The 143,656-nt window shown below is 44.6% G+C and overlaps 1 protein-coding gene across 3 annotated transcripts; it reads left to right on the forward strand.

Annotated features, from left to right (window-relative positions):
* Positions 1 to 4,644: 4,644 nt before the first annotated feature.
* RNF144B (ring finger protein 144B) lies at positions 4,645 to 61,273 on the forward strand. Of its 3 annotated transcripts, none has more exons than XM_054192096.1 (8): positions 4,645 to 4,799; positions 24,204 to 24,392; positions 37,304 to 37,408; positions 45,757 to 45,817; positions 51,378 to 51,582; positions 52,752 to 52,896; positions 54,602 to 54,691; positions 54,887 to 61,273. In XM_054192096.1, the coding sequence occupies exons 2-8, from the start codon at positions 24,228 to 24,230 to the stop codon at positions 55,025 to 55,027; spliced, it is 912 nt and encodes a 303-aa protein (XP_054048071.1). In that variant the 5' UTR covers positions 4,645 to 4,799; positions 24,204 to 24,227; the 3' UTR covers positions 55,028 to 61,273. The 3 variants fall into 3 exon arrangements, with proteins under 3 accessions (XP_054048071.1, XP_054048069.1, XP_054048070.1); XM_054192094.1 differs by lacking the exon at positions 4,645 to 4,799 and adding an exon at positions 7,043 to 7,370; XM_054192095.1 differs by lacking the exon at positions 4,645 to 4,799 and adding an exon at positions 7,360 to 7,494.
* Positions 61,274 to 143,656: the final 82,383 nt, after the last annotated feature.

Genomic DNA, 143,656 nt, shown 5'->3' on the forward strand with positions numbered 1-143,656 from the left:
CTGCCAGGATGGTTTTGCCCTCTCAGTTTTTAATGATGGTGATACTGATGTCTGGAATCACTGCAATTCTAGGTACATTACCAAAACACTTAGTTAAAAGTCAACAGATTGTGTCACTTTGGGCACAGAGTCAAAAGGAAAAAAAAATCTGTGCATACTTGAAAGTCTGTGCCATGCTCCGAAGCTAGCTGTGAGCACAGTTAATAGAAAATAAATTAATTTAACCGAGCCTTATGTTTTTCCCATGCAACCTTTATATACTCGTTAAAAATGTGTGCTTACTTTAGGAGAGAGCAGAAGAGGACAACTTCAGTGTCTCCTCTTTCATGTGTATGTAATATTGGACTTGTTGGAATGGGTCCAGCGGAGAGCCACGAAGATGATCAAAGGGCTGGAGCACCTCTCCTATGAGGACAGGCTGAGGGAGTTGGGGTTGTTCAGCCTGGAGAAGAGAAGGCTCCGGGGAGACCTTATAGCTGCCTTCCAGTACCTAAAGTGGGCCTACAGGAAAGATGGGGAGGGACTCTTCATCAGGGAGTGGAGTGATAGAATGAGGGGTAACGGTTTTAAACTGGAAGAGGGGAGATTTAGGTATCAGGAAGAAATTCTTTACTGTAAGGGTGGTGAGACACTGGAACAGGTTGCCCAGAGAAGCTGTGGATGCCCCATCCCTGGAGGTGTTCAAGGCCAGGCTGGATGGGGCTTTGAGCAGCCTGGTCTAGTGGGAGGTGTCCCTGCCCATGGCAGGGGTGTTGGAACTAGGTGATCTTTAAGGTCCTTTCTAACCCGAACCATTCTATGATTCTATGATAATACGGTCCCCTCGATGCTACTTTACATATTACTCTCTTCGCAGCTAGAAATTCTCACCTGTTACCTAATCCTCAGAAGAAATTGAGCACCTCCACATCTGTATGTGTTACACATGAACATGAGAGCAAGGCAAGGTGTTTGGTTTTATTTTGTTTTTTCCCAGGAGTTTGATGAGGAGGTGCTGCTTTAGGGTGCTACGTGTGCTGTCCAGGTGGGGAATTGGACCTGCTTGCCTATGGTAGCCTCTGAGCCCAAGAGGTGTCCTGCATTCTCTGCTGCTGTGTCAGTAGAAGTAGTGCCGTCACGTCACTGATGTGCCAGCTCCTCTTGCCATCCAGAGGGTTTGTGATTGTGCTCACAGTGTGTGCAGGGAGGGATGTGACGGCTTTGTGAACCGATGACTGACGTGTCTCACATCATAGGAGAAAGTCAAGGGGAAGATGACAGTAACCTGTCTCTTCCCTGCATCTGAGTGCAGAGAGGTGGCCAAGGATGGGCACTGGGCTGAGGGTGCTGCACTGGCTGCCCCTGGGCTGGATGTTTGCTCTTCAGTGGCAATTCATCAGCATTTCATTTATGGCAGACTCCTAACAACTCAGCTTGTTTTCTTTCCACAAGCTGGTTCTTCATGCACCTAGTCAACAGACAGGAGTTAGCAGAAGTTAAAAATTTATGTAGAGCTGTTCAGTTGCTGGTGGCAAAAGGCCCCACTGCTGGCAGCATTACCAATAGAAAGCTCTGCCGCCAGCAGGATTGCGTTCCTTAGGGGTCAGTACTGGGTCCAGTGCTGTTTAACATCTTTGTTGGTGACATGGACAGTGGGATTGAGCGTACCCTCAACAAGTTTGCCAGTGACACCAAGCTGTGTGGCACGGTCAACACGCTGGAGGGAAGGGATGCTATCCAGAGGGACCTTGACAGGCTTGAGAGGTGGGCCTGTGCGAACTTCATGAAGTTCAACCAGGCCAAGTGCAAGATCCCGCACCTGGGTCATGGCAATCCCAGGCACAAATACAGGTTGGGTGGAGAGTGGCTTGAGAGCAGCCCTGAGGAGAAGGACTTGGCAGTGCTCGTTGAAGAGAAGCTCAGCATGAGCAGGCAATGTGCGCTTGCAGGCCAGAAAGCCAGCCGCATCCTGGGCTGCATTAAAAGAAGTGTGGCCAGCAAGTCAAGGGAGGTGATTCTGCCCCTCTGCTCTGCTCTGCTCTGCTCTGCTCTGCTCTGCTCTGGTGAGACCCCACCTGGAGCACTGCGTCCAGCTCTAGAGTCCTCAACACAAGAAGGACGTGGACCTGTTGGAATGGTTCCAGCAGAGGACCACGAAGATGATCAAAGGGCTGGAGCACCTCTGCTATGAGGACAGGCTGAGAGAGTTGGGGTTGTTCAGCCTGGAGAAGAGAAGGCTCCAGGGAGACCTTATTGCAGCCTTCCAGTACCTAAAGGGGGCCTACAGGAAGGATGGGCAGGGACTCTTTATCAGGGAGTGGAGTGATAGGACAAGCGGTAACGGTCTCAAACTGGAAGAGGGTAGATTCAGATTGGATATCGGGAAGAAATTCTTTCATGTCAGGGTGGTGAGGCACTGGAACAGGTTGCCCAGAGAAACTGTGGAGGGCCCATCCCTGGAAGTGTTTAAGGCCAGGCTGGATGGGGCTTTGAACAGCCTGGTCTAGTGGGAGGTGTCCCTGCCCAGGGCAGGGGGTTGGAACTAGGTGATCTTTAAGGTCCCTTCCAACCCGAACCATTCTGTGATTCTGTGATTTCCTATGGGGGCAAATATACTTTCTCTTAATGCTTGGAGGTCCCAAGAAGACAAGTTGCACTGAACTATGGTACTGTCAAAGCCATCAGCCTTGATGTTTAAGCTGAGATTTCTAAGCACCCCAAAACCTGGGGTAGCAGGCTGATTTCTCACTGTTTCCTGGTGGGGCTGTGTGTTTCTTTCCTCTAGTGCTGTTATGTATGGACCAAGTACCAAAAGCTAGTTTCCAGTATGTCAGGAAGTACTTCAAAGTGTAAACACAGGAAAAAATACCTATGGAGAAGACATAAAGCCTTATGGAAGCCATATGACTGTGTTTTGTTTGGAGATGGTCTGCTGTGCCAACAAATTTTAATGAATATTGCTCTTTGCCTTACTCATAGAGCAGGATAGGTGGAAGTCACCTATGTCTTTTCTTTGTGTCCGAGACAAATCCATGTTTTGAGATCATAGTGATTATAAATGTTCAGGAGACAGTGTGCCATCCCACGCACTTTTTTACTGTAAAACACAAAGCTCTTTAGATTTGTAACTACTATTATTTCAAAATAATATAACTTGATTTATTTCACTCCAATGCAAAACACCTTATAATAAAGTTTATCATGTTTTAGCTAAAGGGAATAATGAGGATTTCAAGCCTGGTTTGTCAGCGAGTGACTTGCATACCAAGTCAGAATTGTAGAACAATAGCGTTATTTAAACAGGAAAAGATGTGATTGTGATTTTCTTGTAGCTATTCTGAGTAAAGCTTGTCTGCATGCAAAATATTACATAACTTTGTATTTTTTGCACTGATATCCGATGTGATTATATAAATACATATATTGAATAGAGATTCTTCTTTTTAAAGCATTAAGTTTATGAAGGCACCACAAATGACTTTGGATGGTGGAATCCCCCTTTAAAATAGTTCCCATTGAAGAAAACTGTTCTTAGCTCATGATATCAGGGGCATCATACTTGCAACTTCGGATAATATATGTACACTCACTGTGCAAAAAACCTTCCTGTCCTGTTTTCAGCATTGGTTATGTTAAATATTAGTATCTATTTTTCTTAGTAAACTGTCTTTCTTGCATATACAAATACTTTTTTTTTTTTGCATAGGAAAATGGATGATTTGCAAGTACAGTAAGTGAAGTGGATAAAGATACACTTTTCTTACTTAGGCTCTGGTTTTAGAAAGCTTGTTGCAAAACCTGGTTTTACTTTACACCTATGGATAGCAATTATTTTTTAGTGTATTTGGTTTTTATTAGTTGAAAATTGTGAATCAGGGTAGTGAAAATGTCTTTTTTTCCTTCACAAGCTAATCCTGGTTCTTTATGTACAATTATAATGAAACTGTTAGTTATACACTAACCCAGTGTTTTCACTAGCTGTTAATGGTATTCTGTTTGTGGGATGTGAGAGGTCTTTTCAGTGGTCATGCTATTACTTTTTTACCCACCTACCTCATAAATTGATTAGTAATTTTAGTTAATGCCAGAGTGGCTTAGTCATTTTATAACTATTTCAAGTAGCTGCAGGGATGACACAGCAATGTTAGTAATTAACTATGCCAACCTTTATTCTTAGTTTGGCTAGTAACTCAACTAAAAATTCACGGTGATGTTGTGTTTTGGCATGTATGATCTCAGAGTCTCGGCCATTCCCCCAGTCCTGAATTTATAAAAGCATCAGTTAAGACTGTCAAAAAAATTAATTGGATCCTCTCAGTTTTGTGCTTTATATCACTGTTACCAAAGAAAAAAGCAAATGGGGAGGGCCTAGCTTGTGCCTTGACTGGCATTGCGTGACATTCCGAACTTGTACTTTTTAATTATTTGTTGTCTCAGAGAGGAAATCAATCAGTCTGGGTCAAGAGATTTCAGGGATTTGAGCTGGGTAGCAATTTTAGCATGACTCATAACACTCTACAAAATTAGCTTGCCAAGAAGATGTGCTTCTGTGAAACGGTGAAGTACCTGGGCTCGAGGTATAGCTGGAAGAGAAATCATTTTGACAGAAGAGCTCGTAACAGTCCAGCTCATGCCTTTTGGTGACAGCAATGGAAAGAATCATCAGTATTGATCATCTCCTTCTACCCTGAGATCTTGCACGGTGCCATGTCACCTTCAGCTCCTCTTTGCTGCGGACATCCTGGGAAAGCACAGAATTAGGGGCGAACTCAGAAGTGGAGATGGAAGCAGGGGAGTAGCCAGCTGTCCACAGAGCATCAGTAAGTGATTGTCCTGCATGTAAATCTGGGGACCATGCTGTAGGATCTGATACTCTAGAATTTGAGTGCTTGGAAATGAGCACATCTTAACATTTTGCAGAAGATTAAATGCCTTGAGAAACATTCATGATGTTCCATACCAATTTTGTGATGTTTAAGGGAAATTAATCTTGCTGTAAGCAGTTTTGCATATTTGTGCAGTCACATTGTAGCTTTCATGCACAGAGATACATAGTAGGAGACCACATAGAAATACCATCTGATGTTTGCAGCTGAAGTTTCCAGAATTTATCTGCATTTTAATGGACTAATCTAGTTTTCTTAATTCAAAAGAACAGCCTCCCTAGGTAAAAGCTGCCCTCATCATTTATCTGAAGGAAAGATGATTGGCCTTTATTTGTAGTTGTTTCTCTTGACTGATGGAGGCTACTGCAGTGATGCTTGTTTTTGTTTTGTTGTGCCAGCAAGTAGCGAGTACCAAACCAGATGCTACTTTTGCTGCTTTGCTGCTGACAGCTGCCCTGCTCTACTTCTGGTCCTGCTGCCCTGCCATTTTCCCTACACCTGCACGGATGACTTCATTTCCTTCATCCTCCCTCTCTCACCACCCTCCTTCTTGAGATAATTGTCCTTTTGCTGTTCAAGTGCTGGGGTGCTGAGCACTGGAGCTCGGAGCGGGAAGATTTTTCTTGCTGCACTTCATCTGTGGCCTGACAAGTACCTGTGTGATGGAGGCAGACTACCAAAGGTAGCAGCTGCAGGAAGAAAACACAGGAGCTGGAACAGAGGGAGGGAGAAGAGCGGGGAAGTAGTGAAAAGACAGTGATAGAGGCTTAAGCTATTTTGTACTAGGACAGAAGATGGAGGATAAAAATCAAACCGCTGAAGGAGACTCTCTTTCTAATTGCGAAGTTTGACATGGAATTCCACATTTTCACTACTGCTCTGCAGCTTGCAAAATAGCTCTGAGTCCCAAGTGTTTCCTGAATACCTTCTAGGATTGGTCACTGCTGAGGATAAAAGTCTGCCACTGCTGGGAAATGGTCTACTAGCTCAAGTGGCAATATCTGTGACATGGCTCTTGGTTGCCTAATCCTACTGTAATCCTATTGATGAATACTGTAGGGATGAACATGATTCCACATGTTGGAATGGCTATATTTTTCCTGGTGACTATTCCCTCCTTCCTCAGACACAAAATTATGTGTAACACCCAATGTCAAATAGATGGATAAAGTTTGTACTTATTCCAAGGGGAAAAGAGTATGTGATGATAATTCAAGGAAAGCTGTAATGCATAGGTGCAAGGAGGCTGAATTAAAGTTGCACGAGCTTTCTGCCTTTTCCTTAAATTAAACTGATGCAGTATAATTGTCTGAAAATAACTAAAAGTTCAGCTGTGAGTTTCTGTACGCCCCAGAAGAAATGCCTATACATCAGGCTTCACAGCAAAGTCCTGAAGGCAGAACGCCAGCGCTAATTGCATGAAGTACAAAGTAAACTTATTTCATCATAAAAAGAAAATTATAGATTAGCATCTATACTTGTTTATCCCTCTGTTTTTCTGCACCCCTTGCACTCTGATATATCTGTACTTCTTATCTGTGGGTGCGGTACATTTCTTACAGCAGGAAAAGTTCTTGAGCGTTTGGTGTCAAGTGGCACAATAATACCTTCTCCTGCTGCTTGGCTGGTGTGAATCACACCTGTAGGTTTGGAGTACAGAACTGCAGTATTTCCAACCCCTCTTGCACACAAGCCCAGCTGAAAGACTCAAAATTTAGTATTGGCAGAATACGCTGAGCACCATCATCATTAAGCACTCAGATTTGGGATGACACTGATACTTTACTTATGAATTTAGATTTTTGCTTCCTCCCTCTTCAACATGAAGAAATCACTTTGCTTTTGGACGACATTTTTCACATATGGAGATAAAGCAGAAGCCAGCAATGTTTCAGACATCATCTGCCGGTAGGGCAGCTGCTATACAAACTGCTATCCCAAAACAGGTTAAATGGCAATGGGGAGGGTTTTTTTTTATGAGTGTCGCATCTATAATGTCTTGTCCCTTTCGGTTTTGTCATGTCAGGGCTCAGATGGGAGTTATAATTAAAAGCAGCACAGATACCCAAATAAGAACATCGGGTGTGCATCGGCTGGAAGCTGACAGGGTTTAAGTAATCACCTGCAGTTGAATTGAGAGTCGGATGGGAAGTAGGAAGTGCTGTACCCAAGCTTCCTGTATAAATAAATGCAGCTTTCCCACAGCTACTGCATACAAGCTGTGACGTGCTTTTAAGATATAATGGCAGCGTGCTCTTAATAGCAGGGAGGGGATGATTTATCGGAGTGGCAAAGGGGCTGGGAGACAAGTCCTGCTGCCGTCCTAAAAAGTGTACAGCTGTCAGATACGCAGAGAAGAGGAAGGGCGTGCGAGAGCAATCTGCCTCCGCTCCTGGTTGCGAGCTTCAGGGGTTTGTGACATCGTGGTTTCTTGGGAACGCTGGAATCTGAGTGCAGCTACTGAAAAGTCACACAGCTGGCAGTGAGAGCTACTCTCCTTTCAAGGTATGTCAGAACACAGCTTTCTGTCCATTTTTTTTGCTTAAAAGCAAAGGATACCCTGAAAACAACGGAATGCCAGCATTAGCTTCTAATGCAAGAAAGTAGAAAAGGCTTAGCTAAAAAAAAGGTAAGAACCAGAATGATTAAAGAGCTAAAACAAATGTTATTTGTGGCTAAAATTGAAGTGTGCGGTGCTTAGAGCTGAGGCAAAAGGAAATCTTGGAGTCCTGACTGTTAAAGGCACAGAAAATCAAATAGACATCAAGTACTTCCCAAAAGGCTGAAAATAGTTTTCTCAGTGGAAGTTTTAAAGTAATATCTGTGTGAAGTGTTTGAAAATGCTTCAGTATTGAGACATATCTGTGTGGAAAGCAGTTGCTAAGATGGCATACTGTCAGTCATATATCTGTTTTAGTTTAAATACAAGAACTCCCTTCATGTGTGAAAACACATCTGATTAAGCTGGAGGGAGCCCGAGTTTAAAATGCAGAGATTTCCTCCTGGTTTAAAGGCATTTCTTCAGCCACAGTCTTGTACAGCTGGTATCGGGAAGGAAAAATATACTGCTCTGTATTATATGTGTTAATGTACATTTCTCTTCTGATCAGGGTTTAGAGTTATGTGGTTTATATAAGCACATACTAAATATACAATATTTTCCAGTTTGCATTTTTAAATTTTTTTACACTAGGAACAGAAAATTGCATTTACTAGTATGTTTGCACTGCTTTCTCAGCATAAGGCTTTCTCAGTACAAAGCTGCTTCGGTAATGATGATGTTTCAGTCTGTTTTATTATAAAGCTCTCTATTTTCTGTAATAATACAAAGGCATTCTGCTTCCTAACTGTATACGGCAATATCAAACATCTTCCTTCAGAGAGCACTGTAAGTAGTAAAATATTTAGGATGCCTATAGTTAAGGAAGCATTACAGGGTGACTTCCCATCCTCTTGGTAAATCAACACTGAATGCTTTTAAGTAAATTTTAGCAGAGATACAGGCCGTGACTGAAATACCCCCATGCAGCTTTCCAACTGGTTGTGAGCAGGCACAGCAACATGATATGTTTGGCAACCCTCAGCCTGAAGGGCAAGTGGTCTTGGTTAAGGGCAAGCACTGGGTTTGGGATACCAGTATTTCTGGAGACAGAAGTTTCAAAATCCTGCCCTTAAATATTTTCCAAAACAAATATATTGACCTGATTCTTGTCCTGTTTAGGACTTGTCTGTGCCTGAGTGTGAGTGGGTGTATGGGTTGTCGTAGCATGAAAGTGGCTGAAACCCTTCCCTCAGTGAACATAAGCTACATTGGAAAAAATACAGCACATTGATAAGGGGATGGCTGCAGTTATGCTGCCGAAAGTAATGCTTTAGATTATGAATTGAGAAGCATGTGTTTGCAGTGTCTGAAGCTGTGGTAAAGTGGGAGGTATTCCTTCAAAATCAACTAGAGCTATTCCGGAGCCAAACCGGTATGATGAGAATCAGACTCCTTTTCTTCCACGTATCTTAGTGTCCGATGAGGGTATTTAACACACAGTGCTGTCTGCTCATACAATGACACAACTCTCCCCCCACCCCCCCACTATTTGTAGGAATAGCATTTGGCAACCCGGTTTAGTTTCTGTTCCCCATGCTGAACTATATCCTGAGTGCTCCTCACTGATAGTCACAGTCGTCTTCCCCACAGATGGTGACATTTTGGTGATTTTGTTTGTGTGGTGGTATACTTTGGAGCAAAGTTAATAATATAAATAGCAAACAATATGGAGCTGTTTCTCTCTAGTTAGGTTCATGTATTCCACTATATTCTCTAAATGCTTCATAAGCTTTTTAGTAATAAAAAACCAGCGTGGAAGTGGTTATCTGGCCTTTCCCTTCTGGTGGACGAGGAAAGTACGTACTTGTCCTAATTATCATTTTAAGTTTAAAATGCAGCTGTGAAAAGCAGCAAGTCACTTCACAGGAAAAGAAGCAGCTCTAATACGTAACCCGGTTCCCAGTTCATTAGTATGCCTCTGATAGTATCTATGGTATGAGTCCAAGCCCTGTCCAGACCTTCAGTGACTTTTAGTGGTGAGACCCAGTGGAGTGTATTGCTTTGACGTGTACCTCAAAAAAAACTGGTATAGACTTGCTGTCCCTCTTCTTGAGTGGGGAGTTTTCTCAAATGCACCTGAAACTGCACCATGCCTATAGATTGTACGTATCAGATCCATAAATATCTCCTGGGCTAGTAGTACTGTGACATCTGAGACCATAATTACAGCTCTGGGCCCATGGATGTCACAAACACACGTGAACAAAATACTGTGGCAGGCTGCCAGTGTTGCTATGAACTGAGTCCATCGGACCTCCTTGCACATAGCAAAGCAGACGTTGCCTTCAGCTTCATGAGGCTGAAAATGGTTCTGGCCCTGTCCTCTTCCTCTGCGTATTTGCCAGGAGGTGGGAACAGTTCCCTCCTCTCTCTCTAGCTTCCCCATGCCAGAGCCCAGCCCCGTGTAATGCACTTCACAAATTCTCTTCATTACCCAGCAGCCAGGAATAACCTTACATTCGTTCCGTCTCAAAATTAATCTTCTTTTTGTTTGTGGAGGGGAACATTGAGCAAAACAAAAAAGAACAGATCCAAAGGGAAAGACAGCAGTGATATGAAGCTCAGCCTCTAGCATTTTGCATTTCTGCTGAAGCACAGCTGAGCTCCAGCGCTAGACTATGAGCCTTCTACCTTGATAGAGGGAAGTACAGGTCTGAGGGCCATCGTACACTGCAAATTTACCCAGTCTTGGACAAATATTTACGGAGATGCTTGCGCCAAATAACTTTGTGCTGACCAGTAAGAAAATAGTGTTCAGTAATCTTTCTCTGTGTCTCTTGTAAATGATTTCAGCTCAGTGGGAACTGAGTGGGCATTACACTCGTAAAGTAGATCATTGCTAGCAGATACTAAAACACTCATAAAAAAAAGATAGTATCTCAAATTACAAAGGACCTCATCCTTCACTTCCTACTGAAGTGGGACTTTTCCAACTCTTAGTCTTCCAGGGAGGAGCAGAAGTGCTGAGTGGAAATTTCTAGGCTTGAGAGCACAGCTAGGTTAACTGCACTGCAAACACAATTTCAAGTAAAAAATGTAGCTGTATCAAACACATGATGCAGTTTCTTAGATCTCTTTGTATGTGTTGCTACTTGCACACAATGACATAAATGTTCCCCATTTCTTGTTCCTCTTATTCTATTTTAATACAGAAAAAATATTGTGGGTTGGGCAAGACCTAGGTGCTTTTTTATTGTATTTCTAGGTGAATCTTCTCAGCCTCCATGGGAAAATCCATAATCTGTAATTAGAAATGCCATCAGTTTAGCTGATTCTTTGAATGTCCTTGGTGTCTGCAAGTAGTTTTGACTTTGGTGGAGTTTGGGCTACTGACTACAGGACCTACAAGCATCCTTGTGCCTTGTGTTTCCAAGTGAGTCAGTACCTCCGGAGTCCCAAAGCCAGCCAGCACCAGACACAGCCATCTGGGACATGTGAATCTAGTTACTGCTACAGGATGGTTAACCTCTCTGAAGTAAGGCAGTCCCAGACATGCTGTAGTCAAGGGACTGTTTGTTTAAATTATGTTTATATAAAACCTAACGAGAAATTCTGTACCTGTCTGACAGACTTCAAAGACCATAAATAAGGGCAGTTGGGTGAGTCAGAGTGGGACTATTGTGTGGCTCCAGAATTGGGACTTGATGAGGTTTATTTTTTGGTGTTGGTCTGGAGCTGTTATCAGTGAAGTCGGTGAAGTCAAGACATGCTGTTCATGGAAACCATAGCCAGCATGTTACTGTGGAAGAGTCCAGCTTGTGAGTGTGAGTTTGTGCATGCTAGAACACATCCCCTGTGTGGGGCTTCTTCCTGTGCGCTAGAGCTTGTTGTAGACACAGCCATCATGTGGAGTTGTTCTACGTGCTTTTTGTCTGAAGGAGAGACGAGAGATGCTGATTAGGAGACAGAGTACAGAATTACTTTTCACTAGAAGGAAAAAAAATACCATTTTAGTGTCAGGCTCATGTTTCTCCCTTTTAATTTAGAATGTTGGTATTTGTGTCTGTTGCAAGCTTTTCTGCCTTTCACTTTGCTGTAATAATGAGGAGAGGAGGGAAAGTATAAGATGTGAGTCATCACTCAAAGAGGGACGCTGTCTGGGTGTCTGACGGAAGCTTTGATATTCGTGTTTGGTTATAGAAACTATTGTATCTTCATACTGCCAAGGAGTAAATGTGCAGAACTGAAAATGTTTACGTGCTCTATATGTTTGCAAAAAAGGAAAAAAACATTGCAACCGAAGAGCTGTATCTCTGTGTTCAGGAATTGAAACGAGTCCTTCAAGGCTACCTCTATTTATGCTTTTATGTCCTATGTGTTGCTGTGACTTGGGGGTGAATTCCTTGCTTATGTATATACAGCCACAAATCATTCAAAATTGCATGCTCTACACCCCTATGTACATAGAAGGAAAAACACATTTCACGACAGCTAGTATATAGGCTAATTATTTGCATGCAAAGAAAATTCCAGGATTAAGTAGAAGCTGTGACATGGAGGCTGACACTGGTTATGTCTGAGCAGTAGATGGAAAAGTTTGTGTGTTCTGCCTGTGCTTAATTTTGTAAGCATCCTGATGGGTGGAGGTGAGGAGATGATGAAGGAAAACAAGCTGGTCTTCCCCCCTTCAAAAAAAGAAGTTTACAAAGATGTAGTCCTGTGGGCTATTTACCATTGCACTCACTTGAAGCTTTTTCAGAGCAGCAGACCCTCAGCTCTAACCACGCATCCTGGAACCCTTCACAATGGGGTTTATCCATTGTATGGTTAAGATGACATCCACCGGGACAGCAGTAACTTGCTTGTTGAAGTTTTGCACGACGGAGAGGATGCAGTCTTGCACCCTCCTGACCTCTTCACACTTCCACTGATGGGTTCAGTGGTGGAGGATCTCCATCACAGTCTCCGGGGAGGATTTGTGGTAAAGGCAATCATGCCCTTTGCCTGGAGTGGAGTAAAAAGCCACATATATATATATATATATAGTTTAGCCAATACTACTTTAAGGACATGTGTTTTTTGAATTGGTCAATGTTTTTATTGCAAATACCCAAGCAGTGTACATGGCTTGACCAGTTTCAACCCCCTTGTTGACTTAACTTCCCACATTTTGGGAGGACAGGCCAACAAATGAAGGAAACATGCAGTTGTGGGGAGAGGATTGGAGAAGGAGTTGAGAATTCTTGCTGTACCTTGTTTTCATAATTCCTTAATAACAAGGATAAAATGCCTATTTGAGGGGCGTTAGTTGTCATGCTCATAATTAAAAGACCATCTAGCAGAAAGATAACTTCAGAAAGGTTTCTGTAAGATTGTCATCCTTTAGTATAGTAAGTCTATGAGTTCCTCCAGTGCTGTGTTCTAGATACTAATTTTTCTGGAGGTGGGGCAGCTTCTTTCAACTGGTCCTGGTTGCTTATCTTTGCACACATAAGCAGGTCCATTGGAGCACTCCTACTGGCAAGGCTTCAACTTCATGGTTAAGATCATGTAGAGACGAGCCAGTTGTTAACAGATACTAAGGCTCTGGAGGCTGAAATCTTGTATGTTCACAGGTTGCTGTTCTCCTTTGAAATTATTTCTGTAATGAAGGTTGAAATTTTGAATTGAAGTGAGGGAATGATGAATGCAGACCTCTAACTGCATTTGATGTACGCTTCTGCTTTATTATATGCCTTATAGTAGCATCTGTATTTCTAAGGAATTGTATGGAGCCCTTGAGAAACTAACTGTGTTCCCTGTGCTTGACACTGTACAGGCAAAAAACCTTCTTGTGAGCGCCTACAGCCTGAAACACAGCGAGTGAAGGTGGATGCAGAAAATCAGGTGGGAGAGTGCAGGGCAGCAATGAGACAATATTGGGTCGCGTGATAGACAGTGCCATCAGCCGAGCTGCTGCAAAGCTTTTTGACTCACGTTTAAGAAAATGTCATATTTGTCTTACCTAGTTAATAAGATGCAGAGCAAAACAGATCATGCTCTGTTAAAAATGTTTATTTATAAAAGTGGGAATATATAGGTGATTTAAAAATACATAGCTGTTAAAGTTAGTCAAGAGCGTTAACACTAATTGTAGTTGAAGCTATTATTGTTATTCCAGCGTAGTTTGCAACTTCTGTTGAGTAGCGTGTATGTGAGGCCTGTCAGAGGTTAGAGATGCCCTATATTCACATCCTGATTGATGGGATGGGCACCATGGGGCTCCTCCGCGCTGGGGCAGCAGGCAACGTGGAAGGAATCGCCTGCATGAGACCCCTTCCCAGGAGCTGCCTCCCTGCATGCTGAGCTCGTTGCTCTTCCTGTGTGTGGTCTGGAAAAGAGGGAGAGCAAATGTGGATATTGAGAGGACAGGCAGAGAGGAGCTCAGTCAGGGGATTGTTTCTGGAGTCTCTTCTCTTTTTCGCCTCTGCAGATCTCGCCAGAGCTGGGACTAGTTCTGTCCTTTCCTCATCTCCGGTTGCAGCTGACTTCAGTCGGGTTATTGAGGAACTGGCAGAGGAGTGGTTTAGGGATACACTCCAATTAGTTTAATAACCAGTTGTGAGAAGCAGTAGTAGTTACTTCAGTAAATGGATGTGTTTAGTTTCAAAACAACCTGCTCATGTCCAGGTCCAAATCTCTGCTATTTCTTCTTAATGACTGTATTGTTTCTTGTCAAACTCCAGTATAGTCGCTAGCAATCTGTGTTGTTTTCATAATGGAAAATGCTATATTAGTGATAGTGACTTCCCCAAGGTCTAATCTTCAGATTTGACATCTGGTCTTTGATTCACTGAATGTCTTTGTAGCTGAGACTCAAAAGTTACCACTGGGTAGTGTGTGTCCCCAGATTTCTAAGTCATTGAGACATGTTTGGATCAAGGGCAGTTTTCAGTGTTTCACCTGTTTTATCTTGGTTACCGTGAACGGTGTGTTTCTTCTATAATAATGCACAGCATATTTGACTGTAAGATTAGATAGGGGCAAATGAAAACATACTTGTTAGTTTTATGCACTGTTCGTTCACACTAAAATTTTTACAAAACAAAATTCCTGATGATGTAAATCTAAAGTTGTGTGAAAGTGCTTTTTGATGGTAGCAGTAAACAAGACTGTAGGAACATAATCTTGCAAGTTGGCAGTTTTACTGGACTGACAGCATGAAATGACAGAGATGTTAAAGGTATCATCTTATTGCAAGCACTGAAAAAATGTTCCTCAGATCATGCCTTCTAAAAATAAATACCTAAATATGTGGGGTTTCTTTTTCAATATATGGCGTTCAGTAATTTTTTTTTTAGCGTATGGTATTTTTGCAGAATTCAGTGGGGGATCAATTTCATTGTTTCAGTTGGCTGAGTTGTTCTTTGGCTTCTAGCAAACTCTTCACACTTCCCATGGCCCTAAGAAGTTTCTCGCTGTCACTTTCAAGGCCTGGCGTTGGGTCATGTCTCCACTTGCCTTGACCTGCTTGCCTTGCAGTCAGGACGCTGCTTGCTCTAGACGCAGCTTTGGCTGCTCTGGAAAAGGAGCCATCTCCATCCAGAGGAGCCCGACAGCCCAGGTAGTTTCTTCTTAGAAGGAGAGTATGTACTATGAACAAACAGATAAAGTTGGTCCCTCTGCCAAATAACGTTCCATTGCTTTCACTTTAACAATACGTCTTTACAGGTATCTTCTAAAAATTCTTGGTGTTAGAACAGGCCAATGTCACAAATATCTTCTGAAGATGCCGTGTCTAAACTGTAAACATTCCAGCTCAAGGAGTTAACATATCCCAAGGTTTTGTTATGAGATTAACAAAAATAAACATTTTTTCTGTGTCAAAGGCAAATTGTTACATCTGACTTCCTATTCCTGTTTCAGCTGAGACAGTTAGCCAAGTTATCAACCTGTCTGACCTCCCAAAAGCTCAATTCCTTTTTACTTAGTAAATGCTACAGTTACCGAAAGCCTTCATGTGGTCAGAAAGGAAGACCTGTCATTTGCTTTTGTCATTAATGTCATGAAGTGTGTGTTTTTATTTAATAGTGGTATATTACCTCTTGTCAACAGGAAGTCAAAAGTAAAGCGCACTGAACTAGTTTGGGTGGAAATTCCTTGTAGCTTAGCATTAACAGATGTTGTGCAGTGTCATTAAGAATAGGGGGGGTTATTTAGATAAGCTTTAGAGTCTAATCTTACCCTGGTAACCAATACTTGGAATTCCACTTGGTATAATTCTGTTGTTTCAATGTGTTTTGGAAATATTTGGAAGTGTTTGATGCCAAAATAGACAAGTTCTGTTGTCTAGCTGCGGTTTGCCTGTAATACTGCATTTTGTGCTGATCACCTTTCTTTAGCTTTGTGACCGCCAGGGTTGAACACCAGACTTTAGGGGAATCCTGCTCCTTTGTGACCAGACCCATCACCTTAGCCTGCTGCCTGCGGCCGGCACCATCATATTGTTCAGGCATAGTAAGTTTGATACATCTGGGTCATCTCCAAACTTGATGCCCACAGGCCTGCCCAGGGCTCACGTCCAGTAGGTCTGGTGCAGGGAGCTATGGCTTTCCAGCCTGACAGCGTTGACAGAGCTGTATCCTGAACTTTGATATGTCCTAGTTCCAGCAGAACAGGGTGAAGGTGGTGGCTTCTGTGATACAATGGTCTGACCTCATTCCACGCAGAAGGGCTTACTCCTGTCCTCGTGGATTCAATGAATATTGCCATTGTGTGGCTCCTGTCAGTATTGAAGAGAGACGAAGACCATGTTTCTATTATGCATTTCAGTTTAGTAAGAGGCTGCATTATATCTTTTTCATTCTTTATGTTTTTATCTTTAAGTGATCAAAAAGGGCTTTGCTTTTCCTAGCTGCCTGTCAGCTGGGAGTAGCCGCTTTTATTTCACCGTTAGCTTTTAGAATACCTTTTCTTGGACTCCCCAGCTTTTTAGGAATGGAAGTTGGAAAAGCCCGCTTTTTCCCCCTCACTTATTGTAAAACAATATTTCAAGAAAACACATACAGGATTCCCACAATTGCAAAAATTCACATGTGTTTTGGAAAAAAAAAGTGGTTTGTTCTATTCAGTTAGTATCTATGGTCTTCTTGCAAAAAAACTCCCTGAGGGCCTATTGATATAGGGTTGCTAGAAGTTACTGTGAAGGACTGGTGTTCTAAAATCTCAGTTACTCATAGCTCACAGTAACAGTACAGTAGAGATGTTACCCGACAAATGTACTCTCAAAGACTTGTGGAGACTGATTTACATGTGCCCTAATGGCGTTTTGTTTTATTAGAATGATTTGAAGTTATTGGGTGTATGTGAGATTTGGGAAGCCGTTCAATGTGTGGTTTAGACATCCGAAAGTGCTGATATAAAAATGCCTGGCAGGAAGCTGGGTGGTATTCTTAATTAGTGCACTTACGTTTTTTTGTGTGCAAGAGGCTTCCCACTGACTATATGCCTTTCAAAGTATTTGATATATTTATTTTTTGGTTATAACATGATATGAAAATACTCCTTACAGCCAGTGCTTCTTGAACAGCAGCTCAAGGGCTCTTTTTTTTCCCAGGCATTCCAATGAAAACAGGTGAGAGAAATTGCGTTTGGTGTGTTCTCATGTACCAGGCACCAGGTTTACTTAGGCTGCTTGTTCTTTAAACAAGTTTTCTTAAAATAAAAATTTTACAGTGCAGAAAGCTGTCATGTAATATTATACATCTGACTTTTCTTAAGCCCTGCTTAAAGAGAACGGATATTGAAATACTTTTATTCTCTCTTAATACTTCGGCTTGGTAGCATATTATGATAATCCAGAAATGGGTTTTCCTTGCACATGCCTGTAATCAAGTCATTGGCTTGCTTGCAGTATTAAGGCATAAATGTAATGCAGTAATTCTGAATATATTAAAAATGTACTTAATATTAGACCTTCTGTTCACGGATGTGGTTGCTTTTTTTGATACCACAATTTCAGAAAATCTAAGTACTTGTTTAACTTGCTAATAATCTCCTTGCAGTAAAGCAAAATATTCAGGCTTTGATACACAGGAGTGGTTAAACGTATGATTAAATGTCCTTCTTGAAGATGAAGGCTTTCCTGAATTGGAACTTTAATCATATGTTTTACAGCCTTACTGAATCACTACTTGGTAAGTAATGCTGTATGGTCTAGATAGGTAGCTCCGAGTAGACAGTGCATATCAAAACAAAGAGAAATTAATGTGTTGTGGTTTAGTGGCCAGTCTATTAGACCACAGAAGTACTAGTACGCTTGATTCAAACTAATTCTTTGTGCAGGGCTGTTGAGTTTGACAAAGCTGCCTCAGAAGTGAATTTCGAATAACGTATCGAGAGAGTTGGGACAGCTAAGGACTTGTAACCAAAAACTGGTAACGATGGGGTTTTGCTGAAGATGATAGACATGTGAGTTTCTGACAGCTGCCCTCAAATGTCCTAATTTCATAGCTCACTTTTTTATCTTCTGTGATCTGACCCCATTATCTTAATACCACTCTGTTACATTTTTAAAATCTTTCTAGAACCATTCCTTTTTCTCCAAGGGCCTGACTTTTAGCATTGGTTTTGAACACTTGCATTTTTCAGGTAGTTTTCTTTTTCTATTTTATTTTTTAAGGGGAGAACCTTAGTTACAGGAAACAACAGAAGCCTGAGCTGAACGATGTCAAAACAGGTTTTTATACGGCATTGAAATCATTTTGTAATGGGTGGAGTACTTAAAAAAAATCTCAAGGGCATAAGAAACAATTACAGTGCTTGCAAATGTTTCTTCAAGAAAGCTCAGTGAATACCTGGTATGCTAAATAGGATCTTAACCCAGGTGCTGTGAGTACTTTCATTTTGATACTAAAATGATTTTTGTAAAATGGGGAAGTGCTATGTTATGTGTTAGACCCACACAGGACCTTAAACCTAACCCCAGCCCCTACACCATCCCCCTGTGCATATGCAAGTCCATGCCTGGGTGCTCGTTTATGGCAAGCCTGGGGGGATGCCGGGCTAGAGTGGACTCTGGGCTCACTCTGCCCCACAGGATGGGCTCAGGCACACGACAGCCCACAGGGGAAAACACATAAAGGACCCTTTTTAGTCCATTAATGTTTCCTGGAGCAGTGTGTCTCATGTTTGTACATTTCTTGACTCCCTTTAAACTCCAAATTCAGCTAAAAGCATACAGCTCTACTAACTTCAGCAGAATCGTTTGTAAACACAAGGTTTGAAGTAGCTTGTCTAAGAACCTTGTTGTTGCTATTGGATGCAGCATGTGAAAAATGAAAGGATGATTTATGGTGCTGAATATAATCCATTCATTCTCCTCCAGCTTCAGTGCAGAAGGCTTTCATGACTTTACGTGATGTTTCTAAGTGGTGAAAGTCACATTCAGACACATTTTTTTAGCTAAGTACAGTGACTTTATTGCAGGCCCACAGACAATGTCCCTCTGATGTTACAGCTCAGGAGACTGCCGGGCTTGTTTGCTCTATCACATACACAAAGTCACTTTTGTTCTTTGAGCCTGGTAATCTTCCTTTAAGGCACCTGGACAGGCTCAAATGAGCCTTTGTATGATTGTAACAAGGATGTCACATTACAATGCGTGCTCACAGGGAAAGTTTCAGCCCTTGGTTACATCAATTTTTAACATCTCTGTGGAGCTTTGGTGGCTTGACCTTGGCTGACTGCCAGACCCCCACCCAGCTGCTCTCTCACTCCCACTTCAGGACACTAATATCAAGATTTGCAACAGGTACCTATCTAGAAGCAGGCACGGCGGGTATTTGCTGCTAGGAAGTCATTTTCAAAGCCAGACACTGGACACCCTGGTGTCAGGAGGCCCTGAAGGCAGACAAGTTCTGTTCTCCTTTCTCCAGTGCTTTTGTTGTGTTTTTCATATTCCACTCAAAATCTCCACTGCGTTCCTGTAAGTGTTTCTGCTTGTACTTGCCCTTCCCACCCCCCTGAGCCCTTTCTCTTTCTGCTTTGAGCACGCTCTAATGTTTTCGTGCTTATGGAAAGTGCTGAGACGTTTCAGTGCTACATGGAAGCACAAAGCTTTGTCACGGCCCAGAGACAAAGCAAAAGTGTCCACAGGCAGGTGAACGAAATGGAAATGTTGACAGGTCCAAGCGCTCAGCAAACCATGGTCCTGGCGACCGGGCAGTTTACGCCCTCCTAGGACTGTCCCCATATAGCTCGCTCGCATTCATTCAGACTTTCTGGTCCTGCCTTATCCTATGGCATCGACACCATTAGTATCAGAACCAGGGAAGGATGAGTCTTCCCAACAGTTCTTTTTCCTTATAAGCTGAGCAGCATACAATTTGAGGAAATACGTCCCATTTCCAGGAAATTCCATGCAACGTAAAAGCAGTATGATCTCTGTGTGTGTGTGTGTGCGTGCGTGCATGTACGTGGCTGACAGAAGTATGTAAAAAAGCTTGGATCTTTACAGTTCATGAGTGTTTACGCACACTGGGGCCTGTTTGACCCTTCCTTGCCACCGATTTATGCTGGTGCAGAATTTAGTCGACTGTGTTCCTCTGGGTTAGGGTATTCCTGAGATGCGTTTGTCCTTATTCCACAACGTCTCATGGAGCCTGTGTTGCTGTTCAGTGTACATTTTTATGAGGAGTTAGGTGCTGTATTCCGGTGTCAGTGATACATTTCTTGCTTTATTTGGGATTCTATCCTAAATGGGTCATTTGTGTTTGTGAGCATGAAAGGGAAGAACTTAGTGCTTAGAAATGTATTTTATTTATACGAGGGTCCATTTTTTTTCAGGAGCTTTCCATTTACTTTTATTTCAGGTCACTTTCATTAATATAACCAAAAATGGAAGGGTCTTTTCCTCTTTGTCCCCAACTCATTCTTCAGTGACTCCCTCTTCCCCTGCATGACATATAACATCCTAGATGTTTTGTTTTCAACCTAAACTATTGGCAACTCACATGTAATTACAGTAGGAATTTTAAGCTACTGTAAAGAGAGCTAATGGATGTATAATTAACTAATGACAGTCTGTGGGACTAAGCTTAGCAAAGTGAAAGCCATAAAAATTCGGAGCACGAATGCTTCACAGCTGCTCTGTAGTGTATGGAAAAGTCAGTTCCATGGTAGTGAAGTTGGGGAGACGGTTTGAGAGCTTGGGAGAGGACAACGTGTATTGAAATGTTAGGAAAGAATAGGAGAAGGAGTAGAGGGTGGGAGCAGGAGGAAGACACGTGTCTTTTTCTCTCCATTGTTTCTACCACCTTATCTGATCATGGGAATGAATGTCCTCTGCAGGCCTGATTTCTCTTCAGAGCCCAGTTGCCACTGGATGGGGCTGCCCTTTTCCATAACCATTAACTCTTCCCCCTGCAGAAATCACAATTCTGGTGAGCAGAACCAGCTGGTTGGGTTGCTCTGGGAAAAGGAGCAGGCTGTGTAGGCTATGCATCCGCTCTTTCTTTGATGGGCAGGTTTTCAGGTACTACTAACAGGGTGGCTTTGCCTGTGCCAGCCTCACCTGGAGGACCAGGACTATTTATGGGCAAGCTGGCCCCTTAGGGAGCACGGAGGGAGTGCTGTGGGTAGCCACGGTGCCTCTTCCAGGGGCTGTGCAGGCGGGCTGCGCAGCTGTCTGCGTGGCTCCGATCCTGTTCGCTTCGTTTGCTGAGCCCCGCCGGGGTTAATGAGGCTGTGGTGAGATGAGCCAGCCTGGGCTGGGGGGGGGGCTGCATCCTCTGGTCTGCCAGGTTTGCTTGGTGTTGTCTGCTGGAGATTTCTACAGGGTGGTCTCCTTGTTTTAGGGAGAACCTCAGCCCCACTCTGGCATCCTGGTGCGAGGGAAGGAGGAACGTGAGGGGGACAGGGAGCGAAACTGAATTTAACCTACAAACAGTCTTCAGGGACAAGGGTGCCTGGGATGTGATAATGAGTCCCCACAGCCATCGCAGTGTGGCAAACGCTCTGGCTATCACACTGAGTGCCAGATTTAGGCCATCTAAAATTAGCCCTTAACCCTAAACCTCAGTCATACACCTGAATCTTTCTACTGCTGCCTTAATAAAAGCATGCAGGGTTGTAACCCTTTGGGATATAAAAAGAACACTGACTTCGGAAACAGCTGTATCCATTTTATATCCGTTCCCACATCCTGAAATATTCCTACCTGTTCTTTTGCACGTCCCTCCTCTTAACATTGCTACCTTTTACCGTGTAAATGAAGAAATGTCAGATCTGTGCAGCGTGGGGGTGAGTAGCTTACCTGTACAGATGCAGCTGCTGTTGAAAAGCATACCTGAGTAGATGTGTTACAGTTCTCTCAAATACTGAGATAATATCTAGCACGTAGTTTTAAATAACAGGTAGTTCTTGATCTGCTGTAGTGTTTCCAGTGACTCACTGTGTCCCCCCCCCCCCGCCCCGGCTCCCTGTTGCGGTAATTACAGAAGAGTATTGCAGTCCCTGACTCAGAGGGAGGCTTCCTTCCAAGGCTTCTGGGCATGCTGGAGCTCCAGCTCTGCAGCCGTATGGAGCAAATTGTGGGGGGCATCACGGTAGCAGGTGGGGACTGCGCCAAGAATAATGTGGGCATGGCATACGTTTTGAGCTAGTGATAGCAAGCCATTAAAGAGAGAGTTTGCTTTGGATTTGTGGCCAGGAATTTGATTGCCAGAATCTTGGCTATGACGCTTGTGTCTCTAAAACTGGGTGCTTAACCGGAAAGACATCCCAAGGGACATGTCTGATGGCTTCTCTGTCAGGCTAGGCTAGGAAACTGCAAAGTGTAAAAATTAAAAGGGGTAAGCGAGCTCCCACCCGTATTTGTTGTGGTTTCGTGGCTTTTCAAGAGAAAGTGTCTTCCTACAGACCGGTGGGAACACACGGGGCAGGAATGGGGCTGGGGCTGGGCTGTGCGTCAGGTCATGAGGTGGGAGCTGTGGGGCAAGGTTCCACGTGCGCTGACCCCTTGAACTTCATGAGCACCATCGTTTTCCCCCTCTGGGGAGGAATTAACCAGGTACTGCAAGCTGGCACGTCCTGTATGCACTGACTGGCTGCAGCTGGCCTGGCCGCTCCGGCAGCCACGAAACGGCAGCAGTGACATGCTGCCAAATGTGACCTGACAGCCCGGCCACGAGGATGCTCGGGACTGCAGGGGAGGCGAGGAGAAGTGGACCAAAGGGCTCGAGTCTCCTGTTTGCGTTGTGAGATGTCAGATCTGACAAGTCTTGATCCCTTGTTGTTTTCATGTTCATGCAGCCTCCATTTGTGATGTGGCTTTTTCTATTTAGCAGAGCTGCCCTCTTGCTTTCCGCTGGTGCAAGCAGCTGCCTGCAGCCAGCCACCAGGTCTATGCTTGCAAGAAGTGTGTTTGAAGGTCTTCTTTCCATCAGATAAGTGCATTGAGAAGCAGATCTGTGGAAGCTGGGTCAATTTTCTTGCAAATGGTAGTAGATTTTCCTGTGCATTAAATGCTGCACCAAACTCCGCTGTCTATTTTGAGGTGAATAAAATCTGCAAATTTGCTTTCCATTGTTTCAGCTTAAGCATGAGGATAGTCTCTTTACTTTCTCTTTCAGTGTTACTGTGTAAGAAAGAGGGTCCTGAATTTTTTTAAGGTTATGGTGCACTGTTCTCAAATGCCTAGGTCAGAAAACATTACATACGAGCACGATATTTCCATTTGTTGCTTCTCAAAGGATAGAAATTTCTTCACCAAGTACCGCTTGGACATAATATGTGGTTGAAACACAGCTATTCTGACCATCTCCCTGTCAAAGTGCTAGTGCACTTTGTTTATGGTTCACAAACTTCAGTGAGATGCCTAAGAGCCCTATGAAAAATATGGAAAAGCTGGATGCCAGGGAGTGGGATGCACAAAAGTTACAGACCACAGCAGGCAGCTCTCTGGCATAGTCAAGGCAATGCAGAAGAGAGGAGTGCACATAATACTCTTACTCGCTTGGATTTAAGCTCCGACCCTGTGTGAAGTGCAAACTGAAACCCTTTCCTGGGTTTAGATGCCTTGACCACTGCTCTTGCAATGGACAGCCCGCCTCCTACCTCAGTGACAACTCACAGAGAAGGCGGAGTTCATGGTACCCACCACCTACGTTACAGGCTAAATGTTTTAAGTGCTTGCCTAGGAAGGGGGAATCTGTGCTTGCCGTCACCTTGCACTGCCCAGGAGAGCTCCCGAGACACCAGCTGGAATGGGAAATGGGAGTGGAGACACCCGTTGAAACAGTGTGGATGCAATGAAGACCCAAGGATTCATAGGGACGGGAAGGGTTTGACTCTGAAACTCATTTGAGAGGGCACAGTGATATATATATATGTGTACATATAAACATAGTTTAATTTTTTAATTAAGAGTTCATTGTCCCAAGCCAGATCCCTGCTCCTAGGACTTTGGTGAGGGCTCTGACCACTACACTGTTGCATATAACATAGGTAATGTCCTATCTGTGTGAGTTTTGGTTTGGTTTTTTATTAATATGATGATACATGGCCTGACTGAGGTGCTTTGTGCCAGCAAGGTGAATGTTTCCTGAGAACCCAACCCAGTTCAGGTCTTGTGGTGAGGTGGGCTCTCAGGCACCTTCTTTGTGAATTTTGAATGGCCTGAAGTGTGAGACTGGCACCAAGATGCCAAAGTAGTACATTTGGGTATGCTTTTGTGGATCTGAGCTGTAAATTCTCAGGTCAATGAGAAGTGACTACATGGCTTGTGGGATGTTTCAGCTCGTGATTTCTCTTTTCAGGCTGAGTGGACCATTAATGAGTGAATGGATTCTGCTGGGAAGACTTGTCCTCACACCATGACAGCCGACGAGTCAGAAGCTGGAGAGTTAGCTCTGGAGCCCCTGCTCACTTGCAAGCTATGTCTCTGTGAATATTCCCTGGATAAGATGACCACTCTTCAGGAATGCTGCTGCATGTTTTGTACATCGGTAAGATCTAGCAGCACCTTTATGCTACAGGAGCAGGGTAATGGGAGATAGACAGAACTGCGAGATGGGCTTGCTGGTCCTGTACGAGAAACGTGTGTTATCTACACTGACAGAGGATGCTTTCCTAAAGAACATTTGGTGTTAGTCTGTCTTGCCTTATTTAGAAGACTTCTGTCATTCTGCTTTTGATAATCTGTAACTCTAACAGACATTCCCATAGGAAATAATAATAAATCCCAGTAGTAAATGGGAAAAAAGATGCATTTTAAGACTGTCAGAGAACATACACAGTCTATACACAGTCTCAGTATTTATTTTTTTCTGAAGCAAATTCTTGAAATATCATAGGATAGCTGTGAGGTTTTGTTTCATCGTTACAATTTTCTGAGTACTCAGAGACCTTTGAAGTCCTGCATGTAATTTTTAAAAGCAATCAGAAAACTTAAACAAAAATGAACCTTGGCCTATTGAACCTTTGCATCTGCAGTCTGTGCTGCAGAGGTGTTGCCCAGGTCATGCATTGCCTATAGTTGTCAGTGAGGACATTCTGTCCTGCAAATTCAGATCAAATAAAGCTGGTGGAAATGATAAAGGTGGAGGTTGAGTGAGCTGATAAAAGCCCTACAGATATTAGTACTTTTCTGGTCTCTTTGTCAGCCTGGAAAAATGGACCCAGTTTCTCTGGTGATTGTGACTTCAATGTACGTTACTAATAGATTTTGGAAACAGGTCAGAAGCCACTGGAGGGATATTGTTTTTTTTAACTCCAGATTAAATGTACTTGGTTTTATTTTTTAACAACAAATTGTAGGTAAGCATCAAGCAAGTACATTTAAGTTTTGCCTTTTATTGTTTGAACCCATGGAAGAAATCTATTTGTGAAGCCAGTTTGAGTGAGAGTATCTTCACTTACTCTGAATTCAGGATAGCTTAAATGGGATAAGAATCTAGCTATGTGTTTCAGACAACTAGGATAAGATTGATTAATATGCGTTTTCAGCCTGAACTTCATGGATTTTGTTTTCCATACCGACTTCCAGAAAACATTCACGTATTTTAGTTTGTAACAAAAGTTTTAAGAGAACTTAACCTAACAGGCAGGTATGAAGAATCTGCTTTAAATTAAAACAATTTGGAGAAGCTGATACCTCTACAGCAGTTCCGCTCCTCTCCAAGAATTCAGTGGCTCTGATTTAGTATCATGAATGGCACATTAACCTCAGTGTTAGCTGGGCAGAGTAACCCTTTCGCCCCTGGGGAAGGGAGGACTCCTGAGGACTCTGCCAGTCAGAACTGGGCTCTCCACTCCTCCAGGGGACTGGGGAAGGGAGATGTTGGTGATGGCTGGGGATGTTGCTGTCCCCACCTGTCCCCTGTTGGTGCCGCAGCTGCCACCCCACACATACACCCCTTACCTGGCCAGAAATGGGAAGAGCATCCGCTCTGAGCTTGGCTCTCCAGTGCCATGACAGCGAAGTGGAAAGTACAGTCACAGTTGTTTGGCATCTGTGCAAACTTTGCTGACTTTGTCTAAACCAAGAGCCAGCCATGAGTGAGCGCCGAATGCAGCTGGGATAACCCTTTAGACATGCTCTATTTATTTCAGTGGGCGTAATATGTCTCAACTCTGCTTATGCTCCATGTCTACCCTTTGTCTGGCTGGTTTTGCCTGTGTCTGAACATCCTCTCGATGGACATGTCTGGGCTGATGCAACAGAGACACGTAGGTCTTGTATCCTATAACAAAAAGCTCTGGAAACTTTTAACGTGCTTATATGGCTTTCTGTCTTGACCCCAGAGCACCTTCTGGGAGGCTGTACAAGTTGCACTTTTGGGCAGCCTCCAAAGAGCAGTGTCAGAAGCTCCTTGCCACGAGTGCCTCGGTTCCGGGGCTTGCATGGGGGATTGCTGGGGGCACAGCCTGCAGTAGCTGCACTGGTATGCAATGCCCTAAATTTCCTTTCACCCATGCCAGTGCTTCTAGATACCTTTGCACTCCCCTTAAGGCAGATATTGGGGTAAGAATGTCAACTGTGAGCTATGGGATCAAGCCCATATCAGTTTTTCAGCTAGCAGTGCTTTCAGCTTGTATAGCTTCTTCTTCTTTTTTATTACTAAGTTTAATTTGATAGATCCAAGAGTAGTATTAAATTTGAAATAGAAAAGGACTTGACATGGTCATAATAGGTTCTGTTCTACTAAGGTGAAACCATTAGTTTTGTTAATTTTTTGTTCTATTACACATGAAATTTTTTTTTCCTAACTGTAATGATGATTCTGCATCTGTGGTCATTTTTCACTACAGCATTTTTGGCTGTGGAAATAATTGGAAATTGTTACAATTTAGGCATCTGTGGGTGCAAGCTTATATCTCCTTTTCGCTTGTAGCCTGTAAAACCAAGGAATTTAAATTAGTTAGACTTGTGTACAGCTGTTTTTTCAGCTTAGAAACTCTTGTAATAGGCTTTATACCTTGTAAAAGCTGTATTCTAGCCAAAGTAAGTAAACTGTGTTTAAGAAGGTGTATGTTTGCATTTTGGTGGAATGTTGCTAGTTAAGACAGGAGTTTTTCGAATAGCTATAAACATTTTTACTATCTCTGTTCAGAGAAGAAAAAGCAGATGGCTTGCAGAACATGCCTGCCATCTTACTTGGTAGCCCAGTCAGGTCTGAAGAGGCATCAGCCTTGTATTTCTCAACATTTGTTGCACTTAGCGTAAGACTCCACTGAAATGTGAGATAAAGCACACATTTACACATCCTGAGAATTTGGAAACGGCTATAGTGTACCTTATGGCTTGGTTTCATTGTGTTTGGACTATATTGGTTTCGAATGAAAGACTGATCTCTGAAGAGGGTTGGGCAGGGATGTGAGGTGTATTTTATCTGCAAAAGTTTTAGAGGACTGCACTTCAGGTCATTTTCTGTACCTGTAAAACCTTTGTGGAGTGCCATGCTGTGGTGCACACTTTTACGTAAATGTATTCAGCAATATACATATTGCTTAAGCTGCATGGTTTTATGCTACTTGCCCGGTTCCCAAAAGGGGAGGGGGGTCTCATCTGTTCCTGATTCTGCTTGCCTTGTTTTTTGTCGTGCCAGTCATCCTTCCTGTTGCCCAGGTTTTGGCGCTCATTAGACTGGCTGGAAAGTATACATCTTAGAGACTGCCATCTTTTCAAAACCTGGCTGAAATTGGGAAAACAGCTGGGAGAGACCATGAGTGGTGTGATTGCATGCACCTTGCTTCCTCTTGCTAGAAATGCCCGGGTAGCTGGCACACCATAAATGACCCTTTGGAAGCAGTAGGGAGGAGTGCAGGACTAGCTGTAACACTGGAAATACTAAGGGCCCTGTGGAGGACTCGGTGCGAGTCTGTATCATAGAATCACAGAATGGTTTGGGTTGGAAGGGACCTTAAAGATCATCTGTTTCCAACCCCCTGCCATGGGCAGGGACACCTCCCACTAGACCAGGCTGCTCAAAGCCCCATCCAGCCTGGCCTTGAACACTTCCAGGGATGGGCCCTCCACAGCTTCTCTGGGCAACCTTTTCCAGTGCCTCACTACCCTCATAGTGAAAAATTTCTTCCTGTAGCCTGTAAGCAGTCATGGAGGTGAGATTTTACCAGGTGTAGTAAGATTGCTAGTGGAACTGGGGAAGGAACTAGTTCCTTCCCCAGAAGTGAACTAGTGCAGTGCTGTTAAAAAAAACATGGGTTTGGGGGTCAATAAAAATGCCCACATGCCAAATCTGTTTGGTTTTGTCTTTCCTCTTTTTTCCCCCTCCTCCTAAGCATTTCAGAGTCCTGATGAGAGCCAGGTGAGCAATAAATGGCATTGCTGCTATTTACATCAAGCAGCTGCTTATATCCGTCTTGTGTGTTATTTACTGGAACACGGTTCAAGATACCTAAGACAACATGTAACAAAAGTCTGAAAACAGCAGATACTTTTATGTATTTGCTTCTGTGTTTTCAGCACATGTCTGTGCAGAACTAGCATGATTCACCCTTCTTTTTTTCCAAGCAAATTCTTTGTTGGGTCTTGTACTTCTGAGAAGTGTATGAGGTAACTGTGTTACAAAACGTGCAAAACAAATATCATGGTGATCCACCTGTTTGTTATTTTGGTGCACACAATGCGGTCTAAATGTGATTAAACTTCATGCAACCTTAAAAGTAGAAGTCAGCGTGCAATGTTGAATAGAAGCACAGGTAGCTTCTGTGCTGTCTTGGCTCTTCTACAAGTAGAAGGTGATCCAAAGGTGTTTGGGAGAACAAGATTTTCTGCTGTAGCTACGTGTGACCGCAAGGCCAGGGCTGGACATGGGCAAGTCAGGGGCTTGGGAGGCTGCAGCCTCCAAGAGAGGAGCTTGCATGCTGCTGCCAGCTACTTTTGCTAGAGGGGAAGGGGAAGACCTTCCAGGAATTGTAATTTCCCTGTTGCACTTCACCAGCAGGACACTTTAAGGCTCCTCTGCTTTCCTTAAGCTTTTTAGGAGCAGCTGTGTGTTGCCCTGCTGCCTTCTTTCGGGTGGCTAAATATTGACATTTTGTCTGTAGTGCTGTGAAGCCTCAGATAGCTTGTGCAGGGGAGCACTGGAGAAGTGGAGACAAACTGATGTGAAGGATCGGCATCATCAGCAAAAAGAGTGGTCAGAAAAGCCTGAGAGCAGAGGAGAATGAGTAGGTCAAAGACAAGGAGGAGGCAGATGACAAAGAGCGTGGGATGCCTGCTAAATGGAGCAAATGTACATGAATACTCCAGTGAAAGGCTACTTAGTAAAACTTAGGAGTAAGGGAAAATTTGGATTTGCCTTCATCTACTCAACACTGGGTTTTAGTATCTCTTCTGTTTCTTTGTGCTAATTCCCAAGAAGGGCTTTGGTCCCCTCTTCTTCCTCCTCTTTCCCCCATCCTACAAGACACCTGCATGTGCTCACGGCTGCACCTGAACCCTACCTTCTCCTCTTCCTAAACAGACCTTGTGCTGCAATGCCCCACTTACTTTATATAAAGCTCACCTCAGGTTGTTTTCTGCTTCCGCCCACAGGTAGCAAGCTGTCAAGGTTTGACATTTTGGATTCTTTTTTCACAGCTCAACATTTGAAATGTTTCATAATAACTTTGTTTTAAGGTTATAAAAAAGAAAATTCCCACACCTGCTAATATTGGCACTGAACTTATAGCACTTTTATGGTAATTTAGATGGTTTAAGAACTTCTTGCATGCATTTCTCTGCAGAGTCACACCAAAAGCAGAGTGAGCAGGGGTACCAAAAGGGCACAAATGTACCTCTTGCCTTTTGATGGATGCTACTATTCAGGAAGAGGGGCTACGTGTTTCTGAAGTCAATAGAGGTGGCAGCATGTGGGTGGTGGCCAAGGGAAGACAGGTGAGGAAGAGGGAGCTAACACGTTTAATGACAGCACTGCATCGGTGAAGTTGCTGTTATCTCCATTTAACAAATGAAGAAACAGATGTGAAGTAAGTGGTCAATGCCTCAGAGTGCCACAGTAATTAAGCCAGCCTGTGACATAAGCCTCATGGTCATGTCTGTTTTGTAGCTCTTGGTAAGGCCAGGTTTGGCCTGATGCAGATTCGTTTGCAAGAGGAATGGTATTCACAACTGGTTCAGTTTTGGGAAGGGTGAGTTTCTCCCGTCCCGTTCTCTGGTCCTTTTCTGTTTGGTGGTGCCGCTTCATGGCAGTGATTACCAGGAACCTATCCTGACTTCTGTGAAAGGCTGCCAGGATGTGGCAGGCCATGTGTAAATTGGTTTTAGACTGTTTATCTGAGCAGAATCTAGCACCATTGGTGGGAGATCTTTTGCGACAAAGATGATGACAATACATTGCTCAGATATACTTAAAAGATCCCTTAAAAAATAGGCTTGTGGAGCAGCGGGAGACCATTATATTCTGGTCCATTACCCTGTTTGCTTGTTGTTTTCACTTGACAAAATGAGATGCTTGTCAGTGATGTTATTCCTCCCCTTCTACTGAGCCATGAGATGACCATATGTCATTTGAGGCTAAAGGGGCATTTTTTCACTTTCTTTCAAGCATCTTTCTCAGTGAGGCTCTTATGTGGCCTGATTCCCTATCCATTTGAAAGCAACTTCATTTGTCACTGCATCTGGTCCTTAACAGTTAAAATATAGACTGGGAAATACAAATGCATGTTTCATTGGACTTTGTTTTTCACTTTTGTCCTGCCTATCATAAGTTTAATCTATAACAAATTAATAAATGGCTATTTCTGTGGTGTACTTTTAAAAAACTTTCTTTACTTGGAAAAGCCTCACATTTTTTTTCCAAGTGAAGTGCAGATGCCTCCAAGCTAATTGCCAATAGACATAATTAATCTAGTTTTAAGATCTGTTTAGAAATACTTGAGAGATTCCAGGAGTTTGATTACCACACGTTGAAAGCAACTGGCCCATTACAGAGATTGCGCATGCAGAAATGCAGATGTAATGACAATGATGAACATATTACTAAACGTTATATAGATCTGTCGTAAACACTATGAGTACTGTTGGGGGGGTATTTTTATTTGCATAGACAATGGATTAAATGCTGAGTGGATCAGGTGGTTAAATTTAGAGTTCTGACAGGTATCATCTCACCAAAGTCAGTAATACTACTTATTCTATTTAAAACTGTATGACTACTACATTGTCTTGTGTATGCACTGAAGAACAGATAACATTTGTAAATAAGAAAGAAATGAAAGTTATGTCTTATTGAATAAAAAGTACATTAACACTGCCCAGAAATTAAACAAAAACTAAATGCCTATCTGTTGATCTGTTCTGAATCATAAGACCCTCTGGCATGCCAAGTGAAAAGTTAAGTTTTCTCTCCATATACAGTCTTTTTTTTTTTCACATATCCCACTCCCCCCAAATTTTGAGTTTGTAAAAAGACTAATCCTAAGAAAACCCCAAACCCAAACCAATATAGTTTTGAGGGCAAATCTGGAAGAGGGATATAACATTTTAAATCAGCCTTGCGGATTTTGAGATAGAAACCTGAGGTTTTCTTAATTTTCCTGAAATTGAAATCGTCTTCAAGTTATACATTAGTAGGAAAGACCTTCTTGTTCTGGCAAGATGCCTTCAATCATTTCTTGCATTTTCATATTTAATGTAGATCATGCCCTAGTACTGGTTAAGGAGTATTGTAGATCCGTTTTTTTCCCTGTCCGCAGTTTAATTAAAGACAAATTCCCTTACTTATCCTGTATGAACTGCTGCACAGTGGCTGCCAGCAGTATCTGTAGCATTTGACAGGAAAGCCAGTACTTTCAGTTTCTTTTTCCTTCCTGTCCACCCCTCCACGTTTCTTAATAAAACTACCTGTTCAATTTTGTCACATCACATGTGCGGTTTCCCTCTATGCTTTTGCATCCGAAACGATGAGGCTGCATTTAGGGAGCTGAAGAGCTGCATGCAGGTGGGAGACGAGCAAGGTAATGGAACATGCCAAGGTACTTGAAAAAGCAGTACGTAGGAATGATTGAGATCCATCTTTTGTCTCTGGTACAGAGATTATCTGAAAATGGCTTTGAATAGAAACATAAGATTTCACAGGGAGGGGGATATAGTGCCTTTGTGACATCATTACCTAGCAACATAATACTGATAATACTGAAATTATACTTTGAACTCATTCTTATGTTAAAATGCAGTACTGTTATGGTCCCTTGGCACCCTTGGCAGATTAAATACATTGCCAAACAGATTATTTCTTTTTTTTTTTTTTTTTAAGGGAGGTTAGTACATTAAAAATCTCCTCTGTACAATATACTTCAGGGAAAAAAAAGTTGAAGTTAGAGGAGCATGTAGGAGACGTGTTGAAATGAAGAATCCATGAATAGCCTGGACAGAATTTTCTATTCTTGGGGCTTGCAGCTGACCATAGAAAACACTTTTGAAGATCAGAGGAAGTGTTCATTACTGAAGAAGGAATTTTTTATGTTATTAGTTCACGCATTCCTGGATTGGGCTTTTCAGTGCTTTTTTAAAGATTCTTACCTCATGTTACAACATACACTTTCAACAAAGCCTTAGCTCCAGGAGAGGAATGCATACTTGGGGCATATGTAAATATTTGCCTAAATCATAATCTTTCTTACAAGTCCTGCAAGATAAAAAAGAAATGCATATATGTTGCAGGATAATTTGATCCAGGTACTTTACAGGCCTTAACTTACTAGGTACTCATGAACGGCATTTTGTGAAGTAAGTAAATGGATATTGACCTTCATTTATTAAATAGAGGAAGGTGATGGCCTGAAAGACAAAAATGGCATAAGAGGGAAAAAAAATTCTTGCCCTAAAATGCTTAGACAGCAAATTATTTGAAAAAGGTGTCATTATACGTTATGAATCTCAGGCGGAGAAAAAATTACTTGTAGTACTCTTTCCACTCAAGTTGATAGTAGTCCAGCAGGAGCAAAACGTGCTCGGCAAAGTTAGATTAGCACCGAAACCTTCTGTTAGGTGTACTGAGTTTTACTGATGAAATTAAATTATCACATTTTAATTGATCCCTCTTGCTTGATTGCATCAGGATGTTGTTACGTATCCCAGAACACAGATATGTACATGGTATAGTTGTTCTGTGGGGAAAATCTGAGTAAACTGAACGTAACTCATTAGGGTGTACTTGCAGGTATGAAAGTCAAAATTCCTTGTGTTGGTGTCTCCCATTTATTTGAGGAGTGAACGGAATGGAGCCAAACCTCCAATTTCTTCTGTAATCAGCAGGATCCAAACCTGTTCAGCAAGACCTCAGTAGACTTTTAGTCTGTTGCCTCAACCATTCTGCCTTGACTATGTGGCGCATTTGTGGAGACCTCGCTGTGCTGGTAGGAAGGTCACTGCTGGTGACCTGCTCTGGCCATGGAGAGTAAGACGATGGTGTGACTATCGTTGTAAGCCACGGGTTCTGTGGTGTGACCTCTCCAGCCACTGACCGCTCTTCGTGCTTGTAAGTCACTGCAGTGTGGGAAACTGGTGGAGAAGTGTATCCCAAGGGTGTTCAGACCTGGTGATTTCTTGGATGTCAAGATTAAGGTCCTTTCAAGGAACTCTGATACCACAGAAGGTCGAGTATCTTGATCTTACGTTCACTTTGTAGAGCAATTAAGTAGCATGTGTAGCGTGTGCAGTTTTCCTGAGATGTTGCTGATTTTTGTAGACAAAATGCATGAAAAGTCTTAGCATTTTATGTCTGTATAAGGTATTCTCCATAGTGTGGGAGGACATATTGCTGAGAAGGTCAGTCAGGATTCATTCCATAGACATTGAATCCTCTTCTCATCGCATTTGCAGCTTGTACATCTTTTCAGATACTTCTATTTGCCACTTTTCAAGTAAGTAGCTAAATTAGTAGCTGAGCTGTAAATAATAGTAAAACCCCTCTAAAAACAGTCTTACTGTTAAAATGAAGGCGTATTTTAAAATGTTAGTGATTTTCCACTGTCTCTTCTCTGCTGCTAACTTGTGAGAGAGGGAACACAAAGGTCACATTTTTGTTCATGTACAGACTTAGGTAAAAATCTTAACTCTTCAGTGGCAAACGTTGAATGCTTCCTTCGAGTTTCCCAGCACCTTTAAGTCCTTCCATCAGCTTCTTGAATTGCACACACAGCACCTTCTCCAAGCACAGAAAATCAAGGCAAAAGATATAATAGCTGTAAAAACTATTTAACAGGGAGGTTTTCTGTGAAACATTTGAAGATCCATGGCACTGCACAGACCTATTATAAAATCTCTTCAGGTCACCCTCTGAAAGCACAGCACCCTCTAAAAGTCTCGCAGAAGGCTCCGGTTGCTCACCTGTCCTCACTTACCACCAAGCCTTGAGCTAGAAGAGAAGGAGAATCCAGACGCATTAGCAATCCTCAGAAACCTCTGTTCTCCTGGCTTGGTACCCCTAATGATTCAGATACTGCATATTGAAACTGATTGCAAAATCCATACTGTGGATCGAAGCTCCTTAAGAGCTTCATGCCCATCCTTGCACGGAAGGGTAGTTGTCAGAGCTCTGAGCTTCTGTCCTGGAAGTCTAAATTAAGAACAAGCCTCTGGGCTGCTGCGAGGTCTGCAGTAACTTCTCAGGCTTTGTCCTCCCTCTGTAACTGGCTGACCTGAGCTGCCCCCTGAAAACAAATCCACTGTACCATGCTGTCAAAACAAATTACTAAATATCAGGCAGCACCCCAGAGGAGACAGAAGCCAGGATCTTAGCAAAAGTAAAAGGTTGCTCTCCCATGCTTGCTGAGGAGTTAAGGCAAACTAAATGCTTTGACGGGAAGCAAACATTCCCCCTTCCCCAAACGCTGCCCTGAGGCTTGATCCAGAAAGTAATCAGGTCTCCCATGAGGAGAGGGAGTGAGATGTAAGAAGGCTCTGCTGGAGCATCACCCACGTATCTAAGAAGTGCACCGCACACACTGCAGCGTGTGCAGGCTTTGGGGACGGGACTTGGAGGGCAGAAGTTTCTGTTTGCATTGCTCATGGTGGAGGCTGGGTACAGGCACAAACCAGGCAGGAAATGTGTGCAGGCAGTGAGCACTTGATACCCCATTTCCCCTGTGATGTGGTCTGAAGCATGCGGTCAACGCCAGGCGCATGGTGAATGTGGGGCTGCAGGAGCAGATCATCCACAGCCTCCATCCGCATCAGTAATGGCACTGGGAGTCACCGTGGGCCCTGGGCGCACTTTTGTGGCTTTCCCTGTGCCACCTGCTGCCAATGCCCAGACCGTGGTGGCAGCAGATGTGGTCGGGGCCCTGTCAACCCCGGTGTCTCTAGAGTACCTGCTCCTGGGCACCATCATGGTTATGTACCTGCTTCTGCTCACTGGTCTGTGGAGGAGCTGCGAGCGCTAGCGGGGCGATTTGATCTGGTGGTTAAACTGACTTTTTATAAGATCTGTGCCTAGATGCCTTTGGAGTAGGTAGGGGAGGAGATGGGACAGGGCACTGAGACTGCTTGAATAATAAAAGTGTATTTCCTGGTTAAATCTGGGCTGATATTCCCTGGGGAGCTAATACTGCCTTCAGTTACTGACATGATTTCTTTTTTGCTTGTCACCTGTGAATATCTCGCTTACTTCCCACATACTACTTGGACCAGCAATTCCTTAGAGCCTGCTCCACTCCTTTCTTACAGGGGTGCGTGCTGGATCTGAATTCATTAGTGCTTAATGAGCTAGATATTTAAATCTTACCATTTAGGTTATACCCCTGCGTTCTTCTAAATGAATACACTTCAAATATTTACAAATCAAAAGTAAGCTTATTTAAAATGCCACTAAGTTAAGCTGATTCTACTTGCTCGAACTAATATCTTTGTATAGTTCATCAGAATTAACAAATCATGTGGATGTTTCAGTAGAGACAGACAGAATAATAAAGAAACCTCATTTCCATTTGTAAAAGTCCTAATTATCCTGACATTTAAGAAGGTACCAGCTTTCCAATAAAAATACAAATGAGGAATTTTCTTTAATCACAGCACAATATGCAAGGCCTTCTCAGAACAGTCCAGACTAATGCAGACTTGAATGTTAAATGTCTATAAATACTGGAAAAACAGTTTGTGAAGAGTCCTGGGGCTTTACCAGAGCTGATGCTCTGAAAGGCCGTGATTTCCCAATAACCCACCGAGTAGCTTTTGAACTCAGTGCCTGTTCTGAAAGTTGGCAGAGAGGCAGAGGTCTCAAAGACCTTACACTTCAACTTATTTCTTGAAAACGGATGGGGCAATGAGGGAAGAAGCCAGCAGTACTGAGGAAGAGGAGAAGTTTATCACATGGGCATAAAATATATACCTGTAGGGAACAAAGCTGCATTAGTCCTGCGTGTAAAGTATGTTGGTTTTCATTTACAATGAACTATGCAAGCTGATACCAAAATCTGCCAGAAATCCATGTTTTGTTACTTTGTTAACAGTGATTTGCAATTTGCTGTATGCTTTTTCATTATTTTGAGGAGACTTGGTTGTTTTGTTTGATTTAGAAGTGAGCTGGCTTCCTTACCTATGCAGTTTGGAGATACAATTCAAGCACTGTTCTTTGGTCCATCACACCAGTTTTGCGCCATGATTTTATTAAAGATTCTATAATATATGTTAAAAAGGCAAGCTGAATATATTTGAAACCGGCATGCCAAATAAGATGTGGGGAGAACAGAGAACAGAGCCTGCCATTTTTGTGTAATGAAACAATTGGGAAGCATTCATAAGAAGGCCTCCATACTGGAAATGGCCTTTGAACTCCTGCTTAATAGATTAGAGGCTAATGATAAATCATGGTAAACCATGGAAATTACCTGATCTCTGTGGGGGACTGGGGAAGGAGGGGAAGAACTGATAACTGCACATCTTCTAGGGCAGATTATAACCTCCTAACCGGGTTGTAAACCCCCTTTCCCTTTTATGAAGCTGAGAACAGAAGTCTCTTTCTTGTAAATGAGGTCTCCTAGAGTGGAAGCTGCTGGCTCAGAGTCTGAATTAAGAACACAGGAGGAAAAGACAAAAGAGCGAAGCTTGGTTAATTAGGATGAAAGGGGGATACTCCCCCCACTAAATCCCCCAATCCCAGTTTAGCAGAGTGTAGGGGTTGTTAGCACTGAAAGGTCTGACTTGCTGACTTAGGTAAACGCAATGCTCAGCAGATGAAGTCATGCATAATTAATTGTTCTTGGTTGCATTCTTTCCGATGTAATGACTTGTAGCATTCACGCTTATAATAACTGATGTTTTCTGTGTGCTGGAGCTTCAGGACAGCCAATTAAGGCAGTGGAGGTGGTAGCTGTGCAGCATCTCTAGCATCTCTGTGTTACCAACATGTGGGCTATAACTTCTTTTTCTCTTTTCTTTATTTTTTTCTAGTGCCTAAAACGGTACGTGCAGCTGGCAATTCGAGAAGGTTGTGGTTCTCCTATCACATGTCCAGATGTGGTATGCTTGAAACATGGGACCCTACAAGAAGCAGAGGTATCAACACTTTTTTCATTGTCTCTCTTTTTCTTTTTTTTTTTTTTTAACATAAACCCCCCAGACTTCTTTATCTGCATAATAAATATGATCATACACTTTTTCCTCCCTTTAATTACCTTTAATGAGCTTTTGGCAAGAAGCCTGCCTGACAAGAGGAACTAGAAACAAACAGATGTTTTTCAAGGGTTTTGCTCCTTTTTCCCTCCCTCTGTGCCTTGAGGAAGGGCTTATTTGGCATCCAGACAACCTCCCAATTACCCATGCAGGTGACTTAACCAGAATACCCTGTATCCCAGAATTGCTGAGCCTCCATTATGACTGTCAGTTAAATCAGATTTGATTAGACTGCAAACACTGAAATTCTTGTGCCTCTCTTAATTTAAGAGCAAAAACTCAAACTGAACGTCTGCAACGCCATAATTTCTTCCTGTATGTTTATACTGGGCTGCAACAACCAATTTGCAGCCCAATATAAATATGCAAGACTCTGTATAGTGATACAGAAAGCAAGCTATCTGCACACAGCACTGGGTGGAAGCTGGTCTTAAGAGATATGAGAAGTGTCTTAATTCCCAAGGCAGAGATGGGAGAGGTTGAGAGCTCAGAAGCTACATGAGGTTTAGGCAGAGCTGTTCGCATGTCTGGCGTGTACGTGATCTCCCAGAGTAACTGGGAGGTTCAGTTTGAAAGTTGGAGGTGGAGAAACTGGAGGGGAATGACCTTCTTGGTCATTGCTTGGGACAACAGGGTTCAAGGGGACTGTAGATGACCCCTACCAGGCTGCCCGATGGCCTCCCAGCAATGCTCAAGCAGCCTCCTGCCTGACTTAGGACTGGTGTAAAATTTCCAAATTGGGCTTAGCGCCAAACCCATGACACGGGGAGGAGCTGTTGGCAGTGTGGCTGGAACCCTCATACGTGCCAGCTGTTCCGTGCATCTAGAAGGCCACGGAAAACTGGGAGAAAATCCAAGGTTGCCCTGCAGCTATTCTTGCTTGCTTGCTTTGCGAGCCAGGTAGGGCCCTGCTGGGCCTGGGAACACAAGCAGAAGAAAAAAAAAAAAAAAAGGTGGCGAAGGGTTTTTGGCTGGCTTTGTGCATTCTCTCTGCATTTGTTTGCAGGGACAAAATCAAGGAGAATCAGATCTCCATCCCGGAACTGAGGAAAACCAGCTTATCTTCTGGGTGCCGTTGAGCCCTATATATACAACTGACATAACTGTGGCAGAAGTATATAATAATCCTATTCAAATGCAACCAGTGGCAATGCAATTCCCTATACCTAAAACCACCTTTTTCTCCAGAAAAAGTCAGGATCTCCCCTCCAGCGTGCCTTTGAAACACCGTGCTTAGCTGAATCAAGGCCTGGGAGTCGCAGCTATGTTTGTTATGGCGTGCAGGCATATGGTGGAGCTTTTCGTTGGCCGAATCCAGCTACTGTGGAAAGTAGCCAGCTGTTTCCCTTCCTCCGTTCTTGGGCACAGATACAGAGAGGGAGTAGCAATGTCCCTCCCACCCATTGCGCCAGATTGGAGGCAGCTAACCTTTATTGAAAATGTGTTTTTAAAATAAATCTAACAAATGATAGGAAAAATTCTGCTCTGTTAAGCTAGTCTTATGATGCTGTAGGAATTAGAGAGATATATTTCTCCTTAGTAAAGCAGGAGGGCACTCCAGGGCATGTATTAATGGACCATTAGCTTAATCCTTGGGCGCTTTTTGGGCTGAAGGCAGGATGACTAAACAGCCCAAATGTGCATTAGTGTCCCGTGGATGAATGAATGTTCTGACGCTCCCTTTTGGCGATGCGTTTGAAACACAGACCTTCCCCTTGAAAAGCAAACAGGCCCCCAACCTGTTTAAAATGAACCACTTATGTATTTTACCAAGTACCTAGTTCTTTAGGGAAGAAATACCCCTAAAACCCCAGGAACAATAGAAAGATTAGATTGTCTCTGTTAATAATCTGAAAGATTATGTATGAGCACTCTGTATTCTTTTTTCTTCTCTACAAAGGCTGTTCCATGTGAAAATGTGGCCTTTAAAAGCTATTACTTAAAAAACAGTACCTTATTCAGATGGTAGAGAATGTATGGCTGTTGTTTGGCATGGAAGTACTATTTAGAATTTCACTCTCTGAAACTTCTAAAAAGTATGAGCCTTCTGACCTCTGGAGGGTCTGAATGTTTGGTCTCTGGCTTCTAGCAGGAAAAGATTCCTCATCAGGACAGTGCCATGAGGAATGACATGTTGCCTGTGCCCAGGGGAGAGGGGAGATAAAAAAAAAGGTCTTTTTTTCTCCCCTGTGTTCACATCAGGGTTTTGAAAAAGTGTATTTTTCATGTCACGTCCATTTCAGACTCTCCTGTGACTGACGTTTACCATTATTGGTAATATATTGGTAATAAATGGACTGAGGTACCATTATTACAGTTTTGAGAAAAAGTAGCAGTTAAAACTGTCTTTGTCGTGGACATGGTGTTAAATTTGTTCCTATACTTTGGGCTAAATTGTGTCTAATTACGTTCGCAAACATGGTTGCTTTGTTTGCTTTTTAAATGCTTTTTGCCCTAGCCTGCACAAGGGAGATAAGGTGAACTTAGGCATAATTTGAAACGAAGGAAAGCCTTTTCATTGACTCCAGTGCATTTTGGATTGAGCTCTCTTCAATAAGGAAACTGAAAAAATAATAACAAAGCTTATAAGCAATTTATAACACATTATACCTGTGAAAGTTCCTCTACTTCCCTCTCTCAAGCTCCTTATTCAAGATGCGTAACATTTGTTCAGTGCTTTCCAGTGGCCTATTTGTCTTCATCGTGAATTAAGTCTGTTTTATCTTCTTGGTAAAATTCTTCGGAGTTTATCTAGTTTCGTACTAAACTATGAGAGCCTTTTCACAGCTCTTGCCTTGATTCTGAGACACATGCTTCTTGTGTTGCGGTCGGGCAGCGGAGGGGGGCAAAAACTCTGGTTAACATTTTAAACGGGGAATAGAATGTCTTGTATGTCTCATAGAGAAATGAGCAAGTGTGAACGGTAGGAATGCGTCACTCTCAAACAGTTGAATATTTCATCAGTGTTTGGGGAGTAAACTGCCTATTCATAGAGTACGCGAGATGTTGGGAGGTAAGGCTTTACTTTTGGTGAGCTAGAACATTGAGTCTTTCTGGACCTCAAAAAAAAATGTTCCAGGCTTTTATTCTTAAAAAACTTAAAATGAGAAGTCATTTGAACGAGAAAATTGTACTTTTCAGTACTTTGAAGATATGCTTTCTGAAACCCCTCTGTTTGGTGGTTTGTTTTTTGTTTTTTACTTTAATAAAATCTAGTTGAAACTGGTTGTGTTCCCCTGCAGTTTTTTTGAATTGACAAATAGTGCATTCAAACAGAAGGAATTGTTCCACTGGAGTGCTTGAAACCAAGTGAAATCCTAGGTCATATCTCGACCTGTTACATCAAGATAGCAGCTGCTTGTAGTATAGCTGGTTTCAGGCAGAAATAAATGGGTGTTGATGGTGGGAAGGCAATGGTTTTGGCTACAGAGTTAATTTCAAATAGCTGGTTACACACAAAAAAGGAAAGTTTAAAAGCAATCTTGTTAAACAAGATGTTTGTCCTTTCAAGCTCTAATAGTACAATAAACAAAGATGATTTGGATTCGTTCCTGGAAGCAGAAGGTAGAAGGAACATCTTATGTTAATACAGTTCTCTTCAACCGTGCAGACTTCTTCTGTCTAGAATATTTCTGCCTCTCTTGGGACCTTGCTCCATTGATTTAATTGGACCAGTTAATATCCCTAATCTAAATAAGGGGTAATTTATCATGGTTTGAAATGGTTTTACTTGGTGCAAATCCAATCACCAGTGTAAGCTATGAATCAGGGAAAGTCTCAACTAAATACGGGGATTTCTAATGTAGTACTTGCTTGGATAGTGTCTAGGGGATTGTGCTTTGCTATTTCTGATTCCTCTCTTGTTTTGAAGGTTGTAACATTGATGCCAAAGGTCCATGTATATATAATCTGATTTGGATTAAAACCATGCAGCAGGCAGTAAAGGAGATCCTGCTTTGGGTCTCCTTTTGGCTCTTAAGTTCGACAAGGAGAACTACCCCTTTGCATGCCGTGCAGATTCTGCTTATTGTCCCTCTGTCTGTGTAAATCCGTGATCTACACCAGTGCTAACCTGACAGAGGGTTCTCAGCGCTTTGTAAAGTGATGCTGAAATGGGACGGTGACCCAGATCTTAGAATTTGTAATTGCGTTATATTCCATACATAGCTGAACAAAAATCCCATTGGGAGTCAGTTTAAAATACCAGTTTTATTTTTAATTTGAAAATTGGTTTACATTTTGCTAGGGGTGATTGGAATGGTAAAATGAGGAGGAAGGTGAGAAAATGTTGCAGGCTGACCTATCTTTTTCAGGGTCAGAATTAAAATTTCTGTTCTAATTTACTTGGTTTTAAATAAATCCAAGGGGAGCAAATGAGAGAGTCTTCATTTTGTTTTTATTTGTCACTAAATAAGGGAAGAGCTCCTTAATGGAGAAAATGAATAAATTAATATTTCATGATAACAAGCATGATAGCTAATGAAGAAAGGAGTGGGCGTAATTTCTAACGATAAAGAGATCGAACTCCCATAGCCCTTTCAAAAGCAAAGCACAGCCCAAATTAAAACTATTTTGCCCTCCTTGCAAAACTAAACGGTGCCTCTGTGAGTGGGACTAAACTTTGCAAGCAACCGTCGCTGCTGCCAGCGCAGGATCTGCCCTTGCTGCGTATCTGCTGGAGCCCGAAAGGGAGAAGCACTTCTCCTGGTGAACTTTCCTCCCTCGGCATTATCGAGGTTTGATTCATACGGGTGTGAAAGGAAGTAAGATCTGTTCAGTTTTCTTGGTTGCCTCCTTGCTTCTCCCTTGAAAGCCTGAGAATAGGTGGAGTGGTGATTTTCCCTTTCCACTGTGGTAGCCAGTGTTTTAAAACAGGGGAGTTGTTCTTCCTTGGCTCCTGGTTACTGCACTGCCCGGGTTACAAGGAACAGTCCGCCCCTGTGTAAACCGAACCCAATTATTTCCAATCCTTTCATTTTCCTTCCTTTGCTCTTTTGTCTCCCGTAGTAATAGCACCCCTGGTTATCGTACCACGTTGGGCAATCTTTCTGGACACTTGGCAAAGGTCCAGCTGGAGCCTTTTCTGGTAGGGAGTCTTCAAAATTTTGCTTTTTTTTTTTTTCCATGGATATTTTTACTTCAGGTGAAAGCTGCTGTTCTCAGTGAGAGCTCTTACACATTCTTGTGCTCTATGACAAGGGCACTCTTAACTGCAGAAGTTGCTTACAGTGTATAGAAAACCAGAATAATTATTTCGACTCCCAACAGTCTGATAAGTCTCATATCAATGTCTTTTCAGGAGAGGAGAGTCCTTGCCTCTGATTTTCTTTGTAGGTTTTTACTGTTACCTTAACCCAGTATTAAAAAAAAAAAAAAAAAAAAAAAAAGCCCTAAAACTTGTCCTGCAGCATTTCTTGCTGCATTAAATACTTTCTTAGCCTAGAATAAGAAACGTCTGCTTTCTGACGTGCTCGCAAGCTTTCTCGTTTGGCCCTTTGCTATCTGCTGTGTTGCTGGTTTGCTTCCTCCCCAGATCTCCATCCTCTTGTCCAGCCTGGGGGTGCGCGAGGTTGTGCAGGGGTGGAGGTGTCAGGAGAGGAGGTGTTTGGGATGGGCTCCCGGGTGGGGATGGAGAAGTTGAGTGAAGATGAGCATTTAGACTCTGATGCCAAGTAGGAGGAGATAAACACCTAATCCCCTTACCGTGCTTAAGCGTAAATAAGGTTAAAAGTTCACTGAGCAAAGGATTTGCTGTTTTTTGGGGGGCCCCGTTACTCACGTTTCTTTCTTTGTTGGTTTTGGTTTTTTTTTTTTTTGAGTTTGAACGTACAGCTTTTCTATGGCACTGAATTCAGGCAGCAGCAGGTTGTGCCTTCCTTTCCTCGTGCCTACAGATACTAAATCTGTGAGGGGCTTCAGCTCAGCATCTCTCAGGTCAACCTCCATGTGGGTGCTATCAGGAGCTGGTCTTTCAAAGCCTGGGGGAATCAGTGGCAGAGGTGACGAGCTGCCTGTGTCGGTGTCCGGAGCTGCAGGCAGGGAGGGGGCAGCTGAGCTGTGAGTAGGCTACGTAAGAAGAAGAGTGGGGCTGGGTGAAACTGGTGGGGAAGGCTGGCATGGTTAGATCAGGTTTTCAATAGGAGAAAGGGAAGCTTTCAGCACCGGCTCTGCTTCCTATTGAAATCTACAAGAAAACTCCTAACTCTGCTCCCACTGTAATCAAAAAGCTGGATTTTTATTACATGGGAAATTCTGGCCTCAATAGAACTGCCCTTGAAAAACTGTTTGTTAAAAGCAAGACCGAGCACAGAAAGACCCCAGACAACTAAACAATTCATTCAAGTGGCTCTTACAGCATTGAGCAGTTTTAATTCAGCTGCAACGAAGGGAAAATTTAAAGTAGTTGCCAATGCTCACCCAGCTAGAGGAAAGCAGATGACTCCCTGTGTTCCAAACCCTATTTAGATTTGAAACTGCTCCGGGGAGGAGCGGGCAATACTGAAATGATGTGTCTTGTGGGTTTTATATAACTTTGTTGGTTGGCTTCATTCTTTGCTGAAGCTGCTGAACTTCACTTTTTTTTACTTGTTTGATTAAGTTATTATTTCTTTTCGAAGAGCATTTCAGATGACTTCTGATGAACAGGTGAGAAGTTTCTCAGGAAGCTCTCTGTGTCTTTCGTCATATCAATGTAATATTGTTTAGCCATGCAAGTACTTTCATATTAAAAATAATTTACAGCCTGAATTCAGAAACTGAATGAGGACAGCAATTTGACCCCAGGACTGACTTACTAGACCAGGATATGTTTTGTAAAGATTTGTTGGTGTTTCACATTTTGATATTAAATCCTTTGATTTCTTCAACTGTAAAGTCTTTTAAGCATCTTTGAACACTTAAATCTTGACATCAGTTGGATTATTTTTTGTATGACATTGGTTTAGGTCAAAAAAATAATCCAAACGTCTGCTTCAAAATGCAAGTTTAATTCCAATTGATTTGAGATCTTAATAAAGCAATTTCAGATCTTATGATATACAAACGGATACATGATTTGCTTTTCTTTTTTCCTTCTACAAAAGCAAATGTATTCACAGCGTGATACTGAATATACATTGATTTTTTTTGTCTTTGTATTTCTTCTCACATGAGTGCCGTGTCACAAAACCCAGAAGGGCCAGTGTCCACTTCACTGAGGGCAAAATTTTGCCTTTTACAGTAGTCTGAAGGACTGTGGTGGGATATTGGATGTGAGGGTTGAGAGCCTTTCACTTTGAAGCTGTCGATTCTACACTGTCTCACAGTGCTTCAAATGATCAGGTTTTAGTATTAGTCTAGGTTTATTTTCAGTAAAAGGCAAAGACATTGAGGTAGCTGCAGAAAAACTTTTAGTGCTGGTACAATATTACAAATGGATTGGATAAAGAGAATTATCTCAGATTTTGAGTCCAACAAACACGTGGCTCCTGAAGTGTCCATGAAATTTCTTTTGAACCCCTCCTTATCCTTTATGCAGGTTTGCTTATTGGTTTTAAATAGGGTAATTGGTTTTCTTACGTAGACTGTTAATTGGAGATTAGAGGATTTAGCCTTTTAGGCTATTTTAATTATGGTAATGTGTAAAATATATCAGCAAAGCCTGTTTGTCATTCCAACTAAATTTGTTAACTTCAGTCCAGTTCCCAGTGGGGTGGTGTGTTCCAGGCAAATTCCAACAGCAGTGGCATTAACTGTCTTAGTCCAAAACCCATGAAGTGAATAAAAAATGGAAACCAGACTAGCTTTAAGTTTCTGAGAGCTAAGTGACCCCTGCCGTGAAGACTGGGAGACATGAATGAGGAATCATTCATTTGGGCTCTGTTCTTGTGCATGAGCAACAGGCTGCAGTCTCCAAGGCTGGCAAGCTGTCACCCTTCATTACATTAAACCAACATGAAATAAACCAAGAAGCCAGAAGTAAATACAGAATCCACAAAGAAGGCTTTCCTGTGCATGGTGAAGAAGATGTGGGCTGAACTACTGGGCTCTGTGGCTGAAATAGGAGAGGTCAAGAACTACTTTACATTTTGGGGAAGGAAGTCAAGGTACGGAAGAACATGGTGGTGAAAAGCAAGCAGGAAAAGAAGGTGGATTTGAGAGCCAGCTCAGGCATATAGAACAGGGTGCTTATTAATTTTTTTCAAGTCTCTGTGTTTCTAATGCTTTTTCTCTGTGTTTGTTTCTCATTTCAGATTGCCTGTTTGGTGCCTGTTGACCAGTTTCAGTTATACAAGAGGCTGAAGTTCGAAAGAGGTGTGAATCTTTTGGTTTCTATTACCTTCATTTTTAAAGCATCAGTGGAGGCAGCAGTATTCTATACTGCAAAGACAAAGCCAGTTTGGTGAGTTAAGGAAGAGACTGAGAAGATGTCTTTGTTTTGAAATAGTTTAAGAGCAATCAGTAGGTCTGACTGTGTTCCACAGACAAATTTGAAATCATTTCAGTGGAGCAGAATCAGTAGAGTGGCATCATACTGAAATACCTTTTTTTTTTTTTTTACTCAAGCTTGTGGGCAACACTCTTGGATTGTGTGCCTGAGGCTCCGTCGTCCTTCCCACAGTGTGCTCATGCTGGGTCCTTGAGGTGGTGGTTGTACTGGTAGGAGTAGACAAGGTGCTAGAGGCTGGTGCAGGGTCCTTTCATACATCCATACAGATCTTTAGAACTTCTGGGGGAGACAGACCTAGCTGTCTGATGGGGATTTTTGCAAACATCCCTGCAAGAGAGCTTTTCTTACATAGAAGCCATATGCGTGTTCATCTAGTATTATTTTATTTTTTCCTGAGGACCCTTCATTACTGAGTAAGGCCTATTTGAAACTGAAGGTCTTACTGGGGCCAAGCTTTGGTACGCCATAGGTCAGCCTTCTGCTTCAGGAAGACAGTTCCTTGCCAAGGCTGAAGGAGAAACTTGCTAGTCAGAAAGATGAGGTCCCACATTGGTTTTAAAGACTAACACCAACTTGAAAGTCTCAGCTGAAAGTTGCAGTCTTTTTCAAAGAACTCACTCCGTGATCGTTTGCAGGGTAGTGTATCTGGGACTGATCTGCCCTGACTCTGCCTGCTTTCAAAGTTTCTTCAAAAGAAAGAAAGTACTCTTGCTTTCCATGCATGTTTAGATGCAGATAGATTGATGGATTGTGAATGTGTATGAAAATGCAGAGGCTCCTAAAAGTTAGGCACAGTAATGCACTTTAAAAGGTGGGCAGATAGAAGAACATATGGGTTTTTATAGAATGTCTTCTGGCATGAATCACGGTGAATGTCCATGAGGTAAAAACCCAGCAAAATTAGTATATTCAAGTATGCCCTAGAGTTCATGGATAGTTCGTTGTAGCTATGGTTTTCAGGCACTCAGGCCAAAAAAGAAAAAAAATCCCAAACCCTGCTTTCATTTTTTTATTCTTTTTTCCTATTTTACCTTCTTCTCATTTACGCTTAATTCCTTAGGAAGTCCCTCCTAAAGGCGGGGTGGTGGTTCATAAGCCAAGCAGTGGTGTGTACAGCCCTGGACAGTGGAAATGAGAGCTTGTTAAATCAGCGTATTAAAGGGTTAAGAAAGAGAACCATTCTCACAATGCATTAATCTGTTTTACGTAAAACCTTTTTTTAATTGAAGACTGTGAAACTAGTGATTTCCTGGTATCTCCTCCTCTATAACTAGCCAAAGCTGAACTTATGATCTTTTGTCCAACTCCCTTTTACATCTTTTTTTTTTTTTTTTTTTTACTGTCTCCCACACACTGAAGCCTGGAACTTGCCTATTTTTTAAATCCTCCTTCCCTTTTCTTTCTTGCCTAAGTCTGACAAATCCTTCTCCACCTCCACTACCTTCTCTTATGTTTCTAAGATCTGTCCTTTCTCCTTTATGATGAATAAAACTGGCATCCAAGTGGCAGGCTTAAAGACAGCCTTTTTGCCTTGCCTGTTTGCCCCAGCAGTAAATCCAGTTTACTGATGCTTGGGAACAATGTTTCCTGCTAACTGAAGCTCTGGCCTGGACACCAGCACTAATCCCAGCCCCAGCTGAGACCTTTTGCCTATCTTAGGTTGAGCGCTGCCCCCAAGGCTGACCTTTTTGGACTCATCAGTTGGACTTGGCTTATTAGCTTCTGCTGGCCTGAAGCTCTCTCTCAGACCTGACCCTAACCTGGCAAAGCCTGTTGTCATGGTTTGGGACCTGACTGATGCCAACACTGGCCTGACAGTCTTTTTCTGAAGCTAGCGATAAATATTGCTGATGGCACCTGCTGGGGCCGAATTCTGACACGGAATCTGCCCAGGGACTGCCGGCAGCTGAGACGTGTTCTGTGCCTTGTGTTTGTGTCAGCCCTGGTGCAACCTAGCCCCTTCCAAACCCAGCGCTGCGGAAAACCCAGGCCGCTGCTGCCTAACTCTGCCCTCCCCTCCCTTAAAAACGGCAGATACTAGGGTGCCCTTCATGACTTTTGCTCTGACCAACAAAGCCCTTTATTCACACCCTTCAGCTTCGTATATTCAGGCCCTTCTCTCGGTTTTCTTCTGTTGAAATATGGGCTCTTTGCTTCAGCACCCTCTTTGCTTTACTAGAAATGCTAGAAATAAATAACCAGCTTCTTGGGTAAGTCAAAAAGACTTGCTCCAGCTCTGTAGTCTTTGCTTACCGTTCTTCAAGTGATTGGTAAAGCCAATGCTTCTCACCCTTTCAGACATTTTCCATTGCGAGATGAATTTTAAGGAAAATTTTGAAGACCTGAAGGAGGACTTGTACATCCAAAAGCTATCTTCCCCATCTCCCATCTGTGCTAGCTATTTCAATAGAATATATTTCCTGCCCATTTCCTTGTTTTTTTTTAAAAAAACTGGACAGATAATACTGGGAGAAACAGCTGTGAGAAGTAATTGGTATGCAATTGTATATCTATACACACTTGCTTAGTTTAATAAGGAATGCACTGAAAATATTCTATCCTCTTGTGTTTTTTGTGTTCTTAGAATGCAAATGTTTTTTCAGGCTTAAACCCAAGCTTTCTTACATATCTGTAATTTCTCTGTGTCCAGACAGGACCTAGCTAGCCACAGAGCTTCCGTGCAGCATATTTTAATAGAAGAAGCAGGAATTGCTGTGTGTGTCTTTAGGATGAGGTTGATGTGGTCATCACAAGTAACAAAAAATAGAGGAATAGGATGTGGTTAGGACATATGCATTCTATTTCTATTTCTGTGACAATTGCCCAGTCAGCCTATTGGTAGAACCTCCATTTTATGCCTGACCGAAAAGCAGTCCATTTTAAAAGGACGTGTTCTTAATATTCTGTGAAAGGCATGGGCTCATCTTTTCCACGGGTCCCTCTCCTGAGCCAGAAATTCTCCTTTCTTCAGGATGCTGCATTTCCCCCGTCTGCCTCCCACATCTCACCTGCTTGCCTGTGTGTTTTGTGAAAACTGGCCAGATCCCTATCCAGTACTGGCACTGTTTGGGAAGGCTTTCCTCCAGAGAAGGGGAGCGAGCGTGGCTGAACTGGCAGTGGGGAAGCAGGGGAAAGGCTTGGGAGAGAAATGGCCCTAACCGAAAGATGGAGCAGCTTGTCAGAGCCTCTTTCCTTTTTTTTGGCCGCTCCTTTTTAGTTTATTCTGGTTTAACTTGTACTCCATGGTAAACCAAACAGTATGAGACAGCATGGATTGCAAAACACCATCTGTAGGTTCTTTGTAAAATGGAGGAAATGGGAGCGGAGGGAGTTTCATCTCATGCATTACATCTTGCTGCAACAAATTTGTAAAAATCAGTAAGATTTACAGCCCAAGTCCCCTCCTGCCAATGATGTCAAAACCAGACATCCTGTCTTTCATCCAAAAACAGGATAGGAGAATTTAGGTTTCCAAAGTTGAGTACATTAAGCAGCTATCTGCAGGAGCTAAACTTTATCTCATTTTAACTGCTGTTTAGCAACAGAAAGCACACAGAACCCACTGTGTGAAGACTTAAATGCAATAGCCAGTACTAGGCCATTGTCTTACCCAGTTCAGAGTTTCTTTTAAGAGACACCAAGGGAAGCTACAGAAATAACAATTTCTCAGTCAGGACACGAATTTTTATAAGTAAGTAAAAATGTAAAATGGCTTGTGCTGCCCATCCATGTCTCTCTCTTCTCCCCAAAAATGAAGCTGCAAACTAGTTTGTTCTGGCCTCCATTCAGTAGAAAGCAAAATGTTTGTTTTGGGGGGCAAAGGAAGCACATGTAAAAGAATAAGAGGAAAGAAGAGAATTAGATTCATGAAGTGGCTGGAGGCAGATTGTACAGGTGTTTTGCTGGCACTGCCTAAATTATAGATGACAGCCTTTGCCATGGAGGTAGAAATTCTCCACATCTGTCAGAGCACTCTGACAGATACTTAAAAATTACCTGTGGTCCTGCAGCCAGCAGAGAGGATGATCATCTTTATGTGATTCCTCACTGTAAGTGTCCTGGACAAGCAGGAGGAAGGGATGGCTTTAAACAAACTGGAAGTTTTCAAGGTGAACTGGAAAAAAACTGAGTTTCTAGTGCGCGTTAGGTTGTGGAGGTTTGTGGGGTGTCCTTCTTCCCAGGTGTCCATGCATGAGTGTCTAAATGATTGAGAGCTTGGCGGAGGGAGGTGGGGGGGGAGAGTTTTACTACTTTGAACACATTTCTAGTTGTACAGCTTCTAGTTTCTGGGTATCTGGACACTGAACTGATATCACTGTTTTTCATGCTGACCAGAGCATCTGCTAGATATCCATCCACCAGCCCCCTTCACTGTGCGCTACCAGCAACCTCCTGCAGAGGAACAGTACAGGCAGGGGGGTGTGCATAGGAGGAAGTGCCTTCAACTGTTTCAGCAAAATTTTCTAGAGAACATATGTCTGGGGCCCTTGTGCAGCCTTTTGTTTCAAGTGGGAACAGTATTTTATCTGTTGGAGGTACAGAAGAACATTGTAATGGCTTTTGACATCTCGCAGTCAGGGATTTCCACCTGTTCATGAGACATCCCCTCCATCTATTTATTTTCAGTGGTGGTATCAGAGAGCTCCCAGGGAAGGAGGGGCAGATAGCTCCTGCAGGAACAACAGCCCTTTTCTATGGAGACTTTGGAGGGTGGGAGTGTTTGGCTGCATCTCATGGACTTGAGCCAGTATAAAGCGTGCACACAATGGGCACCCCTAACAGTGAACGTGTTTCAGCTGGGTTTCTGTTGCAAGCCCAAATTCCTTGAATAAAGTTGGGGGGGTGAGAGGAAGAATCAACATTTATCATTCTCTGCCATGTGGTGATGTCTGTAACTCAGTGTGTCCCCCCCCGAATCTTGCCTTCACTATTGCTGTAATCTGATAGCTGACAAATAATGATTGTATAATAAAGTGAATATTAATCAGAGTTTGTAGATATAGTGGAGGAAATAAGGCATGGAAAGTAACTTGATGTTAATTTAACGACAGTCCTTCTGTTATTTACATGAAAAATACCGCCTGGCTTGCACATTTGAAAGACATGGAACGGCCTAATGTTGCAAGACATGCACTTTTCAGCGAGCAGCACTTCTGTTTGCCTTTTGTATCTCCCTATAAAGCAAAGAATATGTCCCATGTCATGTATTGTCATTCTTGTGGTGCTTCCAGAGCAGCTGCCTTTGCAGAGCACAACTGCAGACCTGCCTAAAGAAGAGGGGTGGGCCTGAACGCCCATGGGCACTGGGCGCAGAGGGCTTCAGCTTCCACAGGCAGAATTGGGTCTCGCGTACCTAGACACATGTTGCTGGAATGAAAAGGGAACTGTATAAACAGCTTTATTTCTCCCCCTGTTACATTTCAGAAGTCCACTTGGACCCCGAGAGAACATGGTGCCCCGCAGCTGACTGCCAAACGGTGTGCCGTATTGCACCGAGCGAGGCAGGAGCGCCGGTGCCAGCAGAGTGCCCAACTTGCCACCTGACGTTCTGCTCCTCTTGCAAGGAGGCATGGCACCCGCAGCGCCTATGCCAGGAAAACCAAACTACTCCAGTACCAACTGAGCAGGGGTAAGAGGGGAGCCCACAGACGCAACATGGTCTTTCAGTTACTTTTGGCATGGGGTGCTAGCTCTCTGCCTCATATTAGTTGCGTGTAATGGCTGCCTTCTAACATCTCGAGTGCATCTCTGAGACTTTTTATCTCTCCTGGTGTTTCCTAAATATAATTCCAGTCTAGATATTAGTTTAAATGATACATTTTATTTTTTAATACATAATATTATGTGGCTGCTTACTGAACTTGTGATTCCACTGACACTTCTGAAAGGTGAAGCCTTCTAGGGCTTTGAATCTGCCTAAAGGCTTTGTTTGCCTGCTAGAATGAGGACTTGCGCCCATACAAAAATTTCAATACATTAATATTCTGGGATTCAAACTTTGCTTATACTATGATGAAGAAATCACCCCTGCTTAATATTTATGGGATCTCTGCATAGCTGAATCTTAACTCTTACACATAGTGGGTGTAAAATGTCCCATTTGGTGTGAGAAATCTGACTTATGCTCACTTTGCATAGGTGTAAACAACCTACAGATAAGGTTGCATAAAGCATTAATCTGCAGAAAAAAAACACTTTTGTGTTTAAATTATATAATGTCTGTGGCCATCCATCTTTGTTTTCAGAATCAGATTAAGTTCAGTCATGTGTTCAAGGTTTTCTATCATTTTTTGCAAGAAATGAAAGACTTACTTAAAATGCAAGCATTCTGCTTGCTAGAGACTTTATCGAATAGGAGTTACCTATTTTTCTTCTACAGGTTTGATCTTTGGCTTCGTGGGCTTTAAGGCTATTTCACTCAGGCAGGGACAATGCTACAATGCTATAAATTGCATAATCCAGTCCTATTAAACGAATGGTGCAAGCTGTCTTACGAAGTGTTAATTTTTAATGCTCCAGGTGATGCGTTTGTGGGTATAGTGAGTCTTGGCTTTATTTAGTATACAAGTCTGAGGGAACGGAGTTTCGCTTTTACATGATCTTACACCTAGTAGTGAGTATACTTCAGTGTATTGTACTTAATATGACAAGCTATATAACAAGCTTCGCACATTAAGTGCATTAAGACAACAACGTTAGATGCTCTCTAAAGCAAGCACAGTACACATTAGGCAGTAGAGCTGAGTATCAACAGTAATTACGTTCACACTTCACTTTAATGTTTCCCTTCTCTTCTAGATCACTTATTGGAACAGAGACAGAGGCACCAATTAAGCAGTGCCCAGTTTGTCGGATCTATATTGAGCGAAACGAGGGCTGTGCTCAGATGATGTGCAAGAACTGCAAGCACACATTTTGCTGGTACTGTCTACAGAACTTGGATGTAAGTGCTGCAGAAAAAACCACCTAGATAAAGCGTAATGGTGCTGAAGTTAGTTGGAGGCACTATACAAGCTCTCCACCAACTTGTTGATACCCTAGTGAACGGTTTAATTCCGCTTCTAACTTAATTTCTTTCTTCTCGTTCATCCAGTGCTTTTATTTATATCAACATCCTTTTTCCATAACGGATTATAGGCATGTCCCTGGGTCCCATCTTAGTTCTTTGAGGGAAGTGTGACAGACTGTCCCATTCTCTCCATTCCAGCACTACCTTCTCTGATTCCCTCTTCCAGTGCAGTAGCTAAAAATAGTTTGGTTGACAGCAAGGGAAAGAAGTGTCTTCCACCTGCTCCAACTGCAAGGGTCACAGCCTGTCCAAAAAATGGTATGGTAGTGGGTGAAGGGGGTTGTTTCACAAGTGGGTGCATTAAAAGCTCATATGAACTGGGTCTCCTTTGCCAGTCCATCTTTAGTGTGCTGTGTTTGCTGAAGAGAATGATTAGTAGACTTGAGGATAAAAATGTTGGATTACGAAGTGCAGGTTGCTAGTTATTTCTCAAGCAATACCAACTAGTCTCAACACATGTGGACTTCAAGTCTCCTAGAAGGATTAAGAGGACAGGAAGTAATGTGCTCGTGTATGTGTCAGCTTCCCTTTTTTTCCACAGTAACAACTCTGGGAATGTGAAAAGGATTTTACCAGCATTTGAAATAAAATGTTAGATGCTGCATGGCTTTTCTTTTCTCCTTTTTTGTACTCCATAGCCAGCAAGCAATGAAACTTCCTCATTCTTCATCCTTCCTTTTCTCAGCGTGCTAAACAGGTTTCGCTTAGCTTTATGTCCCATTTCTGTGTGTGTGAAAGTGCTTTTTCGACATGAGTCTTTTGGCTTGCCTCAGAGTATGACAGTACACAATGATTGCTTAACACCGTGCTAAACTGGAAGACTGTCAGATTCTCACAGACTCTGCAGACATGCTCTTACCAGTTTTTGTCAAAGGAGAAAGAAAAAAGAAACCATAGTTGTGTGATTCAAATGTAGTTTTTCTACATATGCAGGGTTACAGGAGCTCCAGGTGTAGACGAAGACAATGCCTGCAGAGCCAACAAGTAGGGCTGAAAAATAAGAGAGGAAGCACGGTCAGGTTACAGCACAGCTGGCTAAGGGAGGGTAATGCAGGGCATTAGTCACCTCCTGAAGAAAAAATGGATAATTAAATAAGTATTAATGGGAAAAGAGAAAGAAAATGGGGATTTCCTACTTTTTAAACTTTCCTGTTAAGCCTGGGAAGAAAATTACTGTAAAGCGTAGGGACAGCAGGAGAACAGAAGGTAGAAGTACCTCAGGAAGATGATCCCCCAGATTGCAAGTTTTCAGAAATGTCTGTTGTTTACAGGCCCCTTTATTGTCACCAAATTACAGACTAGGTACTTGTGCAATGGGTGCAACTTGTGCAAAAGCGAAACACGCTTTTTAAAAGTGGGGGAGGAAAGACACTATACAATAGCTCAGGTCCCAAACACACCACACTTTTTGAAAAGGCAAGAAGTTTCTCTAGATAATTACTTGGAAGACAGATGGACTTGTCTGCCGGCAGCTGGTAATTTTAAAGCAGTGTCAGGAAGGTTGTATTTCCAGTCCAGTCTTGAACCTCTCCCCCCAGTACTGTGACCTGTTTTTACAGCTTTGCCTTTTGTTTTTCAGAATGATATCTTCTTACGACATTACGACAGAGGCCCTTGCAGAAACAAGCTGGGCCACTCGCGGGCTTCGGTGATGTGGAACAGAACTCAGGTGCGTTCCTGGTCAGCTAGCAGAGCTCTCACGCATGCATGAAGCAAAGAGATTTTACCCTTCAGTGAAGGACCGAGATGATTATTTTCATGTTTTCATCTATTTTTTGTGACCTGTGCTGTGCTTATGCATGCACGCATGTATTTTGTTTTACACATTAGCTAAATACGTATTTTTCACCACTATGTCTTTCAGGTTGTGGGGATCCTCGTTGGACTAGGTATCATAGCATTGGTGACCTCTCCCTTGCTGCTTGTGGCATCTCCATGCATCATCTGCTGCATTTGCAAATCTTGCCGAAGCAAAAAGAAAAAACACAGCCCACCAACAACCTAAAACTCCGCGTCTATTGGAGCCTCCATCTATACAGCATCCGTGTGTGAGAAAGCACAATGGTTGTGTTTTGGTGCCATACCTACCAAATACTCCTCCCTTTTGTTGCCAATTCTTGGGATAAGTGCCTATTCTTTACAGGCTACTCTATCGCTAACAAGTCCCAGTGTGGGAAAAGTCTAGATTATTGTGCAGTACGTGTGGTGAAGGGTTTTGCATTCTAAAAGGAAAATGGGACCCCATTCAGTAGTTCATACCCTTAAATGTGAGCTACCTTTTGAGACTGCTAGAACTTTACCATCTTCCATCAGCTGCACATGACTTGATCCTGCAGTGTTACTCTGCCTGTGCAGACCCAGTCATTACTGTCATGCTTTCTGTTGGTTCTTGGTGACACTCAGATTTCTCAGAAGGTTTTGGGTATTTTGCAAAAGAGGGAGAGGGAAAAGCCTGATTAAGTTCTTCTGTTTGCTGGCTTGTGTCCCATTGAGGGTAACAAACTGTTAAGAAAATACATTTGACAGTTTCCTGTCAATTGGCTGCCATGGCATTTCTCTCAGCATTGAAATCAATTTGATTTATACTATTGATCTCAATTACAGAAATGAAAACCAACAAAACTATTTCTAACTAAGATAGGGCTCTCTTTTGAGAGACTGGCCAATCTTGAGAAAGCTGATATTTTTTCAGATGAAACATGACATATCTACCTTGAAATATTGGGAGTATACCTATTTCCCTGCCATTGGGCATGCTTTTTGTCAGTAACAGGGGTGTAGCAAACTCACCATGAAGCCGGTATTTTAAGAAAGGCCATGGTATGGTTCCTATTTAGCGTGCAGAAGTGGGATCTTGGTGGTGCGTCTATAGAGTGGCCTCATGGGTATGGATATACTGAGTCCATATGCACAACTTATTTTCTAGGCAGTCGGTATATTTTTCAACAGTTTACGTGGCGTGGCAGCAAGAAACCCGTTAAAAAGTTACTCAGACCAGGCTAAGCCAAACCCTCCTTGAAGCGAATACTTGAGAAATGCTGTGTAAATGTAAGCTCCGTCCATTGGTGGGTATTTCTTCTGACCCACTCAGGGTTAACAAAGTCTGTTACCGATAATTTTTAGTTCCTCTAAATCTGAAAGGCTGTCGTTTAATGAACGCTTCATTGTAATTTGGTGCCTCACCACCAAGCTGATTCAGACCCTGGTATCAGTTACACCTGTATAAGTTCACTGAAACCTCACTGGAGAGCTGGAGTTACTACAGGCTCACTCAGGAGTAGCTGAGATCAGACTCCACTCCCTGGAATTTATTTCCGTGATGGCTGGTGCTCCTCACAACCCTGGCCGGTGGCGGCTTTTGTTCTGGACTCCCATCCCGTGCATTTTATATCTGTGGGAACCGATACGAGTTTGCACTATAGAACCCGTCGTAATTCCAAACCCCTTTCGGTGAGGGCTCCAAGGTTGAAGTGAGACGCTCAGCCTGAGCGTCGTGTCGGGCTCTCCCTCCGCCGGCCTGCCCTCCTCCCTGCACACAGCATGAGGTACCCCAAGAGTCCTGCCAAGAGCGTCTTCGCTGTTGCGTTTGGCCGAGCCTCAGGAACTTTGCCTTCTTGGCAGCCGTAAATGTGACCTTTTTTTTGTGTGTTGAACTTCGCTCTCTGGTTACTGTAACAGAAGTGGTAGATGTTCTTATTTTAAGAAAGTGTAGTCTGTTGAGCAGACTAGCAGGGACAAAGGCCTTAAATAATACTGTTTTACTTTTTAATTGATTTCTTTTATAAATACTGTCTGACTTTGCTACCAGTCATGACTGGAGGGCAGGCAGTTCTCGCCAGTGTCAAAGGCTATATTTATTTTCCATCCACAGCTTCGAAGGGAAGCAGAAAGGTAGTCAGTAAATTCTAAATACAGAGTGCAATGCAGGCAACTGCCATTTATAATAAATAGAGAATGTTTTCTGTACGTGTTTTCTTTAAGAGCGGTAATGGTAGTGCTTGAGGGTACTTGTGACAGATTAAAGTGTCCAGCCCTTGGCTTTGCACTATTTTTCTACCTATGTTTTTATGGCACTACTGTCATTTCCATTTTATTTATGAACTTGAAGTTGAGAGTCTTACTTTAACGAAGCCTCAAGGACAAAGATAAAGGAGCTGTACAGTCTTTTTAACCATAACCAGCGTTGCAATGCACCAGTATCCTTTGCATGTTAAAATTTGTGGGGTTTTCATGTTTTGTGGTCTTACCTATGTCCAATGCACCCTCTGCTAGTCCGGTTTCTTTCCTTGTCCTCTCCCTCTTTCCCTTGGCCTGTTTTTGCTAAATTGCCTAATGGAATGAAGGTGTCTCATTTTTTTTTTTCATTAATACTGCTGTGTTAATGAAACTGCCAAGTTCTTCCCTCTGTTAAAGAAATGAAGTGAAGGCAGTTGTCTTACCCAGAATACACAAGGTCACCATTTGAATTGAAATATAAATTTGACCTTTTTCGGTTCTTTAAATTTTATCTAAAGTTAATGCAGGTCTCTCCATAGAGTAGGGATTTGTTTAAATGGTTTGAAGGATAATATTTTATAAAAGCATTGCACACGTGCATAGCTGTAAAGTCTGGGAAAACAACACTATTCAGTTTATTTTTAACTCCTCAGTTTAAGTGCAGGGCAGCTCCTTTCAGAGGCTAATTCCTACAGAGCAGAAGGAAGGTGTACCTTTTCTGTGTGCACATTTTTATTGCCGGTGCAAGTTTAGGTGTCTGGTGAGGGTACCAAAACCCGTAGAAATTCGGTATGCTGCTCTGTTCCTTCTGAACCGGGGAAATTCAGCCCTTCTGAAAATTGGGCTCTGGATGTTTAAAGGTCAGATCCTAAGATTAGAGACCAGTGCCAGAAATCTGGATTTTTCCTGTAACCGGTCACAAATCTCCATGGCCACATATCTCATAGTAAATTCCCAGCAGTCACTGGAGCTGTGTCAAATACAGCTGAGGATCCCACTCAGCATCTCATGTCCTTGTGTTAAAATGAGGATGATGATGCCTTCTCTTAATAAAAATATTTGTCATGCTATCGTGTAAGTACTTCCCTGCAGTATTTATCCTAGAACTGTGGGAGATGGTCAATGCTGCTGTTCAGTAATTAGTGATTTATTAGCAGTGCATGGGATTACTTACCCCAAAGAAGGGCACGAGAGGTAACAGTAATTAATGTTTCTACAGTGCTTTAATGATGCTAAATGCTGTGTACTGTTGTCTATCCAGTAACATAGCATAAAGTCCAAAGGTAAGTTTAAAATGTACATAATTTTTACTTGAATGAACTAAGAGAAACAGGATATTACCTTCATATTTGCTTGAAGATATACAAGTGGACAGAAATCAACTGCATTTCCACAAAGGGACAATGAAATAAACTTTTGGCTGCTCTGTTCTCTGGTACCACAGCAGGTGGTTGTGCTGTAGTGCCTGGCGCTTTGAAAATTTGAAATCCGTTTTGCACTGTAATCTCCTTCTCCCGGTCACTCTCATCTTTCTCAAACTAATTCCTTTTATGATCGTATTTTTCATCCTCTATCTCAGGCCAAAGATTCTTAGAGCAAAATCAGTAGATTTCTTTGTATGAGGATAAAAATCTTCCAACAGTTTTCTCCCAGGTTTTAATAAGAAATTTGATGCTGAGGTAAATGACCAAAGATAGAAAATCCAGACTTGGCTTGTTTAGAAAAACTCATTCAGACTTAAGAAGTTGTCTTGGAAGGCCTAAATAAGGACTGCTTTGTTAGAACTCGTAGGTAAAGGAGCCATACAGCTTTTGAGCTTCACAGGAGAGATGCTTCTGTTGCTGAGCAGACTGTTTTGGAAATGTGCTGGGGAAAAAAAATGTCTACATCCTATAAAGATATTTTTATTACATAAATCAAAAAAACTTCTCTTGTATGGCTTCATATTTTAGGGATTCAACCCCCCTGGAGGCTTTCTAGGGTATACTTATACAGTAAGATAATTTTAAAAATACACTAAAACAGTTGAACATAGTGTGCTATTTTTGAAACAGTTGTAAGACACCTGTCACACATGAGTGAGACCCTAATTTATGTGGCTGGCAATAAAGATGTGAAAATTTACCTCTCCTGGAATAGCGAGAGTTGGTTCTTCTGCTGTCTGGCGGAAGGTGAACTTACTGCGAAGATTCTGGAAAACTTCGGTCCAATTTTTATTTGTTTTCTAGTTAGTAAAGTAATGAATTGAGAGCTGAATGGTTTTGCTGAACCGGAAGCCCAAAGGTCTGTTTTGTGTCACTACACCCAAGTTACTCAGAACCAATTTGTTTTTATAATTTATAATTATAATTTATACAAGTAATATATAATTTATAATTAGTAATTATAAAATATTCATTTTGAATTTCCTTTTATCATATGATAGATTTATTTTAGTTGCATTCATACTGGAAGCCTTCCTTCTTCTGCTTCCTGTCATGGTGTCCTTCTGGTCATGGTGTTCCTGGCAAGGTAAATTCCTATGATTTCGTGCAGTCCACAGTGAATGTTTACTGCTATTTTTTAGTTATATCAGAGATTTTGTTAGGATCCCTCCAGTTAGTTCTTTGAATCAAGCAAATTTCTATTGTTAGGAAAGGTAGTTTCCTAGCAATGAATTTTATTGACCATCACAACTTGGGCTATACAAGATGATACTGGTTGGCAAGGTCCACCAGCTTTTTAGAAGACATGACCTCATTCTTTCCCCTTCTGCCTGAGGCTTTCTCTTTTCTTGGCTGAAAGTTAAGGACTTCAGTCATTTGCTTGTGCCTTCTGGATGTCCAAACAGAAGCAGCAGCTTCTGGTGGCCACGTGCCGGGAGATCCCAGACAGGTTGAATGTGCAATGCTGCAGCACGTGTGCAGTCAGTTGCTTAAAATTTCAGGGAGGTGCCTGAGCTTTATGGCGCGCTGGGGCCCATGCGGTGCATGTGGTGCACGAGGGACTCATCCAGGTGACTTCATGAGTGCCACCAGCTGTATGGCACGTGTAGTGCTGGGCCGGTGCTGCACCGCAGCCGTGGTGCCGGGCCATCTCACCATTCACGAGCGTATCCCAGAGTTTCATCAGGGGCCCTCGGTCAGGTTGGCCCTTTCCATAGCTACCCGGCTCACCCCCAAAACTCCTCAAATTCCACAGCAAATCTCTGTTCCTTTTGTTTTCCAATCTCTGCTGCTGGCCTCTTTCGATTCAAAGAAACCTCAGTTCAGATGAGTTATTTGGAGCTCGGCTGGTCTAAGCATTCGCTTTGCCTAATGAGCAAGTCTTGTGAATGAAGACAAGCAGAACTGTCGTGTACCACGCTGACGCTTGCATCACAGGCGCCAAGGGTCACCTTGTGAGAACTCTTTTAACTGCCCCGGCATTGCTTATTTCTGAAAAAAAGTGTGCATTTTAAATATGTATGATTCGAAGTGTCCGAGTCTGACACCGAGGTGTGTTTCTGAGCACTGGGGTGAACCGGCAGCGGTCATGGACCTGTCTTCTGCCCAGTCCAAGGCAGGTGCTTGGCTCTGTGCGTTGCGAGGGAGGCACTGGGTTTAGCTAAGCTCTTCGCAGTGCTCCCAACTCATGTCAATTTAAGGCCTCCCGGCTGGACTGATGCTGCTTTTTCGGATGCGTTTGTATGAAATAAAGCCTTGGCTTGAGAGGAGGAGGAGGGAGAGCACCGCATTGCTGTGCGGGGCGAGCGGCACGGCAAAGAGCGGCTTTGTCTCGGCAGGAGGAATCACTCTCCTCTCCACAAGGGCCAGCCCTTCTTTTTCGGGGGAGCTCGTCTCCTGCACCGCAGTGCGCAGGGGCACATTCCTCCTCAGCATCTAGATATTGTTTCCCTGGTACCTGTTCAGGCTTACATTTTGTCTATCTGGGTTTTTTGTTTTGTTTTTTTTTCTTTTCCTCCAGGTAATACACTTTCTTCACCACTTTTCTCCTGGTGAAGGGCAAAAGGGTTTGATCTTTGTAAGATTTGTTAAAATATTTTTGTGTTTATAAGAGGAAAGCTGACATATATAAAGAAATAAGTGCTTTTGTAATTTTTTTGTTGTATGATTCAGCAGTTAAACGTTTTACAGATGCAATTTTTTGCACTCTCTCTGCATATATTCATAAAAAATGTATTTATTTTCTGTCTTTAAGGTTTACTTTGGGTATTATTTTCTTCTAATGTTATAAAATGCAGTATGTGCAACATTAAAAAATTAGTGTAAAGACATTGCCTCATTTCGTTGTAATTCTTAACCACCTTTAAAAACATGAACATAGAAGACTCATGGGAAGAATTTGAATGCATCTGGGGTGCTTAATGGGAATTTTGAGGATAAAAGAGGATAGAAGAGATGGGATCAGAATCTTGACTCTTTCTCAAAAATAAATGACAATAAAATCCTTTTAAAGAGAGTGGGGCAGGCTCTGTGTCAGCGTGCCGATGCCACAGCAGCAGTGCTGGTTGCTTCTCTGCAGGTGAGGTGCAGAGTTACCATAAATAAAACCAAAATCTGGTAATAAAGTCTGGTGGGGACCACCATCTGGGGCGCACCAGGAGCAACCCGGAGGAGCCGGAGCTACCCCAGGCTGTGGGTGGGGGATGCGCGGGAGGCTGCATGCAGAGAAGTCTCCTGCTTCAGAGCCCCCTTTCTCTTCCCTCGCCCCCTCCGCCCTGCCTCGTCCTTGCAGCAGAATTAGGCCTCCTGCGCTGCGTTTCTAAAGGACATGATGAAACACCACACTTCGTGGACATGATGTAACACTACACTTTGCCACGTCATTTCAGATATACATGCGCTTTAGTTTTCTCACCCCCCGCACATCCTGCAGCGCTTACGAGAGACAATCACAGCTGTGCTTTTGAGCATCACATTTTAAGGTGATGTTATCTATCTATCACCTATTAAATATTTCCAGCTTAGCCACAAGTACTCGGCACCTGAAGGGAGGATTTTCCACCTGGGTGACACATCCTTGAAACCCCAGCGTGCCCCCCAGCGGGGGCTTTTCACCTCAGTAGATTATCTGAAAGGTCTTGAGAGTTTTGCCTCTGAGGATGCGTTTTGAGGGTTGAGGAGAACGGCTAGATGGCTGTTTTCACCCCAGGATTGCCTTTGCAACAACGTCATCATTGTTACTTATAGCTCAAAATTTCAGTAATGCCTGTACGTTTTTTTTCCCCCACCAGTTTGCTCCGAGTAAATTCAGTGGTGATGTTATTCGACTTAAACGCAGTCGTTTTACTTATTTACTTCTTTTGTGGCCAAGGATCTGGGCTTGTTTGGTGAATGTGCAACAAAGCAGTGGCGACACATCTGTCCACACGGTAACATGGGTGATGGATTGCAGCAGACCAAGCGTTCCCAGCGCGGCATTTTTCCTTCAGAGGATCTTGCTGATTACTGAGGAACCAGCTTTGCGGTGGGAATGTGTCAATTCTGTCAAACTCGTGATGGACACCAGCTGCTGGCAGCCAATGTGCCTGGTGCCCTGCCAGGCTACCAGCTGCCGGTGGTGGGCAAGCTGCCCGGCTCCCCACCTGGTAGATGAGTGAACTGCCAGCTCCTCACCTGGCAACTATGAAAAAAAAACCCAACATATTTTTCCAAGAAAAAAATTGACATTTCTGAATTTCTCTCCAATTTTTAAAATTCCAGATCAGACAAGTGCAAGCATTTTTCAGCAAAGCGGAAAGTCCAGAGGCCCCGTGACTCCTGTATGGTCACATCTTCTTCCACACACACTCGTTCTTCAGCAGAAACAGGACTTAAATTACCACATTCGGTTCACTCCGCTAATATGTGTGGGGAAATGGCGTTTGGCATTACTCCTGCCAACCCAAACATCTTCTGGCCAGCTTTGGAAAAAAAAAAGAAGTCAATGCCTTCAAATTTGATTTGATCCCAGCTTCAACATGCAGTTTTTCCCCCCAGTTCCTGCACTTGTCATGAAGACTAGTTTTCTGTGACAGCCTTTTATTTCAGGGTTATTTATAACCAAATCCCTGGATGTTAAACTCCTTGCATTTCTTGAGAACATGGAAGATGTTGTTTACCCTCTTAACCTGTGTGGGTAAAACAGCCATCCGCCCACCCACACCCACACCGCCTTCTGCGCTGGGGGTGTGTGTTTCCTTAAACACTATCCTCAGCCTCATCCATCCTTCCAGTGTGACAAACATTACCCACGTCACCCTTGTGAAACACCTCCTCTGGTCTCCCAGCGAGTGGGTCGACATTTTTGCTCCAGGGTGACCCTGCGGGTGATGCTGCCCACCCTGTCATCATTCTGTCACGTTTCTCTGTGGGGATCGTGACTCCTCCTGGGGATGTGTTCTCCTCTGTAGGTGTTGATGGCATCTGAGAAGGATTGCCCTTGCAAGTACATTTCCCAGTGGCCTCTGAGCCTCCCTGGCAGCTCCTTTATCTTTCAAGCTCTCCAGGTCTTCCAAACCAGCAAACTTTTTAGTTTTTGGAAACTAGAAATCACTGAAGGTTATAACAAAAAGCCTTGTCTTTCTACAGAGTTTTCCAGGGATATCCCAGAATTAAAAAAAAAAGCCCAGCCCACCAACCAAAAAACCAATCCACCCACAAAAGCATACTGCTCAGAGCAAACACCTCCCCATTTGGTACCATGGGTCGCTTCTCACATGGGACCTCCCAGGCTGAGCTTCTCAGCCCAGACCCTGGCTTAACACCTACGCAGAGAGTGACATCTCCGGCCACTGCCACACTGAGCCTCACAGGTGTCCAACAGGCCAACTCAAAGCTGCAAATCTGTACTGTCATATTCAACACCAAAAAAAAAAATCCCCAAACCTTTCTTATTCCTTTCCCTAACCTGAGCTTTAGCAGGGCTAGCAAGTGGGATGGGTGCACTTTGAAAGTTCAGCGGGGAAGCCGGAATAGCTGCTCTGTGATAGAGCTTGTGAGCAACAGCCCAGTGTCCGCACCTGCCCGCCTCTGTTTTATCCAAAAAGAGAAAACTGAAGGAACTCTGACTTCCCAAACTGAGGCTGTAGAAAGTTTCCCCAGCAGGGTTAGAGCGAAGCCTCCAAGCAAGAGACCCCCTGGTCTTTTTCCTTAGTAGTACCATGTAGCAAAGAAATTAAAAATCCTTCCTGATGCTGACCTCTTATTAGCACAATCCATTAGCAGGCACAGTTGGTAATTTGGCAGCCTTGCCTTCTTGAGATCCATGCCAGTGTCAGAATGTCATACTTTGAGAAAGCCTGGAGGACTGGCCAATTAGTGAGTAATTGAGTTTTCTTGGGTCTTGGCTAACGAATTGAATTTAAGCCCAGGTGAGTGCATGTGTCTGTGGCAGTCTGTGCTGCTGCCTGTCATGAGGGGTGAGAGACTCCTGCTACCTCCAGCAGCTCCTCCGGAACACCACAGCTAACGGGGATGTTGTCTTGGGAGCGGTTGGATTTCCCCATGTGAGTGTGTCTGAGCATCCCATTGCTTGGTTGGGCATGAGGTGGGGACATGTGGGTCCAGCCTTGAAAGAAGGGCTCTGGGGAGTGTGAAGGTGCCCAGGAGCAGCACTCAAGGTGCTACAGGAGGTACTTCAGGATCTTGAGGCTATCTCAGCTGAATGTCTCTTGAGGATCTTTGGTTTGTTCTTAACAAACATCAAGATTTTTTTCTTTTTGGAGGTTTTCCCCCCCCCGGTCTGAAGCTTGACCAAGCTCTGTCACTCTGCTCTGGTGTTCAGTTTTGCTGACCTAATGCTTTGCATTGTTTAGCTGTTGCCTGGGAGGGGTGTTGTTCCTGATGGTCTTTGAGCTGGAGAAACTTTGCAGTGTGTTTGCTACCAAAGTGTGCTGGAAGTATATAGAGCTATAGTGCCAGTGGCACTACAGTGGGATAGTGCCATTTTTAATACATAATCAGAACAGAAAGGAAACTTCTAGATTTGCTCAGGCAATGAATACAAACAACTAAAACGTGGGAGACTTTGGGGCCTCTAGCCTGTCACCCACAAGTTCTGGTACAATCAGGGAGGCTGCAGCCTGTGGGCCCTCAGGAGCAGTGGTTTAAAAGAAATAATAGGGATGCTCTGGGCTGCAGCGAGAATCGAGTCCCTCTCAGCTGGGTAAGGAAGTGCAGCAGGGTCTGATACAGCTGTGGTGACACAGAAAACAGCAGAGTGTTCCTGGTAGTGGTGAGCTCTGTGGAAAGAGACCTGGGAGTCCTGGTGGACAACAGGATGACCATGAAGTGGCAATGTGCCCTTGTGGCCAAGAAGGCCAATGGCATCCTGGGGTGCCTTAAAAAGATTGTGGCCAGCAGATGGAGGGAGGTCATCCTCCCCCTCTACTCTGCCTTGATGAGGCCGCATCTGGAGTACTGTGTCCAGTTCTGGGCTCCCCGGTTCAAGAAGGACACAGGGGGCTGCTGGAGAGGGTGCAGCTAAGGGCAACCCAGAAGATTAGGGGACTGGAACACCTCTCTTATGAAGAAAGACTGAGGGATTTGGGTCTCTTCAGTCTGGAAAAAAGACGGCTGAGGGGGGATCTTATCAATGCTTATAAATACTTAAAGGGTGGGTGTCAGGAGGATGGGGCCAGGCTCTTTTCAGTGGTGCCTGGTGACAGGACAAGAGGTAACAGGCACAACCTTGGACATAGGAAGTTCCACCTAAACATGAGGAGGAACTTCTTTACTTTGAGGGTGGCAGAGCACTGGAACAGGCTGCCCAGGGAGGTGATGGAGTCTCCGTCTCTGGAGACATTCCAAACCCACCTGGACGTGTTCCTGTGCAACCTGCTCTAGGTGACCCTGCTCTGGCAGGGGCGTTGGACTAGATGATCTCCAGAGATCCCTTCCAACCCTACGATTCTGTGAGCTGTGTTTTACACCGACCACTCCTGCCTCTGAACTGCGTTGTCTTCACATCACTTCGAGTCTCCCCGGTATGTGGTCTGGGGCACTCAGCCGCAGAAGGACTCTGGTAGGCAGAGTGTGGAGGCTTGGGGTGGCTATAGAAAAACTTGCTCCTTCTCTTGCAGCGACTCTATAATGTTTCCTATGGTAACTTATGTGTTTTCTCTGTTCTGGGGCTTCAGTCTGTAATGCATGTAGCTTTTGGAGGAGAAGATGCTTGCTAGTTAGCTAAAGGTGTCCTGATTAAAGTTCACCTGGTTCATTGCTTTAGTGATATCAGATCCCTCATACAGACTTTGAGGCTTGTGGGTTTTCTTCCTGCCTGTTCTCTCCAGACAAGTGGCAGAGCTGTTCATGCTGTTGTAGACAGAAGTGCCCATTCTGTGGCCAGGTTTTTTGGACAGGGGTCTAGTGGGGACAGCTGAGGTGCTGGGCACCCCAGTCCAAGATGCTACAAAGTACAGGGTGTCTAACTGGCATCCAAGCTCTGGTGATAACAACACCTGCATCCAGGCTTTTCTACAACTGTTTTACCTCATAATTTTTTTCTTTCTTTTTTTTTTTTCCCTCCCCCCGTTCTTCCACAGCAGCTTTAAAACTGAATCTCTGCTTTGGGGAGCAGGTTACCTGTTGTGCACCCCTGGCAGAAATGGCTGGAGCGCTCTTGGTTGCGTCTACCAGGAACAACCTCTTCAGTTTGCACATCAGGAGCAGTCATGCTGGCCACAGAAATGAAGCTTGATGTTATGGTTCAGCACGTTAATCCCATGGAGACAAAGAGAAGCGAGGCCCTCCGCCTGCCTCCCAGGCAGTCCCTGAAGCTGTGTCCCTGTGCGTGTGTGTGGCTGTGTCCTCCGACGTGGTGGGGAGGCTGGTCAAGGGCAGGGGAGCACTGAGCTCCAGCGCGATGGGGGCTGGCAAAGCGCCAGCTGGGAGAAGAGATTCACATTTGCAGCATTTCAGGATTATTTGAATTTGGCGCCTGGCCCAGCCGGTACAGCCGCTCCAGAGGACCTCTCTGCCTGAGGGCTGTGAGAGGTGATAAACGTGGCTCCTTCCCAGGGCTGTGCTGCTGCACAGGAGCTTGTCTGGGACCCATTCATTACTTGTACGGAGCTTGGGCAGGGGCCTCCCCTGATGAGATGAAAGGAGAATTGTTATGAATTTGCTCCTTTCACTTCTCCCCTCCAAGTAAGCGGCAACTTCTTTCAGCAAAGACCTAATCACATCTAGATGAGCCAGTAAAACTATCAGTGTGCTTAAAACGAGACCGGCCTAGAGAGAAACTGAGGACTGGCTCCCTACCCACTGGGGTGAAGGCTTAGCAGGTGACCCAGCCCCTGACACTCGCGTTGAATGCACGTGCTGATGCTCCTGGCACTGACGCTTTTGCAGGGTGCTGTGCCCAGCCTCCAGAGGTGCCATGGCATCTGCAAGGAGCAACTCCTGGACAACCAGCTCCTTGCTGCTGGTACCTGCCTTCCTTTGATGCAGCGCCGTTGGTGCCATCCACACTGATCCTGGGCCATGTCTTGTTCTCCTGGGCCGCGTTGAGATGAGGATGGCTGGGAGAGGTGACCCCACTGAAGGCAGAAGGTAGAGGGAAGGGTCTGAGGCTGTGCAGAGGTGCTTGGGAAGACACAAGGGGCATGAGCATGGTCATGGCAGCTTTCCCCTATGTCTTGGACTCTAGCTGGGGACCTGAGCAGGGCATGTGGAAGATCCTTCACAAGGAAGTGTGTCCATGCAGGGGCTGGGAGAGGAGGGCGATCTGGGGGCCGAGGGGGAGGTCTGGCTGCTGCCACTTTCGTACCTCTCCTGCCTTCCAGGTCTCTGTTCAGAGCTGCTTCCCAGCAGCTCCTGGTGGGGCAAGACCCTTTCTCTGAGCCACTCCAAAGTCCCCTGGGAACCCTAGAGAGACGAACGTTGCAGAGAAAACACAAACTTGACTGCAGAGAGGGAAAGAAAGAAAGAAAAGCACTCTTGAAGTAGGGAAAGGCAAATGCATGTGTAAGGAAAAAAAATTCATGGGGGTAATGTGTAAGTCCGCATAATTTTTATGCTAATTTTGATAAGATGGCTCAGTTCAGCTGCCAGACCTGAAGCATATGGGATCAATAAAAATAACTTGAAGAAAGCACGTATGTAAACAACAGGGGGTAACTCGGCAAGAATCAAGCATGTGTTTTAGTTAATTAAAAGAAAAATCCTAATTCTAAGCTTCTGGTGGCTCATAATCCCTCTGAGCATCTTGGTCACTCTTCCCAGCCGCAGCTTGGGTTTGGACAGCCTCAGGCCTGGGTCTGTGGTTGTGTTCAGCATTACATGTTTGTGTGTGTCCCATTGCAGCCAGTCTGGCCTGTGCCAAGTTTATGCCTGTGCATAAACTTCTGTGGGGCAGCAGCTCTATGGGAGAAGAGCCCTGCATGACCATGGCACGGGGACCGCCAGGGTTGCATGCCTGCCTTCCCTCCGGCAGCCTCATCTGTTGCTGATGCCACCCAAGGGGGTGGAGGGTGGTGCCCCCCTCCCTTCCCAAGCACCTTCTGTCTCCTTCTGGTCCTGTGCCCACGTATTTTGGATGTTGCTGACTCATGGTTGGACCCAGCCTTACAGTTAAAGATCAAGGAAGGGCTAATAGTGGCTTTGCTACGTGAACAATAAACACCTTCACTCGTGATTAACTCCAGCAGACCCTGGAGGCTGCGCAGGCTGTGGGGCTGGGTACAGCAGTTAAGTGTCCATAGGGGCTTCTCCAGCACAAGCTGTGATGGTGCTCTGTAGGGAAGCATGTGCCCCCATCATACCTACCCTGGTAGAGAGGTATGTCCTCAGCTCACCTCTTCCCCCCCTGCCAGACTGATTTGTACAGGAGCAGCAAAGTACTCTGTGATTTCCCCCTTCTACTCTGGGAAGGCAAGTCCCTCTCAGACCCAGGGCTTTGTGTCAGTCTGTGTCTGTAACTGTCATCAAGTTGAAGTCATGCGGTAAGGATTAGCACTGGTGGCAACCAGGACTGCTTATGGCCTCAGCAATGGAGGTATTGTTATAAACACCATTGCTTGCAAGTTATCATTATCCAATCATATAGAGTATCATTTTATATAATTGTCATTATGTAGCTATTTATTTATATGGACACGGTGATCTCAGAACACCCGAAGTGACCCATTTCTTCCCAGAAATGATTATGCTCCAGCATATGTGAGATTAAAATGTATGGCAGCCGTCCAAGGCCTGGAGAAGCCCAGGGGTGATAAGGCGCTGGGGCTACAAAGGACATTGCGTTGCCTGGGGGAAGATCAAGTTATTTTGCTCTTTGCAAATCATCTTCCCCACTTCTCCTCCCTTCCCCCCACCCCCACCCCCCGAACTCATTCTTTGAAATGACTGAATGGTTTTGGCTGAAGTCGTGCCCTCTGCCTCTTGTTCCTGGATTTTGCATATCCAGAGGTTCCTGTAAAGCCGGCACTAATGCGGGCCTGCTGGGACCACTGCTGGGCTGCAGCGTTCCCAGAGCCTGGCAGGACAGACGGAGGAGACACTACTTCATATCCTTCAGACTGCAACGGGCAACATATATATTATAACTTCCTCTCCAAGACTTGTTCTAAAAAATGGATGCTAATGTACTAAAAGGAAAGATACCATTTATTTTTAAACAGGGCTTAACTAGAAATCATTTGCCCCGTCTCATGCTGTATTCTTTGTGTTTCACTTACATTTTGTGCTTTTGTAAAGCAATGGGGGAAAAGATGTACAAGCCCAGGCTGGGAAAAAAAGGGGAAAAAGAAAACCCAAATACTGCATCAGATGTGGGATTCTGCCATTTACTGTTACAGCACCCACAGCAAATCCATGGATGCCGTTTGATGTGTCTCTGGTATTTGCTGGTATTACTGAGGGTCAAATGCAGGTAGCCCTGAGATTAAACACAATTCACCACCCTGTTTGCATCCCTGAGGAGCATGGAGTGTATGATGTGCGAGAGGAGCAGCAGCACAGGACCAGCAACTGCTCACCAGCAACCAGCAGAGGAGAAAGTACGGGAAGGGAGAAGGGGAGCAAGAGAGAAACAGTGATGAGCATCAAAGAGATTTATCCTGTACTTCTACAGCATCTCCTACTCCATCATACCCACCGTTGCAGTGTTATTCCAGGTTGTGCTACATCATCTCCGCTCCCGGGAAGCGATAAAGCTGCCGGAAACGCTGTGGGTGAGAGGCATTGATTGCTGGCCGTGCTCCTTGCTCTGAAGCTCCTGCCTATGTCATGGCACGGAAGCAACTAGTAAAGGAGGGATTACACAGGTGGACAGACAAGGTAGGGGCCAGGAAATAAAAAGCAGGTTGTGATAATTGTCTGACTCAAAGGCAAAAAAAACCAATGAGGGGCTGTGGCAAGCTGATTTCACAAAGTGATTTAGCTGTTTTTTCTTGAATGTTGTCTGGTCTCTGCTGGGAAATAGTTGATGTCAGCCCACTGACAGACTTTTTCTGCTCCTAGAGGAACTGGAGGTGATTCTGGACTTTGGAAGTGGGTGTTGAGCGTCTAGGAGGTGGGTGTCTCAAAGTGGTAGCTCAGGGATGGACAGATGATAGACATCACGGAATGTATTACCCCATGGAGAACTGCATGTGTTGCTGAGATGGGTGCAGGCTCCACAGGGCACAAGATGGGTACAGCCGCCCCTCAGAGGGGTGGCATGTGGGGCCCCTTCTGCCCTACTGTCACAGGAGGGGTCCCCAGAGGTCATGCTGGGTGGGTCTTTCCCTTTTGCTTTGAGGATCCAGCACAGGAGTGGGACAGAGCCCTGTGCTGATGTCTTGGACATCGGTGTCTAATCTTTTGTCCCCTCCTCCAACCTCTTCAGGGGAAATCTTAGGGCCTGTATTGAGGCTTCAGGTGGATGCAGCTTCCTTGACCTGACCCTGGAGAGGTGGGTCCTGGTCACTGAACACCTTCTGCCACATAAGACTGGTATGCACCTGGCTTGAGCATCCTTGTTTATTCTTGAAGGATCATGGGAAGCTGTGTTAATGTCCTTGTCCCTCCCTGTCCTCATCCCCTGCTTCCTCAAAACTTCTCATACATGGCCTCAAGGAAGGGTGAAGCCAAGACATCAGACAGACCACATCCCTGCCCCAGAAAGTAGGACACTCTTTCTCAAAGTTGCAGTCCCACCACAGTGATGCACTTAGCCCCATCTGGGTCACATATGGAGGCTTTCCACAGTGAGCACAAGGGTCTTCCATGGATTTCAGTGGGATTTGAAGCATGCTCGGCTAATGGGGCACCCCATGGCCTCTGGCTTACCAAGTGTCTGCTCCTCATATCTGGGAAGAGAAGGTCAGAAAGGGACCCGGCCATGCAAGCCACCAGATGGTGTCCACCTCGCTGTTCCCTGGCCTTTAGCAAGGATGGGGAGTAGAAACAGGGCAAAATAGTGAGGTTTAGCCTGATGTGGGTTCAGTCGCAGCAAGCTCCCCTTTGCAGCATGGCTAAGTGCAACCTCTGCTCCCCTCCCTGGCTGCGCTCTAGTGGGTGATTCTCCAGAGATAGGAGCAAATTCAGCTGGTGGAATTAGGTTATGTTCTCCAAATGCCATAACACCTGACATGTCCAAACACAGTTTTAGTTGCTGGGGTGATGCAACTTCCCATTAACTGAGATCACAAGGGTTTTAACACAGATTGCTGTGCACTTCAGCTGTGGTGTGTGAGGCTCTGTGGGAGCAAAGAGGAGTTTGTTCGTTCCTTTTCACTGAAGTTAAAGGATGCCTCTGAAATATTTCAGATGTTTCTCTGTATGGGAACTTTCACTATCACTTGCAGGAACAGAGCCTTTACAAGCTTGGAAATAGCCTGGCTTTCCCTTGTGTGCTTAGAGGCTCTCTGGGGACTTTGCTACTTTCCCCTTTCTGCAGGCATGACCCAAAGCAGAGGCAAGGAGCCGGGTTAAGGGGGATTGCTGATAATCTTGCCCATCTGCCAGGCAGCTGCCTTCCCGGCAGGGCAGAGCAGAAAACTAACCCAGAGGTTTTGGCCAAGCACCATTTTAGAGCCTAATCTGCATGAGTGCTCTGTAACTGGAGAAGCAGCCACTGTGGCGAGGGCTGGGGACCGACCTTCTCAGCAGCTGCTAAATGGAGCTGATGAAGGTAGCCAGTACTTTGCCTTTTAGAAAATTGATCCTGATTTATCTCTGCGTGGGCACCAGAAAATGGAGTTACCCTTTTCATGCTAAAAGCTTAATTTTCTTCTTGGCACAGGCTCCGAAGGGTTTGGAAATGCCAGTGGCTCCCTTCTGCTGCCTGTGAGGGCTCCCTGGGGCTGCTGTTGGATCTGATAGGAAAGCTTGGTGTGGCTGAAGGTTGATTACTGCCAGCAAACATGGTGCAAAAATCAGCAGGGTTGCGATGCAGCAGGTTGGATTAAATGCTAGGAAGAGACCAGGTGGGTGAAATCACAGACCCTGAGGGAAATGGGGCTCTCTGAACAGAATCACCTGAAAATACCAAGAGTGAGTGGTACAGTACCAGACCAACTCGGGCTGGGTGAGCCAACAAATGCCCCAGAGAGTGTTTTGAAGGAGCAGCTTTACCAGACAGGGAGGAAAGCAACCTTAACTAGGAGTCAGAAGAACACATAGACAGTACAAAAGAACTCCCTCCTTTCATTTTACTATATTCCCTGCCCTCCCCCCGCCCCGGCCTTCCTTCCCCCTCAGATTCCTTAGAAACCGAGTGCAGTGAAGAAAGGCACCTGGGCAGCGTTAGCAAAGAAGGGACAGGGGACCTGGGTTAGCTGACCAAGTCTGCGCAGCTCTAAGGTACAAAGTACAGGTCTGGCAAAATGACCTCTGAATATTTCAGCCTGTTGGCAGCACTCACAGCTCTCACACACTCACCCCCTGCCATGGGATTTGGACTCCAGAAAATAGCTCAGAGATGCTGAACCTCCCCACTAACACCCCAGCCCTGCCCAGGTGTGTCCTGGCTGCAGAAGATGATTGGTGTAGTTGCTGGTTCCTGTACCGGGTATCCGTGGCAGAACAGGCTGCAGAGGGGACATGAGATGTGGGGTTTCCTCAGACGTGGACTGCTGTGGCGTCGCAGCCTTTCAGTACTTAAAGGGGACTTATAAGAAAGATGGGGACAAACTTTTTAGCAGGGCCTGTTGCGGTAGGACAAGGGGTAATGTTTTTAAACTAAAAGAGGGTAGATTCAGACCAGATAGAAGGAAGAAATTTTTTATAATGAGGGTGGTGAAACACTGGAACAAGTTCCCCCAAGAGGTGGTAAGTGCCGCATCCCTGAAAACATTCAAGGTTGGGTTAGACAGGGCTCTGAGCAACCTGATCTAGTTCATGATGCCCCCATTTATTGCAGGAAGGTGTGACTATAGATGGGCTTTAAAGGTCCCTTCCGACCCAAACTATTCTATGAAGTGTCAGGAGTTGGGTGCTGGGGAGAGAAAAGGGGAATTAAGTGCACATGATGGTATATACTTCTGATGTCAAAGGGGAATTGTAACTTGAGCTTTGGCTGTCCATTGGATTTCATCCCTCCTCAAGTAAGAGGTGTTCTTCACATCCCCTACTGCTGGTAAGGGATTTGCAAGGAGGATATTATGGACATGAGACTGGGGGAATAACTGATTTGTGTGTTACTGTTTACCTTCTGTGGCCAAGTGCAGAGGGGGTTCAAGGTTGGTGCTAGCAGGTTTGGGGCCCCTCAGAAAGAGGCAGGCAGCTTGCAGAAGTGAATACAGAGGATATGTGTTTTGTATTGTATGGCATGAACATAAGCACTGTGTTGCTGTAGACCAACGATTCACCTTAATCCTGTCATCCTTACCTAAAGGAGAAGCTTAAAAATGGAGCATAATAGGTGATGCTGTACCCCAGTACAACATCCTCAGCTTCTCTCAGGCGATGCTTGAAGGCCCTTAAAATAATCTCACAAGGTAGCCGGTGGTTGTCATTGCTCTGAGAGTCTTGTGGAGGGTGCGTGTTTTGAGAGACTGCACAGCTGGGTGCCTGTATGTGGGAAATAAAGCTGGGGAAAGCAAACCTGTGAGCAGTCTTGTCGCTCCTAGTTTGAGCCCGTTGCCATAAATTTTAAACAGCCTACTCCTTGTTGCTGTTTCCACCCCTGGATAGGAGACACCCAATATGTTGGCAAAGGTGGGGTGTATGGGAAGGTTGGCTGCGCTGTGGTGACCCTCCTGCCCCTTGAGAAGAGCTGTCATGGGATATCGTGTGGGGAAATGCTGAATAATGCATGGCCGGGCAGGTGACAAAAGGTGTCTGTAGCCTGTAAGCCAATATTGAGAACGGAGTGAAAGAGACCCAATGGGTTATCCCAGTTATGTTCTCTCCTCTGGCTTTCTACCCCTTCAGGCAGCTGAGGAGGCTGTCTCTGTAGGTATGTCAGGATGGAGGGATGAGCAGAAGGCAATTCTGTCATGCAAATCAGCACAGGCATATAAAGGGAAAGAAGTGGTTCTGATAGAAAATACAGTACAAGAGAGGCTGGTGAAAGAGATAGAGGCCTTTGAGCTGAAGAAGAAATGAGTGTGTGTGTGGGAACACCCCCAGAAAGCTGCCCAAAATTATCATTGGGAGAAAACAGCCCCATTGGAGGAGAAGAGATGGAGAACATGGGTCATATCTGGGGCTGAGGGGAGGCTGAAGGGCCTTGGAAAGGGCCTAGGTTGGGGAGGCAATGCCAAGGAGAGATGGCTGGTAAATGAGGAAGGTTTGCAGAAAGCACAACGCAGAGAACTGTGCTGTTCTACACCTAGTGGACATGACCCCTGCTGTTCCTACATGCAGCTTGAGAAAGCATCTACTAAAGAAACCAGGGGCTGACAGCGGAAGTATGCTCTGAGGAGGTATGTCCTGCTGGAGGTCCTGATTTGGGACAGGCTGGAGACACAGGTGTCTGAAGGCTCTTCCAGCAGATCCCTCTCTTCCACCTGGAAGTACAACATTCACTGTTGGGAAAGCACGAAATGATGTGAGGCAGGGGGATAAAAAGGGCAGAAAGAGTAATTTGGAACTGGAAACAGCCCTCCAGCTAGTTGGAGAGGCAACACTTGCCTGTTTTGGGAAACCCGTGAGGTTTTGGGTACCCCTGGGCTGAGCCTGCCCGCAGGGGGAAGCCGGGGAGGTCCATCAGGCTGCCGAGTGTAGTTTCTTGCTGCCATCTAGTGACTTTCGGGGATAACTAAAAATGTCAAAAAATGCCTGCTCGTCGTGTCGGGCTGCAAACGGAGCCGCTAAACTCGGCGAAGTTAAACAGCGGGGAAATAATCCTAAAATAACGCGGTCTTGCTGTTTTCTGTGTCTCCTGCAAAACAACCGTGGGAAGCTTTGGCGTTCCAAGACAGATTTCTCTGGGTAATCGGTCATAAAGCGTATTTGTCATTGAATAGGGTCATTTCCCAAAGTAGAGACAAAACTAGAGTTGCCTTTTTTCCTCTCCGTAGCGTTGCTGCTCCAGGTCTGAGCAGATTTGCTTTGCCTCTGTTTGCTGGTTTACTATTAACAGTTTCCTATTAACTCGTAATGTCTGCGCAGACACAGTAAGAAGCCCTGATAAAAAAAATATTGAGTGAACTGGAGTGATCTCATTAAAAATGGAAAAAGATCTTTATTTTGGACCTTTGAAGTACTTAAGGCTCATCTAGTAATGACAGACCATGAGCCATTAAGATTTATTTTTTTTTCTATGGAGAGGTGTAGGGAAGACCTGACAAGGCAGATAAACAGGGCATTGATTGATTATTTGAGATGGTTTAGTGTCATCGGAGATTTCTTGGCCCTCCCAGCTCTAGGAAATTAATAGGATTATAGTTCACCTTAGCTTTTAAAATTGGACTCTTCCAAAGCTTCCACGTGAAAATTTGAGGGCTTTCTACAGAAACCAAAAGGAAAAGCTCCTATGGATTTTGATTAGGCCAAGATTTTACCTTAAAACTTGGGAGTCCATTTATTACTTATGAAATAATAACATCACGAAGAGACTATTTTTACTTGGAAACATTTTGGGAAAGTTTATTGGAGCTTCTTTGCATGTGCTGCTGCTGTGGCCTGTTCATTCCAGTACAAATATGTTACAGGTATGCAAGCCTTTCTCCCGTGTCTTTAGATACCCTCGGCAAGAACTAATACCTTTGCGTCCTGTTATCACCTAGCAGGCTTTTCCCTTCCGTTTCCAAAGAGTGGCTTGCAAGAGCAGTGATGGAAATACAGTATTAAAAATGACTTTTCCTTTTACCCCCTTTCTCTGTGCCTTCCTCTCAGCCTGAAGCTTCACAGGGAGCCCTGCTAGGAGGTCTTTAGCTGCTTGAGAGCAAGATGCCTAGAAATACTGCAGGTATCCCATTACCGTTTCTTCAATCTTTCTTGTTCCCTGGCACCTCAGGGAGTCGTGGTGCCAATGGTGATAAATCATTTCTGCTGTTTGTGTCCTTGGGGGCAGTCACAGTAATTACTTGGAGTGACCCTTGCTTTCAACCATCATGAAAACCTTGCCATAATCCCAGAAGAGCTTAAATCCTTGATAGGATGTAAACTGCTGGCACCAAGGGCAGTGTGTGTAGCCAGACAGAAATATAATGCTCAAACTACTGCCCTCCAACCTGTGTATTTTTAAAACAAGGTTAATGATCTCTCGTTAAAAAGAGAACAAATGTGCAGTGGTCTTTAAAAGGTGGTGGCTGTTTATCCACCTATTATGTTTTAAAAGACTATTACTAGGGAATTAGAAATGATGGTGTCCTTCATTGGAGTCTGGAGGTTTGTTTGGACACACGAGGGTGATGCGTGTGTGACATAGGGGAGCTAACAGTGCACTCGGGTGGGGATGAGAGTGGTGAGTCGGGGTTGCTTGTGGGTCAGACAGCCTCATGCGGAGGTGGTGGTGTAATACTTCCCTCCTCTGAAGGTGAATCTGTCCTTGCCATGTTAGGTTTGCTACACTCTTTGAACACTGGGGAGGTACAAAATTGTATGGAAACAAAGTCAAAAAGCTCCTGGAGGTGTGTGGATGACTCTCAGATGGTGAAAGGCATGCAAATAGCAGAGCTGTCGGCATTGGCAAGCTCTCTCTGAAGAGCAGTGCACTTCCACAAGGTGAATGGCTTTCCCACCTGCTGTACAGGGAGACCTTTTCTTTCCCTGGCACATAGCACAGCACGACATAACTAATAAAGCCCATCTGGGTTTGATGAACCTCTGTTTTACCCTGATTTGTCCCCACTAGGAAGAACAAGAGGTGTTCCTGCAAGCTTTTGGGCTTGTGGTTGTGCGTGGGTTGGCTGCGGAGGATGCAGCATGGGGGCAGCAGGGCTGCTGCTGGGCCTGGCTGGCTCTTGATGGCCAGTGCATCCCTCCTTTGCTGCTCCCATCAGGACTGCGGCTTTGCGCAAAGTCTGAGCACACCACATCTTGGCTTTAATTCTGGGGCAGTGTACTACTCTGGGTGCTGTAGGCTAGACGAGTGTATCCTCTGCATCAATGGAGCTGTCATTTGTCACACTTGATGACCAAGAGTCGCTGCGCAGGAAGGATTTTACACTTTGACTTGTCCCAGTGAGATAGTCTGGAGGAATTTAGTGCACAAATACCAAACCCTGGGCACGCAACACTCAACAGGTTTAATAATGGCAAGTTATGAGTGGAAAAGACTATTTCTCATGGAGTATTATGCAAAATCTACACTGTTGCACACCCATGCTGCATATCCAGATTAGAAACCAGACACAACTTGTAACGGAGTGTGTTTAACTCTTGGAACAGTTCGCCTGGGCAACATGGTGAATTCTCCATCATTTGAAGTTGCCAAATCAAGATGCAATGTCTTTCCCAAAATCATGGTGTAATGAAGCTGTGAGTAATTTGGTTTAGGGTGCTGCAAGAGGTACTTACTTGCTACTGCAAGAGCAGTAGCACATACCCCAAACTTATTAGATTTTGGTTCACAAGTCTCAGATGTTGGTGATATCAAACCCCAACGTTTGCAGTATCTTCCTTGCAACTATCAAAGGGTTCTGGTTCTTTACGTTTCCAGATCTGTTCTGTGTTACTTTTTACCTTTTGCTAGAATAAGGGCTGGGGAGCAGACCCTAGCAGAAGTCATACTCAACAAGTTCTTGCCCTCTACCCCTGCTTTCCCACTGATATGTCTGAGGACATCAGAATGACCAGCTGGCTTCAATGGTCCCAAAAAACAGATCAGAAGCTGGCTCCAGTGGAGTCACGTTTGGGGCAGAGGAAAACAAAGAATGATTATTTCACGTACGAACTCCCATTCATAGTCTTTCATCACAGTAGGAACCACGTTTGTGGCAAACATGCAGATCAACTTCACGGCCAGCTGCAACAGGACCAAAATCAGGGTTTCAAAACTCCATGTAAAACTAACCAAAACCATCTGAGACAATGCTTTGCTTTGCTTGCATGGCAGGCAGGAAACTGTGAGTGTCCTTTGGAGTTTGGGTGTACACGTGTAAGCACACAGGTAAACTATAATCCTCTGACATTGCTTGAATCAAATGGATGGATTAAAAAAAAAATAGCTTGGCTTTGTCTTGAAAGGATGCCAGAAGATATAAGTTGGACAAGAAACAGCAAGATTGCTGAAGGAAGCATGTTTGTGTATCAAACCTAAAGCCCCCCAGGCTGCGTGTTGGATGCTAAGAAAGGAAAAATTGCAGGCTTAAAGTTTCTGCCAGTCGTCTCTTATCAGTCATTCAGGCTGGAACTCCTCAAGCAGAGAGCTTGATTTAAAAGTGTGTAATCTTTCGTCGTGTTCAGCCACCGGGGTTTAACTGAGGGCAACCTTCTCCAGAGGAGGAGATATGTGATGACCTCTAGTGGTGGATACGCGCAGAAAAGAAAAGAGACGCGATCGTGGTGTTTTTTTAACTTTGTGATCAATTTGTTTCCTGCTGGAGCATGCCGGGGGTGAGAAAAGCAGCTGGAGGCATTGGCAGCCAGCTCCGCACAGAATGGCTTTCTGTTTGACACGGTGGCAAGGGACCGGCTTTCCCCTCTTGACTGGATCGTGGTGCCTTGCCAGTATTCTTAAAAATCAGTGCTTCTATCTGGACAGTAATATTTTGTCAAGGCTTTGTCACCTCTTCCCTGAGGCTTTATGGGTCTGAAGGCACGCTCGCTTTCATGTAAACAAGGATGATTTTGCCCTTGAAGTCCCCCTTTCCTTCCAGTGCCCTTGAGGTAGAAAGCAATGGTGGTTTACCATCAGGGTTGTCTCCGATCCAGTAGCTCTTGTGGCAGATAAAGAGGGACAAATTCCTGACACGGTAATCCCAACCAGTCTTAACCATCTCAGCAGGGTTAGCTGGAGTCCTTGCTTTCTGTCCTAGAGAGCTGCGTTTCTGGGCACTGTCGGACAACCACTGAGACGGCTAGTTGAGAAAGGAGCTGGCCCTGGCCAGGGGAATTGTTTGACAAGCCTGGATTTTAACCATGGATGGATTAAAAATATTTCTGAATTTAGCATTGTTCAGATAACCCCTAAAATCAGAGATTAAGTGTTTTTTGAAGCTTACCCAAACTGTGGATGCTCGCAGAAGAGGCCGAGACGCTGGTCTAAGTGGCCATTGTGCCGAAGGGCACTGTCCTGGCTCTTCTGCAGCCACGGTGGCAGAGGGGCTCTGTGGTGGGGATTTGACACCTCATCAGCACCTGGGTGCGTGGGCATGCCAGGTCTGGGTCTAGAGCGGTGATTCTTCATTTGGCCTTGGTGCCATTTGGCTGCGCTCTGGGGGACCAAGCACGAAGAAGACAGAGCTAATCCAAATCGTCATATATTTGAGATGCAACAGGGATTTGGCTCAAATTCACCAGAGACTTGGAGTATCCATTTATTTACAGTTATCGGTGTCCTGCTCAGAATGGCTTCCTCAGTGTTTGATTTGATGTCTGCAGGATCTACCTGGGCAGGCAGCTCAGGGTCGGCTGATAAAACATCTGTAGAAAATATCTGTATTCCAAGGCTCCCTGTTTTGCAGAGTTAATAACAGCCCTTTAAAACATATTCTCATTGAAGTCTTACTTCCCTTATTTACAATATAGCTAAATGTTGTTTGTATTTTTACTAAATATATAAGTATTCATAGTGAATTTAGTTTACTTATATTAGTTAATTACTAAGATGCTTGCTAAATGCTGCCTTCAACTGTACCTTGACACACAGGAAATTTTTGGTGTTATATCCTGTTACAATTTTGCAGGGTCCCAAGAAGTCCCGGGTGCTTTGTGCCTGTCTCACTGGATGTCATTACAGTGCTGGTCTCTGGCTGGAATTAAACCTTCCCTGTGGAAGCAGACTTCCCTTGCTCTCTCTTTTGGGCACCCCTCCGGCCGTTTTCCCACCAGCGCTTTTTGGGGTGTGCGAGGGCTGACACGTCGTGACTTTGGCACGGCTGTTTGCAGCAGCAGTCGGCAGAGGTGCGGGGCGGTAGCTGTGCAGCCTGCCTGCCTGCCTGCCTGCTGGGGCATCGTGCACTCTTAGACCATGTTGTAGCATTTCATCTTCCTTTACCTTCATGTACATTTTAATTCCTCGAGAGACCAAGAAGAAATACTTTCTTTTTTTTTAAATTATTTTTTAATTCTTTTAACGCATCAGCATCACAGACCAGATGAGGCACAGCCCGTCTCAAAGTGCTGCCGACTGAGGCTGTATTCCAAAAATACTGCTTGAAAGGGACTGTAAGTTAGTGCAGGCGTCCCTCATGTCTCTTTGGCTGTGCCATCGCCTGCCACCATGTGCTCTGGCCAGCCATGGCAGGCTACCTGCCCTGGTTCTTTAACTGCAACTCAAACTCATCGCAAGCTTATTTCAACTTGATCCTATGCTGACGGCATAGCAGGTTGCTGCTTGCTTGTAGCAATGTTAAGGGATGCTTGGTATGCTGAAGGTGACAAACGTAGGTCAGCATATCCTTGGCAAAGCCACCCATCTTTTGCACGGGTCTGTGAGCCTGTGGAACAGCAATTCCACTGCAGTGGTCACCGACAATGAACAAACGCAAACAACTTTTCAAAGGAGTGGGTGTAGCTCTGTTGTACTGCAGAAAGAATACAGATCTTTCGCCTTAAGCAACCGCCCCTGGATATTGGTTGCAGTATAGGATAGGAGGTCTGGAAAGGACCTCACGGGGTCACCCCCTCTCTGGCTTCTCCGAAACCTTTGCTGTTGCAGGTTTGTCTAAGTGCCTGTAGAAGGGATGAAGCTCCCACCGCTTCGCCTTGGCTGTCTGCTTCTGCTGCCCTCATTAGAAAGCTGGGAGTCATCTCTGCCAACTTCTCACTCGTTCTTCTGACCTAGCAGTCTTGGCTGCTGTGATGGTCAATGGACGTCTAGTCTCTGCATTCAGTGGAGCTGACTTTGTCTGTAGTCATCTATTTAGGACAAAATGAATCTCACCCTAACCTTCACTGATGTTGACTTCTTCAGCTGAAGATGCCTATAGTGTAGACACCTGTGTTTAATCAGACTAATCCCATTCCTGTTGTTTAACCTGATTTTTTTCTTTGCTATCATGGTGTTGCAGGACATCTGTTCCTTGTCTTCAGTATAAAGAACAGATTTTCTTGGACAAAAATCTTTTCATTCTTAAACTCTTCCCATTGCTTCTCTCAGTTCTTTTTCCTCTGAATAAATTGTCATTGTTTAACCTGATTTTTCTTATAAGCAATCTCTTCGAGACCTCTGATTGTTCCTGTGGCTCTTTGCTAAATACTTTCCTATTAGTCCTTGTCTTCCTTGAGGTGTGATGCCCCAAACTGTTGACAGTACTCCAGCTGAGGCCTTACTTATGCTGAGCAAAAGGAACAGATCGCTATGTACAGAAGCAACAAATTTTCTTTCCGTTTCCTCTGCTGCTTTCTGAAATTGGTCTTTTCAATGTTTCCAGAAAATGATCAGTGCTCTGTCGTACATTCCTTCCTCATAAACCACCCTGAAGCTTCAACGTATCTGGGTTTTGTGCACATTAAATCGTTGTCCATCCCTCCATTCTGCCTGTCCCTAGGTGCACAGTTACACACACTTCAGGAATGATGTTGATGTATGTGAAGTCTGTATACACTGGAGGAATGGTCTGGAGCAGCCCGGGCCTTTCACTGTCACTCCCCTACCAGCCAGGTTGTGCCTTGGCTTTCTGGCACTCTGGCACCTCATGCCATACAAAATTTGCTCCATGTATAGCCTGAAGCAGCCTGGGTCCAGGTCCCTCTTATAAAGTATTTGTCTATCTGTGCTGTTGTGATAATTCGTGGAGATTCCTGAACTAACAGGAGAGGGCAGCTAGTGACAGGGCATTTTCTGGGGTTGTGAGTTCTTCTGAGCTGGTGTGTGCGTGTCTTTTTTTTTATTTTATTTGGTTTGGTGTTTGTTTTATTATTTTTGTTTTAATTGCATATTGCTTCTGTGTAACCTCAGCCAATGATTCCTCAGGAATAACTTATATTCCTAACTTTTCAAAGGGTTTAAATTTAGACTTTTATTTGTTGTGGGCTAGAACAAATTTCATAGGACATTCATAGGATTTTTGATTGACTGATATGATTTATTGAGCTGCAGAATACGTATCTCCCGATCTTTTTCACTAAATACTGATAGAGTTAAGAATTTTTAAAGGAATCCAGGGTTTGGTTTTACTATAACCTGATGTAGTCCTTCCATTGGATGGAGTGTAAGAGAGGCATCTTGGCTTGGCTGGGCTTGCTGCCTAAACACCAGAGCATCACTTCCATGCATGTCTATTCGTCTTCCCTGTTAATCCAAGCTCAGGGTTTGTAGTGCTGAAAATCTCAGAGCGTGTGTCTGTTTTAAGATTTGATTCTGCGCTCATCCATTTGATTCTCCAATGGATGGAGATAAACCAGAGGTAGAAGGCAATTTGAGTGAAAGCAACCATGAAACAACAGAATCGCTGTTCTGAGGAAAGAAAGAAGTGAAAGGAGCAGAAAAAGGGTAATGAACTTCAAAAAGCAGATGTCAATGAGCCTGGGAAACAGGTAAATGTGTGTCTTCCGGGAAGATGATCCTGAGGATAAATGAACTGTCAGTTACTGAAACTGCTGTTAACAAAAGCAGAATGGTGTAAACTATCCTGATGTGAAAGAAAGAGGAAACCGAGCGGGAGACCTGCATCCAACTGCACCAGGAGCCAAGACCTAGAAATCAAAGGGACTTATGTGATCGTTAGAAACAAGGACTCATAACTGACAGTGACTGCAACAAAGCAGCATAAATATGCTGGGGGTGCAATCAGAAAAAACCCCAAACCATATGCAAAACCAATTAGGAAAAAATCTAAAATGTCACCTTTCTATAAATAGACAAAGGGAAATATACATCTTTAATTTAATGAAAAGAAGTACAAATAGCAGATGAGGCATAAGGCCTGGAAAAGTCAACATTTTCTTTGCTTCAGTTATGCGAAGAAAGTATCTGGTCAAAGTCAATTAAAATTTAGAGAAGCTGAGTGTATCCAGACCAGCAGAATAAGGTGAAGAAGAAATTAACTTCAGAGTTCTCAGAGGTATGAAGATAAACCAGGATGATTCCCATCTCTAAAAAAGCGGGGAAAGAGAGCCTGGAGATGTTTAACCAGGTTGCATAACACAGAGGCCTGGAAAGACACCTCAACAAAAAATTTAACACTCCTTCCTGTAAGTACCAAGAGGATTTAAAATGTTATTAAACCCAACAAATGTAGGTTTGTCGTGAGCAAATCACATTGAACCAGTCCAATTCCCTTCTCTGATGGGACAGTCCTCCAGACGGGTAAGGGGAAAGCAGTGAATGTGGTATATCTTGGTTTGAGTAAGATCCTGGGGACTGTCTTATTAGCAGGTAGCAAAGCATGGTGCAGGAGAAATGGCAGGTTGTTGGGTCTGAAAGTATCGCTATTCAGGGAGGAGCGACCTCTGCCGCGCTGCCGGAGTCTTACTGGACTCCTTCAGATGTTTCTTATCAGTCCATATATCTAGTTATGCCACTAATTCAATGGTGTATGAACAAATTTTACGCCTAAAAATAATGTTATGACCTCAGGTACCACGGAGCTTGCTCTGCTCTGGCCTCAGGCTGTTGGTAGCATTGTTACTGTTAAAAAAAGGGCACTTCTCACCCTGGTAGGATGTGGGAGAAAAGTATTCCTTTCACCTCTGCAGTGCTAAGTCCTCAGTGAAGGAAAATACAGCTCTGGAAATTACGTTTTAAGAAAGACGGAAGCAAAGGTGGCAATAAATCGGGGCTCAGGAGGCAAGGTAAGTCTCAGAAAACACTGTCCAAGAGGAGAAAGTCCTTTCGGTCCAGAGAAGTGAAGAGGAGGAAAGACAACACTGGTGGATTGTGTGTGTGTGAAAAGTTTCACAAATGCAACGAAGGTCGGTTGGTGTCTGTGTGCCTCGAGACAGAGCAAGAAGAAACCCACTGCGCTAGGGGCAGAGAAGACCCAGAGGAGAGAGTCCGTGGTCCCCGCTCACCATAAAGCACTTGCAACTCCTCTCCTGGGGGGTGGCTTTGCAGCCCTGGACGTGTTTGCCAGGCAGGCACCACCACGTCGGCGGCACGCCGAGTGACGTGGCGTTGCTGCACAACGAAGTCAGGAAAGCACACGCCGCACAGCGGATGTGAAAATTCAAAAACTCTTATGTACGAAATGATTCCTGCCGCGTTTGTGGTCAGCTTTATGGCTCTTATCACTCTGCTTTTTCAAGGAGTGAGAGCACATTTCCTCCATCTCATGCAGGAAGGAGCTCATTATTCCTTATTAATTAGGTCTTCAGTCACTAATCTGTTATGTACCTTTCCAGCAACTGTTTACAGATAAGTGTTGTAGGATCTAATTGATGGAGGATAATTAGCTCCTCCCTAATTAGAGTGAAGTGTGCTTCTTTTCACTCTGTGGATGATCGCTTATGAATGAAAGGCCACAAATCGAAAGCTCAAGATGTGCAATGTGTCAGGAACTAATTTGCTTAAACTATTTTTGAAAGCTTATTCAATTAATACCCAAATAGTAGGCTTAGGCATGAGTGTATGCAACCGACTTCAGTTGTAGGCAGGCGTGTGGTTGCCACAGACTTGAGAATTAACGTCACGCTCTGTTACTGTAGGCTGTACAGGCACCATGAGCAGCAGGTCCACAAGCATCAGCGAGGATGATACGGCATTTGGAAATAAAACAAAACCTCCTGGAATTTTTGCCTGCAGCTTCATCATCTTACACAATTGTCTCAAGGCTGAAAAAGAAAGAGTTTATGGCAGCCTGCAGCCAAGTGGTTCGTAAATTTTGAATTTTGGGTTGCCCTCTTGGTGGTTTTTTTTTTTTTATGCCTAGCCTCTGAAACTTGCAGAAGTATCTTATTGCCAGAGAAAAGATCATAGAATCGTAGAACGTGTTGGGTTGGAAGAGACCTTTAAAGGTCCATCTAGTCCAAACCCCCTGCAGTGAGCAGGGACATGTTTAACTAGATCAAATTGCTCAGAGCCTGATCAAGCCTGGCCTTGAGTGTCTCCAGGGATGGGGCCTCCACCACCTCTCTGGGCAACCTGTCCCAGTGTCTCACCACCCTCATTGTAAAGAACTTCTTCCTAATGTCTAATCTAAACCTACCCTGCTCTAGTTTAAAACCATTGCCCCTTGAGCTATAGCTACATGCCCTTGCAAACAGCCCCTCCCCAGCTTTCCTGTAGGCCCCCTTCAGGTACTGGAAGGCCACTATAAGATCTCCCTGGAGCCTTTTCTCTTCTCCAGGCTGAACGACCCCAACTCTCTCAGCCTGTCTTCGTAGGAGAGATGCTCCAGCCCTCTGATCATCTTTGTGGCCTCTGCTGGAACCGTTCCAACAGGTCCACGTCCTTCTTGTGCCGAGGGTTCCAGAGCTGGACGCAGTACTCCAGGTGGGATCTCACGAGAGCAGAGTAGAGGGGGAGAATCACCCCTCTTGACCTGCTGGCCATGCTTCTTTTGATGCAGCCCAAGATATTCAACTTCCTTTGGAAACCAGCCGCTTTTATCCTATTGGTCACCAAAATGACTTTCTGTTTTACAAAACGCCTCTCTACAAAGACTCTAGATTATTCTTTCTGTAACACAGCTACGAGTTATTGTTATAATTGGTCTTACTTTTACTTCTTTTCAAAATGTGACCACTTTTGCCTATGACTGCCTGTGGTCTCCTGTCTGCAAAAAGAAAACTAGAGAGTAGCCACGTTCTGTGGGTGGATATTCACTGTCAAACACAAGTGTCGAGGCTTGGAGTGTGTGCTGACGTACCTGAAAACTTGTAAGAGAAGATGTGGAGTTTATATAATTAAAAATTATGTGGATTCCTAACACAGCCTGAACACCACTATAGCCTTGTCAGCAGATAAGCTTTTGTATTGACGAAACCGATGTTAGGCATTTGACCAGAAGCCTACTTACTGCTCAAGAGCCCATTGAGGTTAATAGAAAGCCTCTCATTGACTTTCCATGTACTTCAGATGAGATGGCACAGCTAGAAATAGCAAGGGAGAGTAAGCAGGCCTCCTCTCCCAGTCATGAAGAAAATCTTGAAATTGTGTCCCTTAGGATTTGAAACCCCAGAAAACAAGAACACAAATCCCATAAGCTTCCCCCCACCACCCACCCCCCCCGGCCCCCCAAGAGGTTTAAATCAGTTCAATGATTTGGGAAGTCTTGTTTTGCTGCAGTGCTGCTGACCTAACATACTGAGTGAGACAGAAGCCAGGGAGGCAGAGGGGACACAGATGAGGTTAGAGTTACCTGCAAATTTCTAATGTTCCCTGAGACCAGAGAATTGCTTCGGTGGCGGTAACTATGTTCCCTAGAAGCCTAATACTGTTAGTCAGCGAAGAAACATTTCACTGTTTCATTACTTGCTGCACCTGAAACTCAAGGAAATTACTTGGGTCTCATTATCAGATAAAGTTAAGATGCCAGTATGAAAGAAACTCTTTTTCACACTCAGGTTGAGAGTAATTTATTTTTCTGAGCTTAGATTTTAAAAATAGAGAGCCAGCACAGAAGAATACAATAGAACCGCACAAAATCTGGATACCACAGATCTGCTTTGATACAATAACAGTTTCCAGCCTCTCTTTTATCTTTATAACCGTTCCTAGGTATGGTGGGAAGAGATTAGAGTGGCAAGATGAGCGTAGCATCCGTCCACTGCTAGGCACTCTCCCCCCTCCATTATTTCATGCAGCCTGCAGCAGTAAAAGGGGCTGTTACTGTCACCGGGACCCGATGCTGCCCATTGTGCCTGGGGGACGAAGCAATGCTCGGGGGACAGAGTGTAACCGTGCAAATCCACTTAGGAAAGCAGGAGCAGACTCTGTGTCTTGGTCTGGTCCCCACTTTTCCCTTGTGGGGAGGAACCCTGCACGCCGTCCCCGGTGCAGGATTACTTCTCCTTGGCATCAGCGCTATGCTTGGGGCTGGGGTCTGGGCCCTGTCCGTCCTCTGTGTTCCCTGCTGACACATGGAAGCTCCCAGGGATGCCTGGAAGAGCCTGCTTGCTGCCTCCGGGATCCAACCGGTCCTCAGGCACCCTCCTGCTCTGCTGTTGTGGGGAGGCAGAACTCTGCCCCCAGTAAAGGTGGTGTCGGGCTGCAAATAGCTTTTGAGCAGGATGGGGAGTGTGTGTGTGTGTCTGTTTTAGTGCTGCAGAATGTGGATCTCTGTGGCTGTAAATCCTAAGAAAACTCCTTGCTCTCAGTCCTCTGGGCATTTTCTCCTGGGAAATCTCGCTGTAATGAAAACCGAGCTGAAGGGCTCGGTTACGTTCTAGGCAATGGATGGTTTCCAGTGGGGTTTCGATGCCAAAGTTCAGATGTTTTTCTTTTCCTTGAAAAACAGCACTGACTAGTTTAGGCTAGTTACAAGATGCGAGCTTACAGAAACAGGATATGCCAGCAGGGACACCAGCATGAATGTCCCTTCTCCCTCGTGCCATTAGAGAGGGATGCAGCTGCCAGCTCAGGTGCCTGAGCCCAGAGCAGGACCGAAACAAAGGAGAAGCCCAGCCGGGTTCTTGTTTTCCTTCTAAATAACTTACTAAGTACTTGGCAAAACCTCTGGGAGCCTCCGTGGTGAAATTCAAAACCTTCCTGTCCCCTTAAGTCCCCAGCCACCTCTGAGCAAGGATATGTGACTTTCTGAAGTGAGCTGAAGCATGCTAATTGGGAAGTGCCATGAACTGCGTGCTGCTGCTCTTTGCCAATGTCCGTTTTTTCCTCCCCGAGCTGGACATGTGGAGGGCCTTGCTTTCCAGCCCAGAGGACGGCTGGAGTGTCAGTGTTGATTCACAGGGGAGGAGCACGAGGTCTTCCTCAGCTGAAGTCTTGAATGCTGGTTTTGCTCCAAGCTCAGTCTTTAAGCTAAAGAAAACTCTTTGGATGTGTGTGGTAGTTGTTACGGGACTCTTTGCTTTATCTCATTCAGTGACAATTACCAAAATTGGTCTGCTTTTTATACATCAGCTAAATGTGACATAAGGACCAAAGCCAAAAGTTGAGGTTTTTTGAGGTTATTCCACTTAGGAGAAAAGGCTTACAGAGAACTCAGCTGTCTCTGAAGTCAGACTGTACCTCCCATGTACAAGGTTTTGTTATCCTGAGCTTGGTAGCAATCAAACAACTAGGAGGCTGTATCTTCATTCAAAATCCCAATCTCCTGTAGCTTGCTCCCTGGCTCAAAAGCCCTTTCTCCACCACTTCCATGGGCTGCATAGCATGGCACACCTATGAAAGTCCTTCCTCCTTCCGCACCTGAATCAGCTTGTCTCCCAACTCCCTCTGTCACCCCGGTGCTTTGGAACAGAGCTCAGCTCTATCCCTCTTAACTGAGAGCCCTTTAATTTCTAAGGCATCTTATTTGCCTTGTTTTAGGAGGATAGGTGTGCTCAGCTTTCCTCTTCCGACGGTCCACAAGGAGCTGGATCTAGCACTTTCCACGAAACTTAAATGATAATATCAGTTATGATAATGATATGTATCAGATGACTCTTATTTTTTTTTGGTAGCTTTGTTGAACTGCTCTAGCTATAGAAATTGTGCGTGCATATTTGGACATATGACTTAAATTTTCAGCCACCTTTTCCTAGTGCAGTCACGAACCCTCTGGCTTTTCTGGTGCAACTTCACTGGCCTCTCCTAAACTGAGCGCTCCCTCCTTTCTAATAGGGAGTAGAACAAGACCTGCAGCGAATCTGGTTATCTGTGACTCTCCTCCAGCAGTGTTGCAAGGAAAGGTCCTGCACTTTCTGCCATGAGCTACATGTTCCCCACCCTCTCGAGCCTGGGGCAGCACACAGGGAAACAAGCTGAGCAGAGAGGGAAGCAAAAATGAGTCAGTGCTGTGAACACCTATGCATACTCCAGGAGGTCTGTGCCTTCAACTCATTGCTACCCCTTCAATGCAACCTGGCATATAAGTGAATAGCGACCCGCACGAACTGAGGAAATGAACCACAAAAGCCACTTTTTGAGCAGGCAGGTTGCTCCTTTCTCTAGCACTGGCATATAACCAGTGCCTCTCTGAGGCTTTGCTCTATTTATTTATTTATTTTCTGCACATGCGGTGCAAATGAAAGGCAAACAATATGGGTCAGGTGTGATGGTCTTGGATAACTAACAGCTGGAAATAATTACCTGCTACCAGGAAGAAGGATGATGGATGGAAGCGAGGAGCAGCTGTGTGGCTTCTTCTGCTGGCTGCTGCGACAGGGGGGGAATGAGAAACGCCCAGAGAAATTGCTTGGAGGGGCTCTGGGGCTGAGGCAAAAACGTGAGTGCTAGTAACAGGTCACGCTACAGCAGCCTGCTGGGGAAACTCTTCCAGGGACGTTTCTCATTGTGAGACCTCGTGCTTCCTTCTGGAAAATCTAATATTAGCCTTGGCTGCCAGCAAGACAGATATTTTCCTAATGGGCTGTGGGAAGCTGCCGCTCCACTCTTTTTACCCTGGGACCGGGAGCAGAGGTGCCCAGCTGCTTTTCAGCGTGGCATGAAGCAGGAGCAGAGGGTGGGGAGGGGAAAGGGGCAGCAGGCTGCGGCCAGCCTGAGTGCTGGCACGGGAGCGGAGATGCTCGCGCAGGTCTGGGGTGCTGCGCCCAGTGGGGGACAAGGTGTCTTGGAGAGCCCTTGCTCATGGGGAAAGCAGAGCCAAACTCACATGTCGTGGGCTCTTATACGGGCCGGGACAGTCCCCATAGCTGACAACTTCTCCCCGTGGCTATTTCCTACAGCTGGGTTTGGGAGAGGGAGCTGGCGGGGGGGGTGGGATTGCTGTCACTGAAATGCATGAGAATCTCCTCCATAGCCAGGAGGCCAGTGAAGAGCCCAGGAAACTGTTCCCCTTAAATAGTTAAACGGCTGCCTCTCGACAAGCACAATGTCACATTGAATTTGAAACAGGGAACTTTTTATATTTTCCCCCTGATTGTGCTGGCACCTGGCAGATGCCTATTTACCACAGGCATCAATACACATAGTAATCAAAGGAAATCAGAGGCACAGATTAGCAACAGCTGCAAGTCATTAGTGGCAGCCATGGGAAAGCACAGCTCTGCACCCAACTTCGAAATAACCAATATGAGTATTTCAGAGCACGAGGGTTACCGCAGGGCACTCTGCGAACACCAGAGAAAGCAAACAATTGCCTCGCTTGTCTCTCGAGATGGCTTCTTCCCTCTCCCAAAGGCAGCGCCGTGTTACCAATGAATCAATCACGCTTTATTGGCCCATTGAATGTTAACTCTTTGGGAGGCTGAATTTTGCCCACCGGGAGTTGCCAGAGCTGGAGAATGGGATCTCTACTTGTACCAATTTCCTAGTGATCCTTTACTTCCTCTGGGCTGTTTGCTACCCTGGTTGCTGGTATCTTCGGCAGTGCCTTGACGTGAGCGAGGGCTTGGGATCTCTGAGAGTTAATGCTCATTCTCACAGTAAGTTTTATTGGAGCTAGTGTGGAGCAAAAGCTGACCAAAAGACTTATTTGTGTATCTGATTTCTTTAATCAGTTCATTTTGAACCAGAATAGAGTCCAAATTTTATTTAAAAACTTGGTGTTGATTGAAATTTCCATTGCAGATTTAGGCAGCTTGGATTTCTATTTTGATCGGTCCCCGGAAAAGCCGATTTTACTTCAAAGCATCTCTGACTCTTGCAGGAGCAGGAAGCTGCTGCCCTATTAATAGAGAGAGCAGAATCCAGCATTGCCGAGGTGTGGCCACTCTCCGGCTATCCTTAGGTGCCCGGTTGTACCTGCCCTCCTCCCTCGGTAGGGCTGTTGCCATCGGAGGTTGCGTGTGTGGTCTTCGTGGTCCACAACAAGCACTTTCCAATGCTCCCTGCCTGCCCTGCACCTGCCAGATGGGTAGCCCGTTCATGCCTCGTGCTTGCCCAGTTCTTGGCCACTGCCACGGGGAGGTGGGCACTTGTGAGGGGGTTGGCAGCAAGATGTACAAATGCTGATCTGCTGTACTTCAAAGTACCCCTTGAGCTTCTCCTGCCTTTTCTCAAGGAGGACAATAAGAGGAAAAGAGATGGAAACAACGGGGAGCAGTCGCAGAGGCTGGAGAAACTGCAGGCTGGGGGGAGAGAAACAGACCTTTCCAGAAAGGCTGTCTCCCACAGTCAGCCTGACCCTCGTAGTCCCTGGATGTCCCTCCGGCCCCCAAACTTTCAATTACTCTCAGCTCCCCACTTGCATCTCCCACCACAGACACAGACCTTATTTCTTATCTGTAGTCCCAGACCTCACACAGCTTCCTCCAAACTCCTTCCCCTTGTGTTCTCTCTGCTCTTACTGGAAAAGTTGAATTTGGTTTCCCCAAAGATAACAGATAACATTTAGGGGGAGGCAAAAGTGAAATTTAGCCTTCTCTCCCGAGGCCTCTTGAGCTGGCTCTGTAAACAATATGGAATATGCAAACAGAGCATTAAAGGTAACAAAGGAAATTATGGTTTTAAAGTAAAATAAAAGTGAATAGTCTCAAAAGATTAAGCACATTGCAAGTGCTTGCATCTCCTAGTGCTAAGATGAAAGCAAGGAGAAAAGAGGGGTGGAGGAATGTTAGTTCTGCCACTCCCTCAGTCCCACAGCTGTTTCCATTTGTAAAATAACGATTTTAGGATCACAAAAGTCTGTAGTGAGCAAGACAGGTATTTACACTGGGAACTTTGTTGCTGCTAGCTGTGTAAAGTAGGATGGCTTTCTGCACGGTGACTACAGGAAACAGTGGTTTTGGGAAAAGTCCTAGGTAAGTGCTTGTTTTTAAAGGAGTTTTTGATTTGTTGTTAGGTTTGTGAAAGGGACTAGCAGATTGCTTTTCTTCATTCTTACTTTTGATAAAATTTGTGAGTAAAGGAAGCTGCAGTTTTCTGAAGGGCTGGGTTTGTTTTTTTTTTCATTAGGAGATTGTTTTCTGTTTGTGTTTGCTTTCTATCTTCAACTTGGGTGTTTAAGCTTTACTTGTCAAGGTACAAGTCACACTGGTTTTGTTTTAACGCTTTCAAGAAAGCCTTTTCTCCTGTGATTCGACTCAATGTAGTCTCACCGGCTGGTATTCAAAATATGCTGTGCTATGCTTACTTGTGCTGCCCAGGTGATCTAGGCTCTCCTCTGTCTTTGCAATTCCTTCCACATCCTATTCTAGTGAGACGTTCTAATCTAGATGCATGCTGGCTAACAATCGGAGAACGGTAGATGACAATTTGTACCTACCTGTGAGAGGGACTTTGTTGTCAAAACTGGCGAATAGTTATATAGGCATAAGATTTATGCCTTCATGGAAATTAACTTCCTGTCTTCTTGGTATTCCTTTTCTTCTTTTTTCTTTTTTTTTTTTTTTTTTACCTTCTACAGTAACTGTCAAGCTCACGTTGAAGGGATTATAGTCCATCTCTGAGCTATTAGTAGAATCATTGCTGCTGTGCAAAGAAAGTCCAAGCGAAGGCCAGCAAAATGGTGAGGGTGCTAGAAAATCTGCGTATGAGGTGAGACATAAAAAGGTTAGTCCATTCAGTGTATCAAAAAGCAGACTGAGAGGTAATTTGGTCACTATTTGTAGTTACCTATATCTGCAAAAGGTAGACACATTTTCCAGAGCAATTTTTCTGTCGAAGAACGGATGGCAGGTCCCTGCTGGTTATGTGAGTTTAATCTTGATAAGAGAGACAGTGTTCCAGGTATCTGAATAGTGCAAACAGAGGAGCAGCTCAGCAGAGGAGAGCTTCACTTGCAGCTTTATGAAGAAGAAAGAAAGAAAAGCATGCGGCTTTTTTTTTTTTTTTTTAATGATAAGGTTGTGTGTGGACACAGTGATCGCTTCTTGGTACGAGGATCCCTTCATTCATTGACGTCTTTGTGGATGTTCAGGAAAGAAGGGTTTCTTTAGATGGGGTGGCAGTGCTGTGATTCCTGTTGGGGCACAAGCTGCAGAACAGATCTCAAACTTCATTCCTGCTTGCTAGGAAGGGGGTTCCCTGCTTGGGGAACTGGAAGGACTTGTTCTGCTATTTGTTTATCTCTTTTTTGAGTTATTTCTCTGAAGTGTCCTGGTCAGCAGAGCTGCCCTTAAGGGAAGAGCTCTGGATGGGGGATCTGTACCCTGGAGATAGGGTTGATTACATACTGCCCAGAGTCAAAATGATGTGTGGGGTCAAGTGATGGAGACCTTAAGGCTTTGTTTGACTTCCTTTGCAGTATAGGATATGAATTGCCTTTTTGAGTTGTCCAAATGTTGAATTACCTTTTCCAGTTGCGTCTTAGCTATTGAATTTCCAGCTGTCACAGGGCTGCGGGGTTTGGTAATGCCACCAGCCCTTCCGACTCAGCGGTGGTGTAGGCTCTTGGATCAACCTTTCAAAAGTTCAAAACCAGCACTTTGTGGGTGACGTGCAACACCCTGGCATAGGTACGATAAAGTGGTCAATCAGACCACTATTCCTGTCACCACTTAAGCCAGTGTCATGTATGAAATATGAATCTTAGGTTAAAGCCCTTAATTTCCATGTATCAGATTATGTGTAAAATGTAGAGTTGAGTACTAACTTTCATAATGAGGTCCTACAAGTACTGTTGGTAGTTTGCCTGTACTTGGACAAACAGGCAGCTCCTGTAGGTTATGTATGTATCATACATGCAGAGCCCACGGAGAGATGGGCCTGCAAAGATGAAGTTTAGTCTTCCTTCTGTAATTAAGGATTTCTATGCTAGAACAAAGTTTTCAGATTTTTAATTTAGAGTCTGCGCAAATGAGTAGATGAAGAGAGTAATGCATACAGGTTTGATAAACCTTAGCAGGAAACAGAGACCTGGATTAGTGCTGAGCGATTTTGGTTGGTTCCTCCTTAAAAACTAAAAGCTAAAGTTTATCATTGCAGTCCTGATTCTTTCTTCACATCAGCAGCCAGGCAAAAGGGGAACACGACATTTTGGTCACTTTATCCTCTATTGTGTTTTCAAAGCTACCTGAAGCACTTGATTGTAGCCCTGTTAGCTGGGAAATGAGACCCATCATAAAGCATTTAGACTGGTTTACTTGTATGAGGCCTGTTGCACATAGGTCACTAACTTGCGTCTCAAAAAGTACTCGCTGGGGAGCAGTGGTCCTCACCAAGCCTAGCCTAGCGGAGGCAGTCAGGGCTGCGCTTGGTTGCTCTCCTTGCTCCAGGAACGGCAGAGGAAACCTGGGTTTCTGAGTTTAGCTGCTGTGAATAATGTCCAAGTTGGATGGCTGAAACTGCTCTAAGAGGATGCTATGAATACCCGTCTTTATGTAGCACTGGCATCTCTGTTCAGGAGGACCTTGAATGGAGCATCTATACTGATTTAACTGCTTTTCACATCTGTTGGAGGGCGTATGTGTGTAGCCTTTCAGGTCAAGAAAAATGATTTTGTAGAAACCTCACTGTTAAAATGACTAGCCACTGAGGATTAAAAAACAGAACGATTCCATTTTCCACTCCTGACAAGGATCTCTAAGCCACCGCAAGCACAAATACTCAGGAAAGACGCTATCTCGTTCCTTCCAGGGAGCTGTAGCGTCTTTGAGAAATTGCAGTTTTTTTCCCTTTAAATAAAGCCCTGGGGTGCTTTGCAAGATGCTCTTGGTTCTGATTCACCATGTGAGTGTTTGTATGTGCAGGGGGAATGAGGCTGTGTTGCACGTAGCCCTAGAGGCCTCATTAAATTGTGATGTGTGGTGTCACATTTCAAACCCACAGTTCTTGCTGTCCCTAGTTTAAAACTTGATGCAAATGATGAGTAAGGACGGTCCAGAAGCTGTCTTGACAAATAACATGTGCAAAACAATGGCTGAAATGATCTAAAACACCCACTCGTTTTATGTCCTTGGGTTTTTCAGTTGCTTGACTCCAAGACCATCGCACTTGAATTTAGAGGTGTGACGCACCCTTTACCCCTCCCCCCCTTCCTCCAAAATACAAAGCATCAGAACGTAGTAAGCACTTTGGAAAATGCTCTTGATGACTAACGTGCGACTGGCTGGATATGTTTGGTCATGCCTTTACACTCTCATTTATGTTTCCTCAGGAAATATATCAGCACTGTTCTGATGAAGGTCAGCATCTGTTTGTACTCATTTAACGAAAAGAAACGTATTGAGAAGGTCAGCAGCTCTCTTACACCTGAGAGAATAATTAGCAATGAATTATTCTACTACGCAATTGTATTTTTCTCCCTATTTGTTAATTATCCGCAGCCAACTTATAAAATGTGTCAGCACTAAAAGAATTATTCACAAATAACTACTTGACAAATAGTTTGAAAGGGTGCTGGCAGGTGGTATGGAGGTGGCGTGTTGCCTGCCTGGAGGAAGGCCAACAGGGTCACGCCATGGTAGAGGATGGGCAGGACACGTGGTATTGGGCTAACCTTGGTGCAGAGCAGAGGCTCCTCTCAGCCACGCGCGGTCACTGTTCCTTCCCGCTCCAAGGTATGCTCTTGATAATGCCCCAAAGCCCCAGCTTGGCAGCAGCAGGCTAGTCCTGAGGTTTTTTTAGGGAATGCAAGTTGCTGTTTGTTTGTTCACAAGAAATAATTTTAGGTGAAGGGTGTTAATATCTAGACAAAATGACCAGCAAAATGAAACAAATCGTTCCTGTGGCAGGAAGAAGCTGTCCTTATTTCACAGGTGCTGTGAAATGGCTCAGCCTCCGTGTGTAAGGCTAAACCTGTGAAAATCCATGGTTGTGATAATTTGCATTTTGAAACTTTGAGTGAAAACTACACCTGAAGTTATCAGTCTGACTTGACCAGGCTGCTCTCCTTTTTTCGGATGCTGGTGACTTTTGGAAGATTCAGAGTGCCCAAATGGTGACTCAATACAGTTGTGACTTTTATTTATTTGGCTGTGTTGTATATGTACTTCTCCTTCAGGCCCTTTGGTACTGAGCCAAAGAATACGCATGAAGAAGATGAAAGAACTATGTGCTTGTGGTGTTTTAGTGAATGGCTGACTCAGATGAGACGTGGGGTTTGCACCACAAAGTGTTAAATTATCTCCTCTACTTGGAGCATGTGGGCAGTTTGTGTGAAGGGGAACTATTGGAAGTATCTGTCTACATCAAGTTCAGGTCCAAGTGAAATGCTAGTATAAAAGAGGAGCGTTAATACATGCTGATCTGTGCACTTGGCATACTACTTTTTGAAAACAGCTTGCTTCTCATTGTTGCAGTGGCTTTTCTCATCTGAGATATTGCTATTTCAAAATCAAAAGTGTTTGTTGGTGTGTTTTTTTTTTTTTTTAGAAGAAATTAAACACTCCTTTATGTCAGAATTACAATTATTATTGTGAAATAGTATGCTTTCTGCTTAATGGGACTTCCAGGCAACATCTTTGTAGAACCTGCCTCATTGCTTTTAGGCTCCTGATGTTGTGTGTGACTGGATATGGTAACTTGTGAACTTTTGCTGTTCTTGTGTGTGTCCTTTTTCTAGGAGTTTCTAAAAGCGTTGACACGAAGGGCACTTTCTATAGAAGTAGAAGATAAGCCTGGCCGTATATCTAGATTAGACTTTAAACTTCAGGGGCATAACTCGAGGAGGACAAGGTTGTAACATTAAGGAAATGTGCTTAAGTGCTGGCAATCACGTTCATTCCTCAGGATATGTTTGATCGAGTGTTATGCTGGCTAGTAAATAACTCTCCACCTGCACCAATTTCTTTTAAATTTTGTTTGCATAGTTTATGCTTAAGTGGATTTAAGATATCTTCAGAATAATCTTGATGTGAAGAGGCTGCCAGAGGACAAGAACAGTCTTTCCTCATTGGTTTACTCTTTCCACAGCTTAGAGAATCACAGCTAATTGATACTGTTTCCATTTTAATTACACATAATTTTTCTGTTTTGCTACCCAGGGAGCCAGGAGGAGAAAACAATACTCTGTCTACATGCAAATCTTCCAATCAACAATTTAAAACCTTTATGTTCCCGAATTTGTTCTTTTTATTTCAAAATGAAAATGTACGTGCTCGGGCAGGTCCTTACAAGTTTTCATTGAGTGGGGATACTGGCATCGAAGTTCAGGCCTGTAATTTAGTGCAAGAAGCTTCTCCCTCACTCATTCCCTTTCCCTGTGCACTGGGGTTCAGGGTTGACGTTCAAGGCTGATGTCAGTATTCCCAACTCATGTGTTTTTAGGAGGAGGGCGTCTCACAAACAGAAGCAGATATTGTGTTCCACGTGCCTTTTGTGCTTTAACTGAGTCATCTTCTGTGCTGTCCTGCTCCACCTTCCACCCTGTGCAGCAAGGGCTGTATTTGTGCTTTGGTAAAGGCTGTGGTGCAGGTATGTGGGATGTTGCATTGCTTGCACTGGTTGCATGAAAGATGCTGAGGGAAAGAGTGAATACACGCATAGAACGACAGCATGGGGAAAGTTAGTGGCTTCAGGAACGTGGGAGTTGATACTCCAAGGTGGAAGCCAGTGGGAGTTTTCCTGTGGACTTGGATGGAGCTCCTGGGTGGAGAAGACTTTTTGTGGGGGTTGCTGGAGCCAGGTGTGTGCACACGAGAGATGCTCACCCCCCCCCCCGCCCGCCCCCGTTGGCAGTGGAGACAGCAGAGACCTATGCAAAAAGGCAACTTTTGGAGGGAAAGTGGGACATCCTGCAGGAAGGGGGGAAGGCGAAGAAGTATTTTTAGTAGAGAGCTGCCCATATTTCCATGAATGATGGCAAAGCCTGCTTGCTCCAGTTTGGAAAAGTAAATATTGGCTGCGAGAACGGTGCTCCTGATGTGCTGAATCTCCTTTCCTAATGCTGGTGGTCTCAACCCTGTGGACCTGAGGCTTATGTTCAGTTAACCTAGAGGCTTCAGAGGGTAGGAAAGCGATGCTGTTTTGATACCTTGCCATGCCTTTTCTGATCAGCCAGGCACCAAGTACGCTCCCTGAGCAAAACCAGGCAGTCTGTGCCCCAAGAAAGCCTTACTGACTTGTGCTGCAGCTTTATGATGGAGAGCTGAAAGCTGTGATCCTATAATGTTATGAAAATACTGAGGTTTTTAAAGAAACCATTATAGAACGTCAGCTGTGCTTTTCCTTTTTGCATGAGAAATGAGTGGAGCAGTTGAGTCCGGTCGTTTGGAAGAAGGACGGGGTCTCCTGGCACCTTAGTGCACACAGGTGGAAAGCCACCACTCGGAGTGATGCCGCGGGTCTGCCAGGCGCAGTGGGGCCGTGCTGCTTGGGACCTCCCCACCTCCCAGGGCCAGGATGCCCTTTTGCCCTGGGGTCTGTGGCATCTCTCTTCTTTCCTTCTCCTTCTGTTTTAAATTCTTGCAAATCCATCTGTTTGTACCAAGGCTGGTGACTAATGCAGTAACTCTTATTAGGTCAAAATAGCTGAAATCATACAGCAATTACACATGCATGCAGAGGGGTTGTTCCCCCCGCACCCCCCTTTCCACATCTTTGGAACAAAACATTCCCTCACTGCTCGGAGGGCTGGAGCAGCTGCCCAGCTGGCAGGAGCAGAGATGTTAATGCTGTCAGTGAAAGGATGAGTCACTTTGCAAAAGTTATTTAGGAGGGTCACCCTTCTCGTCCCCTTTCCCCTCCAGCCACCGATCCTTTTGGGTTCATCGTGTTGGAGGTCTGCATCGGCTGCTGCCCGCAGAGAGCACAATGAAGGCTTTTCAGGGCAAGAAAGCTCCTGATGGGAGTCACAAAAACGACCAGTCCCGTGCTTGACTGATCTGTTGGTCTCCTGAAAAGAGCTTCTGCCTGTCTTGGAAGTATGTGATACTAGCTGCCTTCTTTTTCTTTCTTTCTTTTTTTTTTTTTATTTTTTAAAAAAGTTAATTAGATGGGAGTTATCAGTGTGTGAGGGGAAATGAAAAGTGAAAGGCATAAGGATAACAGAAAACGACGACACGCTTAACTTTCTTTTGGTTCTTATTTTTTGAAATAGGTCACCAAAAAGCTGTCGTCTTCCTAGGAAAATCATGTTCCTCTAAGCTCTCTGGAGGATGCAGAGCTCTTCCGAGACACCTCTCTAGCTGAGAATCTTTCCACGCCCTGAACCTTCTCTTCCTGAAGGTGACTGATGTTTGCTGCCTCTCCAAACTCCTGTGGGACCAAAGTGCCCCAGGAGCCAAATCTACACAAGCACCACTTGCCCCCTCAGCAAAAGCTTGGCAATGTCCTCCTGCGTTAGCACCAGTTTTGTCACACGGTAAACGTGGCTTGTTCACCGGGAAAAGCTCTGACCTTTGGGAAGGTAGTGTTTGAGAGAAAGCTGGAGGAAAATTGCTGTGAAGGCTGGTATTGGTGTAGGCTTGGTAGTTTTGCTTATTAAATATCTTCTGATAAAGATAGAATAAAGGTCTACCTATCCTGACCATTTGTTGTGCTTTTAAATTAACTCTCTGAACCTAGAATTGCTGAATGGTTGCCCTGTCTGTGCCAGTGCATGCTCACATGCATGCTGTGAAAGAGATCGGGGTCCATGGTTCCCCACCTGCAGAGCGTGGCCCATCAGGCTTAGAGCAGGCATGGTCTTCCCTGTATGACCTGAACCGCCTTAGGTGAGGATGTTCTCTCCAGAGCTCAGGTTATTAACGCTAAAACTAAGTTGTGGCTGGGGTCACACCAATGATGTGGGACTGGAGGTTGTTCTAGCCTCTTATGTGGTTTGCAGCGTGTAAAGTGGCCACGTGCATGACATGCATGGATCATCTTGTGCATCCTTCTCCTCAAGCCAATAGCACCTGTGAGAGGCTGCTGAAAACTTTCCGTCACTTCTTGATGTCCACAGAGTCTGTATCCCCTAAAGGGTGTCAGCAAGTCTGCTAGAAGTCCTTTGGCTGCTAGGAGGGCTCAGTTTCCTTGATTAAACGTGTCATAGGTCTAGAACTTACAGGATTATTTTTAAATTTAGTAGAGGGGGAAGAAAAAAAGACAGAAAAAAATTCTTATGAGAAGATTCAGGCATCCTTGATGACAATAGTTCTGGCTGGGCAGAGGAGGAAAACTCGGAATCAAATCTTTTGTTGCTTTTAACGCTTAAAATGTTTTGACACTTCTCATCATTCCTTTAGAAATGTTTCTTATCACTTTTTAAGCGATCCACTCATGACAGACAGGAATGCAGTCCCTTCCAGACTGTGCCACAAGCAGAGAAGCGTTGGCTCACAGTACTGCTGTGGCAGAGACTTCCACTGATACCCAGTTGCCTGTTCCTTTCTGTGTACCCCATGCCCTTGCTGAACATCTAAATATAGCTGGTTAATCCCCCAATTAGCGTGTTAATCTTGTTTATTTTTTTTCTAGATGATCTGATGTTGAGATAACAAAAAAAATAATTCTGATTTTTGAAAAGCTGGGAAAGTGTGCGTGTATGTGTCTTCCTCCTTTTCCTCCCTCCCCCACAATTTCCCTAGCATACAAAGGTAACTGTTTAACTTTAGTAGATAATTTGAAATTCTGGTGTTTGAAAATCGCAAGTAACCCAATTAAGCAAATTTGGGTACACCAGTGGGGAAGGATGGTCTCTTGATGGCATTTTAATTAATATCTCTCTAAGATATTTTGTTCCCTCCCTTGCTGCCCCCCTAGAAAGATACCCATAAGTTGACCGTGAAATACCAAGTGACTAAGTGTACTGACAGAAGAATTACAAACCCAGAACACTCATCAGCGGCAAAACAGTCTTGTGTCATTTTGTGGGTGTCTAATTGGCCCAGTGTAAAATACCAAATTAAGCCTGAATATTCAGATTAGGAGACTAAAATAGCCTCTCCCAGAAGTTTATTCAGTTCTCTGATATTTTTGTCCTATTTTCAACCTTTATAGAGGTGACACATCCCTGCTCAGCGTTACTGGCTGCGTATTGTCAGTCTGGAGTACTGGCACTCCATCTGTGAGCTCCAGCTAGCAGCAGGTACTGTAAATCATAGAGATTCATGACAAGGCTGTGAAGTTTCTGAAGGACAAAGCACAATATCTGTGTAGAAAATTACTGTATCTAGCAACCAGGAGTGGCTCTTGGTTTTTCAAACGCTGCTGGGATAATGATGTTGGGATGATACTTTAACTGTTGTGAAGTAAATATATAGAAACCACATGCATTCGTGTATATTTTGCAGCTCCCATCTTCCCCATGCATTCACTTTCATGCTTGTGCGTACGCTTGTTGCCTCCAGAAGAGCTGAGATGAAACGAAGCATGAGGCTATCCCTGCACTCTTCTGACATTATTTTTCTTAGATTTGGGAACAGAGAAGGCTGAGTTGCCCAAAAGCACGTGACCTCACACTGCTACAGGCTACCAGCAGGTCAGATGAGAGGGACCAAAGGGTCCAGCATCTGAAGAGCCATGGTCTCCAGGGCTTCCAGCCTATGATGCCGCAGGCAGGTTTGCTTTGTGGTGATGGCCTTGGAGACTCAGTTTGGCTAGCTTAGAGGCGGATGTGATTTGGATTCAGATGTGCACCTTTTGCACAAGCATTTGGTTTTGTTCAAGCTAATACCATGGGTCTTGGGGGCCTATGGGATGCCAGTGGCTGAGTGCTCCCAGCAGAAGCTTTGGAGAGTCTAAAATCTAGAATGAGGATAAAGGTGACCATCTGGATGACGGGACTTAAACAAAGGGACCAGCCCATCAGGACGAGTGGTCATCAGCCCAAAGTAAGTAGTCATCACTGTAGGATGTGGTGGAACAGGGCTTACGACAGATCACTGCTTGTGAATCAAATCCAGCAAAGTCCCGTTCAGCCAATGTGAGTGCTACTGTGCTGCTGGTCAGAGCTGACCCTGTGTATTGCTTGTGGGACTGCCAGTGCTGGCCTGAGTGTGAAGGATGGGGGTGACCAGGGATGGGGTGAGCCTTGGGACTTCCCTGTACAGCCTCTGCTTGCACAACCCTGCTCCTTCCCCTCGAATTTGGATAGTGTGCAGAGACAGCCTTGGACTAATGTGGATGTACTCAACACTCACCTGCAATGAACTGTGCCTGGAGAAACTGCCCTGCTGTGTCCCTCTGTGCATCCTCGGGATGTCTGTATGTGCCTAGCTTCATCCTCCATGTTTCCAGCTCTTCATGTGAATTCTTTAGGGAGACGAGAAACAAAGCTATTCCTAGAAATCCCACTGCAGTTGCATGTCTCTTCTCTAACTGGCGGACTCATCCTTGCTTCATTTTTGTGCCAGTATTAACACGTCTTTTGGCTGTTAAGGGGAGTTTTTAGACTTGTTTAGAAGAATGTCCTCCTTCTGCCCTGCGTTCCACTTGCTGTGCATTGGGGAAGGGTGCAAACCCATGGCCATTGACTATTTATCTTCAGAGGCTTTTCAGGTGACAGGTTTCTTTCCCATGAAGAACCTGGGCTCAGCCCAGGGCAGCACTGCAGCGCAGAGGACAACAAACACATCACAAAGGGTTTCTGTGCTGTTCCTGAAGCCTGTGTTACGTGGGACACTCTAAGTAATGAAACATCATTTGGTTTTGGGTTACCGGTTCACAGCTTAGTATGAAAATTGTGCATAAAGCCATGGGAGAAGGGCATGTATGCGCGTTCACACGCATTGAATCTCCTTGCTTGGGCTGTGTAGTGATCCTGTGCAAGACTTTCATGCAAAATACGTTTGTGTCCTTGGTGTGACTGCTGCAGTGCTCTTGAAAAGAGGAGAGGGATGTGATTCCTCTAGGGCTGACACAACTCCAGATTTTCTGGACCCACAGATGTGCCCCACAGAGCACTCTCACCTCCACTGTGCACTGCTGTTAATGCTTCTGGCACTAAAATACAGCTGGTGACTCCTGCCTCTTCCTTCCCCCTCCATCATGAAAGCAGGGGAGGAAAATGAAGCGCATGCATTGGAGGACAAACTTTCTCCTGGCGAGGAACGAGAAGCACATGTGTTGGAGGAGAAACCTTCTCCAGCCAGCTCAAGTTGGAACTAACCTGCTTGCCACCCAGAGAGGTTGTTTTTGGTGGTGGTGCCTTCAGCACCATGCTTGACAGCAGCCATTCTCTTCACTTTGCTGCTCCTAAAATATACTTTGGGAAAAACTGCATTTCTGAGCCCAGTTCAGAGGAGTGTTTCCACTTAGGACATCATTTAATTGCATGTTGGAGTCATACTGAGATTGAGTGGGACTTGAGTGATGCTTAAAGAGAGGGAATATACAGCTGAGACCTGGATCTCATTTACAGACTGTAACTGCTCTATTGCACCAAGCAAGACCCGCAGCTGAGGCAGGTCTCATCCCTCTCTAACATTAGCAGATAGATACAAGAAGTGAAAATAGGATTCACTACCCCTGTCAGGGCAGGAGTTTGGATTTTGTTGATTCTGTGTGTCCTGCACCCCGAGGGCATCAATGTGGTGGAGGCAGGACTGACCATCTCCGTTCAGCTCCGCAGGTCTGTCCCTGGACCTCCCCTTAGCAGCAGTGCTGGCTCTGGACCCCCAGACACAGTGCCGGGTGGTGCCCGGCACCGGGCCAGAGCTGTGGCTTTTCCAGGGGAGGACTGTAGAATGGGATGGGAGCCCTGCACAGGGACTGCGTTTGGCCTGTTGTGGGAAGGGGAAATACAGAGTGACCCCTTTTTCTTGTTCCTGTCCTCAAAGAGATTTCATGGAGCGTTTATGCTGTTGACTTCCTTTTCTAGTGCAGCAGGAACTTCAGGCCTCTGGGGACTACGTATATGTGTAACAGGGACCAAAGGAAGGGCATGGCAAATGTGGTGTCTCCTACAGGTCCCTGCTGGGAAGCCGTGCCAACAAGGTCTTCCTGACTCTCTTGTCAGCCCAGAGCATAAGAAATAAAAGTGGTTTTGCTTTCCTCCGGTTTGAGTAGCTCCAGGTGATTTAGTGTTTACCCTCTGTCAGGGGTGAGGCTCTGGCTTTGCGCATTGTATAGGGGGGCTTTAGTCCTATAGCTCATCTCCAAGGACAGGGAGTTTTGAAACTGTTTTTTAGTTTTGGCATCTGGTCTCAGAAAAGTAGTGTGGTCAAAACTAGTAATTTTCTCTACAGAGGGGCAAGCCTAGGAAAACTTTCCAGCAAGCTTGTTTGTTTCTACAGGTTTTTATTCTCAGTTTCGACAAGTAAGTTGAACAAAAGAGAGTAAGGACCAGAGACCTCACACAACTCTGGTTGGAGAAAGCATGCAATTCCACTGCTGAAGCAGAGTTTCCTAAAATAACAGCCTCGGGAACCTCTGCAATCTGTTTCCCTGTCTCTTACCCTTTTACAAGAACTGAGAAGTCTTTCAGCATTGTGAAGCAAGGCTGCGAAATAGCAGCCAGAACAAGAGTGCCTCAGTCTCTCGTGCTCTATCTGGGGACCTATTGGGCTATTATTAGCAGGGGATACCAAATACATTTTGTAAATATTTGAAAAGCCTTGCCAAGCGGTGTTGCGAAGACACATGCTCTTTTATGAGCCCTGCAATCGTTAAACCCCGGCAAAACGCAATGAAAGAGCCAGAGCAGTTCACGTGTATCATCCCATTTTGTTCTTCTCTGTGTAAGAAAATGTGTTTGTATGCCTCTTGGGTCAAAGCTGAAAATCCTGCCCCTAATTCCTGGCAGAGGGATTTTCTTTGCAAGTGGAGATCAGGCACCTGGGCTTCCAAGCCCCCGGGCTGGGACGTGGTGGTCTCCTGGCCCGCACCTCCTGTGGTGGCGTCCAGGAGCCGGTCTGAGGAGTCATCTCGCTCCTCCAGCGTAAGGCGAGGTGCCTAACTTCTTGCTGCAGGGGATTTGGGATTTCCTTCTAGACTTTTGTCCTCTTGCAGCACAGGAAGAGCGACCCGCAATCTCCGTTTCCATCGCTAGAGGGAGGGAAACTACACGGAATTATCACCCCCCTGCGCTCCTCTCAGGTCTCCCCCTCCGTCCGTCGGTCCATCCGCTCCAAGCAGGGCACCAAATGCTCTTCCAGCATGTTGGCTTTTTTTTTTTTTTTAAATGAGGAACAGGTAAAAATGTGGTAGGTGGTCTGTTTTCCTTTGACGGTACCCAACCAGGGTTTGTGCGCATCCTTGTAAGTTGCTGCAAGCCGGGTGTGGGAGCCGTCTGTGCTCTGGGATGCTCCGTGTAGCCCCCAGGGACCCGCTGAAGAGGGGTACAGGGCCCACAAGAGCAAGGCAGGCTGCAGGCATCTCCAAGGCCACCAGCAAGCTCTGGACATGCTCTCTGGGGTAATTTTTGTGGGAAGTGAAATTGCCATGCAGCGGCAAAGATATTGCATCCTACCCCTATGGTAACTAAATTGATGGGCAAAGGGCTGAGACAACACACGCCATGGGGTGAAGGCACGTGCCGAACGCCGTACAGTGGAGTGCATGCGCCCTTCTGAACTGAGGGGGAATTTGTACGTTATCTTCCCAAATATATTCTTCAAAATACCTATCAGCTCTTGTATGTCTTTTAGCTTCATCATCTGTGATGTGGCCAGTTTAGCATGGCTAAACAAATCAAACCATTTAGAATAAAATGCAGCTTAAGGGAAGACTGTTCTTACTCTCTAACACATATATATTAAAAAAGCTAATTTGACCAAAAAAACCCCACCCCTTTAACAAAAGCAAATGGTGATAGAAATTCACGGGTATTCTTGAAGCAGTGCACCATAGACATGCTTTACTGTTTGAAAGCGTAGTAATTTTGAAATTAATTTAAGAGAAAGATGGTGACAATTTCAACCTAGGAATAGGAACCCAGTTTAAAGTCAATCTGTGCCCATGGGAAGTACTAGAGAACAACTTTCCTGCTTCATGAGAAAGACCTATTTCATGAGACCTGGTAGCTCTTTACCAATGCCCCCTAGACTTGGGATTATGAAGCTAGTTAAGGTCAACTTGCTTCACCAGAACGTCACTCACTGCTCATGGTGTTTTTAGCTTTGTCTGCTGAGGGGACCATCCACCTCCCCTACAAGATGTGGTAGGGTGAAAGCAGGCATGTCAGAATGAGCTACTGGCTCTGTAAGAAAACCAAGGGTGCACCTCTGTTCTAGGTTTTCTTATGGTGGCCATGGTTGTAGCACCATGCTCTATAACACTGCAGGCAGGGGTGTTGTCATCTCTTGGGAGACTGTTGCTCTTGAGGGATGACAGTAGACTGATACTTTTTTTTAAAATAATGTTTAAAATGGAAGAAATAAAGGTAAGACAAATAATTCATTGCAACATGGAAATAATTCATAAGAATAAAAAAGGAAGTAAAACTGTCCAAGAAAGAATGTGACCATGGCTTGTCTGTTGCTCAAGCTGAAGCAGAGGAAAAAGAGAGACAGTAACAAATCAAAAGTGAAAAGGCACATGTATGGGTGTGGGTTTGTGTTTGGTCTTTTTATTTTTTATTTTTAAGTACAGGCTATTATACATTGTTGGTAGCAGTAGGAAGCAAACAAAAAAAAAAGTGCACACACTTTTTTTTATTTTTCTTCCTTAATGAAAGGAAGCATGACTGGTGCAGGGCCCTAACTCTGGGAAAAGATTGAAAGACGAAACCTGAACAAGAACTTCTTAATGTGTGACACAGAGGTGGAGACACCTGTAACTGTCTGGGTTGTTATCAGGAGGGGAAAAGGACAGGGTAGAGCAATATTGAACGTACTCCCCCCTTTTGTCTTTCGATACTAGAATAAATGTGCACATCCACTATGTGCAAGATGTGGCTTCTGGCAGTGAAAACAACACGGACATGCTGAAGTAGCAGCAGGTCCCTGTGGGAGTGGACGCCGGGGCATCGGGTCGTGCTTTGGGCTCAGCCTTCCTCGGGGAAAGCCTCAGCCGGCTGCAGCATTGGACGGGGCCGGCAGTGGTGGAAAGGAGGCAATTTTCTTTGTCGACGGCCCGCCTGAGCGTTGCCGGAGGTCGGGAAGAGAGGACGGGTTCCAGGAGGGGGACGAGTGCCCGAGAGGAGGTTGTGCCAAAAAGATCTGGCTGGCAGCGGAGCAGCTGGCCTCCGCTGCTAATTCAGATTGGCTGGCCCAGGAGGATCCTAATTACAGCACAACTGCTGTCTCCATAATCGCTGCGGCAGGAGCAGCGCGGGCCATAAGGCACTGAAAGGGACCTGGATGCGGCAGCGGAAGATTATTAGAGTTACTGTGCTCTGTCCTGGCCACTGAGTTGCACAAAACCTACCAGATGTCAGGGAGGAAGAAATGGGTCATCCTCGGCGTAGGCTTGTGCAAATAATGTCATTGACTGCTTATATGAACAACGTGATTGCATAGCGAGGCTGGGTTATACCTCACGGAGGGTGTTGATGGGGAAAGCATTGGAAACGTGGCGAGTGTGCTTGGGCATCGGGGTCTGATTTGCAAAGCAGCAGCTACTTGCATGGCTGATATGAATAACAAAAGCTGTTCAGACAACTCCCGGTGTCGGATGTTCCCTGTGTACCAGTTAACGAGGGCCACTCACCCACCCACACCAGCTGCTGACAGATGAAATTATCCTCGACAAAACTTGGGCCCAGCAATTATCAAGAAAAGCTGTGATGAGCAATGAGAAAACTATGTTTTAGGATGTGAATGTTATTTTTCTGGATTCCTGGTATGTTCCCAAGGTCAGCTTCTTCAGATATGTTTTGAAATCAAAATAGTAAGCTCAAGCAACAAGCATTCAGAAGGGATGCATCAAAGCAGATGTGATCTTTGTAGTATGGGCAGTTTGTTGGCAATCTGAAGTTACTGCTGATGCCCGTTGCATTTAGGATCTAGGCTAGGAGGTGCTCCCACCATTTTCCTTGCAAGACAGGAGCATCTACGATTTTACAATGCTCTTTTTGGAAGTGCTCCCTCAGAAAAGGACTGTGAAATGTTAAACCGCATCTTTGACTTGCAGCCCAAGCATTTCCCGAGTGGGAAGTCTGGCTCTTCATCCCCAGATGCGAATAAGGGAAGCGGGGCGCAGGTAAAGCGTTATTCCCTGCATTCTCCCACTTGCTTCCTGGCAGGGGAGAGCCCCCAGGCACTTCCCTGCAGGCTGCGCCTGAAGCACGCGTTTCTCTCTTGCACCAGACTTTAATCACATGCAATCGCCTTATGGATAGCCGGGGCAATAACGGTGATCTTAAACATTGCTGGATGACTCGCATTCCCTTTATCTAGGTCTCTTCACACTGTCGCGGCTTTTCTTGCTGGTGACGACGTGGCGGAGAAGGACGGAGTGAGAGAGCGAGATAGCATGGAAGTGGGAGGCCGTGCCAAGGTGGCGAGCTATTTTGCATTGGCATCTGATGGCGCTAATCAGTAACGATATACTTTAGAAGGTGTCTTTGATAACGCGCTTTAATAATTTAACCCTCCTCATATTTTTGGATATATAATTTGCGTAGGGATTACAACCTGAATCTGCTTAGGTGCCTCTGGTTTCTGACACAGCAGCAGCCTTTGAATCAGTGAGCGTCTGCTCTTGCTGCTTAATCTCTGAGGCAGCCAATTTGGGGACAGAAGGAGTTTTTACTTTATCTGCTCCAAACACACTTGTACTTTATTCCTTTGTATTGGGAGAACGGGGGGGTGGGAGGGGGAGGTGGGGAAGCAAAAGCAAAAAAAAAAATAAAATGTGCTGCGTGTGTGAGCACGTGTGCGTGTGTTTATATAGTATGGGAGACAGAGACAAAACTGAACAAGTGTGGGAGGGTGAGAACCTTTATTGTGCAACAAACTGATGGCACCAAATATGCTGCATTTGTTGGGAGTTAAAAGGTTTATACAAAGATTTTCTTAGTAGTGTCTAAGATCTTAATAGGGTAATTAATCTTTCTAAGTGTTAGTGCCAGATTATGGGATCAGCTATTACCCCTGGCTACAGAGTACTCCTTTGTGTGTTGCTATGAACAGGACTAAGTGATGAGACTACTCCATTTGCCAAACAAAGATATGGTTGCTGCTAGCTTGTTTATGTTTGAAACGCATTTTCTGGTGCAGTAAGAGAAGGCAGCACCATTTCCTTGGGAATATTGGTGCCCTTTAAAATGAGTCTTATTAAGAGAAGAAGGGGATGAAGCTCTCTAGAATTTGCAGAGCTTTATAGAAAAGTGCACATATACTTTAAAAGACATAATGGTGAGTTGCTTGGTATGACTATTTATTTATTTTTTTTTCCCCAAGCAGGAAAATAAATAGATAGCTAATGTAATTGTAAGAAAGCAGCTGTAGGAATAGATAAAAAGAGGTCTCTACTGAAAAACTTCTGTATGGAATGCAGAAGCCAAACACTTTAGCTGAGGAATTAAAATCCAAGTTGTACTGCAGCAGGATAGGGTAGGACATAGAAGACATGAGAGAGTTTTCCTAAGAAATAGGCTTTGCTCAAGCCCATTTATTCAAAAGGGTGAGTCAAACGTATCAGTTGCTTTATTTAATAGATAAAGGATTTTTTTTTTCCAGTGACATTAGAGCTGGGGCTGGGGTGGGAGGGGGGAGAGAGGAAAAAGTAGTATGTTGCTCAATGGTTGTCACTGTTGAAACAACTGGGTCAACCTGGAAAAATGGCTGCTGGGCCGAATTTTGACATCTCCCGTACTGCTGAATGAGCAACCTTTGATCAAGGTCAGTATAAACTACTCTGTCTGCATCATTTAGTTTGGTCTAGTGAAGGCTGTCGCGTTCTTAAGTGATGATAAAGGAAAACTCCAACTCCAGGCTTTAATATATACTCTAGCTGGCTTGAACCTAGGATTGCTTTTAAGCCATCCCAGAAGCAGTCACCTGTGAGTGACTGTTCATGTGTGGGTGAGTGGGCTTCATGTAAGGCACTGGTGAGGCTGTCATGTTGAGATGAAATGCTCTGGGCTGGTTCAAGTTGCTGCCACGTCAGGTTAGACTTTCTTCTAGATATTGGGTGGGAGGATGCTTGCATAGGGTTACGTGGGAGGAAACCTTTGCTACACGGCTGGAGAGTTGGTCAATTTGCAGAAAAGTGAGGAAAAGAGCAGTAATCTGGGCTGGAGGAGGGGGTCTTGCCATCTCTTGCCTTGCTGGTACCTGCTGATGCTGATGGCATGCCGCAAGCCCTCTAACAGGGTCGCTCCCTTTAGGAGGGCAGGTACCTGTTACAGGGTCAGCTGGGGGATCTGGCGCTGCCTGCTCATCTCTGGCAACCACGGGGCCGTATGCTCTCTGGCCTTGCCTGCTGTATAATGATTTACAGCTGAGCAACAATGAAAAGGAAAAGATGCAGAACCTGGTTCACCCTCTTTTCAGTCTCAGAGGGAAGTTTACACTTATACAAGGCTTGGGGGACCAAGGGAGAATCCTGAAATTGTTCCAAACCACCAGAATGAAGTCATAATGCCCTGGTTTGGCATAAGGTTGAAGAAGCCTTCTTGTGGGCACAGTGAGTGTGTGTAGGATTGAAGGGGGTGGTCAACCAGGCTTTGTAGATGCTTATTATAGATGGCGACACGTGCTTGCCTGGCTTGTCCCAAGGCTGAGAGAATGAAGTGCCAGCACTGCTGGTCTGGTAGGGCTTGTACAACGCTGAGCAGCTCCTTGCAGGTTCTGCTTGGCTTCTGTTCATGGCAACTCCTGCTGGGTGGCCGTGTGTTGGGACCCAGGGAAGCGTGTGGCACTGGGGATGCCCACCATGCCCATCTGCTCTGGGGGAAGGTGCTGCTTAGCCGATGGGAGGGTGGTCACCAATTCCTCCCACTGGGATGCATCAGTGGGACTGCCCATGAGGGCAGAAAATGAGGCTGATGCTCATCCCATGTACTTGGGTGGGGGGTGGTTGAAAGTCCCCCGGGGCTTTCAAACCTGCTGCACTGCCATCACCCTTTCTAAAGACTGGAGTATGCCTTCTAGAAATTGAAATTTTGCCTGAAAGCAACAGTGAGCTCCTGGCTCCATCCTGTTGTCCCAGCACTTGCGGACCCTCTTCTCCCACACCCACTACAGGGATTTCATCACATCCTGTGATGCTGCGGAGGTGTGCTCTTCTGTAAGTAGATATCTTCACCGGTCAAATTATGTTTATAGCTTTCTGCAGTCAGTATTTGGGATTTGTAATTTGCTTTACAAATCTCAGTTTGATTCTAGAGGCGATATGCAACACAAGATGCTAAAAACTCTGAAAGAAAGTCTTTGAAGATAATTACAGCTACTTTACCACAAAGAAACTCTGAGGGCTATGAGGGGAAAAAACCCCAACCCTATTAATTCAGAGTTAAGGTGTAGCAGAGACCTTTCCAAGTGGAAAATTTAAATCCAGGAAATACAGAATCAAGGTACATGCCAATAAAACATTAACTCTGCCCCCCTGGAGCTGGTAGTGCTCACTGGGAATTATCTGCAACCACTCCAGCTGCAGTTGCTGTATTAGCTGGAGCGGTATTGAACGGTGGGAGGATTAGCTGGAGTTTGGCAGAGCTTGGAGTATAACAGGAAAAAATTTCAGGGTGTGTGAGAAGAGAAGCTGAATGCACACACCTGTGTGTGTATCTGGATGCATAGAGGAAAACAGCACCTGTGTGCCAGGTGGAACTTGGGAATTTCACTTCGGCACTGAGATGCAGCAAGGAGACCAATATCTAGGAATGGGAACTTAATGGCAGCAAGGTGTAGGCTAATACTGACTTACAGGCTTAGTGCTGGGTTGCGGTGCTGCTGTAGTGGCTGGGTGTACACAGCTTCCATTTGGTACAACACAGCTATGGTCCAGTTAGCATTAGCAAAAGGAAGGTGTTGGATGCCGTCCCATGGTAGTCATCAGTGGTCACCCCCCTTTCCTTTCACCTACAAAGTGCATTATAGGGGAACTGAGGTCAGGGGACAGTTGTACAGCTGAATTTTTGCTTATTTCCAATGGATTGCTTATCCAGAGTGGCACGTATTACTGGGCAGACCAGCCTTTCTGATAACAAAGATATTTGTCAGTGAATTTCCTAAGCTTATTCAATAGTAATAGAAATATTATTTTTTGTTGTTGTTGAAAGTAGTGGTGACTTAAGCAGTTAAAGTTAACATATAGGTTTTTACTTCAAATGTGTATCACTAAAGGGGAAATAGGGTCTCTCAAGATTAAGTGGTTGTGTTCTTTTTTTTTTGTGCAACAAAATGAATTTTGTTGCAGTGTAATGGAAGTTATAGTCATGTGTTTTGAAATATCTGTGGGCTAGCAGAAGAGAAAGGGAATTCAAACCTGTGGTCTGCCTTTCCAAGTCTTCAGTGCTTTCTCCTGTGGTGGCTGTAGCAGTTTGAAGCTTGTGAGAGCAGGCTGATGCATCTCCATTGTCACCCCCTGCCTGGCATTTCAGGCAGGATGTAAAAACTTACCTGTGTCGTTGGTCTGGTCCCTTTCGCATACCCTTAAAACATTAAAACCTCAGAAGCCGTATATTAAGCTCCCCTGCGATTGTCTCCTTTAAGCTGTGTTCCTGGAGCGGAGGCAGGGCTGAGTCCTGGCCCTTGTGTTCCCCCAGCACATGTTAAAGAGTTGAGGCTCCAGGTCTGAGCATGTCCCCCTCATCCCACTGGAGTTCAAGCTGGGAGCAAGCTAGAGGCACTTGCAGGTGGGTGCAAGATACGTTAAACACCTTTCTGGCAGGCAAAGAGGGGTCTAGATTGTCCTGGGTGCACTAGAGTCTATGATGCCCTTGCTTGGAGGCTGTCCTGGGCACCCTTTAGGCAGGGGAGGGTTGTGGTGAGCTCCTGATGGCGATGCTGGCGTGGCCCTCTCTGATGGGTAGGTTTGGGGCTGAGATGTTTCAGCCCCAGGCTGTGCGTCTTGCACAGGTGTGTCTTGAGTTGTCTTTTCTCAAAAGCCTCTGACTTCGGATGACAAACAGGCCCTTTTGAGGCACGGCAAATTCGCTGGTAGTCCGAATTGTCAGAGATTCGAGACCTCTTTGAAGACCCAACCTTTTAACAGGAAAGGCTTCCCAGCCTGCGTGAGAGCTAAGCTGGCCCTCTGCTATGACAGATACACCCAAACGTCTCCTCTTATCCTTGGGTTTCGGCATACAATATTAGGAAAATGTCGCAATGAAGCACTAATGTTATTTCAAGAAGTAGCTGGAAAAAAAGCCCCTGGGAGAGAAGTGACTTATTAACAAGTCATGGGACTTTGGTACGCCTCGGGCAATGTTTTCAAACTATTGCTCTCCAAATCAGTCTATATAATTATACCACTTCCCAAACACCAAAGAACAATGTGGGAAATTCATCTAATGTAATATCATAGGTCTGAGCCTTGGAGCAGAACAAAAATGGGTTATTGAAACATAGTAGTAAAATAGGTGTGATTGCAGAATAGCGGGTCAAAGCAAACCCTCAGATGAGTAATTAATTCTTACTATCCCACTTGTTCTATTTCATCTTTAGATATTTAATTATACAGTTTTTCTTTCCTCCTGTCCTAACGTGCACCACAAGGCAATTTTTTTTTCTTTGAGCCTTGGAAACAGTAAAACTTGAGTGCTTTATTGGAGCTACTCTCCTAAAAATAAAACTTTGAAAGGTCTGAGCAGTGTAGGACCAGACTTTGTAATTACGGCTCTGTCTGGAGGGTATAAGATGGATGAGGAGGTCCTTGTGCTGGGTGCTGTACCCTATGTGTTAAGGCAGGAACTTAAAAGCAGCAGAGCCCTGAAGAAAACCACTCTCTACTGTGCAACTTGCAGCCCTTGCTCGAAGCTAATCCCATCCTTTGAAATGGGTTGGGTGCAAGTTACGACAGGGTGTTGCCATGACACAGTCCCTATCCAGGGATGAAAGACTGACTTTTTTGCAAGGATGTACACTGGCTAAATGTAGTAAATGCTGCTCCCGTGTTACCAGCCTGGAAAAATAAGACCCAAGTGTTTTCTTCGGGGCGGGGGGGGAGAAAACCCCACCATCCCCTGCCCATTTAGGTGCTTACAATGTTCCTGTCATTTTACTCTTCAAACGCCTACTATTTTAGCGACTCAGCTGATAGCACTGTGAAAAGTAAATCTCTCTCAAGCATTTTCCTCCCTCTGGCTTAATAGCTAATCTAATAATAGTTTGACTCCTACCACCACAACAGCTCTCTTCATAAGATGTGTAGTGGGAGGAGGCTAAAGATTTCGTCTCCTCCATGGTGATCCAAAACTCCTTGAAAGTAGTGGAATGGTACTGAATCAGGGCCCTGCCCTGCTTATTTATCACCCTACAGACTTTTACAGGCTTAAACATTTCTCAGATTTGACTTAAAAAAAAATAAAAAATCCAGCAAAACCAAGCAACCAACCCTTCCCAACAATGCATGCCCCTCTCAGTTTTCATTATTTTCTTCCTGTTTGTGTTAATATTTTCCTTGTTAGTGCTTCTGCATGAGATCTTTTTATTTATTTATTTTGTGCTTTTACATCAGCCCTAAATGATCTTCCTATTAGTACAGGAAGCTGGCAGCAGCCAGTCTGCAGCCTTTGGATAGCCAACTAATTAAGGGAAAAGCAGGTGTGGATGGATCTATTGAGCCTATAAATAAGTGCCAAAATTTAAGTTATTGGTCTGTGAGTGTTAGCAGGTGGAGCGCTGATTTTATACTTCAATGGAGAGAAAAAGAAGGGTTAGAGGAAATGATTTTTTTTTTTCATGATTTAAAAGCTCTTCAGAAATACAATATGTCTGTTCTCCAAAAAAAAAAAAAAAAGAAAAAAGAAAAAAGTCATTGTCTTGTATGAGGTTTGTCTTGAAAGTAGTGCAGGGGTTCTTACTTCCATTGACCTGGGCTGGTGGATGAACTGGAACTGGGAATAATTCATATTCTCAGGCTGACACTCAGAAACATAACTCACAAGTGACTACAGATGTTAGTGCCTATTGTTCCTTCATGGTTCTGTTTATAAATAAACTTTCCCTGCCTTCCATCAAATGCTCAAAATGTTCTAATCTGCAAAAAGCCTCTTCCCGCAGTGCCAAAGAAAAATGCGATCTATTGAACAAAGTATTATGCAAGGCAGTTTGTGTCTAAGAATATATTCTCTCCTTGCACTGATTTCTCCTCCTCCCCAATTTCTGTACTGGCTTTCTTCCTTTGTGCTGGATTTAGTAATTTATTCAAACACCTCTAACCAGGGGGCGTTTTTCACCAGGGTGCAGTGGCAAGAGACCACAAAAGCATTTCACAACACATACAAAATACATTAAAGTACTTTCAGGGTAGTATAACGTGTGATAGGATAATGTTAGAATAAAAACATGTAGAACAGCCAACTACTTACTTGACTGGTTTCATTAATTTTGATCTGACTGATATAAAAGTCTTCTTCATGGATATGTATTAATCTTTTATGGGCTGTGTATAAATTTAAATGTAAGCAATAAATGAATGCTTATACTAAAGCTTGCATGTGTCACTCTGGGAAAGGCACAGTCAGAGGAAAAACCTAGCACTCAAAACATAAGCATTGTTTATATTTTAAAACTCTGGGAGCATCTGACCAAGCTAGCAGGTGTTGATCTGGAGTAGTAAGGAAGAGGGGACTTGTGGTCTGAGGCTTTTGGGAAGCACTGACAGTTTTAGGGACTAATCTCTGAATGTGCGTCGTGATATCAGAAAGGGTATTTCTTGCGTTTCCCCTTCCTTTCTCGCCCTCGAAGATGGGGAGGGGAAGGGTTTTCCAGGTTAGATTGACCATTACGGATTGCCTTTTAGTGCCGAGTTCAGCTCTCAGGGCGCTCAACCATGATGTGTCTGTGCACATGAAACTTCTCTGCCTGCCAGGCTATAGGATCTCTCTGGCTTGGAAAGGGGAATGTTTATAACTTGCCTTTTGCCCTTGGTTCTTCTTTGTACAGATAATGAGATATTCACTAGAGCAGGGACTGGGACCCGGTAACCAGCCTTCCCAGCTAAGTGTGCTAATTAGTCTCTCTTTCTCTGTCTCTTAATGAATTTATACATATTCATTGAGAAGCAGAACAGCTCCAATAGGAGAGACTCAAGGAAAAACTTTTTCTCAGAATACCCTGCAGCCTGCCTGATGGTTATAACTTTCTCCTGATGGTTAGAGACCATAGCTTAATTTCTTTGAATCGAGTGGAGGGAAGAAAAAAACTTTTTTGCCTCTAGGGTGGATAGTCTGGCCACTAGACCATTGCAGGCAAGAAGAACGTTCTCCTTCTGCAGAGCGTGAGTGTGTTGATCCTTACTTCTTATATTCTTTCATTACAAGTGCCTTAAATACAAACTTTTTCAAATTGGAGCTGAAGAAAAAGATTGGCTTGCACTTGTTTACTAGGCAAAGCCAATCTAAATTTTAAAAGCTGTTTTAGATCAAGTTAAATATTTCCTTTCCCTATACCACCCCAGCAATATTTCTTTGCTTTGACAGAGGAATGAGGAATCAATTATTGTAATTTTATCAAGGTGTTTCTTAAAGCACTCGGGCCCTACACGCTTTCCTATTTAATCCTCAGGAACATTTATGTTTTTCCATATAAAAAAAAATTGTCACTAGAATAAAAAAATAATACTAGTAGTAATAAAAAAGACTTGAAGATAGGTTGGTAAGCATTGGTTGAGAGTACCGACATAATCCATCCTGCTGCTGAAAGCTGGCTGTGAAATGGATGCTAAAAATAAACCTCAACTTTAAAAGTCAGTTCTGACAGACCTGGGTCCTGCTTCTCTGTGTAACGTAATTTGCCACAATCTGTGGGCTGATGTTGCAGTAAATTAGGTTCCTGATACTTACTGTTAATGAGTCACTGAATAAATACATCTGTATAAATGAGCTCGCAATTTGCCTGTTGCAAAAATAAACAGTTTTGATTTCCTGTGTGAACAGCATGGCAAGCATCGTACGCGGGTAGTTTTGCTAAATACCAAAGACATTAACCTGTGGGAAGAGAAAAGTGGTCATGGACAGGTAGGCGAGCAGTGCGTGGTGGGATGGGGAACTTCAGCCCTTGCGCTGCATCCTGCTAAATGGGAACGGGGCCGTGCGAGATGGTGCAGGGGGGGGTCAGTCTATGGATTTGGAGAATCAAGACTTCCACGTCTTCAGAGCTGTCATCTTGTTTTAGACTGGGAGTCCTCTGCATCAGCCTGAAGGAGAACAGCAGCAATAAGTCATGTACCCAACAGCAGCGTTCAAGATGTTGTTTGTATTTTGGTAGCATGGGGGCTTGGGCCTCGTGGCACTAGATGCTGTGTAAGACCAAAGTAGGAAATGTTCCACTGTCGGAGCGTTTTACAGTTCAAGTCTGAGAAGATGTAATAACACTTGGAAGGAAGACAATGAAACCAGCAATGAGAACTTAGGTTTATATAGGCCAGATATTTGCACAGTCACAGTAGACGACTCCTCTGCTTCTCTTGTGTATTTTTAATGTCCAAGTATGGTAGTCCAAGTGCTTTACAAGTTACTGAGTCTGAAAAAGACTCGGCTACTTGTTTTTTAAAGTGAAAACACCTCCACTCCTATGCAATGACTTCAGCTGAAGATTTGTGGAAACAGAAATGAGTTAAATTCTCTGTCCTTGTGAGTTAGGCAGCGCATTTAGCTGCGGAACAGTGCTTCAATACAGGGCATAGCCGTATCATGTCAGTCTCCCTGAAATGGCTGTCTGTATTAAGCACTGGGTCATTTTCAAGGGTTGCAAGGAGTTGCCTGTCTGCTGGCACTAGACATGTGACCTTATTGAAATGTCTCCTTCAATATCTAGAGGCTGCAATGTGTCACACTGATACACGTTTTTACCTTAACACTCACTCAGCAGCAGCTCTCTGATGTGACAGTGCTTTTCTACTGCATAGACGTTCAAGGAGATGGATGCCTGTGTAATGTTGCTTCTGTTTGCCTAGCTGGTCTGCTAAAATGAATATCCTTGCACAAAGTCATTACGCGAGTGGCTTATGATGGCATGCAGGAATATGAACTTCAGTGCTTATTCCACCCAAAGCACATATATCCCACGGATATCCTGTTGCAGGCATTTGTTCTAGAGATGACCGACCGTATGTGGTGTGCATAAAAGGATGAGTCACTTGTTGCGTTTGCCCAAGAGCACCGGAGTCTGCAGAGAGCTGGGATGAACGTGAGGGAAGAGGTACTCAGGTTCTGCCTGAGGTTGGAGCACAAGCAGGAGAAGTTGTCAACACAATAAACCTTAAGAATACATAGCAATTTGTAGGGTCATTTTGGTGGCTTCTTTGGGTTGGAGATGCCTTCAAAAGCACCAGGCAAATCTTCCTGTCTAGTCAATACTATTCCATATGGGTGGTGGTGGCTAGGCAAACAGATGTGAGATTTTTTTATGTGGCCAACTTCTGTCTCTCCTGCCGTGAGGCCTAGTCCTTGCTCATTGGTGCACAATGCTGTGATTCCTCATCCACTTTGGGTCTCGGTACACTACATGCAGCTGGTCAACCTGACTGGAATTTACTGGCTGGTTGTCAGCACAGGTAGTGTGTGGGCCTGCTAGAGGATGCACTTGTCAGGGTCCACCAAAGAGAGAGGGCCAAACATACCTGCAAATCTCACTTCTGTGTGTGTGTGAGATGTTGCATGCTGTGGGAGGAGAAAGTCAAAAGATGTATGGAAAGCACAGAATGATTTAATGAGCCAACTACTCAGTGGCAAACCATACTCTGACCAGGAGAAAACAGCGAGGGGAGGGCTATTTAAGCTTGACTTTATAAAAAAAGATATGCTTCTCTGGAAAGCTATTTTATAACGAAACAATAATTACAAAGTTGTTTATTGTGCACAAGTGGGTGCACATATGCACACATGTGCCCACATATATACCTGCACATGTGCCTGCGTACCTGACCCAAGTCCCATTTGATTCTGCAGAGTGGTGTGCACGCTCGTACTGGCTGGGGGATTTGTAAGCTGTCTCATGTTGCACAAGAAGTATTTGCAGGGGTTATCCTTTGCCCAGCAAGGTTAATATCTCTAGGCTCCTGCTGTGGTCAAAGGGAAGAGAGGAGCTCCTCCCAGGTGCAATCTAGAGCAGCACCTTCCGGTGATTTCCCTATGGGAGAGCTTTTCTCTTGACAGTGAGGACCAAGGCTGCTGTGAGCCTGAGTGAATGCCCTTCACAGGGAGATGTGAACTGGGGGAGGCCAATTTTTATTTATTTAATAAAGAGAAGCGCCTTTGAAGTTCAGCTTCTAACCTTCTACTTTGGCATTGAAAATAGATGCCTGGCTTTTAGCAAGAGTCCTGGCTCTGCCACCAGCGGCAAGACCCACTCGCTTCAGGGTGAGCCGGGGGCCTGGGGCTGCGCTGTGCTTGCTTCCCCCTCAGTCCGCTCTAAGCTTTGGCTCCATTTCACAGCTCTTCATGGAAACGACTCCCCGTTCTGGGAGGGGCTCAGTCTCCTTCTCAAATGATAATACAATCCAGACATGAATTGGCAGAAATGTCATGAGACTTCTTATTCTTGCGTGTTTCCAGTGTGAACGCGCTCAAAATATCCTGAGAAAGGCAGCCTTGGCATTTTTTCTGATGAACTGACACTGACCTGACAGTTTATTGCGGTTTCTTCCCCAAAAGACGGTTATATAGGAAAGAAACGGAAGGATCCCTTTCCCATCCTTAGCTTTTTTCCAGCTGTACTAATATTAAAAACTATTATTTTTCCACACTCTATTCTAATAATTGCTGCTCCATCAAAATACTTACAGTTGAACAGCACCTTTAAGAATATGCTAATGTTGATGTAAAACTGATCTACTTCTAAACCATACGTAATATGCGTTTTGGGAGGCTTAGTGCACCAGGTAGGTGAGGACAAACAGAAGTTTAATACAGTGCTCTGAGCACAAATTCAGAGGGGTACCTTCCTCTCACAATACACGGGCAGCTTAGGCTGACTTATCTCCTTCAGTGTTGGCACCTAAATTTGCTGTCTAGAGTTGGGCGGAGCGAATAGTCCCTGTTATTATGTTTGTGCCTTGAGACAACAGGATCCCTCTTTCTCTACCTGCTGTTTCCTTGAGCTGCAGATGGGGATTCCTGATGGATCCGGAATGACGGAGGGAGAGAATGTGTTTCACAGGATTTTTCCAATTTTGTTTCTGTATGCGAAGGGGACTACTGACGTGGCATGAGAAGAGCCACTGGGGAGAAAGACTGAGGATGGGCTGGGGTCAAGTGCTGTGTTTTCCGAATCCTCTAACACCTGGGGCAACAGGAGTGCCTGACTTAGTGAGCACTGTTGTGGCTGTACAGTGACGGAGAGGGACCTTAACACAGATCCTGGTCCCCGCTGTGCATAGCCCGCCTGTTTTGGGGGGAGAGGAAGACTAATCTTGACTTCTCTGCCGAATCTAGACAAACTTCCCTAAGAAAGAGATCCCCTCTTGTGAAAACCAGCTAGGAGATTCAGGAGAGAAGATGACATTATTTCTTCATGTGTCTTTCCAACATAGCGATGAATGGGTACAGCAAGGTAGGTGCAAGAGATTTAGCTGAAGTCTCACAGGACAGCTGAAGTGGAGCTAAGAACAAACCCCGCTATTCAGCCACACAGCACTGACCTCCCTGTGGGCAACGGGTTTTTGATCCCTGAACCAGAATGGCAGCATTTCACACCACATATATGCATAATTTTTCAGAAGATGTAAGGTATGAGACACTGGAGGGTCAGATCTGCTACTTTTTTCCAGCTGGTCGGTGTTGGGCAGCCACGTTTGCTGGCTATCTGCTCTACTCTTGGCCTGACTCCTCCACACCAGGGCCAGGCACCTCTGCGGTTCCTGGACACTGACCCTCAGCACCCGACCACCAAGGCGCTGGGGCAGATGGGATTGTAGGTGCTGCTCGGAAAGGAGCTTGGGAAGAAGATTTTCTTTTTTTTTTTTTTTTCTTTTCTTTCCAGTTTCTACCTCTGCCAAACACCTCTCAATGGCAGTAGCATGTGTGTCACCTATGGAGGGCTGGGCTGCTTCTTCCACGGAGCGAAGTGTGGGAGAGAAGCAGGTGAGCCCCATCATACTGGTTTTGGGCTAGTGGCGGGGTTGAGCTAGTAGTTAGTATATGCCTGATATAAAGTCAAATGTGTCGCTCAGTCAAGCACATCATTTTATTTTTTAAATAAGCTCAGCTTAGAGGTGTTGGTAATATCTCGCAATGGTTCTTCACAGAGAATTGAACTGCTGCACGCTTGTTAGAACGGCAGAAAACACAGTCAGTACCAAAGCTGCAAAAGCACTGTACTGCTAAAATATCATTGCATGACAGGTACTTCGCAAATCAATACCATGGGAGAGTTTGAAATACAGTGTGTAGAAATATTTATAGACCATGGAGAGTCAGAAATATTGCTGGCATGGTTGGGGGAATCAATACATGAGGGCAATCATGAAATGCTGACTTCTTCTGAGTCAAAAAATATAGGTCCCCATCCTACCTTAATAGTAGTTAACGTGGACCTTTGTAAAGTTTCACTGGAATCAATGGAAAGTTCAAGGGGTTTCTGTTCCTTAACTGAGTTATCTAACTGGATACATTAGGTTACAGCATTAGGTTACAGAAATGGGTCCCTTACTTATAGCTATTTTAAGGAAAAAAGAAAAAAATCCTGAAAAGCAGGAAAACTCTGAGACGATAAGTGATTGGAGAAGGAAATGTTTAAAATGCAGAAAATTTAAGATAAAAATTCTAAAAACAGTTCCCCAAGTAGCTCCAGGTTTGATTCTGGAAATGTAGGGAATCAAAATGAAGTATGTAATTTAAGATTTCTTTTTTCTTCGGATTTCTGTAGGTGTAGTTTTCATTTGTGCTAAAGCAGATATAGGGAGGATAATGCTTCTGACGGTGTTTTGCATAGACTCTGCTCATAGTTGCTGAGTGGATTTTTTTTTTTCTTTCTTTCTTATTACTGAGGTGTGAGTTAATATGTGGCCTGTCAAATATGTTGGAAAGACCCTGTTTAGCTCTTGGGAAGGAGAAAGCACCTCGTCTCTGCGGCAAATTTAGGAGCAGGGTGGAGCCAGAGTCAGATTGGCCTTGGTGGCTTCAATTGCTAAAACTCTACAGTTGCTTCCTTGGTTAGGTGCAGCCTGCAGAGGTCAGGATCCATGGAGCCATCTCTGGTCCCACAGACACACGAGAACAGAATGAAGAGCAGATTTGTGCCTCTTCCATTGGTATGAATTTTGTGGAGCAGGGAGAAGATGGTCCTGACACCTCTGCTGAGATAAGCAAAGGTGGGTTTTAGCCAGTATACATCAGAAAGTAACATTTATTGAGAAGATTAGCCTGAGCTTAATGAAGGCTTCCTGGCATCTCCAGCCTCTATGGCAGAGTGCTTTGGTGATGAAGCTGTGCCATTAAGCCAAGAGGGAAACTGGGTATCCATTTCTGCAGGTGCTACTGATGCCACAAAGGTGCTGGGGGAATGCAACTCTGCCATGCGTGCTGTGGGCCAATGCCATGAGATATGAAGAGAAGTCTCTGGGTGCTTGCAGGAGAGGCAGCATCGGTACTTCACATGGTGGCAGGATGCTCAGAGAAACTTCTCACAGCAGACTTGTCACTCTGGCACTTGATCCATCTGACAGCCCAGAAGAGGCTGCAATGAGGTCACCTACCAGCTAGTGCTCTGATGCTGCCCAATCAAGATGGCACTGCTAGCCTGATCCAAATGTTGCCTTAGCAGAGCATTTTGAAGGGAAACCACCTCCAGAGGGTGGAAAAGCCAAAGCTGTAAGGTAGGCAGCCTTAGAAGGGAGGGGGTGAGTTGCAGGCATGTGTTGCACCAGGTCTCTTTAGCTGCTAGTTGAATGAAGAGAAGTTACGGCAGAACCTGTGGGTTTGGAAGCAGCCAAGGAGGAAGAGCCAAAAAATCTGGAGGCAGCAGAAGCTGAGCTTCTGCTAGCACCAGAGACCAGTCGACCCAGCCCAAGCATATTGTTACTGTTTTATTAAAAGGGTTGATTTGGAGAATGTTGTGTTTGCAATTCAGCATCATGCCTAGGAGCCTTGATTTCAAGCCTTTATTTATATGCTTAATTGTTGCTATGGAAATTCAATATTTAAAGAGGTAATTATTGCTGATCTTGTTGCATGTGTCCATTTCTGATGTCCAGCTGTTAGCTCTTTAGCTCCAGTCTAGCAGATTAATTACTACTATTGATTACTTTGAGCTTCTCTCTTCACACCTGCAGTCTGTGTAATTAGCCGGTGGCCTCCTCTGAAAATTAGGAGCAGTTTCATTTTGGCACCTTGCCATTTCTCAGCCATGTGCATTACACTGATGAACAAAAGCAAATCTATTTTAAATAGAGATATCTGGGCAATGAACTCTTTGTATTTTTGAACTATCTGTGGGTAACTCAAATTACTCTATGTTAGTAAATATTGGACCCCACTGGAAGACCACTGATAGCAAAAAAAAAAATAAATTCCCAAAACACTGGTATTTGTTCTGACTGCCCGCCAGTCAATAAATGCTGTCCTGGCTTTTTGAAGTTTATTGCCCATACTGATTTTTGCACTAAGTGGGACCCAACCATCTAAGCTCAATCACTTCTTCTCTCAATCTGCTTTCCTGAGGTGAAGTTGTCCTTTCCCTGGTGCATGCGTGAGAGTTTTCCTGCCTTTCTTACTGGATGCTACCAGGGCATATCAGAGGAACGTTACGTAGGAGCGTAGGAGGGTATGCCTGTACCCATGAAACCCTCATCCATCCTCTCCCTTTCCAAGCAGTGCTTGTCTCTGGCTATTCACCGTTTTCCAGTGGCCACCCAAGGACCGCGGCCCTTCTTGGAAAAAGAAGTTTGTACTGAATTTCTCGCCCTTTGCACATCATGAAGGCAAAGACTGAGCGTTCGAAGGCTTTGTTTTAAGAAATAAAATACACTTCTCTCGTCGCTGGGGTCGTGGCTTCCTCCTCTCAAAAAAGAAAGCTTTTTTTAATGTGCTCTGGGTTGCTAAGCATAGGTCATGCTAACATTGTGTGATTTCAACATAAACAGTGCACCAGGAGGGGGAGGGAGCTGAGGGGTGAACTCTATCTTTGTTCTCTCTCGACGAGCATCCAGTCTAGATTTATAGCAGACCAAGGACAGTCCAAAAGCACAATACGGGTGGCCTGTGAACCGAAGTGTGCTGAAATTCAGTGTTCAGGAACTAACTTTCATATAATTGCTGCATGACTGGACGCTTTCCACATATCAGTAGTTTAACGTTCAGGGTGGTGAGTCTCCAGAGTCAAGGCGGCAATGAAGGTGCTCTCCACTTCACGGGTCAAATGCCACCCCAAAAGTTGTTGTGAAGTTGAAGGGAAGAGAAGGGATTCATCTCCTTTCTGGTTGGGTAAAGTAGTTGCTTTAGACTATTTGGTACAGCACCGGCCTCCAGACCAGAAGGTCCCCAGCTGGAATCTCATCACCGCCACTGTTTCTAGATTAAATTCTAAATTGTGTACTGTCATTTGGAGGCCTTCTGTGCAGGGTCTCACTGAGTCACCAGTTATTAGGAATGCCTCCTATTATCGCAGCCCTAAAAGCTATTTGAACAGAAGCCTAATGTGACTGTGATTTCCAAGGACCATTTGCTGTTATTGCAGCTCTGCTTTGCTGTGAGTGAGAGAAACAAACCAAAGTTGCTTTCAGATCACATGAAAGGGAGGGACAGGGAAGCAGTAGAGCTGGAGGGACATTCAGCTGCCAACAAATGTAAATTTACCAAAAATAAACAATCTTTTTATTAACTAGAGCGGGGTCATTTCTACTGCAAGAAAACAAACAGGTTAATTTTCTTCAAATAGATACATTTCTAGGATTTTGTAATTCTTCTCGTTTTTCTAAGTAGCTGCAAAAAGTAGCTGCTGAAGGAGTACGTGGAGCCTATGCACTGCCCTACCCCAGTAGGCCAGAGGGACCTTCTCTGTGGAAGAGGAGGACATAGCAGAAAGGCAAATCTCTGCACTCTGGGAGAGGAAAGCAGTAACTTGTGTGCACAAAACGGGAAACTACAGACATAAATATTATCCTGAAGGCACACAGATATATGTGGGATGTCTATATAATGTGGTAGAGTTTGGAGTCTGAATAATATAGTTTAGGGCTTGGATTTCAGAGCAGTCCTGATTCTACTTTATTACTGACTCTCTATAAGACTTCTTAGTCCTAAGTTCCCCCCATAAAATGAAAGTGGAATTTTGCCTGAAGAAGGGCCACTTAAGGTACTAGGAGAATGAGTCTTTCATAAAGAAATTTAGAAGTTCTCTTGTATCTACAGCTAAACGTGCTGTGAACAGCTTGCTCCTGTTTAGGCGGACTGATGTAAAATGGCATTGGTCCATTACAGCTAGTGGTGCTAGGTTCAACGTTGGTTGAATATATGACCAAATATTTGTATGAGTCCTGGGTAATACAGTCGTATACACAATTCAGCCCTGGCTCTCCCTTATCTAGCCTAGCGCTGGGGTGTTTGGCAAGAATGAGGGGCTGCATCAGAGAGTCTATTTAGAGCATGAGGTGCCAGACATCATCTTCGTATCAGATGGTCTGCAGCCAGCCATGCTCGCAGAAGAAGGACAGACGGCTGGCGAGGGAGAAGACATCTGAAAGCTGGGACTGTTAGAGGAAGGCAGTGGTACTGCCAGCTATTTTTCTTCCCTGTTCCCAGCTGGATCTATCCCATTTAAGATGCTGCCGTACTGTCTCCAGCAAACAGATTAGTAAATCGGGAAGGGAGTACAACTAGCTGTTGGGGTAACGAATAGGTGGCCAGGCAGAAGAGAGAGCAAATGTGTTTATGCATCCATATTATGTGTCCAAGTGCTCACAGCACTTCAGCGTGGCACAGGCTGAAGCACGGGGATGCTTTCATGGCTGGCTCACTATGCTTGGAAATCTCTGAAATTTAGGGCTGAAGTTTCAAAGATTTCAAAGTGACCAAAGTCCCACCCACTGCAGCAGAAGTTACAGTCTCTGGCCAGCGCAAGGTGCAGAAAGGCCATTCCTGCCATGATTGTCCCCTGGGATCTAAGAGCAGCAACTGATCAAATTCCTTTGAGAATTAGCAAGCCAGCCTGGAAAAAGGCCCGCATGTACAATGGAGCCGCCTGGGCACCAGCCACTGATGTTACGTGTTTTAAACCACCTACAGGCCTTGCTTTTACCCGAGTTTGAGCCTGGAACAACTTGCTCATACCCACACAAGGCTCTGGATCTCAGGGACTGGGGCTGCAGGTGGGGTGGTTGTCCCCATATTGATGATGAGGCAAACCTACCAGAGTTACGGTCTGGGTCCATGGTCAGGGCCAGCCTGCTGAGTAAAAGTGATGACAAGCTGGAAAACTTCTGGGGCAACTGCTTTCCTCCTGGAGAAAGGTAAGGCCACTGGTAACATCCCTCAGGGGTCGCTGGTAAAAGAAGTGCTCTATCTACAGGCTGTGACTAAAGCTGTGATTAAAGGTCTCACTCATCCTGAAATTCTTAAAATAAGCTTGCTGAGCAAACCGTTCAAAGGCGCCTACTGGCATTATCAAAAACTTCTGAGTGCCCAATTCAGGAGGATCTGAATACAGGCACTTTTGGAGATTGCTGCCTGTATCATTTTGCTGCCTGTATCATTTTGCTGTCTGTATCTTTAGGTGTGTAAACATTCTGACGTGTTGCTGTGTTTAGAGTGTGTTGAAGATGTGACTTGAACAGCCTATCACCCTTTCTGAGAGGTCTCATTCAATTTTTCATCATTGCTGCAGCTTTTTTCCTCCTTTTACTAGACTGTGAGGTGCTGCCTCCTGCCACCATACACTTATGTGTCTCTGGGCACAGCTGGTTCAGACTGTAGTCCTCCCGAAAAGCAAGTAGTAAACAGGAATAAGTGCATGAGATATATACGCAATGACAAAAGTGAGGTGCTCACAGATGGCAACTTGTGTATCAGAGGCTTGTAGATTTGATATGCCATTTATTTCTTGACTGTTTGTCTCAGTGCACTGACTTTGTTCAGATGCCAAGTGTGGCATTTGGCCTTTGGCATCAGCCTATGCAACCATCACTGACACCATCGGAAGCTGTGCTAAAGTGCTGCATTGCGTCATCTTTTCCTTCCCCTGGGTTGAAGTTGTTTGAATTGCCATGTGTGTGATCCTTCTCCCTCCTAATGACATGCGGTGGTTGCATTTTGTCTTTTGTCAGCTTGGACTCTTCCTTTAGCCAGGTAGAGCTGTGAGTTGCTTTTGAGCCCTGTTGTTGTTTTATCAGTAGTCCCATAAAAACTTGTTGCCATTGCTGGAAGAGGACACATCTGGGAGCACAGAGACCAGGACAGGCTTTAAGCTCTGATCTGCATTTGAGGTGCCTGTTATGTCCTACTTCTCAGTGACACCAGCTCAGGACACCCTACCAACCTGCTGCCCATAGGAAGGGGCTGAAGGAGCCGATGGCATGCTCTGCATAAGGCTGCTCCCGCTGCACTCCATCTGCCTCGCTTAGCTGGAGCATTTATTGTTGAAAGCCCTCCTGACAGGAAACATTCTGGCCGTAATGGAGTATCCACAGAGGTTAATATGGTATTTGTTACCAAAACGCCTCCCAAAACCACAGTACTGACTTCTGTGTCCTAATTGTCCTGCATCTGTTTCCAGCCTCAGAATATTGCCTCTTAGGTAGAGGGGCTGCTGTAACCAAACTGTCTCTTGGTGTCCATTGCTTACTAATGTGGCTTCTGCATTGTTCATGAGCTAAGGAAATAATACGGTGCTATAAGGATCCTAGGAAACTCAGGACAATCTGGGCTCTTTATATGACTAGATGTCTTCAGGAGGCATTTGAAATCCTTGTACTACACTCTTGATATAAAATCCTTTTCTTGAGAGCACTTATTCTATGGCCATGCTTTTTCCTCTCTGAATGTAATTACGTGTCCATGTGTATGCACGTGTCTGTGTTTGCGTGTGACATGTATGAGAGGTTTTTTGTCCCTAAATAGGGAAAAACATGAGTTGGTCTGTGTTTTTACGAGCCTGTGCGTCCCATCCACAGTATCAGCTCTCATTCTAATGAGCTGAAGCTACATTAGCAAAATCCCAGGCAGATAAATTGACTTTAAACCTTGGTTTGATGATCCTACTAAGACATTCAATTAATTCTATTTTGCTACAAGCTAATTTATGACTTTGTGTTTATTCAAAAAAATAATGTTGAATGTACAAATCAGTAGGAGACAAGGTAATGATTTATTCTACCTTCCTTCATGCTCTTGTCTTCACACTTCACTACTATAAGAATGGAAGAGGAAATATGAAAGAAATGTCTTTTGATGTATGAAATGTGGGTATTTTCTCATACTGAGCTGTATCTAACTGGTGTAAACACATAATCAAGCCCTCTAGGAGATGCTAATTAGTGCAGTAAATGTTAGTTTATTAATTGCCATTACGTTTCTCTTTGTTTCACCAGTGAATGTGTCTTTTCAGGAGAACAGATTTGATATGGTGTGTCTGTAGAATTTGTTTGTGTTCATGGCAAATGAAGACAAGTAGCCTAGCAAAGCTGTGATGAATTAACAGCAGTCCGTGCGATCAACGTTTCTGTAACGGAGTCCACAAAGTGCATGGGCTTCTGTGTGATCTGAGAAGAAAAACAACACAAAACAAAAAGCCCCAGAGGATTTGATAACAATTTTCTGCTCCATCTCTCTACTTGGTGTGTTTTTAATGAGCCCTCCAAAAGCACAGGTAGTAAAACTTTCCCTTTTTGATGTGGCAGAATACACTGCCAAGACGTACTGCAGGAGAGGTACTTCAAAGGCAAACAGCCAGCGAATACAATTACATTAGGTGAGGCTGCTGGGTATAATTGAGTTCCTCCCATCCTTGGAAAGTGATAGAAGACAGTCCCTTAACAAATCCCTCTTCCTGCTCCTCCAGCTTGTTATTATGAATCAATACTTTCCCTGTGATGTTCACATTTGTAAACTATACCATTATCACATGCTACGTTGCCTGTGTTGGGTACTGTGAGCCAAGATTATGCCTACCGGTAAAAAAAAATAAAGGATCAAGTAAGCAGTCCCCCAGTATGGAGGAGCAGCATGGGCACCCACTGCCATTCCAGTCTGCCAGCCTGGAAGCCATCCCTTCGTCCCTGTGGAGGCTGCCAGTAATTGCTGGAAATGTTCATGCAGGGGGTGCAGGTGCTTCTGGGAAGCAGCAGAGGGGGCTGTGCGTGTGGAAGGAGCTCGATGTGCCAGGAGGACCAAGGTGGGAAACGACTTTGCTGGGGGTGGATCTAGGGCATGGCTTTGCCAAGGTCTCAGGAACCTACTTTTAGACTTGGTAATGGGGAGAAAGTCTTTAAATAGGAGGAGGAGTTTTTTTCCTTCTGTGTGGAATGTGAGCTTTGTTGTGTTTTCATGGATGTTGGTTAAAATACACCAAACCCCAGATATCTCTTTGTACTCCTTCCCCTGTAGAATCAGCTCTGCAAAGCCTTGCAATACGAAACAATGAATATCTCACGCAGACATCTGAAAATGCTTTTTCATTGTTTTCTTCAGGTCTGAGGCTAGAATGCTTGTTTGATCTTTATCCTTGAGAGCAAGGTTGCTTTGCAACGTCTTTGAATAGCTTGAGTCCCTAATCCTGTTTAGGGCCGCTTCTGGTTTACATTCTTACACAAATAATGATGACCCCATGTCAGAAACTTCTCTAGATGTCTGTTCAATAGGCAGGATCCTTCTTGCCTCTTTCCGCTTAGGCACACAACTTGCCTCTATGCTTCATTTGCTGCAGACGTCAAAGGCAGGCATGGCTGACTCTCTTCTGGGACTCTGCATGGCAACAGTAGGTGTTGCTGCTGCAGGTCTTAACTAGCATTAAGTCATTCTAGTGATAAATAATCATAACTAGCATATAAATATGTAGTTCTGCTCTGATTGGAGCACTGAATTAGAAGGTTCTGTCCAAATGTTTGCATGATGAATGAAAAGGGGAAAAAAAAATAAATTGGAGCCCCTTTTATTTTCCAGATTGGGAAGATTTTTAAAAAGTTGCAAATTTTGTGTTCAGTGTTTTGCTTCAGCACGGCTTGAGCACAATTCTATTTATTAGCGAGGGGGCTTTTTGCTGGACTCCAGTAGCAGAAGCATGATGGAGGATGGACCTAGCTTAGAAATTTGCTAGAAATCTGGAGACAGAAACTGGCTTGTCCTCCGAGACACGCTCCATATATGCAGAATCTATCTGAATAAATGAGCCCCTTACTTAACTGGGAACGTACTGTATATTCCATCTGCAGACTGAATGATTGCTCCATTTCAAGCCTCCTGACTCCCATGGAGCCATCTGGTACACGCTAGTTTCTACGAATAGGTGAGGATTCCTGCTAACACAACAGCCTTCAACTAGGCAGAGTGCTGATATTTAGCACTCTGCTCCACATCTGCGCGCAAAGCCGTAACAAAAACCCCAACGCTTTCCGTGTTTAATATTTAAATGAACCTTCCTTTTTCTCCTGGAAAGCCAGTTGGGATGGGAACAATTAATGCAATTACATCAGAAAATGGGTTGAGCTATTAATACATCCAACTAAGCAGAGATTTCATGTTATATGGCATTGTGAATTTTTTTCACCCGTTGCTTGCTTAGAGATGAGTGGGGAGGAGGGTGGGAGAGGGGGAGAAGGTATGTGTCATATAGATATTTTTATATAACTTTGAGATATTGTCAGAAAATTAAGCTAATGGATATAATTCATGTTTGCAAGCAGTGGTGGGGCTGGTCATAGAACTTACCAATAGGTATGTAAAGGTTGCATCATTTTTGGCTGCCCTGCTATGTCCGAGATGTCCATATGGGACTGGCAGTCTGTGGCACAGCACCACAAAGAAGGTGCCTCGGTGGTAGCTGAATCACTCCAGCGAGTTTCTGTGAAAGTGGACAGAACAAGATGAATAGGGGAGAAAGGGAATTGGGCTAAAAACCAAAGACTGCCTGTGCACCCGCACTGTTTCATTCTGTGGCACCTAGATCCACAGATATATTTAAGACACTTAACACGTAACTAGAGAGACCTGTGTGCTCTTTGGAGATTTAAAGAGAATAAAGTGGCATTAGATCCCCCTTTCCCCCCAGACGCTGCTCAGGAGCCTGGAGGGGAAGGAGGTCAGGAGGACTTTCCAGCTTCTGCATGGGATGTGCTGCTGCTGCCCTGGGCTGGATAGTGGTGGCCCTCGTTCCTCTGGAGCTTGTACTTGAGTTCTTGACTCAGAAAAGTCCCACCGGGTCTTGCTTTCCTCAGATGCTTTGCAGACCATAGGTTACTTACGACTTCTGCTTAGTCTGGGGTGAGACTTGCATTTGTAGTGGAACCCTGTCTGGTTTTGCTTGATTTACGTATTTATTTATTTCCACATTGGAAGTAATGGTGTATCTTTCCAATAAAAGTATCTTTCTCCTGAGCCATTCAAGCTAGCTCTAGCTTCTGACGCACCCTGACTAAATGGGAGCCAGTGTGAATGGTGCATAGACTTGTGTTTTCTTGTAACGTGGTGAGTACGTGGTTCACCAGTGTAGGATTAGGTCTGTGCAGATTCTTGCGATTCGCATCGTTGCAATCTCACTTTGTTTTAGTAAATGTTGCCCCTCAGACATGGGATCGCTTACAAACTGGGAACTGTGCTCACATGTCTATTGCAAAACACAGCCTGCTAAAAACAGCTGTAAGGAGCTCCCTTTGTCTGGTTGGGGTTCTTCACTTAAGTGCTTGTGGTGCCTGATTAAATTAGTAATCAGAGATATAGTCATGCTATTTTGTGACTCTGAGAGCCTTGATTGTGGATTATATTTACACACTGCAATTTCTTTCTAAATGGAGCTCTTTGTATTCAAGGACCTTAAGAGTCTTTCAGCCTGCGATAAAATCCAGTTTGCTACATAGACTAGTTCTTGCAGTGGAGCCAAGCTCTTGGTCAGGCGTGCTGTGTAGCACAGTTTCTTCATTTGCACAATAAATACAGCTATGGAAAAGTTCATGTGCGGTGCAGTGGTTTTGCTGACCCTTTGTGCTGAAAAAACTGCACAACGGCAGACTGGCTGATGCATTGAATGCCTTCATGTCATGTTGCCTCAAAAAGACAGTTTCCTTTCTTGTTAAAACAGGGGATGGCTTGAACATAAGCCACGTAAGTGGTAACAACAAACTTTGTGGTATTTAAAAAGCCTGCACAGATCCAAACCCTGTGGCCTGTCCCTGGTCAAAACAATAAGGCTGGAAAGTCAGGCAGCCCTTACAGCGTATTTTGGTGTGTTTAAAACCCATGACATGTGCTAAACCGATGGCTCTGTCCCATGCATGTAGGTAGCAGAGGTAGGCAGGAGACCTGACTCCTCTGCTGATTTTGAGACTCCGGAGCCTGTCACATAAGCCCTATGGGGGGAACCCTTTTGACGGGGAAGACCCTGTTTAAAGTTTCTGCTTGTCCTCTTCAGAAGAAGGACAGGAGACCTGATCTCCTGCATCAGCCCATCTGCATTTGCTTGCAAAAGGGTGCAGGGAAAATGAGAAGTACTTGGCCCAACATGATGAGGTGCTCCAAAATGGGGAAAACCTTGGGCCAGTCTGGACTTCGGCCCTTTAGGGCTTTCTCTAGGCTTGGCCAGAAGATTCACTCTGGTTTGGAGAAAACTTTCCCAGGAAGGGTTTTTCTTGCCTGCTTGTTTGTTTGCTTTGCTTTGCTTTTTTGTTTCTGCTGGAAACTGATGGGTTCTCATGAAAAAAAATCTTGCCTCTTTCTCTGGTGACATTTGATTCAAGCTCTCTGAAAAATTTCTGACCAGCTTTAGTAGGTACTTCAGTGGGTACAGTTTATTTGAATATCTTACATTGATAGTAACATGAAAGTCCTGTTTATGAATGTATTAGTGTGACTTAAAACGTGTCATTCTATTGCTTGCTTTGCTACCCTCCTGCAGCAGCACTTCAAATCTCTGTGCCTCAATTTCCCTTCTACCCATTACTTGCCTTCTCCATAAAAAATTCAGTTCTTTGGAACTAAATTTTTATTAATTCCTGGTGATAGAAAATGGAACTCTGATCTCAGTTGGGTCTTTGTATTGTAAATAATATTCAATTAATGGAGTCCCTTAAGTGATTATTTTGAGGTATCCTACCAGCTACAGTAGCCATTGAGCCTATTAGGATGGTGAAGTCTTTGGATGAATTAACAGACCAGATGAACAGATAAAACTAACACACTTATAACAAAATTAATTCTTTCCAGAAAATGATAGTACCATCTTGCAGATTGTTGGAATGATGCTGCCTACTGGCATTTTCCTTCTGCCACAAAGATCTGCAAATCACCCCCCCCCAGTGAACTGAAGAGTCCTACAGGATAGCAATGGATCAGGAATGCCCCCGGAGTGAACCCTCTTTAAGTTCAGGGGGTTTCTGTTCAAACAGCTAGAACTGTATTTGCCTCTTGTATTTTCTCTTCTAGCCTAGAGGTGGCTACAAGCTTGTTGAAACAACCTGCTGGGAAAAAAAGCCTGAACTGGTGGAAAACACCCAAACCAGCCTTGCATGATAGTAGCTGTACTCACTGTAACATCATGCCTCTAACGAGGCTCCTATCCCCATCCCTGGCCAAAGATGCTTGGTGAAGAGTATAAGAACAGTGACATGACTATGGTGATACATGGTCGAACGCCCTCGTGTGGCTCTGTGACTCTTGGCCACGGCTGGTCATGGCTCAAGCTGGTACAAGGACCTGCTAGCATGAAAGCAGCCATTAGTGGGATGTGTACCTCCAGAGCCAAGCCTGATGGGACGGAGGGGAGGGCAAGGAGGCACATGCAAACATGGAGAGGAAGGGATGCATCCTGGGCAGGCTGGAGCTTGCCTGGGGCATTATTTAACAGCCAGCTCCATCTAACTGTACACTCCATCTTCAGTACAGTCCTGCGTGATCACGCTCAAACCAGCCTTCGTTCTTCAATAGCTATTTAAATACACTGGTTATTGTGTCTGGTTTTGCTACTGGTTCTTTTTGGTAAATGGTGTTTAAGTGATCTCACCCTTCAGAGGAGAAATGTGACTGTTTTAGGATTTGGTCTCCGTTAGGTGTTTGATTTGGGCTCTCCCTGAGCTTGGGGAGCTCAATGTCCCATAAACTGCAGGAGCTACAGGCTACCCTCCAGCCTAATTTAGGTACATAAAACTATGGCGCATAGGTGCAATCCAACACAGCCCTTTTCTTGGTACATACAGCCTAGCTATATGATCTTGAAGAAACCTGTTCCCAGGGGCTCCATGTGTTGTTCAGTGTTAATGGTAAGCCATAAAATCATAGCCCAGGCTTCCTCCTGAGCCTGAGTGCCTCCGCTGGCAGCCTGCTGCTCTTGCTCCAGGCTCCTCTGCTTCACGCATTCAAATGCTTTTATTTTCTGTGGCTGGATGTAATGGGACTCACCTGGTTCAACTGCCAAGCTAAGTCAGCAAAATAATCTTGAATCTCTATGAAGATTTCTCCTGTTCTACTGCAATGACTGGTTTAGTGCTCCCTTCCACAAAATGTTAGCATCTCCTCCCCTGCCACCAGAGAAACCCTGAAGCCCTCCAAACCATCAGTGCAGGAACTAAAACTGTCACAGTCATTGCAGTTTCCATAGGTAGTGTCTTTTGTGTTGGTTAATAAGCTTTTTGAGGACCTTATTACTAGAAGAACTGCTTGATGGCTTGCATGGCACAAATAAAGTGGGACTAAAATTGTGACTGCAAAAGTTGAAAGGAATACAGTTACTGGGTGTTTGTTAATTCCATCTTTGCAGGAGGATAGCAGCTGCTTTTCTTTTCTTTTTTAACAGATGGAGTGATTTCTCATGTAGTGTTACAGTAATGACCAACGTGACACAGAAGGAAAATTCTGTGACAATATGGTGAGCAAGATCTTATTGACAGCTCCACTTGGTTGTAATTTATAAGCTCTATATTGTTGCTCTATTCTTTTTTTCTCCCTCCCCACCTCCCAAATGCTGCCTGTCTTTTCTGCCATATAGAATTAGATTTCAAGTTGAATGAAAGAGTTTAATTTTCAGGACTCTTAGCTAAAAGCTGTTCAAAATCTTTACCAGAATTTACAACCCATCATAAGCTTAAAAAAATTAAAAATCACTGCATTATGAAGTGATGGAGCAAAGATTATCTCTTATTTAATTTCTCTGTTGAGATGGCTGCCTTGATTTCTCCTGTAGCAGCTGATACCTCTCAAGGACAGGACTTACCCGCTTTGCACAAGGCAGCCTAGCTCTAGCATGAAGGCATTGCGACTAAGGACCAGCCCAACGTGAGGGCACAGCCCAAGCATGTGGACTGTGAATGACCAGGGAGGAGTGCTTGTACCTTGCCCTGTGACTAAACGTTGTGCAGGGGCTGAAAATAAGCTCAGGGACATGACCATCAACCAAAATCTGCAGCTTCTGCCATGCACGGAGGTGCTCAGAGCAAATGCCACCGTCCATTTGTGGAGGAGCTGAAAATCCAGCTGGAGACACCCACCCACAGCCCCTCTTTTGCAGAGGTCTGTGTTAACTGTGTGCATTTAGCTGCATGCATATGGTAAAGGGCTCTCAACGTCCTCATAAGCTTCTTAGTAATCTGTGTGGGGAATAAGTCACAAGTATATCTATGGGATAGCTGGGATGTCGTTCTGCTCTTCCTTTGAATCTATTAAGTCTGAAAGTTGAAAATAAAAGAAAACAAAAAGCGCGTGGCCAGCAGGTCGAGGGAGGTGATTCTCCCCCTCTACTCCACTCTCGTGAGACCCCACCTGGAGTACTGTGTCCAATTCTGGAGCCCTGACTACAAGAGAGATATGGACGTGCTGGAACATGTCCAGAGAAGGGCCATGAGTATGATCAGAGGGCTGGAGCACCTCTCCTATGAGGACAGGCTGAGAGAGTTGGGGTTGTTCAGTCTGGAGAAAAGCAGGCTCTGAGGAGACCTTATAGTGGCCTACCAGTATCTTAAGGGGGCCTACAAGAAAGCTGGTGAGGGACTTTTTAGGATGTTGGGTAATGGTAGGACTAGAGGGAATGGATTAAAACTAGAGATGGGACGATTCAGACTGGACGTTAGGAAGAAGTTCTTCACCATGAGGGTGGTGAGACACTGGAACAGGTTGCCCAGAGAGGTGGTGGAAGCCCCATCCCTGGAAGTTTTTAAGGCCAGGCTCTGAGCAACCTGATCTAGTGGGAGGTGTCCCTGCCCATGGCAGGGGGGTTGGAACTAGATGATCTTTGAGGTCCCTTCCAACCCTAACAATTCTATGATTCTATGAATGTTTGTTAGCTTGAAGCTGTAAAAAACGTACACCAGAAATGTTTTTTTTTTTTTAAAAAGGGAACATAAAGAAATTAGATATTAGGAAGAAATTATTTACTGTGAGGGCGGTGAGGCACTGGAACAGGTTGCCCAGAGAAGCTGTGGATGCCCCATCCCTGAAAGTGTTCAAGGCCAGGCTGGATGGGGCTTTGAGCAGCCTGGTCTAGTGGGAGGTGTCCCTGCCCAGGGCAGGGGGTTGGAACTAGGTGATCTTTAAGGTCCCTTCCAACTCTAACTGTTCTATGAAATAACAAAGATGCTATTTGCCTGTGGATGGTAAGGAAGACAGACAGAACCATCCAGTGGGTTCAGCAACAGCATAAAGCAGAACTGCAGAGAATATTGTGCTAGTGGGAGGACAGGTGGAGCTTGTATGTGCTGCAATCCTGACCTTCTCTGCTCCTTTCTGAGGTGTCTACAGTCATCCTTACTCATGAGAAGTGTGGACTGGCAAATTCTGCTCTTCGAAACAATTTCCTAAGAAATAGTCCCAAGGGTTGATTTTCTTGCTTGCTACCAAATGCCAGTGACTCTTACAGCCCTGTTACACACTGTGTACAGTGCAAACACAGCCATTTCTTGATAACAGGGAGATATACCCCTAAGAGAGACATTTTTCTTTACAGTCCATAAATGAGACTTACTTTTAGTGTGTCCTCCACACAAAAATGAGGCTGTTTTAATCTCTGTAGCATATTTGTCTTTAATTTTTGGAATTGGAGGAAACTTGTGATAGCGTTTTTCAGAAGGTTAGTTAGAATAGGAGGAGATTAAACTGATTCTGTATTTCACATTAACTGCCTTTTAAAATTTCTCCAAGTGAAGGGCTACCAGCCTGCTGCTCAGTGACTAATAAATTTGATTCATCCTCACTCCCCACAGGGTTATCCTCCTTCTTACTAATGTTTGACATTTTACGTTTTAATTAAAATCACCCTCCAAGCAGCAAACCACTAAGAGAATGACAGATATTCTTACTGCAACAAGATATAAGCAAAAGGGCAATTCGCTAACTATATCTTTGATAGCGCCTCTCACTTACGCTCTACATGACCACCTAATGTTTGTGTGTATGTGAGAGAAAAGGCAACAACTATCTTAACACCCAGGGTATTTCCAGTGTCCCAAGATGCCATCATTCAATGTCTGCGTTTTAGTAGGAGCAACTGAGGCTCAGGAGTAGCAGTGCTTGGTTGGTGCTGTACAAACACATATATAGAGTTGTGTAGCCTAAGAGAAGGGAAGGAGGGCAAAGAGGGGCAAAGTAATTTGAAGCTGTGAAAGCAATTGCCGTGAAAACACTGTAAATTGTGCGGCAGCTGGCTGCCAGCTCTCCCAGCCATCTCTAAGGGGCTGGTTGTATGGGACTGCCCTGTGGAGAGGAGCAGAATGAGAAGGACCGGTGGATAAACCTGGTGAACAGGCATAGAGGGGGTGTTTCTGTAAGGACCTGTACTAATGAGCATGTTAAAATATCGTCACAAGAAGCCAAAGAGCAGCCAGCAAAGCTGGTGTTGGTGACAACATGGAGGAGACAGCTGGTGGGAGATGAAGCAAGAGGCTAGAGCGCATAGGCAAAGGCGTGAGGCACGTGAAGCTGGAGACCAGTGTTACAAAGTGCTTGAAAGGAAGAGGAGGTGATGCTACCAAAAAGGATGGATATCCTTTGCAGAGGTGAGTCTGTAAGCCCTGAAAAGGGGAGTAGCAAAGGCCTGAAAAAGTGTTTTGACTATTTGAACAGAAAGGACGAATACCTGAAGATATAGTGATGGATTTTTTTTTAACTGGTCTGTACATAAGGCAGAGAAAAGATAATCCATTGAAGGTGCCCTCTAGGGTACAGAGCTTGACAATAACAAGATTGTGAAGCCAAAGGGACAAGGATGGATGCGGTCAGAGGAACAGAGTAGTGCTGTAAATACAGTGAGGAATTGGTGCTTGACTCTGTAAGGCACCAATCCAGTGGCTTGGGAATGGCATCAAACCCAGGACAAGCTCTTCAGCTTATGAATCTTGTTTACCTTTGACAGAGAGCTCCAGTGACACTTGTCTAGGTGCTCGTGATAAGCCAGTTTTTTTCAGATGACAGTGACTGGATGCATGTGATGTGAGAAATGCCATCTTTCCTCTTCACGTGCAGTCTAAGAGCATGCAGCTATGTCATGAGAAGGGAGTGACACAGCCTTCGCCTCGCTTGTTTCTAACCTAATGCAGCATATTCTTGATTCTCACTGGCCTCTCTTCCTCCATCTCAAACCCAGCAACAAAAAAAATATTTTTCTCATACGTATTGAGTCTGCTGGTATTGAGGATATTATTTCAAACGTCTTTAGAGAAGACAGTGTGCAGGAAAAATTTGCAATATCCTGCAAGTTACAGGCTTGTCTGGGCCTTTTTGAATTACGATATGAACCCCAAAGGAGTAGTGGAGAAATGACAACTCCCTTTCATGTGATATTCTGTCTGCCCTTAGGAGATGAACAGTGAAATATGTGACTTCTGAAGAGAAACATACCTAATAGAGAGGAAGAAGGCTTAGATGTATTGGTATGAATATATGGGGAAAGAGAGAAACCCGTAAGACAGACAGTAAGGTTTTGTATTCACAGCTCACTTCTCCTCCTTTCTGGAACAGAAAAGTTGAAGAAACAGAGTAGTTCCTCTTAAGACGCTAAATAATCTGTATTTCAGCATCACCAAAATCAGACACTCAAGTGGGACTAACTGGTCTGTTAGGAGAGGGAGAGGCCCTCTCCAGGGAGAGGCCTGTTTTTGGTTTGCTAGAATAGCCAGTAGATAACAACAACCTTGTGGCACGTCCTGTTGGTGGTAGCAGCTTGGTGAATAAAAGCTATTATAAGAAATAGTGTTCGTGTCTCCCCATGACTCAGTCCTTAAGAGGGAATTTACAAAAAATGGCAGAGCTGCTTCCTTCTGTCGGGACATCTGAATTTCACATGGAGGAGGCACTTGCGTCAACCCTGGTAGAACCCCATGGACTTCCTAAGGGCCATTGTTGGGCATCTGTGTGTGGTTATGACGGAAAGCATCGTGGCCGTTTTCAGAAGCAAGTTTCTTTCAAGAGGACTTCTGTGTCAAAGTTGCAAGGGAGTGCGGGTGCTTTGGCAGGCTCTCTGGGTGCATATATGTGCCTGAATATAGGAAGCAGACACCATGTCTCAGGAAAACAAGTACAACACTGCACGGATTCCTACCCTCTGCTGTCCAGCCCTCAGACACGTTGAGTCATGGGTTAGTCTGCACAGGCACGTGGAAGGAAAGAAATCCAAACTAGCTAAACAACCTGAATTTACAGTGGATTGATTAAACCGCATTAAATCCCTGTGTAGATGTTCTTGTTCAGAATTAAGGTAAAATAAGATAAGTCTCGTAAAGGCCAAGTTAATTCTGAAAGAGAACACGTACGTAGAGATTTAATGCATTTTTAACTAATCCTTTTTAGCAGCTAATTCAGATTAACCATACTCAGTGTTCCTCTCTGGGAAAGCCCTTCAAGGGAACGAGACGCGGAAAAACACCAGGCTCAGAAGTGCAATGTTTTTAAACATCCAGCACTGTCGATTACAAAGCAGATAATTACCGCCACGTCCCTCCCGAGCTGAATGGCTCCACGCAGACCTACCTGTGTTGGTGCTGTCAGAGGGAGCAGCGGTCCTGGGAAGGACTTGCCAAGGGCACCCTTCCTTCCAGGAAGGTGCTTTGGGAAACTGCACAGCGTGCCGTTAAAGCCTTGGCTAATCTGCTGCTACAAGGAATTTTGATCGTTAATGAGATGCCTGTGCTAGCAAAATGCATCCTCCTCACGACGAGTGTGGAGTCGGCTGATACCTGTTTGCGTGCAAAAGAGGCAGGATGCGGCGTGAATCTTAATCGTTTCCCTCCTACCTGGAGTGATGGCTCCTGTCTTCGCTCCTGTGTGTAAACTAACCAACCAAACATTGCTTAGCCCTGTGAAGTCTCCTCTCCAGTTTAAAAAGTAAAAATCTGGAGTTTAAGCTTTATTATTGATTTAAAAATATATTGTGAACAATAACTTACAGGGAAACGGGAGATTATGAATAAATAATAAGGTGCATAGGTGTACAGGGAAAATACAGTAGTCCATAAATATAGTTAAGAACTCAGTTGTACAGTAAAAAGAAAGGGTATAAAAATGTAGATGACTAAAGCAATATGTGTGCAGAGGAATAATAATATACCATGAATTAAAATATGCAAGTATTGGGGACTAAATTGCTTTTACTACTCTATACATTTTTTTAAAGTACCCAGAGGCCTTCAGGTATGAGTGCTAAAATAAAAATATTATTATTACGGATTTTGGGGGGCAGATGAGTTGGAACTCAAGGATGTCCCCTGTGCCTTAGCTCTATTTTGTGTGGTTAAATGCATTGGGCCAAATTTATCCCTGGTCTGCTATATTTACTGTTGAAAGCACTTTTCTAAAGTGCATATTAAAGCTATATCTAAAGAAGCACTGAATTCTGAACAGGCATTCAAAGCAAGGCAATAAAATCAAAGATGTTCTCTCAGGTCAGTTTAGTTTTGGGTGAGGGGAGCGATTGCCTAGTCACATCGGTCCAGTGAATCTCAAACACCAGTGCATGAAATATATGGTGGCAAATTAATGTCTCCATGTGGGGCAAGTGCTAATGCTAATTGCTGGCTAGGCTGCTTCTCAGTTTTTACTCATGGATTTTATCCTAATTTTTTCACTGATTATTATTCTCCCTGGGTGACTTTCAAAATAACTTTTGTCCCTGATTCGCAGGGAAGTTTGAGGCCAGCGTTTTTGCTGCATTATGAAGTTCAGGTAAGAAAAATCCTTCACAGTGCCCATGTGCAGCGGCCTGCAAAGCGGTCCTGGTTTCCATGGTGGCTAGAAAGGAGCTGGGGCTGAGCCTTGGAAGTAGTACCCCCGAGGGGTTTGCAGCCCCAGAGGCACCCTGGGCACACAGGTCGCAGCAGGTGTGTTTTGCCACTGTCACTGCCACAGCTGGCCTGGGTGACGCTTTGGAAATGAGGGCAGCGGTGCTGCTGGGGCACAGCTGCTAGCTGTGAGAAGTGCCAAACAGGCCAGGCCTGCGATTTCTTCGTTTATTTTAGATTCAACTCCCATTTGCTTCAGAGCATTGGGCCCTTCAGGAAGAACTGCGTGACTTTAAGGAGATGCAACAACTATTCAGGAAAGGGAAAAGGAAAGGAAGAGAAGAACTGAGTTTGCTATCATTTTTTTTTGTCTGCGTTTGAGCTATTTTTACAGGGTTTGATAACTCCTGTGTCCAAAACAGCCAGTTAAAGCTTGTGTGGAGGAGCTGACATTCTCCATAGCCTTACTTCTCGAGCCACCATTTGCCTGCAGCATCCTGGTCCAGCTGCGTTGTCCTCCTTCCTTAGATCATATCCAGAGCCTCCTGTGGCAGGGCTGCAGCTACATAGAAGCGGTGGCTGCCGAGCAGGCTCACATGTGGAAGAAGAAAGAGGGCCATCTGGGAAGTGTGTGAAATGCCTCCCCAAAGAAGGGAAAAGCTACAGGCAGTGGGATGTGGAGAGCGTGTTTGATTGCTTGTCGTTACTTCACGGTGATGAGTTACAGGAGAGTGGCTGAGTGGTCGATAGTGGGGCTTCATAATGTCTAGACGCGTTTTGTGTATTTTTGCAACCATGTTTTCAAGTTGTCATTGCAGAACCTGGCAAGGCCGCATGTGCAAAGTCCCATTTTATGAGAGAAGGCGGAGAAGACGTGCACCAGTGGGTGACAAGCTCACAGCACTGTTTGCGGCGATTTTGCCGCAACCTGAAGTGGTTCATTTCAGTGCTGCAGCTGCAATTCAAAGATTTAATCCTGCAGACTGCTCTGTCTGGCTGATAGAAAGGAGCTGGCACGCTGGGGCTCGGTGTGGCATTTGCTCAGTTGCTTGTGCAAGCAGCTTCTTTGGTGTTGCACGGGCTGCACGGTGCAGCATAAATCTTCATACCTGAGGGGTAGAGGATGCCGTGCAGGGGGGAGTCTGTGGCACCGAAAGCAGCGCTGCTGAGAGTGAAATGGTCAGGGACAGAGCTGGAGACAGGGGTTACCGTAATGAAGTCATAGCGTAAATACTCTGGTAAGAGGCTGAGCTAGTCACGGCAGGCAGCAGGGTTGTAAGAGGTCCTGCTACCAGCCTTTTCACTCTCTGGAGGAGCAGGGAGCCTCGCACAGACACTTTGATGCTTCTTCCTATTTCTGTCCCCTTTATTTAAGCGCTGGGCTCTGCAAACAAGGAAAAGGCAGGGTTCAGCCTTGGCTGACCCTGGTTTGCATCCATGCCATAGCAAGGCATCTGTGTGTGGGAGTTAACAGGGGTGCATATATGAAAAGGTATGTCTTTCCTGGATGCTCTCGGGTGTGTTAGCCTGTAGTACTTGTCTTTTGCCTTTTATTTCTATTACTGTTAGTTAAAAATGTCCCTACTACTTGCTGTGCAAGCAGCTTGTACCTCATGTGGCTTGGGCTTGGTATCCTGCACCTTTCTGTGGAGAGAGACTCTTGACCTCTGCACAGAAACTGCGTTTTTATCAGCAGAACCGCTTCGGTGTGCAAAGGGCATGAGGGGAAAGCTCGATTTTCTGTTTCCTCTGAAGTACAGGGATCACCCGGGCTAAAAGGATTGAGGTGTTGCTTTCGGGATGGCTGCTGTGCCGTCTGGGAGGTCTGAGTCCCATGGATGTTGTCCTGCTGCGCTGCTTCAACACGAGACGCTTGCCAGTAGTCGATTCGCTCCTGGGGAGATCAAGGCAGAGCTGCCACTGATATTAAGGCTGTGTGGCTGCAGACTACAGCAGGTGTGCAAGTCGTTCCTAGGGATCATGCTTTTTTGGGTTTTGTTAC

Source organism: Rissa tridactyla, chromosome 2 (genome assembly GCF_028500815.1).
Source record: "Rissa tridactyla isolate bRisTri1 chromosome 2, bRisTri1.patW.cur.20221130, whole genome shotgun sequence".
In the NCBI taxonomy this organism is placed as follows: domain Eukaryota; kingdom Metazoa; phylum Chordata; class Aves; order Charadriiformes; family Laridae; genus Rissa; species Rissa tridactyla.

Bases quoted from the DNA above. Each gene is read 5' to 3' on its own strand.
- RNF144B (XM_054192096.1), top strand. From the start codon at position 24,228: ATGGATTCTGCTGGGAAGACTTGTCCTCACACCATGACAGCCGACGAG. The intron at 37,409-45,756 runs GTATCAACACTT...TTCTCATTTCAG, and splicing joins GGACCCTACAAGAAGCAGAG to ATTGCCTGTTTGGTGCCTGT. The intron at 54,692-54,886 runs GTGCGTTCCTGG...TATGTCTTTCAG, and splicing joins TGATGTGGAACAGAACTCAG to GTTGTGGGGATCCTCGTTGG.